Genomic DNA, 103,948 nt, shown 5'->3' on the forward strand with positions numbered 1-103,948 from the left:
ATTTCCTGTGGTGTTTAAACCAAAGGAGGCTGGTGGGAGGAGCTATAGGACAGGCTCATTGTAATAATGGCTGAAATGGAATAGATGGAACAGAGTCAAACGTGATTGTCATGTGTTTAATGTGTTTGATACCGTTCCGTTTATTCCATTACTATAGTTCCTCCCACCAGCCTCCTCTGGTTCAAACAGCATTGAGGTGAAGTAGACTATAGAACTATAGAGAAAAAATTTAAAAAACAGCATTGACAAATATGGTAATTTATAAGTATCATTTTAATCAGCGTAAAAAAATGTTTCTTACAAAAATCGTTAACAGATACCTTTTCACAGCCATGCGGAAACAGTTTGTAATACTTGGAAACAAAAGACACAAAAATAATACAACCAATATTATGTCTACCAAACATTTGGTTTATTTACAAATTCAAGGTATTGTCTATCAAACCTCGATCACAGCACAAAATGACCAGAAGAAAGAACGGAAACCTCATGTATCTAGATAGAGATGTACAAACCACATTGCAACCAAATTTCTACCACACGGGTCAGTGTTTATAATTTCAATATTATATATTTTTTTAAACAAATCATTTAGTTATTTGTATCCAAAATAAAACACCAAAACATAACTTAAGCCCCTCCATTCATAATTACAGTTAATGAGAATTATTTCCCCAATAAAATAACTAATAATCACTTTATCAAATATATATGTAGCACCATGATATATAACGGTTGAATATAGTGGGGTTGTCACATACAAAAAGAGACCCGTGTTAGTATTCAAAGAACAGACACCTCATTCTAGATTGACCCCCTACTTCCACTAGACATTTAAGATCTGAAAGGTTTGGATAGGTGTAAGAAATATGCCTCAAAATGCCACTAAGCCTATCAAAAGGGCAAAATGGAGCTAGTACCATCTTTCTCATACCTATCCAATCCTTTCGGCTCTATAGGATGAGTAGGGTTAGTGGCTAGGGATCGATTTAGAGTGAGCGGTAGCATGACCAAAGACCATAACAGCAAAACAAGCTCAGTGTTGGTCCACAGAAAGACCTTACAATTTTGCATGCACTAACTGGATTGATCCGGTCCCAAATCAGCCCCTCCCTCTACACACTTCCTGAATCACCCCTTGTACATCTGAACGAATAGGTGTGAGCCAATAATGGCTTCCTGTTCTTACAGGTCTCTAAGGGGCTGATTCAGAGGTGTTGCTTTTGGATTGGGCAGCTCAGTGACATTGGGATATTCCTACATCCATTTCTAAGAATAAAGAGTCATAGTAGCACTGAAAAAGAAACCTCTCTCTCCAAAATGTGATTGTGCATTAGGAATTATTTGGGTTATTTGGAAGGTAGCAGCAAAGTTAGTCTATAAACAGTTGTGTCTTTTTGTTTTTCTAAGATACGTAATTTGATCAGTTAATTGGTTAAGATTACCACAATTCTTTAACACTTTCTTCATTCTCATCTAGCTAGTCATAGTCTGTGCCAGATCTGATTTCTTGAAGTTAACAAAAACCAAATCCTGAACTCCAAACCTTTTTCACATAAGAGGATAGTGACACACTACATTTAATTACTCCGCTGGACATTGTATATAACCTTAATTAATATAAAAAAATTCAATCTAAAATCCAGAGAGGAAACGGTAGAAACTATTGATCGTACATCCTTTGGAAAAGGAACTACACATGGAAACAATAATTGAGGGTAAAACCTAGCTACACAAAGCATGGCGTCAAACTGAACACCGATCAAGGGGTTCTCAACGCATTGTTAATCATTAGAACATGAAGGGTTTATGTAAAATACCTCACCAAATCAACAGAACAATAATAATACAAGAAACCATATCAAAAACAGGGGAGAAATCAACATTCAGACATGGACAAGAAGAAACATTAATTTGTGAGCAAGTTATTCCATTAAGACTTTCCTTTGAATAACTTTATGCAATGTCATTCTGTTTAATTGTGACTGTAATGCACTTTGCTTGACCCTTGCAGCCAAGAAAACACCTTAGAGAAAAATGCAAACATTTCCTGAGAAGTTAATTGTCAACCTTACTGGTATAGAAAGAGAGATTCTAGGTCATCTCCCATCCACTGCAACAATAACTGAGCTAGATCAACTTTTCTGTACTATTCTATTTATACATAGTGGATTCAAATAACATTTATTATATTCTGTTTATAGACCATAGTTCACATAGTTGCCATAGTTATGCAATAGAATGTAGGTCAATTGAAGCAAGTATAATATATTTCATGTACCTTAATATCACTTTAGGGTGTTGTAATTCAGCGATCTGACATAGCAAAATACAGAAAACATTATTGCATATTATTCCATTTCGAGGACTACCTCAAAATGTGCTGTTACAAATATCTGTGTTCGGTGTCTAGTCAGACATATGAGGATATCATTATTTTTTATTTGCATATGGTATATCAAGTTGCCCAAACCTGCATCTCGGATTAGAGACACATGATGTCACTATGACCCCCAACCCTGTCTCTATTTGACTGCCAAGCTCACCAGGAGGTAGTACAACAATATAACATATCACTGCGAGGGAAGAGAGGAAGTCTAGATACAATTGTCACCACTCACTACCAGCTACAATGCACAAGCAGATTCAGGAAGTTGGGAGGATCTCCAACCAATCAGGAATCTAGCAAAAATTTATGCGGTCTAAATGGTGAATAAAGAAGCCAACGGGAAAGGTTTTCTCCTGCTATAGCCTAATCCAATCAGATCCCATTGGTTTTGTGAACGGACACTTACAAAGGCTATCAACAAAGCAATGTTTAATAAATGGAGACATTAACACCGACAAAGTTGTTATCCAGTGGCTCAGTTGAATGCTTAACCAGTACACATCCATTTGGCTCTGAAATAAAGAATTAGCCATAAACAAGAGAGGGGAATCCCTAACCAAACGGTTTTGCATACCTCGATGTCATTCTTGACATGGAGCCTACAATGTTTTATTTCTGATTGACATCATTTTAGGATTAAACTTTGCTCGATTGATAGAAATTCTCTCTCTTTTAGGGACAGATTTATGAAGAGTTTGCACTTGTTTTCTTAGAAGAAAATAGGTTATGACAAGGAATAAGACATTATGGTTGAGTGTAATAACGAGTATCTAATGTGGTTTAGCTTCGTTTCTGGAGTTGTTTCCCCAGTAAAAAAACACTGATGCAAACACTAGATAAGTCTGGTCTCTCTATTGTAAAGCTGCTGACATGCTAGAGGTAAGGATGGTTTCAACAAGCCAGAGAGACTGGCTGTTTGTTCCTGTAGTGCAATCTGTGATCGTGTTTATCTAGTGTTTCCCAACACACACACTAGCAGACTACATAGTATGCATAGCCAATACTAAGAAGTATGTCCGTTAACCTATTGGGGCACAAACCCCATCTAGTCTAAGAGACTCCTTTCACAAGGTTTCAAAACCCACTCAGGCCAAATCACTTTCCTTAATATCTACATAGTTCTATATTGAATAGGTCTCGTCTATGAATATGTATCCTTACTATAATATCCACACCACTCCCCCAAAGAGCTGTTGATAACAAATCAGCATTTAAGACAAAATAACCCTCCAATTTAAAAGTACAAAAACTAACAAAAACAGAAACTTTACCAAAACTTCATGTACTATTAGCAAATCAAAGCAAGTCCACCTGGCAAAATTGTTGGAAAAAAGATTCCTGTTTTATACAGCTCTTTCCCTCCCTCCCTCCTTTCCTCGCTTTCAAGACCGCGTGAAATAAAATCCCTCCCTCCCTCAAGACCAAGTGAAATTCAATCCCTCCTTCCTTAGCTCTCTTACCTGAAAGAAATAAACCAAAGACCTATATATCTGTCACATTTAGTGCAGGTGTCTGTGTGTGTGTGTCCCCGAGTTGTGTCAGAGGTCCTGCCTGGCCTACGGCAGGGTGGTGGGAGAGACAGAGTACCCAGAGAACAGGCTTCTGTTGTGGGCATCCAGAGCTCCAAGGCCCCCTGCCTAGATGCATTTATGGAGGAAGACAGAAAGCCATGGTCGTTTCCAATCATTCAGGGATGTGGGATTCTGATCAGGTTGTCCAGGTATCATAGCCCTCTTCCGGGCCAGTGGCTTTAGGAAGTGTACCGGTTACCCGTTTATATGGTTTATATGGTATGTCGGTCTCACTGAATGAGTGACTGTCCATCAGGGCTCCAGGGTTTGATGTTGTAGCTGCTCAGAAGTGTTCTTCTTCCCTGGATGGTTTTGGGGAGACCTAAGTAGCTCCCTGTCTTGATTTTGTGGGGTAAGGGTTTGGGTTTCAGGGCATGTAGTCACTTAGTGTTTTTGGGGTACCAAGTCCCCCAGCAGTATTCTCCCCTGATTGCAGTGTTAGAGGCCATCTTTTCTGGATGAGTTTTTTTTAGAGCTCTCCATGCTCCCTGCCCTGTTGCTCTTGTCTTGGTTTAGGGATGTGTCTTGTCCTAGTAGGGGGTTGTAGGCAGTGTCTCTCTGGATGTTGGATTTCAGGGGTATTGTCCGGCTCCCCCTACCCTCCCAGGCTTAGCCCCGGTCCCCTGTCCCCCCTGTCAACAGGGCTCCTGTTTGATGTAGTAGTTGCCAGAGCCGTTGCTCTCCTGGTCTGAGACGCCCTGGGAGAAGGTGAACTCATCCACCTCAGCCTGTTCCTCCTTAAGACGTAACAGAGACTCTAGAGTGAGGGAGAGAGAGAGGGAGAGAGAGATAGCAAAATAGAGGGTTACATCATTTTAAAATACATTTTCGAAAGCCTGTCCAGCATACCAAGACAGATAATAAATGTTTAACACCAAGACAGAACAAAATAGCTAAACAACCACTTAAAAAAAAAAATATTCTCTTAGGGGGTAAACAACCATTTTTAGTCACAAAACGCTTTTCAGCACAAGACCAGCTATCCTTGTTAATACCTAGCCCTCCATCTGAGCCTGTAGTTCCTGTAATGAAACCAGACTTCTACAGTATATTATATCACCACTTCTCCTCCTTCCTGCAGACGTCCTGCTCACCTAGTACGCATCATGAGGTGAGAGGAGAAATTGCCCTTTCTCACATTAGTACTTTCACTTCAATAACGTGACACAGAAACAGGTGAATAGAACTTGCTTTCATGCAGGTGTATCCAACACACAGCGATCACACAGCAGGGTCAGCACCTACAGTGGCTGAGGACTGACCCCTATTAGCACCCTCTGTCTGTGTGGAGGTCTCAGTGGTTATTTATTGGTAGTGTTACCTGGTTTGTGGGTGTGATGGTGGTGGTGGTAGTGGTGGTGGGTGCGGGACCGGGGGGCCAGAGTGGGGCACTGGCTGGAGTAAGGGGGCGGACTCTGCTCTTCGTCCTCCCCTGATAGGCTCCTCCTCCTGCCTGCCTGACTGAAGAGCCGACGACCAACCGGAACCTTCCGCTCTAGACACCAAGTTAGACTCAGGTAAGCTACTACGGGTGCTTTCAGGTTGCTACTGCTCCCAACAGTGTAGGTTTGAATGTTCGGTTGCATAGGGTTACTTCATATGTATTTTGAATAATAAAATAAATGCTAACTTATTAATTAATTCATTACAGATCCTATTGTGTGTGTATATAAAGGTAAATGGCCTAGATAATCACATTATTTAATGAATTATATAGCATGTACAGTTGAAGTCGGAGGTTTACATACACCTTAGCCAAATACATTTAAACTCAGTTTTTCACAATTCCGGATATTTAATCCTGTTAAAAATTCCCTGTCTTAGGTCAGTTAGGATCACCACTTTATTTTAAGAATGTGAAATGTCAGAATAATAGTAGAGAGAATGGTTTATTTCAGCTTTTATTTCTTTCACCACATTCCAAGTGGGTCAGATGTTAACATACACTCAATTAGTATTTGATAGCATTGCCTTTTAACTGTTTAACCTGGGTCAAATGTTTCGGGTAGCCTTCCACAAGCTTCACACAATAAGTTGGGTGAATTTTGGCCCATTCCTTCTGACAGAGCTGGTGTAACTGAGTCAGGTTTGTAGGCCTTCTTGCTCGCACACGCTTTTTCAGTTTTGCCCACAAATTTTCTATAGGATTGAGGTCAGGGCTTTGTGATGGCCACTCCAATACCTTGACGTTGATGTCCTTAGGCAACTTTGCCACAACTTTGGAAGTATGCTTGGGGTCAATGTCCATTTGGAAGACCCATTTGCGACCAAGCTTTAACTTCCTGACCGATGTCTTGAGATGTTACTTCAATATATCCACATAATTTCCCTTTCTCATGATGCCATCTATTTTTGTTGAAGTGCATCTGTCCCTCCTGCAGCAAAGCACCCTCATAACATGATGCTGCAACCCACGTGCTTCCCGGTTGGGATGGTGTTCTTTGGCTTGCAAGCCTCCCCCTTTTTCCTCCAAACATAACGATGGTCATTATGGCCAAACAGTTCTATTTTTGTTTCATCAGATCAGAGAACATTTCTCCAAAAAGTACGAACTTTGTCCCCATGTGCAGTTGCAAACCGTAGCCTGGCTTTTTCATGGCGGTTTTGGAGCAGTGGCTTCTTCCTTGCTGAGCGGCCTTTCAGGTTATGTCGATATAGGACTCGTTTTACTGTGGATATAGAATCTTTTGTACCCGTTTCCTCCAGCATCTTCACAAGGTCCTTTGCTGTTGTTCTGGGATTGATTTGCACTTTTCGAACCAACGTATGTTAATCTCTAGGAGACAGAATGCGTCTCCTCCCTGAGTGGTATGACGGCTGCGTGGGCCCATGGTGTTTATACTTGTGTACTATTTTTTGTACAGATGAACGTGGTACCTTCAGGCGTTTGGAAATTGCTCCCAAGGATGAACCAGACTTGTGGAGGTCTACAATTTATTGTAGAGGTCTTGGCTGATTTCTTATGATTTTCCCATGATGTCAAGCAAAGAGGCACTGAGTTTAAAGGTAGGCCTTGAAATACATCCACAGTTAAGAAATTTGTGGAGTGGTTGAAAAATGAGTTTTAATGACTCCAACCTACGTGTATGTAAACTTCCGCCTTCAACTGTACACATTCAAGTTATTTTATTCTGTTTAAATACAATATTTCAAAAACACCAAACATGTTTCAAATGGTTCATAAGAATGACCTCTGATCCATTGTGAAATGTTCTAAAACATGTTCTGAATACACCCAAGGTAAGCTCAAACTCAAGTAAACCAGACTAGCGTTAGTGTGTGACCACGTCTGCACATAGCCCTGCTAAACCACTTCCTAAGACGTGGAACAAGTTGTGCTTGGAACATACAGGTAGACAGATGGCTCTAGATGGATAGAACCAGTTTCAGCATGGACATTGCCATCGAGGCCTTCCACCATTTTAAAGTGGTCAACTGGGTGGGGATTCCTATGGGCTGGGAGTGATTAGCCAAAGATCAGAGCATTGCCTTCTTCAAATTGGTTTGTAGATGGCTTTAAGCTATATCACTGCCATTTAGTGGCCACAAATGAATAACACACAAGAAAGAAGACACACAGCAGGGGACGATAAATCAACAATATTATCTTTATGCTTTTTCAAACACAACAGAAGAACATTCACTACTTTAAAATGGAGAGAGCCCCAATGGCACTGCCCATGTTGTCATGGACACCATAATGGCACAGACAGAAAGATAAGTCCTATTTTTATCTCTATGGTTTGGACCATCACACCCAGTGTTACAACACCCTCGCCACCTTTTTGGCACTCGCCCAGAGTACCACAGCTTCCTGTCATGGGACTCATGCCAACCAATCAGATCCCAAAGAACAGACAAGAAAGAAAAAACTAAACATTAACAGAGATTCTAAGCTAGATAGATTTCCCCCCACCAGAGTGTGGAACAGTGGAGGCTGGTGGGAGGCACTTTGGGAGGACAGAGTCATTGCAATGGCTGGAATGGAATCAATGGAACAGTATCAAACACAGGGAAACCACGTTTGACTCCGTTCCACTGAATCCATTCCAGCCATTATTACAATGAGCCCATCCTCCTATAGATCCTCCCACCAGCCTCCACTGGTGTGGACCAACGAAAGGAGGGAAAGAGGGAAGCGAGTGATGATAAAAGATTAGAGAACTCACTTTTCTTTTGTCCTTTGTATTGTTGAGCTTTCTTCTTGTGCTTAGGTACAGCTGCAGGGATTTCTCTGGCCACTGAAATGATAGAAAATAGAGGAGAGAATAAACAGTGGCCTATTGTTTTACACAAATGTACATTTCTGCCTGTTAGTTTGGGACTCCAATCGTATGTTATCAAGTAATTGGTCACGTATTAGCTGGAACTTAATCCAATCCATCAATGAGAGCCTAAGTGGTAGTTGTTTGGTTTATGATTGTGCATGTTAGTGTGTTGGTGTGTTAGTGTGTTGGTGTGTTAGTGTGTTACATGTTGGTGTGTTACATGTTGGTGTGTTACATGTTGGTGTGTTACATGTTGGTGTGTTAGTGTGTTACATGTTAGTGTGTTACATGTTGGTGTGTTAGTGTGTTACATGTTAGTGTGTTACATGTTAGTGTGTTACATGTTAGTGTGTCACATGTTGGTGTGTTACATGTTGGTGTGTTACATGTTGGTGTGTTAGATGTTAGTGTGTTAGATGTTGGTGTGTTACATGTTAGTGTGTTAGATGTTGGTGTGTTACATGTTAGTGTGTTAGATGTTGGTGTGTTACATGTTAGTGTGTTAGATGTTGGTGTGTTACATGTTAGTGTGTTACATGTTGGTGTGTTGTGTGTTACATGTTAGTGTGTTACATGTTGGTGTGTTACATGTTGGTGTGTTACATGTTGGTGTGTTACATGTTGGTGTGTTACATGTTGGTGTGTTACATGTTGGTGTGTTACATGTTGGTGTGTTACATGTTGGTGTGTTACATGTTGGTGTGTTACATGTTGGTGTGTTACATGTTGGTGTAGTGTGTTACATGTTGGTGTGTTACATGTTGGTGTGTTACATGTTGGTGTGTTACATGTTGGTGTGTTACATGTTGGTGTGTTACATGTTGGTGTGTTACATGTTGGTGTGTTACATGTTGGTGTGTTACATGTTGGTGTGTTACATGTTGGTGTGTTACATGTTGGTGTGTTACATGTTGGTGTGTTACATGTTGGTGTGTTACATGTTGGTGTGTTAGTGTGTTACATGTTGGTGTGTTACATGTTGGTGTGTTAGTGTGTTACATGTTGGTGTGTTAGTGTGTTACATGTTGGTGTGTTAGTGTGTTACATGTTGGTGTGTTACATGTTGGTGTGTTAGTGTGTTACATGTTGGTGTGTTACATGTTGGTGTGTTACATGTTAGTGTGTTACATGTTCCTGTGTTACATGTTAGTGTGTTACATGTTGGTGTGTTACATGTTGGTGTGTTACATGTTGGTGTGTTAGTGTGTTACATGTTGGTGTGTTACATGTTGGTGTGTTAGTGTGTTACATGTTGGTGTGTTACATGTTGGTGTGTTACATGTTGGTGTGTTACATGTTAGTGTGTTACATGTTAGTGTGTTACATGTTAGTGTGTTACATGTTGGTGGGTTACATGTTGGTGTGTTACATGTTAGTGTGTTACATGTTGGTGGGTTACATGTTGGTGTGTTACATGTTAGTGTGTTACATGTTAGTGTGTTACATGTTGGTGGGTTACATGTTGGTGTGTTACATGTTGGTGTGTTACATGTTAGTGTGTTACATGTTAGTGTGTTACATGTTGGTGGGTTACATGTTGGTGGGTTACATGTTGGTGGGTTACATGTTCCTGTGTTACATGTTAGTGGGTTACATGTTGGTGTGTTACATGTTAGTGTGTTACATGTTAGTTTGTTACATGTTGGTGGGTTACATGTCAGTGTGCTACATGTCAGTGTGTTATATTTGGGTAGAACTGTGGTGTTTGATCTCACTCTGTGCGGCGGGGGGCTGTAGCTGGTAGCCGGTCAGCTGACACCAGCCCACGGGGTAGAGGTCAGACGACTGACAGTCCACCCATTGGTCGTACTCGTCCTCCCAGCCATCAAAGTGGATGCGCAACAGGCGGTGGACGATCCGAGTCACAGTGGCAACACACACCAACCTGGGCTCCATCAGGTCCACGGCCTCCAGCTTCATACCCTGACGGAACCCGTGGTTTGGAACATCCTGGGCAGGGGCAACAAGATGGCGGAGGCAAAGACGAGAGACATTTTTAGGTTCTTCGTCAATACAGTGCTTTTTCCATAACAATTTTTGAAAAAAGTCTTACATCAAACATGTATGTAAGCGAAAAATAGATAAATAATTTGCCTTGTAGGTAATGCCTGCTTGTAGTCATTTTTATTTGAAGTATAATTTTCATGTGATCATAGAAAGACAGAACTACAGGACTGCGCTAACCAACAAAACAACACAGCCACGATGTCAGGAATCAGTCCTACCTTGTTAAAGAGCTTCACAGGAGCGGCTATTGAACTTGTTTCTCTGAGGTAGTCAAACCATTTAAATGGCAGTTTAGTGTACCCTGTGGGGCAGAGTCAGTGGTAAGGCTGGGTTAACACATAACCCTTGACCAGAGAGGCCAAAGAGGAAGAGGAACAAGAGCTACCTTCAACAACTGGGACAAAGAGACTATCTCAATGAGACTATCCTTAATTAAATAAACAACGGGTGAAAAAAAATAACTGAGTGAGGGAATGTTGCAGTCTGTGAAAGAAGGAAAAGAAAGTTGGGGTAAGAAGTGTACCTCTAGGGTGTGTGAGTTCGATGTTGTTGATTTCACAGAAGCCGGCAGGGAAGATGGAGGGAGAGGTGGAGTGGTAGCAGAACCAGTCTGAGCCGTCCGTCACCTCCGACCCGTCGACGCCGATCATGAGGTACCCGTCTGCCAACACCTGAAACGGACAGCAAACATCCATCTAAGATGTATACAACTCAAAACCTTAACAGGTGACCAGGGACTGAAAGTAAGTAGAGCGAAACCCCAATCCAGGGGAGCCAACAGCGGAGTAGTATGACCCTTGAATTTTACCATGGAAACGACCCAAACTGTTGCCATGTCTTTATTACAGTGGCTACACAGAAAGCGGAGAAGTGAGACAGTTACCTTTCTTACAGTGGCTACACAGAAAGCGGAGAAGTGAGACAGTTACCTTTCTTACAGTGGCTACACTTATAGCTGAGAGGTTTAGAGGGTCGATGGCCTCTAGTTTCATCCTGTCCCTGAACCATTCACCATTCTGGTCCACGTCTTTCACCTGAGGAGATATCACAGATTCATTCATCATTCTGGATCCGTACATTGGAAAATATCAATACAAACCACAGAGGCACAAAGACTTGGGGCATTGTAAACATGTGGTGTATTTACATTACCTTGGCAAACAGCTGGGCGGGGGCGTCCATTTGACCATCGATTTTCTTTGACACATCTGGGAAACAAACATTGTCAGCAGAGTCAGAAAACAAACACATTAGACTAACTACCTACCTAGGCCTAACTCACTGCCAACTTAACTACCCAAAACCAACTAACTTGACTGACCGGACCGTTTGAAGCGGTGTCCGATGCTCCGGGACCATCCGATGGAGTGTATGAGCGGGGAGTACATGTGACACCAGAAGTCGTCAGAGCCCTCCTCGTAGACGAGCCTCAGTCGTCCCCCAATCACCTGCTCCACCAGAGCCACCCGCGTCCGGCACAGGTGGCTCTTATCCACCACCTCCACACGCATCAGCTTCTTAAAGGGGAACTGCATGTTCTCATGGACCTGGGTAGAGAGGGGGGAATGAAAGGAAGCGCTAAGAGTGGGTGCTTTTAGAGAACTAGGTAGAGTTTAAGCCATCGTCCTTACCGGTGTTTACGTCTTGCAGCTCAAAGTGATGAAATCTTACCTTGGTGGCAAAGTCCGGTGGTAGTGTTTTGGCTCCAGTGAGACGCTTCACAAGGAAAGCTTTCCAGTTAGAGTACTTTAGCTGTATCGCTGAGAGAGAAACCAAAAACATAATCCATCATCAGTCTATCAATCTGTTTTCCATCTTCTGTTAAGTTCAAGGCCTGTTAAAAAAGGCATGTTAAAAAAGGCATGTTAAAAGCATGTTAAAAAAGGCATGTTAAAAAAGGCATGTTAAAAGCATGTTAATAAAGGCATGTTAAAAAAGGCATGTTAAAAAAGGATGTTAAAAAGGCATGTTAAAAGCATGTTAAAAAAGGCATGTTAAAAAAGGCATGTTAAAAGCATGTTAATAAAGGCATGTTAAAAAAGGCATGTTAAAAAAGGATGTTAAAAAGGCATGTTAAAAGCATGTTAAAAAAGGCATGTTAAAAAAGGCATGTTAAAAGCATGTTAATAAAGGCATGTTAAAAAAGGCATGTTAAAAAAGGATGTTAAAAAGGCATGTTAAAAAGGCATGTTAAAAGCATGTTAAAAAAGGCATGTTAAAAGCATGTTAAAAAAGGCATGTTAAATAAAGGCATGTTAAAAGCATGTTAAAAGCATGTTAAATAAAGGCATGTTAAAAGCATGTTAAAAAAGGCCTGTTAAAAAAGGCATGTTAAAAGCATGTTAAAAAAGGCATGTTAAAAAAGGCATGTTAAAAAAGGCCTGTTAAAAAAAGCATGTTAAAAAAGGCCTGTTAAAAAAAGCATGTTAAAAAAGGCCTGTTAAAAAAGGCCTGTTAAAAAAAGGCCTGTTAAAAAAAGGCATGTTAAAAAAGGCATGTTAAAAAAGGCATGTTAAAAAAGGCATGTTAAAAGCATGTTAAAAAAAGCATGTTAAAAGCATGTTAAAAAAAGCATGTTAAAAAAGGCATGTTAAAAAAGGCATGTTAAAAAAGGCATGTTAAAAGCATGTTAAAAAAAGCATGTTAAAAAAGGCCTGTTAAAAAAGGCATGTTAAAAAAGGCATGTTAAAAAAGGCATGTTAAAAAAGGCCTGTTAAAAAAGGCATGTTAAAAAAGGCCTGTTAAAAAAGGCCTGTTAAAAAAGGCCTGTTAAAAAAGGCCTGTTAAAAAAAGCATGTTAAAAAAGGCATGTTAAAAAAAGCATGTTAAAAAAGGCCTGTTAAAAAAGGCATGTTAAAAAAGGCATGTTAAAAGCATGTTTAAAAAAGCATGTTAAAAAAGGCCTGTTAAAAAAGGCCTGTTAAAAAAAGCATGTTAAAAAAGGCCTGTTAAAAAAGGCATGTTAAAAAAAGCATGTTAAAAAAAGCATGTTAAAAAAGGCCTGTTAAAAAAGGCATGTTAAAAAAGGCATGTTAAAAAAGGCCTGTTAAAAAAGGCCTGTTAAAAAAGGCCTGTTAAAAAAGGCATGTTAAAAAAAGCATGTTAAAAAAGGCCTGTTAAAAAAGGCATGTTAAAAAAAGCATGTTAAAAAAGGCCTGTTAAAAAAGGCATGTTAAAAAAAGCATGTTAAAAAAGGCCTGTTAAAAAAGGCCTGTTAAAAAAAGCATGTTAAAAAAGGCCTGTTAAAAAAGGCCTGTTAAAAAAAGCATGTTAAAAAAGGCATGTTAAAAAAGGCATGTTAAATAAAGGCATGTTAAATAAAGGCATGTTAAAAGCATGTTAAAAAAGGCATGTTAAATGGCATGTTAAAAAAGGCCTGTTAAAAAAGGCCTGTTAAAAAAGACCTGTTAAAAAAGGCCTGTTAAAAAAAGCATGTTAAAAAGGCCTGTTAAAAAAGGCCTGTTAAAAAAGGCATGTCAAAAGGCATGTTAAAAAAGGCATGGTAAAAGGCCTGTTAAAAAGGCCTGTTAAAAAAGGCCTGTTAAAAAAAGCCTGTTAAAAAAGGCATGTCAAAAGGCATGTTAAAAAAGGCATGGTAAAAGGCCTGTTAAAACAGGCATGTCAAAAGGCATGTTAAAAAAGGCATGGTAAAAGGCCTGTTAAAACAGGCATGTTAAAAAAGAAAGCGTATTACTATGATCATGATTATGGAATGATGTTTACATTTGGGAGGTACGAGCGGTTTCCCGCTGGATGCGCACCACCCTACGTGGTGGATCTCTGGAACACAGAGGTTACACCAGAAGTCCCTGCTGGTGTCGTTGTCAAAACCCTCGTACCGCAGCAGAGCCTTGAACCCTGGGGAAGAGAACAGAAACAGAAAGAGCCTCTCATGGGACATCTTTACAACCCCATTACTGTGCATTCTTCTAAGAATTATTAAGAATAGTCTGCTCATTATGGCAAAAAAAAAAAAATACATTTTAAATGTTAAGAATTGTTTGGTTACACGGATAGAAATCCTTCAAGTGGTTAGATGTGTTCTTACCTGACAGTTTGACGATCCCTGCTACCCAGTAGACTTTAGTAGAGAGGTTAGTATCGGAGTTGAGCACCTCGACCATCACTCCTTCAGCTAGGTCTCCCCAGCACGTACCCATAGGGACCTGAGACACCGAGAAATAATGAAATGTAACACAAGTTCATAATATATCCCACAAGGTACAATTGTGTTGATCAAAACAAGGTGGATTTACAGATATATAACCTTAGCATCTGCAATAGACTTCAATACAGGACAATTTGAATGTCTAGCTGTTGTTTAAACGTACGTGCTTGAAGCAGCTGACTGGTGCTCCAACCAAGTTATTGCTACAGATGTACCGCCCCCAGTCAAAGCCTTCAACAGGAACCACTGTAGGGGAGAAGGAACAAGGTCAACATTCACTATACTGGGTCAGGAAAGAGAATGTGTGTTCTTATAACTAAAACCATCTTCCATTCAAGGCCATTCTTCTGCATAACAACAATATGAGAGATTGTGTGTTCTGTCTATAATATATGCCATTTAGCAGAAGCTTTTAACCAAAGCGACTTAGTCATGCATGCATACATTTTACATATAGACGGTCCCGGGAATCGAACCCACTATCCTGGCTTTGAAGCGCCATGCTCTACCAACTGAACTACAGGTGGACTCGCCTGCTTTTGACTTAGCCTGGTTCTGTTGTTGTTGACTTGCTTGGTACTGGGCGTAAGCTGCCAACTTTGCCATGAGAGGCTGTTTCTGTAAGACCTTGGCCTTTTTCGTAGGTGGTTTACCCTTCAGTAAAAAGCACAAAACATTTACAGTGAGATTAGATTGAAGAAACAAAATATGCCCACACTTTTTACTGGTTATGTTCTCTTGCATTTCCAAAGGAAATAGAAGAAGATGTTCTAATTCTACTATCTGGCTACAACAAATAACATACAGAACATAGTATGGGATTATATGGTTACCTGGAGTCTAGCCAAGATGCTGGCTTTCTTAGAGTTGGAGGAGTAACTTCTAGAGCAGGAGACGCTGCAGAAGCGTTTAGTCTTGGAGTAGAAGGCGTCTCGCACTCCGACCATCCCACACATCTCACACGTGGCTGGAAAACAAGGCAAAACATAAACATTTCCTGGGAACTCAGAATAAAGCAGGATATTCCAATTCATTCAAAGCAATGTATTCTTCTTTCATCAGTTATTTTCCTCAACTATATTGTATGAAATGACAGGATAACTATGACAGTAGCAGGCCGGGATCTATGTCAATCACAGGCAGCCACTTAATTCACTCGCTTAACCGGTTTTGTGCAATCACCCCAGAGACACTGACTGACCCATAGGATTCTTAACTGATTTATATCTATGGATCCTATATCAATATTTCCCTGTACTGACCCATGCCGGTCTTGCCGTCGGGATAGGTGTAGACCTGTCCATTGTTTTTGATGATGGGCAGGCTGGCGGGGATGGAGGGCACCTCGTCCTCACTGTCCTCTGAGCTGGAGCTACTGGTGCTCTCCTCACTGCAGCTGTCGTACCGGTCAAACATCCCAAACGAGTCCTGGCGCTTACGCTCCGAACGCGGGGTGCGTTCAGCCTGGAAGAAGCAGAGAGAGGGAACGCATGACGCCTACTGACACCAATTGTACAGTGAGAGGGATATAATATCATTTATTGACACTTGTTCTTCTTTCAACAAGTGAATAATCACAACTTAAATAACATGTTTTATTATGGCATATTAGTCCTAATAGAAGATTGGTATACTTGGAAACCGTGTACGGTAAACAACGTGATACAACAGCCACACTGATATGTAGCAGATATAACTACCACGGCTAAGCATATGTACATGGCTACAGACATCCATGAGATAACATCCATACCAATACAGTTACTAGCATCGGATAACATTTAACTGAGCAATAACTGAGTCTTACGTATTTATATATATATAAAATACAATACCAGTTTCCTTGCTATATAATCACAAAGCCGCCTAAGTGTTAATTTATTTACCACCTCTGCATATAATAGTAGCTGGTAGCTAACGCTAGCTTGCTAACTTAGCTGTCTGGAGAAACACCTCCAGCTAAACGATCCTTTCCCCATCATCTTAATCGCACTAACGTTACTGTCTAGCTAGCTATTTATGTTACCGTTAACACTTAGCTAACATTGTTACAACGGATTGTGCAGAATGAATGTGAGAGACATGGGCTGGGCCTCAGCTAGCAAACCTGTTATTCCAGTTCTAGCGTTAGTTACTTGGCTAGCTGACCTAGCTACCGTCAGTTACAAGACACCGCTTGCAATAAATTATTTAAATGAGTATCCATTTAGCATGTAAAAACCGAATAAAAGTGTCCACATATTCACTTTTCAATAAAATAAGGGCTGTTGGATATTGCTATTTTGTAGTTTAGGGGATTCAATCAGCTGTTACTACAATCCGATAACGAAAGGGGAGCGCTAGCTAAGGCTAAAGTTAGCACGCTTGCTACACAACAAATCGGATACGGACGGCCCACATCGGGAAAATTAACTCACCAAATCCCTTGTGTTCTCCATCAGCCCTTCATATAGTTAGTATTTTATTGGCTCAATTAGAATAGTAAACCCCCCAAAGTAGGGGGTTTAATAGCTTGAAAAAGCTAAACTCAGAGCCCCGAAAGGAACTCAAGCAGGATAGTATCAACAAAAATCCAATGTATCAAATGAGCATGCGCGATCAGAACCCACTTTGTTGTGATTGGTCAGCGCTTAACGACAAGACACAGAAACAAAACAATTGTGTAAAGTCTACCCTACTTTCAATAAATATTAGGAAATAACCACAATTTTCGATTGTAAAAGTAAAAAAAGAGCAAAGTGACCTGCCAAAACGTTCATAGTCAATATACTGTAAAATACATTTGTAGAGTGGAACAGCTATACTTTGAAATCAAATCAGCAAAGCATTCTGACATATTTAAGTGTATTATATCTTTATTCTCACAACATAAAACTGAAGCACAATACTACAGAGGCTTACATTTTAATTTACAGATTGATTTTGTTCTAACAGCCACAATCACCTAATATAGGGCTCGAATGGCTCATATCAGCGTGTTATCTTAAACAATACTGGCATTCAACTTATTTTTCTCCATCTCTTCGGCAACTTCAACAATAAACACATAGCAGCACAAGGCATAACTGCATGAAAGGCATAAGGCAATAACCAAAATCAACCCGTATTCGGGAAATACAACAGTTCAATGAAATTGGCTGGGAGAACTGCTGCACAGTCTGCATTCCAAATCGACCTCTAACCATTCCTGCAGATCAGTAGTGATCGGATAGGTTCAGGCCACATGGTAAGTGGTTCAACTTGCCCGCTGAGGTTTTGCAAAAATTGTTATCATCCAATTGTTTCAGATAAACAGAAAATGCCAAGGAGTATGGGGCTAATGGTCCATTTGGGATTCAGCATTAGTCAAGTAAGGCTTCTCGAAGAGGGCGAGGGGGTTGGTGGCATGGGGGTGAGGGAAGGTGTCCACTTCATAACATGGAGTTGATGCAGAGTGGATGGTCAGTGCTGAAAGAAAGCTAAGGTGAGAGGAAAAATAAACACCAATGTTTGTGTAGTGGGATGTGTCTTGCACTCTTCCAATACTAATAAAGACATGTTAACAAAAAGTATAGCGTTTTCAATTTGTATCCATTCATCATTAAAATAGATCAATTACATCAGTGCATATATTACAAAAACATTACACACTACAAAAACCAGGGAAGGGTATACGGAACTTGACATGTCTGTCTTTGGTCTCAGACGAACTCGTCGTCTAGAACATCATCAACGCTTCCTGAGATTGAGGCAACTTCTGAAACAAAAATATAAAAACACGCATTAGGTTAACTAATAAATAAGCATCGTCATTCTGGTCTCAAAATTAATTCACCACATCTCAGTGAGTTGTCCAGACAGTGTTCCACGCGATCCCTGATGAACGACAGGAAGTGCCTTGGTGATTGAGGAGTGATGCAGGCCCAAAGACACACAATAGCCATGTGACAAATCAACCCTCGTTGTGAAAAGTGGAGTCCCTCTGAAATTCAGCTTTACCTCTGTTTGGGATAGACTCCTTCATAGGTCATAATTCCTGAGGGCTCGCTCTCCTGTCATTTGCGTCAGTGCAGTTGGGCTCCTCGTTGAATTGCTCTGAGGTTTGCAGACCACTCCTCTGATGCGTTGGCCGCTCTGCAATACCCAATCTTCCACTCTCCGTCCCAACCTCCTCTGGTGAATGGAATCCCGCTGAAGGTTCGTTCCTGTGTTCAGATCCTGCCTCCTTCCCAAGTGGACTCGTCACTTCCTCCATCTCGTGTTCGTCCAGTCGGTTTCTCTGTTCCTCAGTCTTCTCATCCATTCCAGCTTGGCTTTCCAGAGCATTCATGTCCATTGCCTCCTCAGAGAGGTGGAATGGTAGTCTTGTTGCTTTCCTCTTCCTCTGTGGGTTGCCACCATCAACATTAGGGCAGGACACAGCCTGACCCTTCTCCCAAGCAGGCGCCACTAACCCCATATAGATAATATCACTCCCACTGCTACTACTACTGCTGCCAACTACAACCACACTAGGACTTTCAGTGCCATCTTCGCCACCCCCATGCCTGCCCTCTTCCAGCCACGCGTGCCTCTGTGTGGGGAAGGTAGGAGTGGAACCGATAGCCCCTTCACTGTTCTGCTCCTCGTCCACTTCCTCCTCCAGACTGTAACCTCTAGTCGACCACCACGTTGAGTTTCCCCCAGTTGTCTCCACTTCTCCGGAAGACGAGGTTAAGCCACATTCCTCATACCCGTCATAACTGGAGCCCTCCAGGAAGACGTCGTCACTCAGCATGACCGAACCCAACAAAGAGGTCACGACCTCCAGAGGCGACGAGGAAGTAGATGAAGAGGTACAGGAGGACATAGGAAGTGTGTGTGTGAGTTGCAGCTGGGGCACTGAGCTGTAGAGGTTGGTGGTTCGGTTGAGTGTGTGACAGCGCTCGCCCGGGACCTGGTGGTCTGGGGAGAGGGGGTGTTCAGAGGGGCTGGGGGACTCCAGGATGTGGGAAACCAGGTCCACCAGGGCTCGCTGGGCCGGGGTGGAGTGGGTCAGCCCAAAGCCAAACCCAGAGGGGCTGTCATCAACGTCAGCCCGCTGCAGCTCCAGAGGGCTCAGAGAGCCTGAGAATGACGGTGTGGCCAGCTCTAACACCAACTCCTCATTCTGATGGCCTGTAACTTAATAACACATGTCGCCAAAAGGAGTTGTCACACTGCGAAGAGAGAAAACAACTGGGGACAACGGTTTGATTTCTAGGGCCGTGTTTATGGCTGTGGCGGTCACGAAATTTCATCAGCCGGTGATTGTCAAGCAAATAACTGTTGGTCTCAAGGTAATTAACATAAACACATTTAGCATCTCCTGGCTTCCACACAGCCTACAAGCCACTTTAAAAACTAATAAATCCATGTAATATAGCCTACACCATCACAATACATCCATTATTTATTTTAGACAGGTCTAAAGCAGCATGACATTAAGAAAATGTAGTCCATTGCAGAAGAACAGAATAGCATACTCTGAGTTGTCCTTATGTTAGGTCCTGATGTGGCTATGCCAAATGGCTCTGGGCTACACTAGTTCATTTACCAGACAAGATTTGCTTAGAATTCCGTGGAATTATTTTATAGTATGAATACAATTGAACAAAGCTGAATAAAATGTAAATATTTACTCCAAACGATGGAGCGTGCACAGGAGGCTATTCTGTGTTGAGCGGTTAACAAAGAAATAGGTATTCCTATACGCTTAATTTAGAGTTATTAATGTAACGTTATACAAATGTTGGGCTGTTTTAATACATTGTAAGGCTGCATGAGACTAATGATTTGAAAAAAGTAGCTTGAAAGGCATGAGCTCTGCTTAGTGTTTTGCGCAGGCTGCACACACTCCAATAGTCTCTCATTCACTATTTGACAAGCACTCAAATTTCCTGGCGGAATCCCCTTTGTGGCCGTAATGATCCCCAAAAAATTAATACATGTATTTTGCAGCCCGGAGTGACCTTCTCCCTATGTGTGCTGCACAATTCCAAAGCTTCTCACACGGCTCTCCGTCATGTAAAAATGACTTGTGTCATGCACAAAGTAGATGTCCTAACCGACTTGCCAAAATGACAGTTTGTTAACAGAAAATTTGAGGAGTGGTTGAAAAACGAGTTTTAATGACGCCAACCTTAGAGTACGTAAACTTCCGACTTCAACTATATCTACGCACTTAAAAGGCAAATGGAGGACGCTTTCCCCGTGGTTCATTTTCATGCCAGACAGCTAGGCTATACTCCTGTTGTAGAGAGAAGCAATGTGCTTAACATAGGGAAAGTTGAGAAATAAATAGTAGGTCTAGTCTATAGAAAGCTGATGGGATCCTCTTTATATTAGCGGCCATCACTGTTTTCCCTCAATTATACAGCCTATAGAAATGTTGAGCAACAAGTGACGGATTAGATTTGCAAAAACATTTGCATTGATGTCAGTGATTAGAGGGACAATAGAGCGCCGAGTACCAGGCACTTAGTAGCCTACCAAACTTGCTACTGACCAGCAGCAGCAGAGCTTAGAGAAGCATGTGGAATTTGACTGGTTTCATGACTCGTGACTGCCAAATACAGTCACCGCAACAACCCTAGTCATGTGCAATAAAGCAAATAAATGCATTGAAAAGGAACATAAATTATTTCACTCACTCAGGTAGAACATAATCCATTTAAATGTTTTTGTTGATTTACCTACTGAACGGAACCCTCAGTGTATACCCACCTGATAAGCTGATGCAGGACAGGCTTAGCTCCGACGTGGCTCCAGTCACATCATCCTAAAAGAAACAGTTATAAGTCATATATAGTTCTGCACTTGAAGTCTTCATCTCTAATTGATGGTCCCTCTCCTCTGCCTGGTGTTCTTACCAGCATCCTCTGTAGTGTTCCAGGGTCGTCCCTGTCGCCACCCCCGTTCCCATTATCCTGGCTAGGTACAGCATGGCCCAGACTCACCATCTCCTCTCCTAGATCTACAGCCTGACAGAGACCACCAGATAAGGAAGTTCAAATGTTGACAATCATAGGGGGAGAAAAAAGTATGACAGAGAGAGACAGGACTGTAAGAGCCTGAGAGGGAGAGAAAGTGTGAGTGAATAAGTGATAGTCGAGGCAGCCATTTTCCATCCTAGTCCAGTACTGACCTTGCCCTCTGTGTTGTCGTAGAGTTGTACACTTGGCCAAGAGGAGACCTCAGAGTGGGTGTAGCTGCAAAGTTTGGCCAGCAGGGGTCTCCATTCGGCAACATACGTCAGGCGCTCAAAGTCGTCCAGGGCTTGGTCGCTCCACACCTCACCTGCCGGGTCGACTCCAGCTAAGCTGCACTCGATGGCCTGGAATGGTAGGCTGAGAAAGTCACTTCTAGAAGGGGAATGAGAGAAGACAAAACATTAGCCAAAGAGCCATTCGAGAAAGCTTTCATCTATTACGTCCTAAATACAGTGAGTGCTGGACTATTGTCCAGCTCTTTCTGACCCCTCACCTCATACTCCGGAGACTATCCCTGGGTAGTTCTCCATTGTCGCCAAAGTCGACATAGTAGAGGTCCACCAGGCCAGAGCCCATCATCCCCAGGACCCTCGCCCTGTTCCAGGTGCCGTAGTCCCGGTACGGAGCTGCCACGATGTCCCCCACCACGATGGTCTCCACTCGCTGCTCCTGGAAGAGTAACACAACGGTCTCAACACTACAGACAATCCTATAGAAAGTGTAAAAAAAAGCATTTCTCTGCAATGTAGAATGAAATTATAAAATGGTGTTCAGAGCGGACTATTTCAATGGTTTATTGTAGGTGGAATCTATACAATCATGTTCACTGGGGCACGCAACAGGAAACAAATGTGCATGTCTTATTGGACAAGACAAAAAAATCCCTTCCTGTTTCAGTCCATTTTCACCTGTTTGGTGTCTAAAGAACACAAGCAATGACTGACCTGCAGGGTGCCGTTGCTGTAGAAGCGGCTCATCTCAGCAGTAAGTTTGTCTAGCTGGAGGGAGCGGACCCCCAGGATCTGGATCCAGAAGTGGTGGGGGTTCTCTGACGCTGACACATACACCTCCAGGTGTTCATCTGGCTGGAAGCTCAGGTCTGGACTGGGGACTAGATGAGAGATATAGATGAGAGAAAATAGGAACATGCACACCATTACATAGTCTATGTGTTGCAGAGAATAGGAAAACTCATTCTGTAGTCAATGATTTAGGAAATTAGCAGTGTCAACGGGAGAGCACCTGTATTCATCTCAGTATTGTACATCCAATTTCAAAATGGCTACAACTATCCCAAAAGTCAGAACATCCAAACTTACTTTCAAATTTAGAAACATCTGATAGGGAGTCAGGCGACAGAAGATCATCCTCCTCTCGTGCCTCTGTAGCCAGCTGTACCGCCTCTCCTCTAGCCTGGGAAAGGGCTCCCACTGCGGTCTGGACACCGTTAGCCTGGACGAGCCCCCCTTCCTCCATCCAGAGAGATCGTGGAGCCTCCTCCAGCTTCAGTTCCTGTGTGGGTTTGATCTCAGTGACCTCTGAACTTTGTAGCGACAGAGTAGAGTCCATACAGCCAGATGCTCTAATACACCCCTATATAGGAATGTTAGAGCATCAGGGTATATGGGCCACTACATGACTACTATAGCAGGACTTCTGCAGTCCAGAAAAGTGATGTGTTGGACCTTTGTTTACCTCTGACCTTTGACCCTGGGGCTCAAAGGGTCTTCGTTTCTGGCGCTGTGCTGAGGACTGGGTAATCCTCCTCCTTACAGCCTCATCCTCAAATACCTTCTCTAGGATGAGCTCCTATAAGAATAATTAACATGACATTGTTTAAGTGTTAGGTACATAGCTGGTTATAACACTGCAGAAGATACATTCTTGCCCTCACCTTGGCCTGTCTGACCTCCAGCCTTGTCCCTGTGACGGACACCTTGCCCTTCTCTAGACCCCGCCCCCTCTCCCTGGGACATAGGACTCTTGCTCCCGTTGTCCTGGTGATGAGCTTCAGAGACTCCCCTCCACGACCTGAAGCACACAGCAATATAATTCAATCATTCATACGATTTATATCTATGAAACGGTGAGCTATGGAACATAAGTAATTTAACATACACATGGCAGTTTTTTTACAAACATGTAGAAAATCCTCTTTACCTATGATGCGTCCGAAGGCGGTCTGGGGCACCTCCATGACTTCAGTGGTGGTCTCGCAGTCTGTGGCCAGGTTCTCCAGGGCACACCTGGCCAGCAGCACCTGCTGAGGTGAGCCCTGCAGCAGGAAACACACTGAATTCTGGGAACTTTGCTCCCCCTCCCCTGCCTGCGAAGACTCAGAGAGCACCCTCACGCGGGCACCGGACTTCTGCATCAACTGGATGGAGGGAGAAAGAGGGACAGGTGAGAAGAGACCCTCCACACTGTCACACAGAGCCTGACAACATGATGAAATAGTAAGACAACCGGGCCAGGCGGGCTAGTAGGTCACTGACCAGGTCCAGGAAGGAGGCTTGGTACTTGGTAATGTTCCTGTAAACCTCCAGAGGTACTGACATCCTGGACTCTTCGGTGTTAGCCAGCGGAGCTAGAAAATAAAAAGACACCACTCCATAATCCAGTGTAAAAGAGAGGATTATCTAGTACCAACGAGATGCGAGACTCACGGCTGGTGCTTTTGATTTGTCGGTAGACGATGTATCCCACCGTCGCTCCTACAGACAGCCCCGCTGCCAGAGCCACAACTTTACCAGAGCTCAGGGTGCTCTTAGGCCCCTCCCTCACTGCCTCCATCACACGCCACGTGCCCAGGGAGAGACTCCACCTACACAAGGCATGTTACGTCAGACAAATAGAACATGTCATAATTCAGATTACCTAGACAGACATCAGATTCCACCTGAAAAGCACGTGTTAAATCTCCTCCTGACAGTGGCATCCATTCCCACATGACACATCTGCTGTTGGAAACTGCACATCCTGAAAGCTCCATAGAAGCCATGCAGTGAAAATGCGAGCACACAAGCCAGTTGGCTAAATGATACTTACCATTGAAATTGGCAAAATAAAAATAGTTCTTCCAAAGCAAGAGAACAGGGAATAACACCATTTTCCTCAACATCTATACCATGGATAGGAACGTGAAGCCATCGCCCCACTAGTCTGATCCCTGATGTAGGCTACTGCATTCTTTCAGATCAAACCAACACACACAATAGTAACCTATGTGATTAGCCGCTGAGCACGAACACACACAAAGCACTGTTCAGCCATAGGGCAGAGAGCATACTGCCTTTGCCTCAGCCCAGAGTGGCGGCTGCAGAGAGAAGCTAACCTAGACGTGCTGTTAGCTGGGCAACACCACAGTTGGGTCAGTTTAACTCCTGCCATTAGAAGTAGACTACATTCGGCCCGAAACACTATACTGATAAATACGGCCATCTTTCTAATCTTCATAACGGGTCCAGGTCCATTAATGTTAATGTGTTTGCTGCTTATGCTGGAAAGGGACAGGACTGGAGAGGAGACTATACTGTAGAACTGAAAGGATTTGGATTCGACTCGGTTTTGGGGCATACGTAACCCAACAGTGTGGTGTATACGGCCCACTCGGGCCTGAGGCAGCTATAGTGGTCACACCATGCAGACTGAGGCGTGTGTCGTCTCACTGTGACAGGATGGCCCGCGGGCTGTAGTTGAGAAACACCTGGGACCGAGAGATGCCCAGGTTCCCCACGTCCATCTGGGCAACCCAAACAATGTCACTCCTCTAGAATTTGGGCTTTTTGAGTTCACCAACAAGGAGAATTGACAGACAGGTAAGAGAGGTTGTCAGCGAGTGGCTCATTTTACAGCAAAAATTATGTATTTGCCACCGTCTAGAGACTGTAGATACCTGCTTGCAAATGTGGAAAGGACAAAGTTTTATCATACACTCATGCTGAGCTGGACCATTGGTTGGAATTAGGCTGAATGTCAGTGACCCTGCTGTATGCAGGAAGCTAGCCTAATAAAAATCAGACTGATGGTAATTATTGGTATATAGTCAAACAAAGCACTTACAAGCCAGAATGTTGAATAAAATTACATTTGTACTTACTCTACTGGCTCTCTGCGGGGTTGGTCCTTCAGCCGGTCGAAATCTGAGACAAAAGCCACAGGAAAGTATTATTTACCCAGCTTTTTAGAGCGCCAGTACTGATGTTGAAATGTCTATCACCTGACACCTGCAAGACATATTTCAGTATGCATGCACATCCAAATTGTGCACGTGCCTTAGGTCATGCGCAAACATCTTGATTACCACAGAGACCCGCATATTGAAGTGGGTCCAACCTCACGAACAATCGGCAGAGTACGTTCAAATATAAATTGTATTCAGACTTAAATAACTAATCGTACCTTGTCTATGTAAAATGTGCGTGACTATGCTGTACAGGCTACAGAAAGCATCGCCACTAGGTACCGCTGCAGCAATTAATCCGTAGTACTCAAATGTACTGCGTCGTGTAAAACAATTAGTTCGGGAGACCACAAGCGAAGATGCTAGCGTAGAGAACCTGGTTTTCAACTATGACGTTCTAAATAAGCAAATATTCTTGACATTTACTTTGAGACATATGCTCAAATGACATGCGGATGCAACGAATTATTTCCTTTCAGGCGTTAGTCATTGCGATTGAGAAGTACGCAACGCTACGTTGAGTGCCACACTAGGTTGTGATGCGTTCTGTGTACCACATGCGTTCAATATTTTCAACTCGTGCGTTGCTTTATGGTGTGGTGGTAAACGGAAGTACAGACTCCAACTAGATGCTAGTTAAAAGCTAAACACATGTACGGCAAATGCGGACTACACATCCGGCAAAACAAAACGCATATGCATCTGGTGTATATCGGGCAGTGACCGTTTAGAACGCACTGTACCGACGCTAGTTAGCGTGTTTGCTCACTCAGAATGAAGTCTCAAGTAATTTGGTGCAAGCGGAGTCGCAGTGACATTGTCTAGCAGCACTCGATGTCAGAATGAGGTCTCAAGTAATTTGGTTAAAGCGGAGTCGCAGTGACATTGTCTTGCAGCATTCGATATGTCAAACATGATCATCAATGTCAAATACATTAAAAGCAATCAAAACTAGTGTTAGTTATCGTTGACACTTACAAAAACACCTTCTCTCGTCGTTTGACCGCTCTGCAAAAATCTTCCCGTTCCAAATCGATGTATGGACGGACGTAAGTAATGTTATTTCAAGGCAAACTCAATGCTTTTGACTGGTTGGTTAAGAATCCGAATACTGGTGATTTCAGCCAATCACAGCTCGGTTGGTCATGCTTTGGGGGAAGAGCTGTGGCCTAAAATAACCAATCACCAATCAAATGTTCAAAAAATCCTCAAGAACGTGAATTGATGTTGCAGAAAAAACAATGAAATAAATATCTTGTACATACAGCGCACGCTGTTGCACGTGTACAGTCAGGTCCAAAATTATTGCCACCCTTGATAAAGATGAGAAAAAACCACTGTATTAAATAACAAATACTGAGTTATATTGTATGCAAAAAAAGGGGAATTATATTATGTTATACTAATACAATTGCTCAGATAGATTTTGTTTAACAAGTAATATTTATTCTGTAATAGAAAAGTGTCAAAATTATTTGCACCCGTTTTCCATACCTCACCTTCCGAGAATAATGCAACTGAGCCTTTTTCCTAAATGTTTTATGAGTTGGAGAACACATTTGGAGGGATCTGAAACCATTCAACCATACAGAATCATTCCAGATCCTTGATAATCTTCATCTGCTCTTCAATTCAAACCACTAGTTTTCAATGGGATTTAAGTCAGGAGACTAAGATGGCCATTGCATAAGGTTAATTTTGTGGTCAATTAACAATTTCTTTGTGGATTTTGATGTGTGCTTGGGGTTATTGTCTTGCTGGAAGATCCACCAAGTTTCAGCCTCCTAGCAGAGGTAACTGAGGCTAAAATGTCCTGATGCTGGGTAAAGTGCACAAACAAAATCTCTTTCTCTGAGCAATTGTAGTAGTATAAAATATATATTTTTTGCATACAATATAGCTCAATACTTGTGTTACTTATTTTATATAATTTTTTGCTCAAGGGTGACAATTTTTGACCTGACTGTAGGATGATTGGGCAGTGATGGCCTTTAATTTTCATCCAAGACCTTTAAATCATGAGGTTTCAGTGGCAATTTTTGCATGTAAATCTTGGTGGGGCAAAATAAAAAATAAATGTGGGATGCATGCCAGCAAAGCCACAACACTAAACAATACACTAATTGCACTATAACGGTGACAAACGGTGCCCACAAACTGTTAGGGACTACATAAAGCTGTCCCAACACCCTACCGCTGCTACACCTGGCTCTCAGCGGAGCCTTGTCTGGCACCAAAACAGTTAATTCAGCCTCATTTACTGCCTTTAAAAAAACATAGATGAAATGGCTGACTTGTTTAAACAAATGTGGTTTCTGCTGACAATTGAGATGTACAAACTATGGCATAAGGGGACGACAAGCGGATAAGAGGCAATCCATAATTTCGATTAAGACATTAATGAGCGAGCTAGGACGGACATAGCCAATATAACTATTTGTTCAGCACTTTTGAAATGTACAGCGCCAGAATTCAGAACATGGGCCATTCTTACAGTGTTCTCCCTGTACACCAAGTCAGAACCATAAGATAAATAAAGGGAGCATATAAGTAGACAATGAAAGCTCTTACAATATTCAATGATTACATTTCTCAAAAACAGGTTATAGGCTACATGTGCACCACCAAGTCAGAACAGTAGGTGAAATTAAGAGGTGAAAATAGACCAAATTATTAGGGTGAGGCACATGGGCTACTAATAGCTTACTACACAACATACACTTAGAATTACTTTCTTAGCTACAGTATACATATCTCCCTGGAATATTACATAATTTATGCAGCAGCATACAATACATTTTTGGACTCACCTTGTTGTGCTGTGCTCACCTGAACAGGAAGGTGGCACGGCGGTCCTTCGTGGGAAAATTTTGTCATCAAAGTCTGGCATTCTCTGGATTTATTGTGCTTTCAAGTGGGAACTCGAGAAAAAAAACAAGGTTGAATCATGATGACGTCAGTTCCCAGTTGTCTTGAACTCACTAAAGGCAGATTTTGTAGTTCCGAGTTAAGTTGTTTGGAGCCTGGCACAAATCATGCTTCATTGACAGCATGGCCAATGTTGAATGTTTATCATTTTAAACTAGGAAAAGAGACCCTTAATCTTAGACTTGGGACCACACAGCCACTCCACTGAATAGCAGGCTAATGATTGCTTTGCAATGCTTGCAGTTAGCCGCTGATTCCTTCCAAACTACTCATTGTTGAATTTGTGATTTCCAACTTGTGTCATTTTTATGTCCAATGGCCGATGAGCACCGATACGTTTTATCTATAATTTTTTTTCATTATTTCTCTTCATATGACAAGGACTAAAAAGTATTTGCCAGTAGATTGTCGACTTGATTCATGATGGACAGCTAGCTAAGATTTTAAAGGTATGATTTTGACATGATCAGTCCAATCAAAGCTACTGTAGATATAACATGATCTGACATAATTTTATCTGTGGCCAATGACCTTGAGCCTTCTTGGATGGGCACTTCTAATGTAACTCTATGGCAGCCCCTTGGCCAAGTGGCTTGAATTTGAGCTCTACCCTTAGATTTTAGCGATGACGTAGTGTCCCCATGAGTGACAGAACACTGAGCCAATCAAGGCACAACGCTCCGTATTTTCTGCTGGCTTACCCCTCCACCACAGAAAGTACTGAGCTAGGCTGAAACACCTGCATTTTAGAGCTGCCCTACTCAAGAACACAAAAACGAGACCATGTTTGTATGCGGCTTTATTAACTCAATGAAATATTTTTTTTACATTGTTTGTAAATTGATGCGACATGTATTAATGCAAAAAATAACATTCAAAACAGGAAAGCCCCCCAAAAAAATTGCAAAAAATGTGGGGCTCTCTGCCCCACCTGCCCTGAATGACGGGTGGCCACTGAGGTTGACATTTTAGTCATTTAGCAGACGCAGAGCGACTTACAGGAGCAATTAGGGTTATGTGCCTTGATCAAGGGCACAACAGATTTTTCACCTAGTCTGTGACCTTTTGGTTACTGACCCAACGCTGTTAACTGTCTAATCTGTGTACTGTCTCAGAGATGAAGAGGTACATCTTTGACTGCACTATGGTACTGTAAAGGCCATAGCTCTGATTTATAGGGTCAGAATACTAGTCTATCTAGTTCTGCGTTAAATTAAATAGTTGCTCTCCCATATATTGTTATTCAAAGACATTTTAATATGTGCATTCTATAGTCGTTCTCAACATGTCCTTCTCTAAGCCTCAAGCAGCCTGCCTTAATTCTGCACAGAACATCCCTTTTGTATCGCAGAGGCCATTGGATGCTTTTAATTTGTGGAATATATATAGCTAGGTGGAATAAATATTTATTTAAAAATACCATATTTATGACATTGATTCACATTTTTGCACAAAAAAACCCCCAAACAATTATACATCTTTAAAAATATATACATTTATCAATTCACCAAAAGTCTCACATTTCAAGTCAAATCGACACACAGTTCAGCTTTACGCATTTTAATATGGACAAAGTTCCAGAGCCTTCGTTGTTCCACCAAAACTTCTGTATACCCACCCCAATCAACCCACAGCCCATACCGTCAACACCACCCCAATCAACCCACAGCCCGTACCGTCAACACCACCCCAATCCACCTACAGCCCGTACCGTCAACACCACCCCAATCCACCTACAGCCCGTACCGTCAACACCACCCCAATCAACCCACAGCCCGTACAGTCAACACCACCCCAATCAACCCACAGCCCGTACCGTCAACACCACCCCAATCCACCCACAGCCCGTACCGTCAACACCACCCCAATCCACCCACAGCACGTACCGTCAACACCACCCCAATCAACCCACAGCCCGTACCGTCAACACCACCCCAATCAACCCACAGCACGTACCGTCAACACCACCCCAATCCACCTACAGCCCGTACCGTCAACACCACCCCAATCCATCTACAGCCCGTACCGTCAACACCACCCCAATCAACCCACAGCCCGTACAGTCAACACCACCCCAATCAACCCACAGCCCGTACCGTCAACACCACCCCAATCCACCCACAGCCCGTACCGTCAACACCACCCCAATCCACCCACAGCACGTACCGTCAACACCACCCCAATCAACCCACAGCCCGTACCGTCAACACCACCCCAATCAACCCACAGCCCGTACCGTCAACACCACCCCAATCAACCCACAGCCCGTATTGCCTACACTGATCCAGTCCTTTCAGATCTACACATATCTAGAGGTCAATTTGGAGCTGGGTCGTAGAAGAGGGGTAAGTAGGGGTCTAGGAGTCGATTTGAGCTGGGTCGTAGAAGAGGGGTAAGTATATGTCGATTTGGAGCTGGGTCGTAGAAGAGTGGTAAGAAGGTGTCTAGGTCGATATGTGCAGTGAAAAACAACACCTGCAGGCCAAGCTCCACTGAGTTCACATTGCATACTCAAACTGAAAGAACCCCCCCCCAAAAAAAACATATCATGACCAAGACTTGGCATCTATAAGGTCTTATTTATGCATACATTTAAGCAATGAGATGAGATAAATATATATTAGAGACACACACAAAACTAGTCAAAAGTTTGGACACTCATTCAAGGGCTTTTTTTTCCTTCTTTTTTTTTTTTTTTTTTTTTTTTACATTGTAGAATAATAGTGAAGACAAACTAATACAGGATCATGTTGTAACCAAAGTGTTAAACCAATCAAAATATATTTTAGATCTTTCAAAGTAGCCACCCTTTGCCTTGATGACAGCTTTGCACACTTGGCATTCTCTCAACCAGCTTCATGAGATAGTACCTGGAATGTATTTCAATTAACAGGTGTGCCTTGTTAATTTGTGGAATTTCTTCCCTTCTTAATGCATTTGTGCCAATCAGTTGTGTTGTGACAAGGTAGGGTTGGTATAGAGAAGATAGCCTTATTTGGTAAAAGACCAAGTCCATATTATGGCAAGAACAGCTCAAATAAGCAAAGAGAAACAACAGTCCATCATTACTCTAAGACATGAAGGTCAGTCAATCTGGAAGATTAAGAACTTTGAAAGTTTCTTCCAAGTGCAGTCACAAAAACCATCAAGCACCATGATGAAACTGGCTCTCATGAGGACGGCCAGAGGAAAGGAAGACCCACAGTTACCTCTTCTGCAGAAGATAAGTTCATTAGAGTTACCAGCCTCAGATTGCAGTCCAAATAAATGCTTCAGAGTTAAATCTCAACATCAACTGTTCAGAAGAGACTACGTGAATCAGGTCTTCATGGTCGAATTGCTGCAAAGAAACCACTACTATTGGACACCAATAAGAGACTTGCTTGGGCCAAGACACACGAACAATGGACCGGTGGAAATCTGTCCTTTGGTCTGATGTGTCCAAAATTGCGATTTTTGGTTGCAACTGCCGTGTCTTTGTGAGACGCAGAGTAGGTGAACAGATGACCTTCGCATGTGTGGTTCCCACCGTGAAGCATGGAGGAAAGGGAAAGGGGGATGGCTTCAACTGAAATGTGTCTTTAGCATTTAATTCAACCCCTCAATCAGAGAGGTGTGGGGGGGGCTGGCGTCTTCAGTGCCCAGGCAACAGTGGGTAGATCGACAGATTTTTACCTTGTCAGCTCGCGGATTCAATCCAGCAACCTTTCGGTTACTGGCCCAACGTTCTAACCACTAGGCTACCTGCCGGAGGTGGTGTGATGGTGCTTTGCTCGTGACACGGTCAGTGATTTATTTAGAATTCAAAGCACACTTAACCAGCATGGCTACCACAGCGATGCGCCATCCCATCTGGTTTGTGCTTAGTGGGACCATCATTTGTTTTTCAACAGGACAATGACCCAACACACCTCCAGGCTGCATAAGGTCTATTTGACCAAGAAGGAGAAGAGTGATGCATCAGATGACCTGGCCTCCACAATCACCCGACCTCAACCCCAATTGAGATGGTTTGAAATGAGTTTGACCGCAGAGTGAAGTAAAAGCAGCCAACAAGTGCTCATTATGTGGGAACTCCTTGAAGACTGTTGGAAAAACATTCCTCATGAAACTGGTTGAGAGAACGCCAAGAGTGTGCAAAGCTGTCATCAAGGCAAAGGGTGGCTACTTAGAAGAATCTAAAATATGAAACATATTTTGATATGTAACACTTTTTTGGTTACTACATGATTCCATGTGTGTTATTTCATAGGTTTGATGTCTTCACTATTATTCTACAATGTAGAACATAGTACAAATAAAGAAACCCCTTGAATGAGTAGGTGTGTCCAGACATATATATGGGAAATACATTAAAAAAAAATAATGGATTGAAATGTATTTATGTGCAATGTGTGGATGCATTCTACGGTATAAAAATCAACATCTTCAGTCTGTTTTCCCTCTTAAGATCGCTACATTGTTCATTCAATAAGGAACTCTGAGTAGTTCAGTGCTTTTACATTATATCTACCTCACACACAGATCTAGCAGACCATGCAACTACCAACTCTTCTATGAAATAGTGTACTTAAAAGTACGCTCCAACCAAAGGGAGCCTATGAAGACCACAAGTGTGCGAGGCCCGATCCTGAGGTGTTAATCTAAAAAGGTAGGCACCATGTTTTTATGCCATCTTGGGCCCTGCCCCGACTCCTAGTCAATATAACACATGAGCATTGTAGCCCGCATTCAAAACAGAGAGGGGTAAACAATACCAGAGCACGTGGTGAGAAGTCGAGAGGTGTGGCGCACGCATGATCAAATGTATACAGTTTGACTGGGGCACAGGAGTTCTCTCTGACCACGTGATACAACCGGGGGAAAACTCCAGACCGAAGTGCATAGGGTGCCATTTGGGAAACAAGGATAAGAAGATCAACACATCAAGCTGTAAAAATAAGATACAACAAAAATGAAAATAGAACAGCTGTGGCTGATCAATCTGTAGATTGTCATCATTTGTAGAGTTCAAATGGGTCTACTGATATGATCACCCAACACAGACAGGTAGCCTGGTGGGTCTCAGTAATTCAGCTTTTAGGCCGGGATTCAATCCGAAACCACCATTCAAAGCGCTTGACATAGGTCATTTCCAATTGAGCCGAGATCTGCAGCTTTAACCTTAAATGGGATCTCCACGAACGCGGTACCATTGCCTTTGAAAGCAGCACTGTCTACAAGCGTGATCGGATTGAATCGCGGACCTAGTCAGCTTGTGCATTGTTGTCGAATGCAGAAACAAGCACACAGGCTAGTAAAACGACAACTGGATGACATGAAGCACCTTCAGAATACCCTGGGATGCTCTAGAACTCTAGAGGCTATTCTAATCTAGAACACCACTGACAAAACCTTATCAGCTGGAGTAGACCACAGTCCCTCAGTAGAACTCTGGTGGGAAAAACAGTATGTACACAAGGATCAAACCAGATGATTGATGATTATTAAACAAATCCCTTTCTTACAGTACATGAGTTTCAAAGTGGCAGGCTAGCACATTCTTCAAAATACAATTTACCTAGAAAGAGACAAATTCGGTTTTACTTGTTTATAGTAAATTAAATTAATCTTCATTACTTATTGCATTAGAGCAGGATTGCCCTTGGCTTAGCTCGGGAGTCGGATCGTGTGGGTGAAACAAAGGAAACATTTGTTCGGAAGGAAAATCGCAAGGGATATTCTTGGATCCTGGTTAAGAACATGCCACGTTCATTATATGGCTAGAAGGCTGGGCTATAAAGAGTAGCCTTAGTAGAAATCCTTAGTATGGTCAACAGAACCTTTCCGAAACTGCTTCACGTGAATGCACAGGGTTAGCACTACATTGTGGACTCCAGACTGATGGCAGCTTTTCAGGTCTATCAATGCCAATTATTTGACAGATTTAGGACCAGGACATTGTCCCAGACCAGGATCTGGGCCATGTTACTAGATACAGCTCTCCTTTCCGTTTATCACTGCTTGGCGTTCAGATATACAGCAGCAAGTGGCTGTAATGACGGACTACATTCAAGGTGAAGGCTATTGTACTCTACTATGGTATTGGGATTCATGTGAAAGGGGGAGACATGCTGAAGTGTGATAAAGTGTGATAATCCCCATGTGAGCCAGTATCAGAGACCAGTGACTAGGAGAAAATACCCCTAAACTCAAGTAGGGGATACAGTAAAACATTCCCCATGCGTTTAAAAAAAACATTCCACTATATAATAAATTATTCACATTTCTTTGCTGTCTTTCTTTTAAAAGCAAAAAAGGAAACATTCTTTGGGATTTTCCTTTTTTTTTAACATAACAATGATACAATTTAATTTAAATCTAAAAAATAAAAAAGATTGGATTTTCGCAGTGTTAGACCACCCAGCACGTGTAGCGGTTTGGAGGACCTGCTAGGCAAAGTGCTTTCGGGCTGAGGTGGATTGAGTGATCCTGGGTTCAAGTCAATGGGCACTCGAGGAGTTTGATTCTGGGTTTAAGGTAGAAGTTCCCCTAAACCACAGATCTAGAATCAGATAACCCTTTCTCCAATCCTAACAAACAGAGGGATGAGAACCATCTGACCCTGTGCCAGTGGTTAGATCCAACTTCGACCTCCTCCAGATTCTGGTGCCTCATCTTTTCCCCAAGGGCTGATTGGTTCACAGCATGCATTGCCACGCCCCTCTGTTAATTGTCAATCAGAAGGGAGAGTTCATCCCTAGTTTAGTCTCAAACTGTAGCTTCTGTCTCTTCTGGTAGCGAACCCTCACCCTGCAGACAGAAGGAATGGAAAGATCAACACATGAGAACCATTTTCCGCCCACATGACATCATCCTCCATCCCACAATCCTCTCAGAATACTCTACTTTCAACCCTTCTGTCTTTTCCGCAATCTTCCTTCCATCATACTCCTCCTCTCACCCCTTCCTTCATCTTACCGTATCTCGTGTAGTTTGACGGCCTCGTTGAGCAGCACCACCACCAGGCAGGACAGGGAGACCAACAGCCAGGCCAGCATGGGGATGTCCTTCAGGCCAAAGGTCAAAGAACCCGACCTGTCCTGCCACAGCTTGTAGTCCACCGTGGCCTGTACCATCTGACCCAACAGACTGGAGGTGGGGAGGAAGAGAGTATCAGATGATGGCAACATAAAAAACATCTATTGCAGCTGCCCGCTTCATAGTTGTTTGAAACAATTAGGCCACACACACACGTACACTACAAGGACAGTGAGGCACCACCAGGTGTTGCTGAAAGGGTTCTTCTTCCACAGAGGCTGGGAGCGATGGACGTAACTTAGCGAGATGACGACTGGAAAAGAGGAAGGGAGGACACTTAAAGACACATGACTCTCCAGGGGCAGAACAGAAGTCAGAGGCTGCGTCTGAAATGGAAACCTATTCCCTATATAACACACTGGTTAAAAGTAGTGCACTATATAGGGAATAGGGTGCCATAGGGCTCTGGTCTAAAGTAGTGCACTATATAGGGAATATTGTGCCATAGGGCTCTGGTCTAAAGTAGTGCACTATATAGGGAATATTGTGCCATAGGGCTCTGGTCTAAAGTAGTGCACTATATAGGGAATATTGTGCCATAGGGCTCTGGTCTAAAGTAGTGCACTATATAGGGAATATTGTGCCATAGGGCTCTGGTCTAAAGTAGTGCACTATATAGGGAATATTGTGCCATAGGGCTCTGATCTAAAGTAGTGCACTATATAGGGAATATTGTGCCATAGGGCTCTGGTCTAAAGTAGTGCACTATATAGGGAATATTGTGCCATAGGGCTCTGATCTAAAGTAGTGCACTATATAGGGAATATTGTGCCATAGGGCTCTGATCTAAAGTAGTGCACTATATAGGGAATATTGTGCCATAGGGCTCTGATCTAAAGTAGTGCACTATATAGGGAATATTGTGCCATAGGGCTCTGATCTAAAGTAGTGCACTATATAGGGAATATGATGCCATTTAGGATGCATCCTGACTTAACAGATGCAGGGGTGAGAGTTCACCGAGAGCTCCTCCTACCGGTGTGCAGGGCCAGGAACCCAGCCATGACCTTCTGAGTGAGCAGCAGGCCATTGGACAGCTCTCTGAACCAATGGGGAGCGTCCCGAGCTGAACTGACACTGAGGATATCAGTACAGTTGATGGTGGTGTTCTCTGCCAGGGTCAGGTTGTTGGTCCTCAGGCAGACCTCGTGCAGCGTAAAGCCAAAGCCTAGCAGGTAGGCACACACGGTCAGGCCAAACTTCAGCAGGAAACAACCCAGGAAGTAGGTCTGCGTCTGCAGGAAGTATATGTACACAAATCAAGATGTTAAAGGAATGCCATGGTACACGTCATGATTAAGATACTTTTGTATATATAGTGTATGTGGACACCCCTTCAAATTAGTGGATTTGGTTATTTCAGCTATTAAAATGGAGCACACAGCCATGCAATCTCGACAGACAAATATTGCAGTAGAATGGCCTTACTGAAGAGCTCAGTGACTTTCAATGTGGCATTGTCATAGGATGCCACTTTTCCAACAAGTCAGTTTGTCACATTTCTGCCTTGCTAGAGCTGCCTCGTCAACTGTAAGTGCTGTTATTGTGAAGTGGAAACTTCTAGGAGCAACAACGGCTCAGCCGCAAAGTGGTAAGCCACACAAGCTCACAGAATGGGACCGCCGAGTGATGAAGTGTGCAGCGCATAAAAATAATCTGTCCTCAGTTTTAACACTCACTACCCAGTTCCAAACTACCTTTGGAAGCAACGTCAGCACAAGAGCTGTTCGTCGGGCGATTCATGAGCCTAAGCTCACCATGCACAATGCCAGGCGTCGGCTGGAGTGGTGTAAAGCTCAGCACCATTGGACTCAGGAGCAGTGGAAATGTGATGAATCACGCTTCACCATCGGGCAGTCCGACGGACGAATCCGCGTTTGGCGGATGCCAGGAGAACGCTACCTGCCCCAATGCATAGTGCCAACTGTAAAAGTTTGGTGGTGGAGGAATAATGGTCTGGGGCTGTTTTTCATGGTTTTTTCGAGTTCCAGTGAAGGGAAATCTTAACGCTACAGCATACAATGACGATTCTTCCAACTTTGTGGCAACAGTTTGGGGAAGGCCCTTTCCTCTTGAAGCAAAACAATGCCCCTGTGCACAAAACAAGGTCAATACAGAAATGGTTTGTTGAGATCGGTGTGACTTGACTGGCCTGCACAGAGCCCTGACCACAACCCCATCGAACACCTTTGGGATGAATTGGAACACCGACTGCGAGCCAGGCCTAATCGCCCAACATCAGTGCCCGACCTCACTAATGCTCGTGGCTGAATGGAAGCAAGTTCCCGCAGCAATGTTCCAACATCTAGCGGAAAGACTTACCAGAAGAGTGGAGGCTGTTATGGCAGCAAGTGGGGACCAACTCCATATTAATGCCCATTATTTTGGAATGAGATGTTAGACCAGCAGGTGTCCACATCCTATTGGTCATGTAGTGTATCAATAATAAGCATCTGACTCTGCATATTTGGAGTTGGCCAATCATGACAAACCTCATAAAATTAGCGTAGTGTAAGGTAATATGTCTGAAACAGGGCCGGTGCGGGTATAGTACCTTTCTGGGGATGGCATCTTGGTTCTTCCCTGTGGCTACGTTCATCACAGAACTGTCTGGTGGCTTTCCTAAGAATGACACACTGCCAACACAACACACAGAGACATGGTTAGTATCATGTAAGTCTACTGTTGTACTATATAACACGAGTGTGAAATCTATATGGTTAGTAGTGGTGGTACCTGAGCAATGGACAGCTGAAGCAGGACAGCCACAGGATGTCAGTGATGTTCATAGGAGGAGGGAGCTGGGCTAGGCAGGCCAGAAACTACACCAACGGGAGGGGAAGCAACAATAACGTCATCAAATATTCAGGTGAAACTGTTGCATCCTCAGGTCTTTTATTATAGCTGAAATGAATTGGCTGTACAGGTGTTCTCTCACCTGGATGAGGACCAGGGTCAGCTGACACTGCAACAGGAACAAGAAGCTCTTGCGGATGCTGTAGGTGGTGTGACGTGCCTGGAAAGGAATCATACATGCCAAATAAATATATAATGTATCTTTGTGTGTCTGTGCGTGTGTACATGTTTTCCTACCTTATCAGAACCAGAATGTCCCAACAAGGTAGGAAAACAAGAATAATTTGGAAAGTCTGTATTTTTTTCAGGTCCTGAATTTGTTAACATGCTATTTTAGTCTTAAGGGTTAGGTTTGGGGTTAAGGTTAAAGAAAATAGGATTTTGAATGGCAATACATTTTTAATCCCCAAAAAGTCCTGAAATGTCATATGAGAGAGAGAATGTGGTCGGAAACCCACTTTTCACCCAACGTCCCCCACTATGCAAAAAAACTCCCTCCCAAAAAGATGCAGCTCAATTTTGTTTAAAAATATAATTTGACAAACACCCCATCTACTTTTGTGACTATGTACCATTTGGTTTTGAAGTAGGCTGTCGTAAGAAGCTTAAACATTTCAACATGTCGTAGGGCCAGAATATTTTTTTGGGGGGGGGAATTTCAGGAACGGAACGAGGCTGTGGTTTTCTGAACATAACGCGCAAACCAAATGGCGGTTTTTGGTTATAAAACTAATCTTTATCGAACAAAAATAACATTTGTGTAATTGGGAGTCTCGTGAGTGCAAACATCCGAAGATTATCAAAGGTAAGCGATTAATTTTATTGCTTTTCTGACTTTCGTGACCAAGCTAATTTAAGGCTAGCTGTTCCAGCATTGATTGATACACTCACAAACGCTTGGATTGCTTTCGCTGTAAAGCATATTTTCAAAATCTGACACGATAGGTGGATTAACAACAAGCTAAGCTGTGTTTTGGTATATTTCACTTGTGATTCCATGATTATAAATATTTTTTGTATTATTTTTGAATTTGGCGCTCTGCAATTCAGCGGTTGTTTAGGAAAATGATCCCGTAATCGGGATCTGTGCGCCAAGAAGGATCTACCTGATGGTAGGCTATGTGGCCACCGTGTTACAAAAGAAATAGCTATTTCTCTAATCTATTGATGATCAGATACTTCAGTTATAACTGGTTCTGTTGCGCTCACATTTGACAGTCGATAGACAACTTTAGTATTGTTCCAAACTTACTCCTTTTTTCATTTTCTTTTTAAATAATAGCCTGTATAGAAATGAAAACATCTCTGGTGCTGCAGCATGGGTTCATTCATCATCTTGCCATCAATTTTACAGGCTGTGTGACCTAGTTCTTGGATGACTCATCCGCATCTCTGTGCATTAGTGATGGGGTAGGCTAAATAAATAGAAATCAGAGCGGGAGAGAAGGACGACACTTTAAAACACTTTTATACTCTCCACGTTCCAGACAAATTACTCATGCTCTGCTCCAGCTCCACTCACATCCTCTGGTGTGTGTGTGTGTGTGTGTGTGTGTGTCTCACCTGTTCTATGAGTTTGACCATGCTGACCGACTCCCCCTGGTGGAAGGTGACAGAACAGGCCAGGGTGTTGAGTTGACCAGACAGACTGAGAGGAGACAGACCCTCCACCTCCCCGTTCAGCCCTGCTCCTGTAGCGTAGCCAAACGTCTCCCACGAACACCGCGACGGGTACAGGGGGTCCAGGGCGATGCTGGAGGGGGGGGGTTTAGGAAACAGTGTGTGTGATCTGTATTTCTTTCCATACTGTCATTAAGTCTAGCATTATTATGTGGTTGTAAGCGTACTTATGGACACACATCAAAGACTATTTATAAATTAACTAGACAGCAGCTGCCTTGTTTGTGACATGTGATTACGTGTGTGTGTACCTGAGGTCACTCTGTAGAAAGAGGCAGCTGTTGCGGAAGTTAGCAGAGCTCCCCAGGCAGCACGTCACTTCTCTGTTCTCCTGCATGATCTTGATCATCTCACACATGGCTACACACACACACACACACACACACACACACACACACACAGAGCAAGAGATTTAGAGCACTCACACATGCATAACTGTAACACGCAAAACTACATTGCATATCTTGTGATAAAATACAATCCTATACCATGGTCAATTGATTTGTATATTAAAATATAGGAATGTCTAAGTAACAAATACCACGGTTTTTGAAAAACAGAAAAGTTTGTTTCATGTAAGTGGAGATGTTCTGACTCACTCTCTGGGGTACAGTCGGTGAAGAGGGGCACCAACAGAGGCACGTTGTCAATGTTCTTCAGGTGAGGACGAACCTGGTGGATACCACGAGGTAGCTTCGCCTGGACACAGAAGGATTAGCATGAGACAGGGGGAAGGGACAGACGAGGGAAGACAAACGGTATTTGTTCCTGTACCCTGTTGCAGTCCTCCAGGAAGCTGGGGACATCAGTGGTCTCCTCCTCTGGTAACAGCAGCCCCTCTGCCTCATCTCTGGAGTCTTGATGTTCATCGTGTACGGAGTACTGGCCGGGGCTGTTGGGGGCACCGTCACAGGGACTGTCTCTGTTTGGGGTCAGAGAGATGTGACAGTTCCACCCTGTCTCCAGGCCCATCTTCTCTGCAAACACCTACCACATTCACAAAACAGACAATCATCGTCACCGGCATCATCACATACATCTCAGCAAACACACACACACACACACACACACACACACACACCTTGCTGCGTAGTTCGTCCTCCATAGAGAAGTAGACAAAGCGTATGCAGGCGGTGACCAGAGCGTCTATGAGCCTGACGGTGTCCAGACGAGCCTGGAACTGGGATGACACCATTCCCATGAAGATCTGACCACTCAGAGCCTGAACACAGTCGTCCTTCTCCACACCTCCTATACCCTCTATGGAGAGAGAGAGAGAGAGAGAGAGAGAAAAGAGGGGGACAAGACAAAGTTACACTAAGGTACAACACATCTTCTGAGTGTAGCAGCATCTCCCTTCCTGCATCCTCCAGTCTTCCCACCCTCAGTCCCTCCCCCTCAGTCCCTCCCCCTCAGTCCCTCCCCCTCAGTCCCTCCCCCTCAGTCCCTCCCCCTCAGTCCCTCCCCCTCAGTCCCTCCCCCTCAGTCCCTCCCTCACCATCAGAGCTCCAGGAGTTCCTGCGGGAGACATGTTTGATAGGGGTGGTGGAGGGCAATTCTACCCCAGAGAAGAGGTTGGGTCCCGGGGCTAGCTCCACACATTTCCCATTGAGCTGGTTGGACAGAGACACCTGCATGGGCTTGTAGGCAAAAGCAGAGCAGTATCCCGACAGACAGGCCCGCTGGTAGAAGTCCAGAACCTTCTTCCTGTAGGGGGGGTAGACATATTAAGGGTTAATAATGGTTGTCATGAGGCTGCTATAAGGCTGTCATAAGGCTGTCACGAGGCTGTCACAAGGCTGTTCTGACCTGTCGGAGCCAGAGAGGGGGTAGATGTCGGTTCCGTCCCAGACATCAGTGCAGGCCTCCAGGATGAGGTCAGCTGAGCCGTGAGACAACATCTGGACGTTATCTAGAGGTGATAGTTCAGGGGTCACAGAGGTGCAACAAAACGATTCCAAGAAAGAGGTCAAGGGTTAAAGGAGAGGAGGGCAAGAGATGGAGAGAGCGAGTAACCAATCAGAGAGATGAGTGAGAGGGGAGAAATACAAAGAACAAAAGAGCTATAGAGAAAAAAAATAATACAAATTGAGCTATTCTCACTGGAAGAGGAGTCTCTGATGAAGAGGGAGATGAGGTGGCTGATGGGAGGTTGTCTCTTGGTAAAGTTATGTTGGCGTCGAGGGACAGACTCCTTGGCCTTCTCCCCACAGGGCAGCTGGTACAGAGCTAGGTGGTTCTCCTGTTTAAACAGCTCCCTCGCCCCGGGAGTGAACCCTGAGAGAAACCCAGGAAGAAAGAGAAGGGGTCAGTGTGTATGAGTCTGGAGGTCACAGAGGAAATGTATACTTTCCTGTGTGTGTGTGATTCTCTTCCTCTCCTCACCTATAAGCCTGGAGAGCTCACACAGTCCCCAGGGCACGTGGACGGGCAGCACGGCCCCGTGGCTCTCCTGCAGCGCCAGGTTACTGAGGTGGTCGGAGAAGCGGCAGAGCTGCTGGGTGACGCTGGCGTTGCACAGGTTGAGCAGGATGTTGAGGCCCAGGGGCTTGAGGCTGGGCAGGTGGCACTGCCAGCCCTGCTCGTCAAACTGGATACTCACCGGGTTCTGCTGGTCCTGAGACAGACTCAACATCTCCAGGTGGTAGTCACACACGTAGTCCTCCGCTTCGCTGTCATAGCAACCCAACATATCCTGGAGAGAGGGGTGGTGAGAGAAAGGAGAGAGAGAGAGGAGAGAAATGCTGTGTAGTAAGATGACAAGAGAATTATATACAGGATGTGTGTGTGTGTGTGTGTGTGTGTGTGTGTGTGTGTGTGTTTTACCTGTTCAGGGCCCTGATCCCCTCCATCTGTGTCGTGGCTGAAGCTGACATTAGATCCTGAGGGGTGTTTGGTGCGTGTGTGTGTCTCCCGTGCTTGCGAACAGCCAGTGTCATGTGACGTCTCGCTGGGCTCATACCCATCCATCATTGGCATACACAGCAGAGCCTCCCTCTCCTGTGTCTGATGGACAGGATGAACAGCCAATCAGACATTACTCTTTCAATCACTGAAAAGCAGTGGTGTAAAGTACTCAAGTTAAAATAAAGTAAATAAATATTTAAGTATTTTTGTGGGGTATATTTTTTATAACTTTTAGGTCACTATATTCCTAAAGAAAATGTGTTTTTTCTCCATACTATTTTTCTCAGTACTATTACATTTTGAATGCTTAGCAGGATAGAAATGGTCCAATTCACAAACTTATCAAGAGAACATCCCTGGTCATCCCTACTGCCTCTGATCTGGCACACTCACGAAACACTTTGTTTGTAAATTATGTGTGAGTGTTGGATTGTGCCCGTGGCTATCCGTAAAATAAAATAAAATTGTAAATCGTGCCGTCTGGTTTGCTTAATAGGAACGTTAAATCGTGCCGTCTGGTTTGCATAATAGGAATTAGAAATTATTAATCATTTTACCTTTGATACTTAATAAGTATATTTAAAAAAAATACTTTTACTCAAGAAGTATTTTACCGAGTGATTTTCTATTAAGGTATCTTTACTTTTACCACCACTGCTGAAAAGACAGTATCACCTATCAAACGAGTCTCACAGGAACTAGATCATTGTCTCACGTCAGATAGCGCCATCTGACGGAGGACAATGGGACCCTTCAGAAAGTATTCACACCCCTGGACTTCTTCTCACAAAGCGGGATTCAAATGGATTTGTCATTTTTTTGTCAACGATTTACACAAAATATTCTAATGTCAAAGTGGAAGAAAAATTCTAACATTAGTCAATTATTATTTTTATTTTTTTCAAATACAAAAAAAACTGAACATACTAATATACCCTATATATACAAAAGTATGTGGACACCCCTTAAAATAAATATGTGGTTTCGGCTATTTCAGCCACACCCAGCCACTCCCAGATGTGCAAAAATCAAGCAAACAGCAACTCTAGAAGGGCAGTGTGTGTGACAAACGGACTTGTTGGAAAGGTGGCATCCTATGACGGTGCAAAGTTGAAAGTCACAGCTCTTCAGTAAGGCCATTCCATTGCCAATGGAGATTGCATGGGGCTGTGTGCTCGATTTTATACACCTGTCAGCAACGGGCGTGGCTGAAATAGCCGAAGCGGAAAGCAGCATCGTTGTCGTCAACGTCTTGTTTCATTGACCATGCAGACTGACCAGTGAGCGTCAAGTGGTCTCGTGGTCGAGCAACATCGGCGCTCCTTGAGCGACAGGGGGTGGGGCATGGTGAGAGAGACGACTCAAGTAGCAGAGTAAAAACGGACGTTACACACAGCGGAGCGGCGTATCACATTTAACCAAACATTGAAACAGTGAAGTAAATGCATCCATACCGGTATATAGGAAGACACGACATACCAGCCACCCACCCACCTCGTCCCGGTCCTCGGAGTTGACAGAGAGGTCGTCTCGCAGGTCTTCTTGACTGTCGTTGTGAGGCGGCTCCACGCGACCACTAAAGAACAGCACCGTCTCTGGACTGGGGTTAGGCCAGGATAATACACCCCGTTTATCCACACAACACAACACCTAGAGAAAGAGAGCGAGTTACACACAAATGCACACACACACACATACACACACAAAAGCACAAATACTTACAGTGACAGAGCCAAGTGTGTGTAGCAGGCTGGAAGTATAGCAGAGTGTCTGTGATTCTCCCTTTAGCACACCCACCAGGTGTCTCCACACACACCGCAGAATCTCCTGCACACACACAAGCACACATTTAGGCCTCATCGCTTTTTCACCCACTAAAAAATATATAGTTCATACATAGTGGACTCAATTTTGCAGGCAATATAATCTACAGTATAGTGGGCTACAGTGCCTTCAGGAAGTATTCAAACCCCCTGACTTTTTCCACATTTTGCTGTGTTACAGCCTGAATTGAAAATGTATTACATTGAGATTGTGTGTCACTGGCCTACACACAATACCCCATAATGTCAACATGGAATTATGTTTTAAGAATTGTTTACCAATTAATAAAAAAATGACTCATTGTGTGTACAATAAGTGTTTAACATGATTTATGAATGTCTACCTCATCCCTGTAACCCACACATATGTGTAAAGTCCTTCAGATGAGCAGTGAATTTCAAACACAGATTCAACCACAAAGACTGGGGTTTTCCAATGCCTCGCAAAGAAGAGCACTAATTAGTAGATGTGTAAAAAAAATAATTAAAAGCTGATACTGAATATCCCATTGAGCATGGTGAAGTTAATTACACTTTGGGGGGTGTATCAACACACCAAGTCACTACAAAGATACAGGCGTCCTTCCTAACTCAGTTGCCAGAGAGGAAGGAAACCGCTCATGGATTTCAACACAAGGCCAATGTTGACTTCAAAACAGTTACAGAGTTTAATGGCTGTGATAGGAGAAAATTGAGGATGGATCAACATTGTAGTTATTACTCCACAATACTAACCTAAATGACAGAGTGAAAAGAAGGAAGCCTGTACAGAATGAAAAATATTCCAAAACATGCATCCTGTTTGCAAACAAGACACTGAAGTAAAACTGCATGAAATGTGGCAAAGCAATTAATACAAAGCATTATGTTTGGGACAAATCCAACACATTACTGAGTACAACGCTCCATGTTACCAAACATAGTGGTGGCTGCATCATGTTATGGATATACTTGTAATCATTAAGGATTGGTGATAAAAATACAACAGAACGGAGCTAAGGACAGGCAAAATCCTAGAGAAAAACCTGGTTCAGTCTGCTTTCCACCAGACACTGGGAGAGGAATTCCCCTTTCAGCAGGACAATAACCTACAACACAAGGCCAAATATACACTGGAGTTGCTTAGCAAGACGACATTGAATGTTCCTGAGTGGCCTAGTTACAGTTTTGACTTAAATCACCTTGAAAATGGCTGTCTAGCAATGATCAACAACCAACTTGACAGAGCTTGAAGAATTTCAAAAAGAATAATGTGCAATTATACAATCCAGGTGTGCAAAGCTCTTCTTAGAGACTTACCCAGAAAGACTCACAGCTGTAATCGCTTCCAAAGGTGATTCTAATATGTATTGACTCAGTGGTGTGAATAAATGTGCCAACATTTTAAAAACATGTTTTCACTTTGTCATTATGGGGTGTTGTGTGTAAACAAAATATATTTAATCCATTTTCAATTCAGGTTGTAACATAACAAAATGTGGAATAAGTCAAGGGGTCTGAATACTTTCTGAAGGCACGGTATATTACTAATGGCAAAGTGGAGTAGAAAACACCTCTAGAACACCTTCATCTTCCCCAAAATGGTTGAAACCTAAATGTGAGTAAACACAGTATTTGTAGACGCCATTTTAGATGTCTTCAGTCTGCCTACAGTCCAGGCGATGCAATCAGGGATTATGACCCAATACGCTCACATGCTTCCTTTCCTTAAGTCCTTTTCTTAAGAAATTATATTTCTCCCAGGTCCTTCCGACCCTTTCCAGATTAATGTTCATCAAGTAAGGCATTTGAGTCAAGGACACAAGGAAAGGAAGTCGTTTGAGAGTTGAAGTACACAGCTAGTGAGGCAGAGTTTCCCCATCATGCATTGCAAGCTAGAGGACAGAAGTGGCAGGCTCATGGGAAAGGCCGATCCAGAACCAAGCCCTATAGCAGGGAGGGGGTTAGTTCTGGACTGGGCCAATGTGTCAGTAACGTAGAGGTGGGGGCAGTGAGTACTGGGGTTTGTGGGGGGAGTCAAAGGGTTACGTGATTAGCTGAAGAAATGGTATGATGAAAAATTGCCCAAACTAGATGAGTCAAATTTGCCCTTCCATTAGGGATGATCGAAGAAAGACTGATTGGCTGACAGAGAGAACCAATAGAAATGCCAAAGAGACAAGATATCTCATCATGCCAGTTGAAGAAAATCAATCACATTAGGGATAAACAATGCAAAACCAAATAGATGATTGGAGTCCCAAACTCGAACAACAAAAGAAGATGCATGAGGCGGGTGTGTGTTAGCTACAGGGTTTCACAGTGGTGGGTGAAGGGGCGAGGGCGGGCAGCGTGAGGACGGGAACGAGGGAGTGAGGGGGGAGGCAGGGGTAGGACTTGTGAAGTTATACCTGGGAGGACACCACTTCAGTGTAGCTGCTTAAAGTGTCCTCGGAAAACTTAGCAAGCTGGGGCGAGAGAAGAGGCTAGTTAAACCACACAGGAGGCATCTCTCTGTGTCTCGCATGGCGCTTGTGTATATGTGTTTCTCACCAGGCCAGTAGGAGAAGCTCTGCTGGACTCAGCCAGGACGCTAGCCTCTCCATAGGTGTTGACCAGCACCCACATGACAGGAAACAGCAGGGGAAGGATGGGCAGCACTCCCATCAGCTGGAACACAACACTTATTACAATAGGAATATTTTATAGGTTTGAAGAGATTCTGTCCCCTCAGGTTAGACTACCTGCTATAAATAGGGAGAAGGGGCACGGCCAGGAAGAGGTGTTGAGTCTCCATACCTGCAGCTGGATGAAGTTGAAGCGTCCAGGAGTGAGGCTAGGGGCGTCAAAGAAATAACGCACAGTATTCACAACCAAGAACGCCACCTATAGGAGGAGAGAGGGATAACATGAGGGACAACAAAGTGGCTTTAATTAAGAAACTGTGTTTCTGTGCTTGATTTTCTCACCAGTACAATAGGGCAGGCGAACTTGGCCATGATGGACTGAACGGTGAACCTCTCGTTATCCAGGGCTGTGATTGGTCGAGACAGAGCCAGGTCCAGACTGTTCCTGTAAAGCACAGAGGTGGATTCAGCTAGGGGTGTCAGTCATTTTAGATGATGTCATGAGACGGTTTGAGCCTCATCCTGGACAACAAACATGCAGTTTAGACCAGTATTAGACTTAATGTGGGTCTGGTAAACCTGCTCTGTATCTTTAAACTGCTTCAAAATGACACACTGAGACGTCACAATTTCAGGTTTCCTTTGACTCTAGATGATCATTCATGATTTGCGCAAACTTTCTCCTCGAGTTGAATTCTTGGACCAAGAATTGTTGGATATCAACCTAGCTAGTGGTGAATTATTACCTCAAACCCGTTCACCTCAAAATCAAAGTTTGTCAGACTGTTTAGCCTCAAGAGGATGCATTGCCCACCTGACGCTGTCGAGGATGGGCGTGCGGACCACCCTGAAGAGGCGGTGCTGCTGGGGGCTCTGGGGACCCCTCTTCTGGTCCCCCCGGGGGGAGGGAGGGGGGGAACGAGGTGGGAACATGTCACCTGGCTCCAGAACTATATGATCGTCATCCTGGAGAAGGGAGATACAGGTGAGACATCCACATAAGCAGTATCCACCTCCTCTCTCGCCTTTACCATCTACATCCCCCTCTTTCCCTCTCACCTTTACCATCTACACCCCCCTCTTTCCCTCTCACCTTTACCATCTACACCCCCCTCTTTCCCTCTCACCTTTACCATCTACACCCCCCTCTTTCCCTCTCACCTTTACCATCTACACCCCCCTCTTTCCCTCTCACCCTTACCATCTACATCCCCCTCTTTCCCTCTCACCTTTACCATCTACACCCCCCTCTTTCCCTCTCACCTTTACCATCTACACCCCCCTCTTTCCCTCTCACCTTTACCATCTACACCCCCCTCTTTCCCTCTCACCTTTACCATCTACACCCCCCTCTTTCCCTCTCACCCTTACCATCTACATCCCCCTCTTTCCCTCTCACCTTTACCATCTACACCCCCCTCTTTCCCTCTCACCTTTACCATCTACATCCCCCTCTTTCCCTCTCACCTTTACCATCTACACCCCCCTCTTTCCCTCTCACCCTTACCATCTACATCCCCCTCTTTCCCTCTCACCTTTACCATCTACATCCCCCTCTTTCCCTCTCACCTTTACCATCTACACCCCCCTCTTTCCCTCTCACCTTTACCATCTACACCCCCCTCTTTCCCTCTCACCTTTACCATCTACACCCCCCTCTTTCCCTCTCACCCTTACCATCTACACCCCCCTCTTTCCCTCTCACCTTTACCATCTCCGCCCCTCTCTTTCCCTCTCACCTTTACCATCTACACCCCCCTCTCTCTCTCTCCACCCCCCTCTTTCCCTCTCACTCTTCATCCCGCTCGCCGTACATTGATGCCTCTGAGAGAAGCGAATGTCTCCTGTCCTGGCCGTAGTGCTATGACGTCTCCCTCCACCAGTAGGGACACAGGCAGGTTGACCAGGTTGGAGTCGCGGTAGGCCCAGTGGAGCGACCAGGAGGGGGAGGAGGGGGTGTACAGGTCAGGGTAAAGGGAGGGAGACCACCTCATCCCCTCACCCAAATCTGCCCAGTCCGACAGGTAGCCTGGAGGCGGGAGAGAGGGTGGAAGGGGAAATTAAAATATAGGATCACAAAACGAGAATGGTGGAAACTTGCCAACCTCAAGTAAAAGTGTTAATTTCTTAACGTTTCCCTCCATTTAAATCTCCAACTGTCAACTCCCATCCCATCTCCTCTCCTTCTTGCGCCATCCCCCCTTTTCTCTCACCGTTGAGCTGATTGATGATGCTGTTGAGCCGGTGCACCATCTCAGTTCTCCTCAGCCTCTGCTGTCGACCAATCAGCAGGAAGCTCAGCGTGAAGAGCATGAGGAGGGCTGCAGCGTTCACCAACTCTATCCCAGAACTACAGAGAGAGGAGAGGAGATATGATAGTATTCACAGACTGTTGGTGCTTCCTGTGTTTCAACCTTATTTTACCGTGAGGTAGCTCTGATAGGAACATTTGGGTTGAAGTTCCGGTCTACACAACACCCCCACGCGTTCCGGTCTACACAACACCCCCACGCGTTCCGGTCTACACAACACCCCCACGCGTTCCGGTCTACACAACAGCCCCACGCGTTCCGGTCTACACAACAGCCCCACGCGTTCCGGTCTAAACAACAGCCCCACGCGTTCCGGTCTACACAACAGCCCCACGCGTTCCGGTCTACACAACAGCCCCACGCGTTCCGGTCTACACAACAGCCCCACGCGTTCCGGTCTACACAACAGCCCCACGCGTTCCGGTCTACGCAACAGCCCCACGCGTTCCGGTCTACGCAACAGCCCCACGCGTTCCGGTCTACGCAACAGCCCCACGCGTTCCGGTCTACGCAACAGCCCCACGCGTTCCGGTCTAAACAACAGCCCCACGCGTTCCGGTCTAAACAACAGCCCCACGCGTTCCGGTCTAAACAACAGCCCCACGCGTTCCGGTCTAAACAACAGCCCCACGCGTTCCGGTCTACACAACAGCCCCACGCGTTCCGGTCTACACAACAGCCCCACGCGTTCCGGTCTACACAACAGCCCCACGCGTTCCGGTCTACACAACAGCCCCACGCGTTCCGGTCTACACAACAGCCCCACGCGTTCCGGTCTACACAACAGCCCCACGCGTTCCGGTCTAAACAACACCCCCACGCGTTCCGGTCTAAACAACACCCCCACGCGTTCCGGTCTAAACAACAGCCCCACGCGTTCCGGTCTAAACAACAGCCCCACGCGTTCCGGTCTAAACAACAGCCCCACGCGTTCCGGTCTACACAACAGCCCCACGCGTTCCGGTCTACACAACAGCCCCACGCGTTCCGGTCTACACAACAGCCCCACGCGTTCCGGTCTACACAACAGCCCCACGCGTTCCGGTCTACACAACAGCCCCACGCGTTCCGGTCTAAACAACAGCCCCACGCGTTCCGGTCTAAACAACAGCCCCACGCGTTCCGGTCTAAACAACAGCCCCACGCGTTCCGGTCTAAACAACACCCACACGTTCCGGTCTAAACAACACCCCCACGCGTTCCGGTCTACACAACAGCCCCACGCGTTCCGGTCTAAACAACAGCCCCACGCGTTCCGGTCTACACAACAGCCCCACGCGTTCCGGTCTACACAACAGCCCCACGCGTTCCGGTCTACACAACAGCCCCACGCGTTCCGGTCTAAACAACAGCCCCACGCGTTCCGGTCTAAACAACAGCCCCACGCGTTCCGGTCTAAACAACAGCCCCACGCGTTCCGGTCTAAACAACACCCACACGTTCCGGTCTAAACAACACCCACACGTTCCGGTCTAAACAACACCCACAATTTGCAGAGGCCCAGTCTAAATAACACCCACAATAAATAAATAAAAATGGACCATATGGACACAAATCCATACAGCAATAAATTGCCTGAATTGATGCCATAACAATAAATAGAACGCTAAATGTATAACATCAATGTGCACCACCGTTTATTCAAATTATCCTTTAAACTACTACTAGTATGATGGTTGTTGCCACCAATTGTCCCATTGACAATCACCCATATTAGCAAACTTATTTTATATCAAACTTATTTCACATTTCTCTAGTATAGGTTACTTATCGTAATGAACGATATCAGCAAACGCTATCGGAACGGTCTGTGTTGATAATGTTCTGTCTATTGTCCCAGCTCTACAGTCAAACACACCTGCCTTGCGGCTGGTCGCCATAACAACAGAGAAGTCCCACCACCACCAGCAGTGTGAGGGCGGCTCCCGGCCAATGGAGACAGGAGTGGCGGTTGCCATGGTGAAGGAAGCTTTTCACCCACTGCTCCTAAATTAACATTAACAAACAAAACAGCTCATTATGCTCTACAACAAAGTGTGTGTGTGTGTGCGTCCGTGTGTGTGTGTATGTATGTATGTATGCATGTGAGTGTGTGCGGTGGTATCTACCTGTGCAGTGGGTTGTTTGCCACGGCCTGTGGTCTGGTGCTGGTCAAGCAGGGTGGTGAGCTGGTCCCTCAGTGTTCCCAGAGCCTGACCAGTGGACAAGCCCAGGGTCCCCACCCCCCCCTCCTCCTGAAACACACAAAATATATCATTTGAATCCACAAATCACATTACAGTCAAGAATGATTCAAACATTTCAAAGGTCACAAATTCATTGGCTTTTATGGTGCAAAAAGCACCTTGTCCACACAGCTTGGCTGCCCATGACAGCTGAAACAGAGCAGTACCTTGTCCACACAGCTTGGCTGCCCATGACAGCTGAAACAGAGCAGTACCTTGTCCACAGAACTTGGCTGCCCATGACAGCTGAAACAGAGCAGTACCTTGTCCCCACAGCTTGGCTGCCCATGACAGCTGAAACAGAGCAGTACCTTGTCCACACAGCTTGGCTGCCCATGACAGCTGAAACAGAGCAGTACCTTGTCCACACAGCTTGGCTGCCTACTTCAACTTCTCCAAACGGGTGATGATTTAACAAAAGCGCATTCGCAAAAAAAAACACAATCGTTGCACCAATGTACCTAACCATAAACATCAATGCCTTTCTTAAAATCAATACACAAGTATATATTTTTTTAAACCTGCATATTTAGTTAAAATAAATTCCTGTGAGCAGGCAATATTAACTAGGGAAATTGTGTCACTTCTCTTGTGTTCTGTGCAACAGAGTCAGGGTATATGCAGCAGTTTGGGCCGCCTGGCTCGTTGGGAACTGTGTGAAGACCATTTCTTCCTAACAAAGACCGTAATTAATTTGCCAGAATTTTACATTATTATGACATAACATTGAAGATTGTGCAACGTAACAGCAATATTTAGACTTCGGGTTGCCACCCGTTCGATAAAATACTTAACGGTTCCGTATTTCACTGAAAGAAAACTTTTTGATTTCGAAATGATCGTTTCCGGATTTGACCATGTTAATGACCTAAGGCTCATATTTCTGTGTGTTATTATATTATAATTAAGTCTATGATTTGATATTTGATAGAGCAGTCTGACTGAGCGGTTGTAGGCAGCAGCAGGCTCGTAAGCATTCATTCAAACAGCACTTTCCTGCATTTGCCAGCAGCTCTTAGCAGTGCTTGAGGCACAGCGCTGTTTATGACTTCAAGCCTATCAACTCCCCAGATTAGGCTGGCAATACTATAGTGCATATAAGAACATCCAATAGTCAAAGGTATATGAAATACAAATGGTAGAGAGAAATAGTCTTATAATAACTACAACCTAAAACTTCTTAACTGGGAATATTGAAGACTCGTGTTAAAAGGAACCACCAGCTTTCATATGTTCTCATGTTCTGAGCATGGAACTTAAACGTTAGCATTTTTACATGGCATATATTGCACTTTTACTTTCTTCTCCAAACACTGTTTTTGCATTATTTAAACCAAATTGAACATGTTTCATTATTTATTTCAGACTAAAATGATTTTATGTATTATATTAAGTTAAAACTAAAGTGTTTATTGTTCATTCAATATTATTGTAATTGTCATTATTACAAATATATACAGTGGGGAGAAGAAGTATTTGATACACTGCCGATTTTGCAGGTTTTCCTACTTACAAAGCATGTAGAGGTCTGTAATTTTTATCATAGGTACACTTCAACTGTGAGAGACGGAATCTAAAATAAAAGTCCAGAAAATCACATTGTATGATTTTTAAGTAATTAATTTGCATTTTATTGCATGACATAAGTATTTGATACATCAGAAAAGCAGAACTTAATATTTGGTACAGAAACCTTTGTTTGCAATTACAGAGATCATACGTTTCCTGTAGTTCTTGACCAGGTTTGCACACACTGCAGCCGGGATTTTGGCCCACTCCTCCATATAGACCTTCTCCAGATCCTTCAGGTTTCGGGGCTGTCGCTGGGCAATACGGACTTTCAGCTCCCTCCAAAGATTTTCTATTGGGTTCAGGTCTGGAGACTGGCTAGGCCACTCCAGGACCTTGAGATACTTCTTACGGAGCCACTCCTTAGTTGCCCTGGCTGTGTGTTTCGGGTCGTTGTCATGCTGGATGACCCAGCCACGACCCATCTTCAATGCTCTTACTGAGGGAAGGAGGTTGTTGGCCAAGATCTCGCAATACATGGCCCCATCCATCCTCCCCTCAATACGGTGCAGTCGTCCTGTCCCCTTTGCAGAAAAGCATCCCCAAAGAATGATGTTTCCACCTCCATGATTCACGGTTGGGATGGTGTTCTTGGGGTTGTACTCATCCTTCTTCTTCCTCCAAACACGGCGAGTGGAGTTTAGACCAAAAAGCTCTATTTTTGTCTCACCAGACCACATGACCTTCTCCCATTCCTCCTCTGGATCATCCAGATGGTCATTGGCAAACTTCAGATGGGCCTGGACATGCGCTGGCTTGAGCAGGGGGACCTTGCGTGCGCTGCAGGATTTTAATCCATGACGGCGTAGTGTGTTACTAATGGTTTTCTTTGAGACTGTGGTCCCAGCTCTCTTCAGGTCATTGACCAGGTCCTGCCGTGTAGTTCTGGGCTGATCCCTTACCTTCCTCATGATCATTGATGCCCCACGAGGTGAGATCTTGCATGGAGCCCCAGACCGAGGGTGATTGACCGTTATCTTGAACTTCTTAAATTTTCTAATAATTGCGCCAACAGTTGTTGCCTTCTCACCAAGCTGCTTGCCTATTGTCCTGTAGCCCATCCCAGCCTTGTGCAGGTCTACAATTTTATCCCTGATGTCCTTACACAGCTCTCTGGTCTTGGCCATTGTGGAGAGGTTGGAGTCTGTTTGATTGAGTGTGTGGACAGGTGTCTTTTATACAGGTAACGAGTTCAAACAGGTGCAGTTAATACAGGTAATGAGTGGAGAACAGGAGGGCTTCTTAAAGAAAAACTAACAGGTCTGTGAGAGCCGGAATTCTCACTGGTTGGTAGGTGATCAAATACTTATGTCATGCAATAAAATACAAATTAATTACTTAAAAATCATACAATGTGATTTTCTGGCTTTGTAAGTAGGAAAACCTGCAAAATCGGCAGTGTATCAAATACTTGTTCTCCCCACTGTATAACATTTGTATTAAAATTATTATTTTTTTAAATATAAAAAAAAGTTTAAAATATAATTTTTTTAAAACAATTTTCGGCCGATTAATTGGTATCGGCTTTTTTTTGGTCCTCCAATAATCGGTATCGGCGTTGAAAAATCATAATCGGTCGACCTCTAGCAGAGATTATGTTATGCTATAAATGTAATCATTCATCTACACTGAACAAAAATATAAACACAAGTGTTGGTCCCACGTTCATGAGCTGAAATAAAAGATACCAGAAATTCTTCATACGCACAAAAAGCGTATTTCTCTAAAATTGTGCAAAAATGTGTTTACATTCCTGTTAATGAGCATTTCTCCTTTGCCAAGATAAATCTATCCACCTGACAAGTGTGGCATATCAATAAGTTGATTAAACAGCATGATCATTACACAGGTGCACCTTGTGCTGGGGACAATAAAAGGCCACTCTAAAAGGTGCAGTTTTATCACACAACGCCACAGATGTCTCAAGTTGAGGGAGCATGCAATTTGCATGCTGACTGCAGGAATGCCCACCAGAGCTGTTGCAGGATAATTTCTCTACCATAATCCTCAAACGTCATTTTAGAGAATTTGGCAGTAGGTCCAACCGGCCTCACAACCGCAGACCACATGTATTGCGTCGTGTGGACGAGCAGTTTTCTGATGTCAAAGTTGTGAACAGAGTGCCCCATGGTGGAAGTGGGGTTATGGTATGGGCAGGCATAAGCTACGGACAATGAACACAAGTGCATTTTTATCGATGGCAATTTAAATGCACAGAGATAGTTTGACGAGATACTGAGGTCCATTGTCGTGCCATTCTTCCACCGCCATCACCTCATGTTTCAGCATGATAATGCACAGCCCCATGTCACAAGGATCTGTAGATAATTCCTGTAAGCTGAAAATGTCCCAGTTCTTCCATGGCATGCATACTTAGACATCACCCACTGAGCATGTTTGAGATCCTCTGGATCGACGGGTACGACAGCATGTTCCAATTCCTGCCAATATCCAGCAACTTCGCACATCCATGGTAGAGTAGTGGGACAACATTCCACAGGCCACAATCAACAGCCTGATCAACTCCATGCCAAGGAGATGTGTCGCACTGCATGAGGCAAATGGTGGTCACACCAGATACGGACTGGTTTTCCTTTTTTTAAGGTATCTGTGACCAACAGATGCATATTGGTATGACCAGTCATGTGAAATCCATAGATTAGGGCCTAATGAACGCATTTAAATTGACTGATTTCCTTAGATGAACTGTAACATCTTTGAAATTGTTGCGTTTATATATATATTTTTCAGCATAGTTATGCGCAACAGAAGTGAAGCCAGCTGCAGAGGAACAGTCATACCTAATGTCAGTGGGTTAGGGTTACAATGGAAGGGAAGCCAGCTGTAGAGGAACAGTCATACCTAATGTCAGTGGGTTAGGGTTACAATGGAAGGGAAGCCAGCTGTAGAGGAACAGTCATACCTAATGTCAGTGGGTTAGGGTTACAATGGAAGTGAAGCCAGCTGTAGAGGAACAGCCATACCTAATGTCAGTGGGTTAGGGTTACAACAGAAGTGAAGCCAGCTGCAGAGGAACAGTCATACCTAATGTCAGTGGGTTAGGGTTACAATGGAAGTGAAGCCAGCTGTAGAGGAACAGCCATACCTAATGTCAGTGGGTTAGGGTTACAATGGAAGGGAAGCCAGCTGCAGAGGAACAGCCATATCTAATGTCAGTGGGTTAGGGTTACAATGGAAGGGAAGCCAGCTGCAGAGGAACAGTCATATCTAATGTCAGTGGGTTAGGGTTATAACAGAAGTGAAGCCAGCTGCAGAGGAACAGTCATACCTAATGTCAGTGGGTTAGGGTTACAATGGAAGGGAAGCCAGCTGTAGAGGAACAGTCATACCTAATGTCAGTGGGTTAGGGTTACAATGGAAGGGAAGCCAGCTGCAGAGGAACAGTCAAATCTAATGTCAGTGGGTTAGGGTTACAATGGAAGGGAAGCCAGCTGCAGAGGAACAGCCATATCTAATGTCAGTGGGTTAGGGTCACAATGGAAGGGAAGCCAGCTGCAGAGGAACAGTCATACCTAATGTCAGTGGGTTAGGGTTACAACAGAAGTGAAGCCAGCTGTAGAGGAACAGCCATACCTAATGTCAGTGGGTTAGGGTTACAACAGAAATGAAGCCAGCTGTAGAGGAACAGCCATATCTAATGTCAGTGGGTTAGGGTTACAACAGAAATGAAGCCAGCTGCAGAGGAACAGCCATATCTAATGTCAGTGGGAACCCAATCTTTTCCCACACTCTACAGACACACCTAATTTCAGCTCAGCTTTGTTTTCAAGCTCCACATCCCACACAGCTATAAATAAACAGACAATTCTCCAGAGTCAAGAAGCAGATAATTCTCTAGACATGGACACACACACACACACACCCGGACGTCACAGCCTGGGTGACACCGCTTCAGCATCCTAATGCCTGGCTAGCCTGTCTCACCTCTCTCTCTGCCCTACACTGAATCTTGGTCTAGCTCAGCTACAGCCCAGTGCCAGCTGGACTAGCTCTGACTGAATGTGCCTCTGCAATGTCTGGCTAGATGATACAGGATAGTGTAAAAAGAGTGGAGGCATATGAAAGCTGAAAGAAATAGTGCATGGGTGGAAAGAAGAAGAGAACCTGTATTGAAGGTTGTGCCTTGCAGTGTTTCCGCAGCAGTTGTTTAGCTGTGGTGGTGCGCCACCACAAAATTACAGTCCACATTTACTTTTCCTCTGCAAACAAAACAAGTAATGAAAAGAAAAACTATTCTACTCTGATGTTGTCAGATTGATCTATTTACCTAGTCGGCTTGTTGTGTGTTTTACGCGAGATAAATATTCCTTGAGGAACAAGTTACGAGTGCTATAGGGAGAGAAACATGCATTCTGACAAGAGGTCAATGCATAACGATTCTCGCAATTGCAGGGGAAACAGAAGTTAATGGCCTTTGTTAAAAAGAGGACGCCAGCTTTCCATTCCTACTTTTAACTCCTAAATATGCGCAAACTGCAACATTTCAAAGTAAGAGTTTTTAGCAGTGGCATGGTTCAGCAAGTTACCACTGCTATTCTCTGTGAGTGCATAGGGGAAAGTGGGGCTAAATGTAACATGGGTAACTTGTAGGGTAACTTGGGGTAAAATGCCACCCGACCTCAAAACACTTTCAGTTGAGCAAGAGTAGTGGTCACCAGTGAAAGTGTTGGGGGAAAAACTGCCATGAAGTGGTTTCTGTGAGAAATACAGACAGTATTACCCCAGGTGGTGGAGTGGCCCCAAGTTAACCAAACAAGATAGTCCTACATTATATTTAGTGTTTGATGAATTTTAAGTCCCCCAAAAATTGCATAATAGGATGCTAACTAGTGAAAATATCACATTTGGGATCTAGCTAATGATTAGCCCAACAGGGTAAACGCAGAGGCAACCCCATGCTTCAGCCTATTTATTTATAGCCACTATGCTGCATTAGCTGGCCTACAGGTAATAATTCTTACTGCTAATAGCATACCTTATAATATGGACCATGCATAGGCTATATGTGAAAATAATTTTAACCAATAATTTAACCATTTCTGGAAGGTGGAAATATATATTTTTCCTTCATTTGAGTAGAAAGTCCTTTTAAAAAGTCATCCAAACTGAGCTTAGTCCTTCTACATAACAATCCCCAGACCCCTAAAACAAGGGGGGTAGGGACCCAACCTTTGTGTGGTAGCAGGGAGTAGCAGCACTATGCAAACGTGAGTATAACTCTGGTCACGCAAATAGAACACTTTGTAGAAAGTAGGAATCATTTGTGAGAATGAGGCGGACGAATTGGCCATCCACTCGTCCATCTGCGGGGCACATTTCATCCTGGAGAACTTCCATGGTTATCAACAACGGAAGGAAGTGCTTCAGCAAAACGTTGCTTTTCAACGTGGATGCTGTCCCTCCCAACAACGTATCACAAGCAGCCAGCTGCAGAGACAGGTTACGATCAGGGCTTCATCAGGTACAGTGCATTCGGAAAGTATTCAGACCCCTTTACTTTTTCCACATTTTGTTAGATTACAGCCTTATTCGAAAATTGATTTGTTTTTTTCCCTCATCAATCTACACAAAATACCCCATAATGTCAAAGCAAAAACAAGTTTTTTAAAAATGTTTGCAAATTTATGAAAAAATATGAATAAATAAAAATATCACATTTACATAAGTATTCAGACCCTTCACACAGTACTTTGTTGAAGCACCTTTGGAAGCGATTACAGCCTCAAGTCTTCTTGGGTATGACACTACAAGCTTGGCACACCTGTATTTGGAGAGTTTCTCCCATTCTTCTTTGCAGAGCCTCTCAAGCTCAGATCCTCTTCTCCCTTGATTGCTCAGTTTGGTATTATGTGTAGATTTATATGAAAAAATATATAATTGAACCATTTTAGAATAAAGCTGTAACGTAACAAGATGTGGAAAAAGTCAAGGGGTCTGAATACTTTCCGAAAGTACTGTAAGTGAAAGAGCTAGCTTACTACCTCTACGCTAATGTTAGCTAGCTATAGAACTTCTGCATTTAGATCACATCTTCAATCTAAATAACACTGAATAACGCTAAAGTAACCAAATGAACATGTCTGCCAGCTGTTGGTAGCCAACTGCTGGTGCTGTCATGCTAGATAGTACAAGCCTATGGGAAAATAGTCATTTTGTTCGCGATGGAGGTCAATGTTTTTGTATAGAGCCCTGTAGTTGGAGCCAAACTGTGTGCGTCTGCGTGGATTGCGGGCTAAAATGAAACACGACGCCTCGGCCATGTATTCGATCATGGATCTGGTGACATGGCGATGAAAGGAGCCATGTTTTCTTTAGAGGGGTGGATAGTTTATTTCTGTAGCTAGCCGCATGAGTTGTGTTTTGGGAGCCGCTGGCTGTCTGCACTTGGGCTCTGTGTGTGTGGATGGCTCGATGGATGGTGTCTGTGGTGCCGGGGGAGTTTTCAATAGAGCCTGCCTGCGGGCTAAATTGAAATGCGATGCTTTGGTCATGGATCTGATTGTGGATCTGGGGTCATTTTGGAGAAGTCCTGGAGACAGGCTTTCTTTGGAGGAGTGGACTGTGGATTTTGTTCAATGGGAAAGTTTTTATTTTATAAAAACCTTAGGTTCAATGTTGTCACAGTTGCTTCTTGATGAAGAGGCATCAGCTAACGTTAGCTTCCTCCGTTTCTGAATTCATTTGTGGCCTTTTCTTTCTAGCTGGCAAAATAAGTGAGCTTGATTTTGTTTGTGTATTACCATATGTTGATAACATACCCAAGTTTGTCACTGGTATCGGCTAGTAAATATCCGAAATCTAGCCAGCTAGACAGTTATAGCCGCAAGCTAAAACTAGGGAGAGAGGGAGGAGAGAATTTACTTTGTTTCATCTGCAGCTGGTTTGATAAAGTAATTTTACAGACTATAATTGCTCAATATGTTGTGAATATTGTAGGAAAATCCTCACAGCTTAGTGGGCATCAGCTCATCATGTACAGTAGGTTCACCGTGTGAATCATCTTGTGTTCGGTTTTCATATGCAGGGAGAATAAATTGTACAATTGTAAAGTAAAAAGTTAGAACCCATTCTAACTTCATAGCCGCGGGAAGTAATGGTGCCGAGACAGCACCCCCTGATAAATCACTATCCAACTCATATTATTTTAACTGATATACTCCACAGATAGGCCTTTATTACTCCTGTATGAGCGGAGAAAAATACTCCACAGCAGAGCGGGGTGAGAGAAAGGGAGGAGGCTGAGAAAGAGAGCGGATGGTGTGGTTGCTGACACTTGTCAACCTTCAGCTCACTGCTTTTAAAGTACAGGCTCATGATAACGAGCTGACAGTCCAGTTCCTCTTTTAAAGTACAGGCTCATGATAACGAGCTGACAGTCCAGTTCCTCTTTTAAAGTACAGGCTCATGATAACGAGCTGACAGTCCAGTTCCTCTTTTAAAGTACAGGCTCATGATAACGAGCTGACAGTCCAGTTCCTCTTTTAAAGTACAGGCTCATGATAACGAGCTGACAGTCCAGTTCCTCTTTTAAAGTACAGGCTCATGATAACGAGCTGACAGTCCAGTTCCTCTTTTAAAGTACAGGCTCATGATAACGAGCTGACAGTCCAGTTCCTCTTTTAAAGTACAGGCTCATGATAACGAGCTGACAGTCCAGTTCCTCTTTTAAAGTACAGGCTCATGATAACGAGCTGACAGTCCAGTTCCTCTTTTAAAGTACAGGCTCATGATAACGAGCTGACAGTCCAGTTCCTCTTTTGAGACACCAGAACAAAGACGGTCTCAATGTGTCTGTCATGAATAGCTTACATTTATTGGCCAACTTCAAAAAACCTTGGAAGAGCGGTCTGCGGGGATCAGTCAGCAAACACACACACACACACACACACACACACACACACACACACACACACACACACACACACACACACACACACACACACACACACACACACCCCCCCCCCCCCCCCCCCCCCAAGGAGTCTCTGTTTCACAAACAGCCCACTTCAGGGAGCCAGCTGACGTCGCTGGGCGCTAGGAAACTCACCTGCTTCTTATCCTGTAGCTCCATGGCAACCAGCACAGCCTCTCACCATGCTCCGAGTCTACCACACACCAGACGAGCATAGGCAGCGCCTTCACCCTCCGAATGTCCCCTCGATCCCCTCCGGATGTCCCCTCGATCCCCAACTTCTGCTGGAGGACAATGTCACCCACTGGCCCCCTCCTGGCGCCGCTATGTCAGCCTGCTCTGCCAGTCTGAGGGGATGACCACGCACGCCCACATGGACTCACTGCAGGGTACGCTGGGAGATGTAGTTTTTGGAGGCTAGTTACTGTAGTCACAAATGGCTGGGTAGATCTGTGTGGGGAAGAGATCAATAAAAGGGGAAGAAATTATTACGGTATTGGCATAAGCAGTCAGTCAGCGGTGATTTCATACCCTAACTATAGGTCAGTAGGCTACAGGTTAGTAGATATGTGGGCTACATGACTGCAGTGGGAAAGAGGTAGAGACGGATGTCTTTCTGACAGTTTCAGCTGAACAGGTACAGAAACCACACCCAACTTGTATGATAATATACTTTACATGTATACATGGTGTAAGAATGCAGTCCAATAAGCATCTGGTGCAAACTACTGTACACATACGGAAACACGTCATCAACTTATATAGCCAGCCCATTCACAACAAGAGCTTACGTCAGAAACAGAACTATTCGTTGCTGACAAATGTACAATAGATTTAATGTAATCACTTTGAATATGCTTATCCTTGGATTTCCTTGCACTGATTTGACCTGTACTTACACGGTCGTCTATGGGAGAGAGGCGAGGAGCGATAGCCCACATGTCATGATGCTTTTATATTGACTTCCGGTTTTAGTGTGCATATGGAGCTTATGGTTTCACATGCCATCTAGATAACTGAGTCAATGGTAGTGTCCGCAGATTCTGCCATGGAAGAACAAGAATGCAATGCACCTAACTAAAACTTCGCACAGTCAATGCTGTGTGACAAAAACAAGTATCAATGTTGCCAGCTAAAGCGCTGTGTCCGATTCCTCGCCAGCTAGCTAATACGAGCTAGCTAGCATTGCCATTTGCAACGTCAAGGTTCGTTTTCTTATCGATGTCAAGAGACGTCTGCGTTAATTGGCAATTGAGCGCTAAGCAATTCACAGAGCAAATGACACCACTGTCAATGCACCAAATATATCCGCATATTTGTCATACTCACGTTCAGGTTGCAACTAGGTCTGTTTCTCGTCACACCGTTTAAACCTCAATTTTATCTCGAAAAGCCAGTGTACAGTCCACTAGTGAAACGCCATGTTCGTGAAGGAGTGGCATTTTTTTGTTGGAAGCGGTGAAGTACGGTTGTGATAGGTTGAGATTCCTGGAGGGCTTGCCATAGGTGGACTATTCTCTCTTTTGTTGATAAGGGTTTTGATTGGCGTGTGTAGGAGGGGCAAGTCCTATTTTTACGGTCTAGACACGAATTGACCGTTTTATTTTGAAATACGGTCTATCCTCAATTAAATTTCAATTCAAGGGGCTTTATTGGCATGGGAAACATATGTGAACATTGCCAAAGCAAGTGAACTAGATAATTAAACAAAAGTGAAATAAACAACAATAATTTACAGTAAACATTACCCTCACAGAAGTTCCAAAAGAATAAAGCCATTAAACATGTCATATTATGATTATATAGTGTTGTAACAATGTGCAAATAGTTAAAGTACAAAAGGCTAAATAAATTAACATAAATATGGGTTGTATTTACAGTGGTGTTTGTTCTTCACTGGTTGCCCTTTTCTTGTGTGAACAGGTCACAAATCTTGTTGCCGTGATGGTATTTCACCCAGTAAATATGGGAGTTTATCAAAATTGGGTTTGTCTTCAAATTCTTTGTGGGCAGTGTGCACATAGGCCGCCATACTCTAGAAGACAGGCTTTCTCAATAGCAAGGCTATGCTCACTGAGTCTATACATAGTCAAAGCTTTCCTTAAGTTTGGGTCAGTCACAGTGGTCAGGTATTCTGACACTGTGTACTCTCTGTTTAGGGTCAGTCACAGTGGTCAGGTATTCTGCCACTGGGTACTCTCTGTTTAGGGTCAGTCACAGTGGTCAGGTATTCTGCCACTGGGTACTCTCTGTTTAGGGTCAGTCACAGTGGTCAGGTATTCTGCCACTGGGTACTCTCTGTTTAGGGTCAGTCACAGTGGTCAGGTATTCCGACACTGGGTACTCTCTGTTTAGGGTCAGTCACAGTGGTCAGGTATTCTGACACTGTGTACTCTCTGTTTAGGGTCAGTCACAGTGGTCAGGTATTCTGACACTGGGTACTCTCTGTTTAGGGTCAGTCACAGTGGTCAGGTATTCTGACACTGGGTACTCTCTGTTTAGGGTCAGTCACAGTGGTCAGGTATTCTGACACTGGGTACTCTCTGTTTAGGGTCAGTCACAGTGGTCAGGTATTCTGACACTGTGTACTCTCTGTTTAGGGTCAGTCACAGTGGTCAGGTATTCTGACACTGGGTACTCTCTGTTTAGGGTCAGTCACAGTGGTCAGGTATTCTGACACTGTGTACTCTCTGTTTAGGGTCAGTCACAGTGGTCAGGTATTCTGACACTGGGTACTCTCTGTTTAGGGTCAGTCACAGTGGTCAGGTATTCTGACACTGGGTACTCTCTGTTTAGGGTCAGTCACAGTGGTCAGGTATTCTGACACTGGGTACTCTCTGTTTAGGGTCAGTCACAGTGGTCAGGTATTCTGACACTGGGTACTCTCTGTTTAGGGTCAGTCACAGTGGTCAGGTATTCTGACACTGTGTACTCTCTGTTTAGGGTCAGTCACAGTGGTCAGGTATTCTGACACTGGGTACTCTCTGTTTAGGGTCAGTCATAGTGGTCAGGTATTCTGACACTGGGTACTCTCTGTTTAGGGTCAGTCACAGTGGTCAGGTATTCTGACACTGGGTACTCTCTGTTTAGGGTCAGTCATAGTGGTCAGGTATTCTGCCACTGTGTACTCTCTGTTTAGGGTCAGTCATAGTGGTCAGGTATTCTGCCACTGTGTACTCTCTGTTTAGGGTCAGTCATAGTGGTCAGGTATTCTGCCACTGTGTACTCTCTGTTTAGGGCCAAATAGCATTCTAGTTCTGTTTTTTTGTTAATTCTTTCCAATGTGTCAAGTAATTATCTTTTTTTTCTCATGATTTGGTTGGGTCTAATTGTGTTGCTGTCCTGGGGCTCTGTAGGGTCTGTTTGTGTTTGTGCACTTCTCCGGGTTCAACTCTCTGTAGGTGATGGCGTTGTTATGGAAGGTTTGGGAAACGCTTCCTTTTAGGTGGTTGTAGAATTTAACGTCTCTTTTCTGGATTTTCAATCTCTCTGTAATATTTTTCAAAGGTGAGTAGGTTACTGCTTAACCAGAGAGTAAGAGGCGAAGTGTGAGGTTGTACTCTGCTCAAAATCTGTGCAAAAGCGGTCCATGAAAATAAGCCCACGAAGTAAGGATTTTTTTTGTAGGGTGGTCCATCAGAGCGTGTCGAATTTGGTCAACAAAACATTGAATTGTTAATTTGCTACACGAGGCAATTTTCTTTTGATTGAATAGAAGTTTCTTCATGGTTAGGTTGTTACCAACGCACTGATATAAAAATGGACGCACGTTGAAAAAATAAAACTTTATATTAGAGTTGTGCCTGTTGTCATGGAGATAGAAGCCTCATCATGGATATAACCCATTTTAGCATGGACATTGCCATTGAGGGCTTCCACCATTTTAAAGTGTTCAACTGGGTGGGGATTCCTATGAGTTTGGCACAATTAGCCAAAGAAAAAGAATACATTGTACTACTTTAAAATGGAGAGAACCTCAATGGCTGGACTGTCATTGTTCATTTGTTGTCTCTGAAGCTGGGCTCACTCGCTCAGAGGAAGAGATAATCAATTCTTTGTTTGGATCGAAGACCTGGGATAACTATAGTTTTATCTATGCTTTGTGGAAAGTACCTATTTTCTCTGGGAACGAATAGGTACTTTGGAGGTAACTACAAATATTTGAATACATATCCCAAAAAGTACTACTTTTTAAAACTATTTCAATTCAGATCTCAGAAAGTAACTACTTTTTTTTAAATGTTTGAATACAGATCTCAGGAAGGGACTTCTTTCCTGAAGCTATTGGATTGGCTGCTTTAAACTAATGGCAGGAATGTATCTGGAACTACATGTTGAAGGTAGAAATGAAACGGATAGAGCACACATCATCTCCTATACTATTTCAATCTATCTGACAGTCATATTTGATCTACAAAATACATTTATATCTGAACATTCCATTGTCCTAAATGTCCATTGCCCCAGGTGTACATAATCAAGTCAAACTAATTATATTCTGAACAGATAATTATAAATAAATTGTAATTCTCAACTACTGAATGACTCTTTCAACATGCCACTGAAAAGGTTGAAGGCGGCAATTCCTTTTTTGATACCTGAAAAATACTGCAGAGTAATTCAAAGCCTTTTGCAACTGTTGCAAACAGCAAGTTGGATGCTAAGCAAAAACAACTTCAAACCTCTTTGTCCATCTGAGGGTACGAGTCCTTGTTTCAACCACACACTACACCCTCTTTAAAGGGATAGTTTACTCAGAATACAAACTAACATGATTTTCAACCTACCTCGGCTGTAGTTGATTCAAGAAGGCAGTTTTTTTTAAATATTTTGCAACACTTAATGGCCATATTTTGTGACTCCTAGCATTCTCAGTTTTATTTTACCTTTATTTAACTAGGCAAGTCAGTTAAGAACAAATTATTTTTTTCAATGACAGCCTAGGAACAGTGGATTTACTGCCTTGTTCAGGGGCAGAACGACATATTTTTACCTTGTCAGCTCGGGGATTCAATCTTGCAACCTTTCGGTTACAAGTCTAATGCTCTAACCACTAGGCTACCTGCCATCTCAGCAACACTTAACATTAAACTGTTCAAGAAACAGCAGAGGGAGCACCCTCAGATCCACATCGATGGGACACCATTGGAGGTGGAAAGTTTTTTTTAAGTTCCTCGGCGTACATATCACTGACAAACTGAAATGGTCCACCCACACAGACAGTGTGGTGAAGAAGGCGCAACCGCACCTCTTTAACATCAGGAGGCTGAAGAAATTTGGCTTGTCATCTAAAACCCTGACAAACCTTTACAGATGCACAATCGAGAGCATCCTGTCGGGCTGTATCACCACCTGATACGGCAACTGCACACCCACAACCGCAGGGCTCTCCAGAGGGTGGTGCGGTCTGCACAACGCATCACAGGGGGCAAACTACCTGCCCTCCAGGACACCTACAGCACCCGATGTCACAGGAAGGCCAAAAAGATTATCAAGGACAACATCCACCCAAGCCACTGCCTGTTCACACTGCTATCATCCAGAAGGCGCGGTCAGTACAGGTGTAGCTTCTATCTTAGACTGATAAACAGCCATCAGAGGTGCTGCTGCCTACATACAGACCCAAATCATTAGCCACTTTAATAAATGGATCACTAGTTACTTTAAATAATGCCACTTTAATAATGTTTACATATCTTGCATTACTCATCCCATATGTATTTACTGGTCTATGCTGCTCTGACATTGCTTGTCCATATATTTATATATTCTTATTTCCTTTACTTAGATTTGTTTGTAATTAGGTATTTGTTGTGAAATTGTTAGATATTACTTGTTAGATATTGCTGCACTGTCTGAAGTAGAAACACAAGCATTTCGCTACACCCGCAATAACATCTGCTAAACACGTGTATGTGACCAATACTTTTTGATTTGCCTGTGTAATAAAACTGTAATTACTTTTGGAGCAACATTTTATTTGCATGTCTTTACATACAGTCATACTCTGGTATTGCATTTTAATTGCGAAGCAATGAGCTGAGTTTTTGTAACTACTGTACAAGAGATATAGTGACTTTCTTATTCCACTTCTGTAATGACTCCATTATTATGGAATTATAAATGAGTTTACAAAGTCCTAGGTAACAACAATGTTGCTATTGTAGTAATCACAAGGTTATTACTACAATGTATAAGAACTGGATGTCAAGTGTTACTGTATCACTTTATCTCACTCATTATGGCAATATAGTCATTTTGAAGCTACAAAAGTGCAAAAAAAGTCTAATGCTAACGTGATTCCCTAAACAGAGAGTACAAAGCGGCAGAATACCTGACCACTGTGACTGACCCAAACTTAAGGAAAGCTTTGACTATGTACAGACTCAGTGAGCATAGCCTTGCTATTGAGAAAGGCCGCCGAAGGCAGACCTGGCTCTCAAGAGAAGACAGGCTATGTGCACACTGCCCACAAAATGAGGTGGAAACTGAGCTGCACTTCCTAACCTCCTGACAAATGTATGACCATATTAGAGAGACATATTTCCCTCAGATTACACAGACGCCAAAATAATTTGAAAACATATCCAATTTTGATAAAGTCCCATATTTACTGGGTGAAATACCTCAGTGTGCAATCACAGCAGCAAGATTTGTGACCTGTTGCCACAAGAAAATGGCAACCAGTGAAGAACAAACACCATTTTAAATACAATCCCTATTTATGTTTATTTATTTTCCCTTTTGTACTTTAACTTGTGTGAGTGTGATATTTACTGTACACTTTTTATTGTTTATTTCACTTTTGTTTATCCATTTCACTTGCTTTGGCAATGTTTCCAATGCTAACAAAGCCCCTTGAATTGAATTGATTTGAGCAGACCGATTAGGCTTTTTGGCATTATAAGGCACGGGACCCTACAGGGTTCAGAGTGCTTTGTACACCAATGTCAGTCAGAACCAGAGCCGCTCATCTAAGAGGTGTGACAATATCAAGACATCTTAGTCTTTTATTCATTTTGGAAAATGTTCTGTAATTTTATTTCACTTTAAAAATGTCAATTAGATCTATAGGTGGGGAGTGGAATCAAACTGAAACCCTTGTTAGATTTAATATTAAGGTAGCAAATTGTGAAGACTGTGCAAGGTGTGTGAACTTTGGATAGCTTGAAGAGACATGGCTTCTCTGCCACAAACCAGACCTGTTGTAGCAGTAAATAATGAGCCCACCAATAAAACAAACTTAAACTTTTGTGTGTGTGAAGATTTATGGATCCCGTGTGGCTCAGTTGGTAGAGCATGGTGTTTGCAACACCAGGGTTATGGGTTCTATTCCAACAGGGAAAAAGTAGAAAAGTGTATCCACTCACTACGGTAAGTCGCTCTGGATAAGAGCATCTGCTAAATTACTCAAATGTAATGATAGAGTGTACTGCCCTGTTGAGGAGAGTGTATCACTGTACCGTTTACACTGTATCCTGTGCATGTGACCGATAAACTGTTGAGGAGAGCATTTCACTGTACCGTTTACACTGTATCCTGTGCATGTGACCGATAAACTGTTGAGGAGAGCATTTCACTGTACCGTTTACACTGTATCCTGTGCATGTGACCGATAAACTGTTGAGGAGAGTATTTCACTGTACCGTTTACACTGTATCCTGTGCATGTGACCGATAAACTGTTGAGGAGAGCATTTCACTGTACCGTTTACCCTGTATCCTGTGCATGTGACCAATAAACTGTTGAGAGCATTTCACTGTACCATTTACACTGTATACTGTGCATGTGACCAATAAACTGTTGAGCATTTCATTGTTTCCTGTGCATGTGACAAATTAACTTTGGTTTATTTTGACAACATTTTAACTTGAGCCTGTTGTAATCTGTTTATAATTGTATAATTAGCCTAGCAGTAGTAATTATCATGGTATGGGTTAGATGGAATGATCTATGTGCATTGTGTTTGGGCAGAGATAAAGGGGGCCTGTCTCTGAGTGCAAGAATGATTCCATAACATACTGACCAGACCGCTCGAGCACATGTTGATTTTGTCCACCCAAACCAGACCCGATCAGGACACACAGGTTGAAATATCAAAACGAACTCTGAACCAACTATATTAATTTGGGGACAGGTCAAAAAGCATTAAACATGTATGTCAATTTAGCTAGCTAGCTTGCTGTTGCTAGATAATTTGTCCTGGGAAATAAACATTGGGTTGTTATTTTACCTGAAATGCACAAGGTCCTCTACTCCGACAATGAATCCACAGATAAAAGGGTAAACCTAGTTAGTTTCTAGTCATCTCTCCTCCTTAGGGTCTTCTTCTTCTTCTTTGGACTTCATATGGCGGTTGGCAACCAACTTTAAGGTGCATTACCACCTCCAACTGGACTGGCGCGTGGACCTCAGTTCATCTTTCAATCACCCACGTGGGTATATGCTGCTAAAAACCAATGAGGAGATGGGAGAGGCGGGACTTGCAGCACATCAAGCATCACAAACAGAACCAAGTTCTATTTTAGCACGCAGTGTGGGCGCAATGATTGAATAACTTGTATGTGTAAATGTATTTTGCAATGGTCGCGCTCGCGCTGTGTGGTCAGCATGTCAGGGTTGAATAGGAGCCATGTGTCTGGGGTTAGCTCTGATAGACCATAATCACTGTTTTATAACTTTACAGTTTTGTCTCATTATATACTCTTAGAATGAATATGCAGTTTTTTTTATATATTCTTAGAGATTGAAAGTAGTGTGAGGTTCAAGGTGTTTGAGAAGTGTAGTTATCTAGTGGACAGCAGTAGACTGTAGGAATGTCTACTACCAATAACTCAAAGCCTCTCCTGACTGATGTAAATGTTATGTAACCTTTATTTAATTAGACAAGTCAGTTAAGTCAGACTCCCAATCAAGGCTGGTTGTGATACAGCCTGGATTCGAACCAGGGTGTCTGTAGTGACGCCTCTAGCATTGAGATGCAGTGCCTTAGACCGCTGCGTCACTCGGGAGCGCAGCGATAAGAAGACCTGCGAAAGGCACGGAGGAGTGCGAAGGCTCTGGACTCTGGGACACGATAACACCAAGAGGAACGGACTCAGTTTCTGCTCAGCAACAGAGACTGGTTGTTCATCCTAGACATACGGTAGGGGGGGTCTGGTCAGAAGTGGATTTTAGTCAGAAAGGTATACATCTATGTGCTTGTGTGACCTGTAGATTGTCTTTTGCAGCTGCAACACAGTGTGATGAATAAATCTAGCTTGATTTTTCTCGGAGTCTGTCTGGAACACAGGAGGTTGGTGGCACCTTCATTTGGGAGGACGAGCTTGTGGTAATGGCTGGAGCGGAATAAGTAGAATAGTATCAAATACATCAAACACATAGTTTGATGCCATTCCATTCCAGCCATTCTTATGAGTCGTCCTCCCCTCAGCAGCCTCCACTGGTCTGGATTATTGTACCAGAAATTAGAACCTACCAGTAGGCTACAAAGATTCCACGATTGCCAGGCAGGTAGGCCTACTGCAGGCTTCTGGGCTAGAAGTTGTTTCCATACTGTAGTAATGTAAGAATGGGACAGATCAGTTTGCGATTTTATAGGCCTATCAAATTAAACACAGCTGGAAAACAGTATCTCTTTCTAACATAGTTTTTCCATTAGCGATACATGTTCACATAGAATTTAAACAACAATACTTTATTCATCAAGCTTTTTCATAGTTATACACAAAGTAAACAAGAACATCAATCCCAAAAATATTTGGCTAAAATGGCTGACATGACATTTTTGCTTCTACCTATACATTTTGAGATTTGTCGGTATTTTATAATATGATTTATTTTATTTATTTATAATAATATATAATTTCTAAAAAGAAAGGATAACATTTTTTTAAACTTGATAAAAATGTATATTTTCTTTAATTTATCATACTATAGTGCCACTTTAAAATGGACATATATCAATCATTTCAAAACTCACTACATTAATAAATTACCAATAATTTAAAAGACCATTGCAAGCTGGACTATATTCAGTAACCTACTTTGAAGAGATGGTGATTTGGTATAAAAAGGCATTTGGCCTCCAAATTCAGTGTTCTTAAAACTGCCACTTCCCGAAAGTCCCTCTTCCTCTGCATGTACAACATATTGTGTGGTTATCCTTAAATATATTCTCCAGACTTCCCATGAAGGATTTGTTGATACACTACATGACCAAAAGTATGTGGACTTGTTCAACATCTCATTTCAAAATCATGGGATTAATATGGAGTTGGTCCCCCCTTTACTGCTTTAACAGCCTCCACTCTTCTGGGAAGGCTTTCCACTAGATGTTGGAACATTGCTGAGAGGACTTGCTTCCATTCAGCCACAAAAGCATTAGTGAGGTCGGGCACTGATGTTGTGCGATTAGGCCTGGCTCACAGTTGGCATTCCAAATGATCTTCCACACCGATCTCAACAAACCATTTCTGTATGGACCTCGCTTTGTGCATGGGGGAATTGTCATGCTGAAACAGGAAAGTGCCTTCCCCAACTGTTGCCACAAAGTTGGAGGCACAGAATCGTCTAGAATGTCCTTGTATGCTGTAGCGTTTTCCTGGAAAGATTTTCCTTCACTGGAACTAAGGGGCCTAGCCCGAACCATGACAAACAGCCCCAGACCATTATTCCTCCTCCACCAAACTTCACAGTTGGCACTATGCATTCAGGCAGGTAGCGTTCTCCTGGCATCTGCAAAACCCAGATTCGTCCGTCGGACTGCCAGATGGTGAAGCGTGATTCATCACTCCAGAGATCGAGTTTCCACTGCTCCAGAGTCCAATGGCGCTGAGCTTTACACCACTCCAGCCGACGCTTGGCATTGCGCATGGTGATTTTAGGCTTGTGTGCAGCTGCTTGGCCATGGAAACCCATTTCATGAAGCTCCCGACGAACAGTTCTTGTGCTGACGTTGCTTCAAGAGGCAGTTTGGAACTCTGTAGTGAGTGTTGCAACTGAGGACAAGCAATTTTGAATCACTACGTTTTTCAGCACTTGGCAGTCCCATTCTGTGAGCTTGTGTGGCCTACCACTTCGTGGATGAGCCCATTTTGCTCCTAGATGTTTCCACTTCACAATAAAAGCACTTACAGTTGACCAGGGTGGCCCTAGCAGTGCAGACATTTGACGAACTGACTTGTTGGAAAGGTGGCATCCTATGACCGTGCCACGTTGAAAGTCACTGAGTCATTCTACTGACAATGTTTGTCTATGGAGATTGCATGGCTGTGTGCTCGATTTTATACACCTGTCAGCAACGGGTGTGGCTGAAATAGCCGAATACCCTCATTTGAAGGGGTGTCCACAAACTTTTGTACATATATTGTATGTTGTACATTTTTTATTCTAGATAACATTTTCATTGGAAAAATGCCCCAAAAATGTATTTTATGTGCGTGTCTAGTATTTCACAGATAGAAAGATAACAAGTATTTATCCACAATCTGCTCTGGACAAGTCCGGTCCTGGAGTGTCTTAACAAAATGAAACCAACATTTTTAGACTGACTTTATCCAGTGTTCAGAAAAATAGATTTGCATGATATGCAAATATGTGCCCATTTAATTAGATATTGCATCATTTGCATATTTAAACAAAATATTTCAGAAGAATTGTAATACAAAAAAATATTATAATTGTGTCTGCATTCAACTGGTAAAAGTTCATTGTTATATTGATTAAGGGGGGAAAATGACCCTGTGAGGGTGTGGTGCCTGGCCTTAAATTACACAAACATTTATTGCAAATAAATCTTCACATTGATGCATTGGTTATATAAACACATACAAAGGAATTTAAAATGTGGACATTCATTGGTACTCATAGCTGTAATATGTAGATTTTTTATAACTAAATGTTGTAGATAAAAATATCTAGGCATTGATCTGTTTTGATAATCATCAGCGCAGGCCCGTTTATCAATCGGCTGATCCTGAGACATCTAGGCTGAGGGTATCAGCAGGCTCCCTCTCTAAGAGTGTGTGTGTGTGGGTGGGTAGATGTTTGTGTGCGTGTGTGGGTAGGTGCTTGTGTGTGTGTGTCTGTGTGGGTAGGTGTTTGTGTGTGTGTGTGTGTGTGTGTGGGTAGGTGTTTGTGTGTCTGTGTGGATAGGTGTTTGTGTGTGGGTAGGTGTTTGTGTGGGTAGGTGTTTGTGTGTGGGTGTCTGTGTGGGTAGGTGTTTGTGTGTGGGTAGGTGTTTGTGTGTGTGTGTGGGTAGGTGTTTGTGTGTGTGTGTGTGGGTAGGTGTTTGTGTGTGTGTGTGTGGGTAGGTGTTTGTGTGTGTGTGTGGGTAGGTGTTTGTGTCTGTGTGCGTGCGTCTACTAGTTGCGGCTAGAGACAGAACTATTGATGGGTGGTTGTACCAGCTTCTCCATAATGACAGCAACGATGTGGCACAACTCCTTAGCCTGTGGGGCAGAGAAAAATAACACACACACACACACACACACACACACACACACACACACACACACACACACACACACACACACACACACACACACACACACACACACACACACACACACACACACACACACACACACACACACACACACAATTGAGTAGCGTTCAGGTTGCATCTCTAACGTGCGCTGCCCTTAGTGCCCATATCCCTTCCACTGTCTAACCCCACAGCTTCCACTGTCTAACCCCACAGCTTCCACAACTAACCCATATCCCTTCCACTGTCTAACCCCACAGCTTCCACTGTCTAACCCCACAGCTTCCACAACTAACCCATATCCCTTCCACTGTCTAACCCCACAGCTTCCACTGTCTAACCCCACAGCTTCCACTGTCTAACCCCACAGCTTCCACAACTAACCCATATCCCTTCCACTGTCTAACCCCACAGCTTCCACAACTAACCCATATCCCTTCCACTGTCTAACCCCACAGCTTCCACAACTAACCCATATCCCTTCCACTGTCTAACCCCACAGCTTCCACAACTAACCCATACACCAGCGCTCACCAACCTGGGGTCCTGGAAAGCTCCAACTAAATTCTGCACTCCATGTATCTCTACACGGGACTGGGGGTTGGTGACCACCGCACTGTCATAGCCTACTGTGTACTGAGTTGTACTTCACCTGTTTGAGGTGGACGGTGATGTTTTTTGGGCGTCCTGGGTTGCCGTATTTGATCTCCACTCCTGGCACCTTCTTGTCTTGCTTGGGTTTGACCAAGCTCAGTGACTGCACTTCCACCAACGGGATCACAAACGCCCGCTCCTGAATAACACAGGAAAATTATTAGAAAGCATTAGTAAAATGTGAACTAGTAATGATTAAAACATTAATAATAGCAGACATCTTTCAAAGCCATAGATCCATAAAATCCATCATGATCGATCAGTTCACTCATAATTCCCGAAACACTATGCCTACATTATGTACGTTTGGGGTGTCCCTCCATACACAGCAGTGTTTCTGGGGTGTAACTTCGTTACCTGTGTTTTGGGATGGCAGAACAACACTTCCTGTTGGTTGACAGCCACCAGGCAGGGCGAGGGGCAACTGCGATGGCTGGCCTTCTGAGCCAGGAAGATATTAGAGCCGAACAGAGGTAGGGAGCTCAGGCACTCTGGGGATAGAGGCAGCAAATCAATCAATAGAATTATATTTATACAGCATTATACTGTAGATATAGTGAATCTAAATATATTTACAAATACATTTATCACAAAGTGCTTTACACAACCAAGGCCAAAATAAAAGTGTGTGCGTGCTGTGTGTGTGTGTTGGTGCCTCACCGAGGAAGCGTGCTTTAGCGTCGTGGGGGCTGAGGGACAGCATGGTGGTTCTCTCTCTGAGAGAGATAGAGTGGATCTGCTCCAGGTTGGTGCTGCCCCTTTCCTGTCGGGGGAGGTACTCCTTCAGTTCAGGCCTGACAGGGACAGAAGAGAGAGAACTATCAGTAACTCCATCACTCTTAACACAGGACAGAGAGAACAATCACTTATGTCCGGTTTGAAAACAACAGTATGGCTCACAGTGAGGGCTGCTGAGTGTAGGGGCTAAAGCAGTGGTACTCATTGCGAGGCTGGCAGTGATTTTCCTATTTTCCATTCATAACACATAACAATGATACAATTTCAATGCAATGTGTTTAATGCAGGCCTGAATCACTCCATTGAATATATCTATTGTTCCCTGGACGGCAGATAGATGGCAGTAAAGCGCAGCTGTTGAACAGAAAGGCCGAAATAGAACGTTTGCCGAAATAAAACAACTGCTCAGCTTCAGCTACTGACACATATCAGTTTGCTACTGGCTAATTTTGCAGTCTGGTCGACATGGATGAATTCATTATAAAAAAGAAAAGTAAATCTATTGACAATGAAAATGAGGGGGAAGAGCTGGAGAACAACGTGACAGCTATGAACGAACAACCACCGGAGAACCAGGAAAATCAGGAAGATGGCGGCGGGGATATGCAGCTAGCTAATGTAGCTAGCGTAGCTAACGTGGCTCCGGTGGCTAAGAGAAGGATACGGTTGATTCAAGAAGAACACAAAGTTCCAAGAGAAATGGACAGATAAGTATTTTTTTGTACTGCATGATGGGACTAGCTCACTTTGTCTTATTTGCCAGAAGACGGTCAATTGTTTTCAACAAGAAAATTTAGAGCGACATTTCCAGTCACACCATGCCCACTTTGACAAAACATATCTTGCACAAAGCAACCTCAGAAACAACAAATTAGCGCAACTCAAAGGACAGCAACAAATGATGGACAGATCTAGCACTGTTGCAGAGAAAACGACAGAGGCAACATATGAGATTGCTTGGATACTCGCGAGAAACAAGATGTGACAGAATGTGATCCAGGAAGTCGTGCGCGTGGTGAACATTATTATTGCGACGGCACTGAATCACCGGCAGCTCCGCGAGTTGCTGGAGGAATACCAGACAGAATACAGCGACTTGATATTTCACAATGAGGTGAGATGGCTGTCTCGTGGCGTTTTAGAAAGATTTCTCTCTCTCCTCCCTCAAATCCATGCATTTTTTGGAAGCTAGGGGAGAGAGGAGCCAGAGCTGGATGATCCACAGTGGATATTAAAGCTTTTTTTGTTTTACTGACGTCACCTGACTCCTGAACACTGTGAATCTCCAGCTCCAAGGGAAAGCTCAAACTCCGGGCAAAATACAGCGTGTGGTCACAGCATTTCAAAATAAAATCACCACAATGTTCATACCTGACAGACAGATTGTTCATTTCCCAAAACTCAGGGCAGTCACCACATCCAACCCAGACACACTGCAGCATTTTAACTTTGATGCATTTGTGCGTGTGTTGAAAGAGTTGAAGTTGGAGTTTGAGTCGAGATTCAAGGATATCATGGAGTACAAGGAGTTTTTCAACTTCATTGAGAACCCCTTTCATGTGCCAGTGTCATCTCTGACCCCAGTCATCACAATCCTCTGTCCTGACCGTGCTGGAATAGAGAGTGAGATAGTGTCATCTCTGACCCCAGTCATCACAGTCCTCTGTCCTGACCGTGCTGGAACAGAGAGTGAGATAGTGTCATCTCTGACCCCAGTCATCACAGTCCTCTGTCCTGACCGTGCTGGAATAGAGAGTGATATAGTGTCATCTCTGACCCCAGTCATCACAGCCCTCTGTCCTGACCGTGCTGAAATAGAGAGTGTGATAGTGGAGCTGCAGGCAGATGACACATTGCAAGGTGAACTAAGAGTATCCACTTCTGAAGCAGTGTGTGCAGGACTTATTCATGTGAAGCAACATTTTCAACAATGAACATTGTGAAAACAGACTGACCAATGCACACCTGGATTGCCTAACTAGAATAGCAACAACAGACTAAACATTCAGAATGAATTCAGTCAAGGAGCAGAAGGGACATGTTTGCTCATCCAACGACTGAGGTAACCCTTAATATAGGTCTTATACATGTGATGGAGCCTATTTGATGTGTGTATGTATATATTTGTGATGTGCTGTACATCAAATCAATTACAGGTGCTCTATTGCTCTCAATTTGCTCTCAAATTGATGATTAGTTAATATTGGAAGAAAAAGTATAACAAATTAAAGATCTGTGCGGCTCTCTGAATGATTGTCTCAACCCAAAGTGGCCCCCTTACAAAAAATAGTGAGTAACACTGAGCTAAAGGCTAAAGGTTAAGGCTAGTACTCACACAGAGGGCTCTTGAGTAAGACCCTGTGCCAGATGCTGCAGGACAGCCAGCTCTGCCATCTGCTGTACAGTATTGGCACCACCGCTTGGCAGCAGCAGTTTGCCATCCAGGTAATCACCCAGGACCTGCAGGCAACAGACAGGGACAGAAGGAGTTCATTCAACTACAGGAACAAAAGGGTTGTCACCAGGGCCTGACATAACTGGAGGTGTTTTCTATGGTAATAACAGAACTAGATGTTGTTATTATGGTACCTGTTGGAAGTGGAACTCCAGGTACAGGTCATTGTCGAAGTGAAGGGGGTGTGTCCACATGACGCGGTGGAAGGACAGGAAGATGGAGCCGTCATCCAAAAGGAAGTCAAACAGATACTCATCAGGGTGGATTGGCCGCACCATCCCCTCTGACGGACGAGAGGAAGAAGAGAGGCAGGAAGGAGGTTGTGATGAGGCAGGACGAAGAGAGAAGAAGAGAGATCTTTCTGCTTCTCCACAAAGTCTGTAGCATTCTTAGAAGTCCCCTACATATTCATTATCTATAATACATCTCTACATATTCATTACCTATAATACATCTCTACATATTCATTACCTATAATACATCTCTACATATTCATTACCTATAATACATCTCTACATATTCATTATCTATAATACATCTATGCATATTCATTACCTATAATACATCTCTACGTATTCATTACCTATAATACATCTCTACATATTCATTACCTATAATACATCTCTACATATTCATTATCTATAATACATCTATGCATATTCATTACCTATAATACATCTCTACATATTCATTACCTATAATACATCTCTACATATTCATTACCTATAATACATCTCTACATATTCATTATCTATAATACATCTATGCATATTCATTACCTATAATACATCTCTACGTATTCATTACCTATAATACATCTCTACACATTCATTACCTATAATACATCTCTACACATTCATTACCTATACTACATCTCTGCACTTAGAAAAAGAATACCATCTGACTGCTGTTAATCTGACTAATGTTGGCAGGATATTTATTCTGTTTTAATGTTACTACTGAATCACTATGATAAATATAATATTTTTTATTGTTTTATTTTAACAGGAAGATTGGAATGCTGTGAACCAAGAGGTTGTGAGTTGAAATCCCAGGTGAGGACATGTTGAATAATAATTACTGTAGAAATAAACACACAATGTATTTCGTGACATCCTAATGACTCATTTTTGTTTGTGGGGCATCATGTAACAATTAGATTCAGAATGAATTAGAATGTGAAAGGTTATGTGATCACATGGGAAATTTCACGTGAAATCATGTGGGGTTTTTTTCTGTAAGGGAAGCCTCTACGATAGTTTTGCGGTCACAAAATGAATGTCTAACAATCTTTTTTCAGTTGCAGGTGAACAGTTTTGGTGAGTAATTTGGGTTATATAAGCTATAGCATGTTAGCTATATGATGTCTGTTTGTCCTCCTACCCTGGTCCCGGCTGGCATGGATAGAGAACTCGTTGACTTCTGACAGGTCCTGGATGCCCATCTCTGTACACAGCTCTTCCACCACCTCCAGAGCCACCTGGGTACACATAGTCAATCTTTATTTTTCTCATGATGATAATTAAAGGGAGGCAGGGGAAAGGAGAGAAGGAAAAAGAAGGAGACTTGACTTACGCTAAAGCTGCGTATCTTACAGGGGAAGTCTACTCCACCCGGCAGCTTGATGGGGAACCGGCGAGAGCTTCTGCCAGCCTACAGAGAACAACACACGCCAAGCGATGACGGAACTGATCGTCACAAAATAAAATAAAATAATATCCACACTCATGTCTCACCAGTATAGCTTCCATCTCTACTTGAGAGGGGACGTGTCTGCGACCTCCATGGATCAGAGACCGGAACAGGTTCTCCTTACAGTATTGAGACAGCTCTGAGATGGAGAGGAAACACACACACACACACACACACACACACACACACACACACACACACACACACACACACACACACACACACACACACACACACACACACACACATCTGCATTAGATACAGAAGAGCACTGGGGTAGCAGACAGCTGCAGACTTTTAAAGGGATCTCTTTGGGGGCATCGCCAGTGTGTGAGGGGTGCAGGGCTGTGTGTGTGTACCTTGGTAAGGGTGTGAGGGGTCTTGGCTGATGTTTTGTAAGAGTTGTGTGACGTAGGGATAGAGAGTGCCAGAACAGGGGAAGAACCCTGTTACCAGGTTCAATAAACGCCAACCTCGGGTACAGCTCTGCCTGTATACCACACACACACACACACACACGTAAGGAATTGACCCTCTGTACACTATTCACAGGTAAAGATTTATACACAGACTGCCAGCCTCTCACCTGTGAGTGTTGTTAGTGGTCTGTTTGATGACCTGGCAGTAGATCTCGTCTCTCAGGAACTCCTTCTCCTTCCCCAGCTGAACACACAAACACAATGGACAGATATTTCTCCCATGTTTTCATTCAAGCAGTTGTATCCTCTTTAGGAGTGTACGGTGAGCGATAGTGTGCGTGTGTGTAAGATATATGTATGTCTCACCATCATGACATGGCTGACACAGTCTTCCTCAGACTTGTGATTCCCCAGAGGCTGGTCTCCCATGAACTGCATCACACCTTCAGAGAGCGTAGTATCGAAGCGAAAAATTGATACGCAATGTACACTTAAACAGTGTCCGTGCAGGTGTGTGTGTGTGTGTGTGTGTGTGTGTGTGTGTGTGTGTGTGTGTGTGTGTGTGTGTGTGTGTGTGTGTGTGTGTGTGTGTGTGTGTGTACTCACTCATGAAGGCCTGGACAGCCAGGTTATTAAGATCAGGATCAGCGTACAGGATGAGAGATTCCTGAACGGGAACCTCTGTGTACTGAACCATCTCTGAGAAGTTTCTACCTCCATCAAGAAAACCTCTACCCTCCATGCTGTGATAGAGAGACAAAGGGAGAAGGAGAAAGAGGAGGAGAAAGAGGAAGAGAAAGAGCAGGAGAAAGAGGAGGAGAAAGGAAGAGAAAGAGCAGGAGAAAGGAAGAGAGAGAGGAGGAGAAGGAGGGATGATTAAAGAGAAAAAGAAGAGGTGATTGTGTAGTTATGGGAGACAGTTGTAACACTAAACATAAGATTACACACTGTACATTGTACAACCCTATTACCAGGGTTGTAATTGGGCTCCCAAGTGGCGCAGCTGTCTAAGGCACTGTATCTCAGTGCTAGAGACCCTGGTTCGATTTCAGGCAGTATCACAACCGGCCGTGATTGGGAGTCCCATAGGGCGGCGCACAACTGGCCCAGCGTCGTCCGGGTTTGGCCGGTGTAGGCCATCATTGTAAATAAGAATTAGATATTAACTGACTTGCCTAGTTAAATAAAGGTTAAATTAAAATGACCCTCTTACCTCGTGGCAGCATCTCTGAAGTATTTCATGGCAAACTCTGTCATCAGGAACGTCTGTACGTCATTCATCTCACTACCCTGAACCGACCGAGCCGACCCCAGGACAGAGCCATCTCGGCTGGGCTGTGCTGAGCCGTTGTGGGAGGTGGGTCTGGGGGCTGGAGCTCTCATGCTCTTCCTCCTCTCGTCGCGGCGGTCAAGGTGGACATGGTGGTAGTCAGGAGGGGCAGACGGCTGAGTGATGTCCGTGGGGAAGAGACCCGAGCGCCCCCCAATGGAACCGAAACACCAACCTGAGAGAGAGGGAGAGAGCAGGGTTAGGACTGTCACAGAGAGAGAGACAGAGGTCAAAGGTCACTGTGATGACCTCACCTGGTTTGAGGCCATCTATGGGCAGCAGTTTGATGATGTCACCCTTGCGGAAGTTGAGCAGGCTCTTGTCGACCGTCTCAAAGCTCTTCAGGGCGATCACATGATCCGAGCCCTGAGAAGGTTTGGTAGGAGGTTATACACAACAAAGATTATATACAGTAAGATGTACCAGGAAATATACACTATATATACACAAGTATGTGGACACCCCATCAAATTTGTGGATTCGCCTATTTCAGGCACACCCGTTGATGACAGGTGTATAAAACCGAACACACAGCCATGCAATCGCCATAGACAAACATTGGCAGTAGAACTAAAGAGCTCAGTGACTTTCAACGTGCCACCGTCATAGCATGCCACTTTTCCAACAAGTCAGTTTATCAAATCTCTGCCCTGCTGGAGTTGCCACGGTTAATTGTAAGGGCTGTTATTGTGAAGTGGAAAGGTCTAGGAAGAACAACAGCTCAGCCACATAGTAGTAGGCCACACAGGCTCACAGAGCAGGACTGCCGAGGGCTGAAGTGCGTAGCACATACAAATTGTCTGTCCTCAGTTGCAACACTCACTACCGAGTTCCAAACGGTCTCTGGAAGCAACGAGCAGCACAAGAACTGTTCGCCACAAGCTTCATGAAATGGGTTTCCATGGCCGAGCAGCTGCACACAAGCCTAAGATCACCATTCACAATGCCAAGCGTTAGCTGGAGTGGTGTAAAGTGATGAATTGCTTCACCATTTGGCAGTTCGGCGGACAAGTCTGGGTTTGGCGGATGCCAGGAGAACGCTACCTGCCTGAATGCATAGTGCCAACTGTAAAGTTTGGTGGAGGAGGAATAATGGTTTTGGCTAGGCCCCTTAGTTCCAGTGAAGGGAACTCTTAACGCTACAGCATAAAATTAAATTCGAAACGATTCTGTGCTTCCTACATTGTGGTAACAGTTTCCTGTTTCAGCATGACAAAGCGAGGTCCATACAGAAATGGTTTGTCGAGATCGGTGTGAAAGAACTTGACTGGCCTGCACAGAGCCCTAACCTCAACCCCATCAAATACTTTTGGGTTACATTGGAACGCAGACTGCGAGCCAGGCCAATTCGCCCAACATCAGTGCCCGACCTCACTAATGTTCTTGTGGCTGAATGGAAGCAAGTCCCCGCAGCAATGTTCCAACATCCAGAAAAGTGGAGGCTGTTATAGCAGCAACGGGGGGACCAACTCCATATTAATGTCCATGATTTTGGATTGAGATGTTTGACGAGCAGGTGTCCACATCCTGTTGGTCATGTAACGTATATAAACAACAATTTGTATGATTTAAGATGAGGAAGAGGAGGGCGGTTACCTCGACGAGCTCTTGGTGGAACAGCCTGACCATAGCAGTGATCTGAACAGCTCTGTTGCTCTGCAGCTGCAGCTGTTCTTCTTTCAGACTGAACTCTACCATGTCTGCAGACCGCAGCTTCACCGACAGCAGCTCCGCATAGCTACACAGAGAAAACCACAGCACTTACTGTACACACACAGGGAGAACATACACCGACATCACATACTAGATGTTTACTCTCACTTAATCATTCATAGTTCAAAGTTCATACATCTTTCCATTTTGTTGTGATTGAAGGATAGGAGTACCTGTAGCTGCGTAGCAAAATCAGGTGTTTGGGGTTGATGCCTGATGCTCTGGCCACCTTCAGCAGACGAAGCCCACGATGAGACACACCCAATACCTGGGTGTCCCCGCTGGTATCACCCTACAACACACACACACACACACACGCAATACGCACACACACACACAGGTTTATACACACTCCAGCCTCTAACACACAGGAGAGAGAGAGAGAGATAGGGAGAGAGGGAGAGAGGGAGAGAGGGAGAAAACTCACATTGACAGGGAACAGTCTTGTGAAGTAGTTTTCCCAGTTGTCTCTGGCAGCCATCACTATCCTCTTCTTCATGGTGTCATCCTGGACCAAGCTGACACTTGTACCCACATGGAAACTGGCTGGAATAGAGGGAGAATAGAGAGAAAAGGACAGAGAATAGAGAGAGAAGGAGGGAGAATAGAGAGAGAATAGAGAGGGAATAATGGAGAATAGAGAGAGGAGAGAGAATAGAGAGAGAAGGAAGGAGGGAAAGAACGTAAGGAGATACAGTGGGATGGAAGTTCAGAACAGTAATATTTACCTGGAATAACCAACTAGACTCACCTGGTAAAAAAACAACTGGAGTCACTTGGTAAAAAACAACTAGACTCACCTGGTAAAAAAACAACTAGAGTCACCTGGTAAAAAACAACTAGACTCACCTGGTAAAAAAACAACTAGACTCACCTGGTAAAAAAACAACTAGACTCACCTGGTAAAAAAACAACTAGACTCACCTGGTAAAAAAACAACTAGACTCACCTGGTAAAAAAACAACTAGACTCACCTGGTAAAAAAAACAACTAGACTCACCTGGTAAAAAAACAACTAGACTCACCTGGTAAAAAAACAACTAGACTCACCTGGTAAAAAAACAACTAGACTCACCTGGTAAAAGAAACAACTAGACTCACCTGGTAAAAGAAACAACTAGACTCACCTGGTAAAAGAAACAACTAGACTCACCTGGTAAAAGAAACAACTAGACTCACCTGGTAAAAAAAAACAACTAGACGTACCTGGTAAAAAACAACAACTAGACTCACCTGGTAAAAAACCCCCAACTAGACTCACCTGGTAAAAAAAACCCAACTAGACTCACCTGGTAAAAAAAAACCAACTAGACTCACCTGGTAAAAGAAACAACTAGACTCACCTGGTAAAAGAAACAACTAGACTCACCTGGTAAAAGAAACAACTAGACTCACCTGGTAAAAAAAAAAACTAGACTCACCTGGTAAAAAAAAAAACTAGACTCACCTGGTAAAAAAACAACTAGACTCACCTGGTAAAAGAAACAACTAGACTCACCTGGTAAAAGAAACAACTAGACTCACCTGGTAAAAAAAAACAACTAGACGTCCCTGGTAAAAACCCCCAACTAGACTCACCTGGTAAAAACCCCCAACTAGACTCACCTGGTAAAAGAAACAACTAGACTCACCTGGTAAAAGAAACAACTAGACTCACCTGGTAAAAAAAAACAACTAGACGTCCCTGGTAAAAACCCCCAACTAGACTCACCTGGTAAAAAACCCCAACTAGACTCACCTGGTAAAAGAAACAACTAGACTCACCTGGTAAAAGAAACAACTAGACTCACCTGGTAAAAAAAACCCAACTAGACGTACCTGGTAAAAAAAAAAAAACTAGACTCACCTGGTAAAAACCCCCAACTAGACTCACCTGGTAAAAGAAACAACTAGACTCACCTGGTAAAAGAAACAACTAGACTCACCTGGTAAAAGAAACAACTAGACTCACCTGGTAAAAGAAACAACTAGACTCCCCTGGTAAAAAAACAACGAGACTCCCCTGGTAAAAAACAACAACTAGACTCCCCTGGTAAAAGAAACAACTAGACGTCCCTGGTAAAAGAAACAACTAGACTCCCCTGGTAAAAGAAACAACTAGACTCCCCTGGTAAAAGAAACAACTAGACTCCCCTGGTAAAAGAAACAACTAGACGTCCCTGGTAAAAGAAACAACTAGACTCACCTGGTAAAAGAAACAACTAGACTCACCTGGTAAAAAAACAACGAGACTCCCCTGGTAAAAAAAACAACTAGACTCACCTGGTAAAAAACAACGAGACTCACCTGGTAGAAAAACAACGAGACTCCCCTGGTAAAATAACAACTAGACTCACTCAGTAGGTCCTTCATTTTCCTCCTCTCCTCTCTGGAGATCCTCACACAGGTGTCACAGTACGTGTCTCTCATGATCTGAAAGGGAAACAAAAACCCGGATTTATATTAATATAAGGTGTGATATGTAGGAGGTAGTGAATAAAAAAGGGTCACAGGGAAATAATCAACACTGACCTGCTCACAGAGGAGATTGAGGATGTAGGGGTGGTTGAACTTCTCTCTGGGGTAAAACACCTGAACACACACAGGGAAATGATTGTGATTCACATACAGTATAATGCAAACACATTGTAGAACAATACAGACCGTTCTATGTTCTCGCCTGCAGTTCCAGCTCACCTCTTTGCGTAGGAACAGTTTGCCAGGCATAGCCGAGTAGGAGAAGTAGACGCTGGCAGAGAACCTGTGGAGTTGGGTGCGGACACTCTCCACCCCAGACAGCAGATCTACGGAGGACGAATCAAATCACTTGCTTTTATGTTGTTGTATATTTTGTATATATTCAGCAATTTAGTACAAACAAAGGAATAACACAGCTGCCAGACATATGAAATGAAGCATAGCTTAAGCAAGACATGGGACAAGAAGAGAGCAAGAGTGACAGTTACAACAACAGTAAGTGTTCCTAGTCAGTGTTCACAGTCAGTCTCCGTCCAGACGGGGCAGAAACGGACCCCAAACCTGGAGACATCTGCTGAAGGAGTTGGTCCTGAAAATAATGTATATTTCCCAAGTTAATGGTGTTAATTATTTCTGCTAGCCGTCTACGGAAGCAAAGGGGGGTGGGGGACTTCCATTCTGTGAGGATCCTTTTTTTTGCAGCCACCATTCCAAACATCAGAGCCTGTTGTTCCTCATAGCACGATCTTAGAACAGACTCTGAGCAGCCAAAGAGAGCAAGTTTCACTTCAGGTTCAATGGCCCTCTCATAAACCTTTGAAAACCAATCAAATATGTTCCTCCAGAAATGATTAAGTAGGGGGCAGAGCCTAAAAAGATGAGTTCATGAACCTTCTGAGGCTTTACACTTGTCACACAGTGGGGAGACCTGGGGGTAAATTCTATGTCATTTAGTTTTGGAGTAATGACATCTATGCATGACTTTGCATTGTATCCATTGATATCTGGCAATGATGGAACAGGAATGAATTCTAGACAGGGCTTCTCCCCATAGATCATCTGAGAGCTCAATATTTAACTCTTTACCCCAAGTCTCCTTGAGATGACCAGTAGAGGCCTCTGTGTAGCTGGAGAAAAAGGAGACAAACTGTGAGATGAGGTGTTTTGAATTGGGAGGGCGCTGGAGCAAACCATAAAACACATGTTGTACAGGGAGGATGTCAACAGTTTGAATTTTCCCTTTGATATAGTGTCTGATTCGTAAATTATGAAAAAAATGTGAATGGGAGAGTTTGAATGTATTATTTAATTGGATGAATGATGCCAATTGCTTATCTATGTATAAGTCTTAAATGGTGACCAGTCCCTTCTCCCTCCATTTAACATACACCAGATGGAACAATAGAAGGATTCAAGCAAATAAATCCAATCAAATGTTACTGGTCACATACCCATATTTAGCAGATGTTATTGCGGGTGTAGTGAAATGCTTGTGTTCCTAGCTCCAACAGCGCAGTAGTATCTAACAATTCCCAACAATGAAACACAAATCTAACACTCCTCACCAAACACAAAGAATGTGAGTTACTTTACTTCTCTGTGGAGTTGTGACTGCGGTATCGGAGTTATGGAACGTGTATCTGAGGCTATGGCTGGTCAGGCGGTGCAGACACAACAGTGCAAACACAAACACAGTACTACTGTCCATGCCTGCCCGTACTGTACCGCTGAAGTAGTTTAACTTACTGAGTGTGGGGGCAGCCTTGGTGGGGGGGTCTGGCAAGCTCTCATAGATGTGTTGGACTAGGGCAGGAGGAGGAGGGGCGAACCCGGGGGGAGCAGGCGGACGGTTCTCGGGGGGGCCCTGAGTGCCGAACAGGTCGGCGAGGGAGCGCTGTTTCTGCATCATGTTGTTGGAAATGGAGTGAGGCCCTCTGGTGGAGGGAGGAGAGGGCTGCCGTGCGGGGGGAGGCTGTCTCTGATGGGGGGAGGGGAGAAGAGTATTACTATAGGCTAGGTAACTGAATGGATATGTTAGCTCCAACACTCCTCACCAACATGTCTCGGGCTAGGCAACAATGCATGCAATGGATGTACACACAGCTCTAACCTTCTGCTGTTGTACAGGTCCGGTATGTCTGAGGATAGAAAGGGCCTCCTCTTTAGGATCCTTCTTCTTCACAAACAACTGTGCTGGAACCCTGGAGAGGAGCGAGGGAGTTAGATGTCCGCTAATGCAGCGGGATCTACACAGCAGATGACATGTACTTCAAACATATAGGATGGATCCACAGTCCCACTGACCTGATTGGTTTCAAGGGTTTTGGATCGTTGACAGGGCGGTTTTGGTACTGTTTAATGATGTCACGGATTCTGGTGCTGGGAGGGGGCGGGGAGGCAGGAGGGCTGGGGCGGTCTGGTTCTCTGGCAGGAGGAGACGGGGGACGTTGCCAAGTCCTGGGTGCTGGGGGTGGGGGGGGGGAGGGAGAGCGGGGAAGGGTCTGTTTGGGGGGGCTCCCTCCGGGACGTTGCCAAGTCTTGGGTGCTGGGGGTGGGGGGGGGGAGGGAGAGCGGGGAAGGGTCTGTTTGGGGGGGCTCCCTCCGGGACGTTGCCAAGTCCTGGGTTCTGGGGGTGGGGAGGGGGAGCGGGGAAGGGTCTGTTTGGGGGGGCTACTGGGAGCAGGGCGAGGCTTTGGCTGAGAACCTGACAGAGTGAATGACAGCACAGGCAGCTGGGTGTAAGGTAAGACAAGTGATAGTCATTTTATCCTGTGAAAACAACAGATTATCTGAAGTTGAATAGGTAGGTGTGTCCAACTCTACTCACCAATCTTCTGGAAGAACTCTCTCTTGTCCTTGAAAGAGTCCAGCTGGTCTGGACTGACAAAGTCCACATCTCTGTCCGGCTGATAAAAACAAAGACACTTTATTTACATAGTTAGTTTGCTTACAAGATAATGTTGTTGTTAATGTGTTTCTTTTGTAATGAAATTACACCTTTTTGGAATGGCTAAGTACATAAAAGATCAAAAGAATCAAGCAGAATTGAGCACAAACACACTAGCATCACACCCCTCCCCTGTCATACATACCTCAGGTATGTAGTGTTGTATCTGTGGTTTCCTCTGGCTGGGTGTGGTTAGCGGCGGAGGGGCGCGGGGGGGTGTTTGTGTCTGGGCTGGGGGTGAGAGGGCAGGGCGGTGTGTCTGTGTCTGGGCCGGGGGAGAGGGGGCGAGGGGGGGTGTGACGGGTCGAAGGTTAGCCTGGTGCCGCTGCTGCTGTCGCTGCTGCTCCTGAGTCTGCTGCTGGGACATAGCCATCGCCTGCATTGTCATCTGCTGGGCCTAGAGAGGGAGGGAGGAGGAGAGAAGGAGACATGAGAGAGTGAGTGAGTGAGTGAGTGAGTGAGTGAGTGAGTGAGTGAGTGAGTGAGTGAGTGAGTGAGTGAGTGAGTGAGTGAGTGAGTGAGTGAGTGAGTGAGTGAGTGAGTGAGATAGAGAGAGAGAGCAATGGAGAGAAAGAGTGATGAGAGAGATGAGAGAGAGAGAGAAAGAAAGAAAGAAAGACCAATGAAGAGAGAGAGAGAGAGAGAGAGAGAGAGAGAGAGAGAAAGAAAGAAAGAAAGAAAGAAAGAAAGAAAGAAAGACCAATGAAGAGAGAGAGAGAGCGAGATAAAGAGTGATGGAGAGAGAGAGAAAGAGCGACGGAGAGAGAGGAAGTGTAGTCATATTAGAATAGAAATGGTGATATCATAAGAACATGAGTTAAGGATAGGGGTAGGATTATGGTTTGTTTGTTATCATGGCATGTTTGTCCCAGTTTTCCACCAGTGTCTCCAAGTCCTTACCATGAGCAGGGCCTGTTGGTTGATGAAAGCCTGCTGCTGTGCTACCATCTGCTGGGGATCCAGGCCTGGTGCAACTGGCTGGGGTGCCATCATGGTTGGCATCATAGGCATGGGGGCAGCTGGCATCATACTTGGCATCATTGGAGCCCCGTAGTCTTGCATGGCAGGGTTCACTGGCATTCCTGGGAGACACATTTTTTTTCGGGTGGGTTGATCGTTGTTAGAATAATGCAGGATAGAGAAAATAGATGCCTTATTTAAATCACGATTAGAATGTTTGTGTAATTAAATTACTCCCCTCACCCACCCATAGAATAGCCTGGCATTGGAACACCTGCAACACAGGTATTGTATTTAACATTGCAATTAAAATAATGAGAGAAACTGACAGAGAGAGAGAAAGAGAAAGAGAAAGAGAAAGAGAGAGAGAGAGAGAGAGAGAGAGAGAGAGTCAAATTGGTGTTTTACCAAAATATCATATGACAGACCACGTATTCACCCTGCACACCTTAATTGACCAAGACCACAAATACAAATTCCATCTATACACTGTTGCCCTAGAGCACACAAAAAACTATACATACTTCGGCCTAAACATCAGCGCCACAGGTAACTTCCACAAAGCTGTTAACGATCTGATAGACAAGGCAAGAAGGGCCTTCCATGCCATCAAAAGGAACATAAAATTCGACATACCAGGATCTGGCAAAAAAATACTTGAATCAGTTGTAGAATCCTTTGCCATTTATGGTGGTGAGGTTTGGGGTCCTCTGTGTACAACGCCAAACACCAAATAATGCATACAGAGCAGAATTGGCCGGTACCCGCTAATTATCAAAATCCAGAAATGAGGCATTAATCTACAACCACCTAAAAGGAAGTGATTCCCAAACCTTCCATAACAAAGCCATCACCTACAGAGAGATGAACCTGGAGAAGAGTCCACTGAGCAAGCTGGTCCTGGGGCTCTGTTCACAAACACAAACAGACCCCACAGAGCCCCAGGACAGCAACACAATTAGACTCAACCAAATCATGAGAAAACAAAAAGATATTTACTTGACACATTGGAAAGAATTAACAAAAACACTGAGCAAACTAGAATACTATTTGGCCCTAAACAGAGAATTAGTTTTTGTTTTTTATTTAACCTTAACCTCAGAGAATACCTGACCACTGTGACTGACGCAAAATTAAGGAAAGCTTTGACTATGTACAGACTCAGTGAGCATGGCCTTGCTATTGAGAGAGGCAGCCATAGGCGGACTTGGCTCGCAAGAGAAGACAGGCTATGGGCACACTGCCCACAAAATGAGATGGAAACTGAGCTGCACTTCCTAACCTAACCTCACTTGCTTTGGCAATGTAAACATATGTTTCCTATGCCAATAGAGGCCTTTGAATTGAATGTAATTGAGAGAGATACAGTACCTGGTCTATACATCCCTCCTCCTCCTCTCATCCTCCTGTTCAACTTGGCCATACGCTCCTGGTCCTATACACACACACACACACACACACACACACACACACACACACACACACACACACACACACACACACACACACACACACACACACACACACACACACACACACACACACACACACACACACACACACACAACAGTAGAATGTTTTGTTAATCTATACATCACATGCAGTAATATAAACATAGTAATATAAACATAGTAATATAAACATAGTAATATAAACATAGTAATATAAACATAGTAATATAAATATAGTAATATAAACATAGTAATATAAACATAGTAATATAAACATAGTAATATAAACATAGTAATATAAACATAGTAATATAAACATAGTAATATAACCACAGTAATATAACCACAGCAATATAACCACAGTAATATAACCACAGTAATATAACCACAGCAATATAACCACAGTAATATAAACACAGTAATATAACCACAGTAATATAACCACAGTAATATAACCACAGCAATATAACCACAGTAATATAACCACAGTAATATAACCACAGTAATATAACCACAGTAATATAACCACAGTAATATAACCACAGTAATATAACCACAGTAATATAACCACAGTAATATAACCACAGTAATATAACCACAGTAATATAAACACAGTATCCAAGACGAAGGAACAGAAGACCCAATCCAACCAGTAACATGTAATCACAGGTAATCACATGTAATCACATGTAATCACAGGTGAACACAGGTAAACACAGGTAAACACAGGCAAACACAGGTAAACACAGGTAAACACATATAAACACAGGTAAACACATGTAAACACATGTAAACACAGGTAAACACAGGTAAACACATGTAAACACAGACACCTCCTATTATATATAACAATGAATGGTGTAGTGAAAAGAGTGTCTCGGGTAAAATACTGACCCCTGGTCCCTGGTCCCTGATTGGGTCAAAGAGGTCATCCAGATAGCAGTCCATCTGACCAGAACCCTCTGACTGCTGGGAGTCTCTGCGGTCCTGCTGGGGGAGACAAGGGGCCGGAATGGAGGGGGCCGGGGGGATGAAGCCATCTAGATCTGATGTAATCATCCTAATGGAGAGAGAGAGAGACAGAGACAGAGACAGAGAGAGAGAGAGAGAGAGAGAGAGAGAGAGAGAGAGAGAGAGAGAGAGAGAGAGAGAGAGAGAGAGAGTGAGTGAAGTTGGGGTCCTGTGTTCCCCCAATCTCACACGTCTCCCTCGTTGTTGAACAAATAGTCAGGGTCTGTGTGCCTCCCAGTCTCACCCGTCTCCCTCGTTGTTGAACAAATAGTCAGGGTCTGTGTGTCTCCCAGTCTCACCCGTCTCCCTCATTGTTGAACAAATAGTCAGGGTCTGTGTGCTTCCCAGCCTCACCCATCTCCCTCGTTGTTGAACAAATAGTCAGGGTTTGTGTGCCTCCCAGTCTCACCCGTCTCCCTCATTGTTGAACAAATAGTCAGGGTCTGTGTGCCTCCCAGTCTCACCCATCTCCCTCGTTGTTGAACAAATAGTCAGGGTCTGTGTGCCTCCCAGTCTCACCCGTCTCCCTCGTTGTTGAACAGATAGTCAGGCTCTGTGTGTGCGGTCTCCAGTGTAGCATCAGTCTCTGCTCCAGCCAACAGGTCCAAGACAAAGTCACATCCAGCCAGATCAGACCAGCCCTCATCAGCTAGCAGAGACACGGACCAGCCCCGTGGAGCCTCAGGTAACCCTCTGAAGTGGAGCAGCCACGAGGCCAGCTGCTCCCCTGTGGTCCAGGACTCCACCTCAGCTGTCATCTTCTCCTCTGTAAGAGATGGAGGGAGAGAGGGAATGAAGCATACTACCCTGGTGCTGGAAACACCAACACTCCAGCCAAGTGAACCACCAGAATCCCACTGAGCAAATGGAACCACAACACAAGACAGAAAAAGTGACATTTACATATACAGCCGTGGCCAAAAGTTTTGAGAATGACACTAATATTAATTTTCACAAAGTCTGCTGCCTCAGTTTGTATGATGGCAATTTGCATATACTCCAGAATGTTATGAAGAGTGATCAGATGAATTGCAATTAATTGCAAAGTCCCTCTTTGCCATGCAAATGAACTGAATCCCCCAAAAACATTTCCACTGCATTTCAGCCCTGCCACAAAAGGACCAGCTGACATCATGTCAGTGATTCTCTCGTTAACACAGGTGTGAGTGTTGACGAGGACAAGGCTGGAGATCACTCTGTCATGCTGATTGAGTTCGAATAACAGACTGGAAGCTTCAAAAGGAGGGTGGTGCTTGGAATCATTGTTCTTCCTCTGTCAATCATGGTTAACTGCAAGGAAACACATTCCGTCATCATTGCTTTGCACAAAAAGGGCTTCACAGGCAAGGATATTGCTGCCAGTAAGATTGCACCTAAATCAACCATCTATCGGATCATCAAGAACTTCAAGGAGAGCAGTTCAATTGTTGTGAAGAAGGCTTCAGGGCGCTCAAGAAAGTCCGGCAAGCGCCAGGACTGTCTTCTAAAGTTGATTCAGCTGCGGGATCGGGGCACCACCAGTACAGAGCTTGCTCAGGAATGGCAGCAGGCAAGTGTGTGCATCTGCACGCACAGTGAGGCGAAGACTTTTGGAGGATGGCCTGGTGTCAAGAAGGGCAGCAAAGAAACCACTTCTATCCGGGAAAAACATCAGGGACAGACAAATATTCTGCAAAAGGTACAGGGATTGGACTGCTGAGGACTGGGGTAAAGTCCTTTTCTCTGATGAATCCCTTTTCCAATTGTTTGGGGCATCCGGAAAAAAGCTTGTCCGGAGAAGACAAGGCGAGCGCTACCATCAGTCCTGTGTCATGCCAACAGTAAAGCATCCTTAAACCATTCATGTGTGGGGTTGCTTCTCAGCCAAGGGAGTGGGCTCACTCACAATTTTGCCTAAGAACACAGCCATGAATAAAGAATGGTACCAAAACATCCCCCGGAAGCAACTTCTTCCAAACATCCAGGAACAGTTTGGTGATGAACAATACCTTTTCCAGGATGATGGAGCACCTTGCCATAAGGCAAAAGTGTTAACTAAGTGGCTCGGGGAACAAAACATCGATGTTTTGGGTCCATGGCCAGGAAACTCCCCATACCTTAATCCCATTGAGAACTTGTGGTCAATACTCAAGAGGCGGGTGGACAAACAAAAACCCACAAATCCTGACAAACTCAAAGCATTGATTATGCAAGAATGGGCTTGTCACGACCTCTTCCGAAGTCGATGCCTCTCCTGGTTCGGGCGGTGTTCGGCAGTTGACGTCACCGGCCTTCTAGCCATCGCCGATCCATTTTTCATTTTCCATTTGTTTTGTCTCATTTTCCCACACACCTGGTTCTCATTGTCCCTCATTATGTGTTGTTTATTTAACCCTCTGTTTCCCCCATGTCTTTGTGTGGTATTGTTTATCTGTTTTCATGTATGCGCACGTTAGTCTGGTTGCGCTGGGTTATGTATACCCGTTTTGTATTTCGTGTTCATTGTGCCGTGGGCTTTTGGTTCGCCTGAATAAAAGGCTCCGTGTGCTACCAAATACCTGCTCTCCTGCGCCTGACTCCCTTTCAGCCACTTACGCATACCTGACAGGGCTGCCATCAGTCAGGATGTGGCCCAGAAGTTAATTGAAAGCATGCCAGGGCGGATTGCAGAGGTCTTGAAAAAGAAGGGTCAACACTGCAAATATTGACTCTGCATCAACTTCATGTAATTGTCAATAAAAGCCTTTGACACTTATGAAATGCTTTTAATTATACTTCAGTATTCCATAGTAACATCTGACAAAAATATCTAAAGACACTTAAGCAGCAAAGTTTGTGGAAATTAATATGTAATTCTCAAAACATTTGGCCACGACTGTACACGTTATAACCCCTCTCTCGCTCACCGTTGAAGGTGTGTATGTCCATCACCATCTTTCCTCTCCTCTGATTGGTTGTCCACTCCAGCTGGGAGGGGGGGTGGAGGCGGGAGGCAGGGGAGGGTAACTTGAGGGAGGTGAGGAGTTTGTGCTGGCACAGAGAACGATATTCACCTGGACCATTATCAGATACATACCTGTTCACAGGGGAGACAGTGAAACACAGACTTACATACCTGTTCACAGGGGAGGCAGAGAAACACAGACTTACATACCTGTTCACAGGGGAGGCAGAGAAACACAGACTTACATACCTGTTCACAGGGGAGGCAGAGAAACACAGACTTACATACCTGTTCACAGGGGAGACAGTGAAACACAGACTTACATACCTGTTCACAGGGAAGACAGAGAAACACAGACTTACATACCTGTTCACAGGGGAGACAGTGAAACACAGACTTACATACCTGTTCACAGGGGAGACAGTGAAACACAGACTTACATACCTGTTCACAGGGGAGACAGTGAAACACAGACTTACATACCTGTTCACAGGGGAGACAGTGAAACACAGACTTACATACCTGTTCACAGGGGAGACAGTGAAACACAGACTTACATACCTGTTCACAGGGGAGACAGTGAAACACAGACTTACATACCTGTTCACAGGGGAGACAGTGAAACACAGACTTACATACCTGTTCACAGGGGAGACAGTGAAACACAGACTTACATACCTGTTCACAGGGGAGACAGAAACACAGACTTACATACCTGTTCACAGGGGAGACAGAAACACAGACTTACATACCTGTTCACAGGGGAGACAGAAACACAGACTTACATACCTGTTCACAGAGGAGACAGTGAAACACAGACTTACATACCTGTTCACAGGGGAGACAGTGAAACACAGACTTACATACCTGTTCACAGGGGAGACAGAGAAACACAGACTTACATACCTGTTCACAGAGGAGACAGAGAAACACAGACTTACATACCTGTTCACAGGGGAGACAGTGAAACACAGACTTACATACCTGTTCACAGGGGAGACAGTGAAACACAGACTTACATACCTGTTCACAGGGGAGACAGAGAAACACAGACTTACATACCTGTTCACAGGGGAGACAGTGAAACACAGACTTACATACCTGTTCACAGGGGAGACAGAAACACAGACTTACATACCTGTTCACAGGGGAGACAGAAACACAGACTTACATACCTGTTCACAGGGGAGACAGTGAAACACAGACTTACATACCTGTTCACAGGGGAGACAGTGAAACACAGACTTACATACCTGTTCACAAGGGAGACAGAAACACAGACTTACATACCTGTTCACAGGGGAGACAGAAACACAGACTTACATACCTGTTCACAGGAGAGACAGAGAAACACAGACTTACATACCTGTTCACAGGGGAGACAGTGAAACACAGACTTACATACCTGTTCACAGGGGAGACAGTGAAACACAGACTTACATACCTGTTCACAGGGGAGACAGAAACACATACTTACATACCTGTTCACAGAGGAGACAGAGAAACACAGACTTACATACCTGTTCACAGGGGAGACAGAGAAACACAGACTTACATACCTGTTCACAGGGGAGACAGTGAAACACAGACTTACATACCTGTTCACAGGGGAGACAGTGAAACACAGACTTACATACCTGTTCACAGGGGAGACAGAAACACAGACTTACATACCTGTTCACAGAGGAGACAGAGAAACACAGACTTACATACCTGTTCACAGGGGAGACAGAGAAACACAGACTTACATACCTGTTCACAGGGGAGACAGTGAAACACAGACTTACATACCTGTTCACAGGGGAGACAGAAACACAGACTTACATACCTGTTCACAGGGGAGACAGAGAAACACAGACTTACATACCTGTTCACAGGGGAGACAGAAACACAGACTTACATACCTGTTCACAGGGGAGACAGAAACACAGACTTACATACCTGTTCACAGGGGAGACAGAGAAACACAGACTTACATACCTGTTCACAGGGGAGACAGAAACACAGACTTACATACCTGTTCACAGAGGAGACAGAGAAACACAGACTTACATACCTGTTCACAGGGGAGACAGATAAACACAGACTTACATACCTGTTCACAGGGGAGACAGAAACACAGACTTACATACCTGTTCACAGGGGAGACAGAGAAACACAGACTTACATACCTGTTCACAGGGGAGACAGTGAAACACAGACTTACATACCTGTTCACAGGGGAGACAGTGAAACACAGACTTACATACCTGTTCACAGGGGAGACAGTGAAACACATACTTACATACCTGTTCACAGGGGAGACAGAGAAACACAGACTTACATACCTGTTCACAGGGGAGACAGTGAAACACAGACTTACATACCTGTTCACAGGAGAGACAGAAACACAGACTTACATACCTGTTCACAGGGGAGACAGAAACACAGACTTACATACCTGTTCACAGGGGAGACAGAAACACAGACCTACATACCTGTTCACAGGGGAGACAGAAACACAGACTACATACCTGTTCACAGGGGAGACAGTGAAACACAGACTTACATACCTGTTCACAGGGGAGACAGTGAAACACAGACTTACATACCTGTTCACAGGGGAGACAGTGAAACACAGACTTACATACCTGTTCACAGGGGAGACAGTGAACACAGACTTACATACCTGTTCACAGGGGAGACAGTGAAACACAGACTTACATACCTGTTCACAGGGGAGACAGAGAACACAGACTTACATACCTGTTCACAGGGGAGACAGTGAAACACAGACTTACATACCTGTTCACAGGGGAGACAGAAACACAGACTTACATACCTGTTCACAGGGGAGACAGAGAAACACAGACTTACATACCTGTTCACAGGGGAGACAGAAACACAGACTTACATACCTGTTCACAGGGGAGACAGGAAACACAGACTTACATACCTGTTCACAGGGGAGACAGAAACACAGACTTACATACCTGTTCACAGGGGAGACAGAAACACAGACTTACATACCTGTTCACAGGGGAGACAGAAACACAGACTTACATACCTTGTTCACAGGGGAGACAGTGAAACACAGACTTACATACCTGTTCACAGGGGAGACAGAAACACAGACTTACATACCTGTTCACAGGGGAGACAGAGAAACACAGACTTACATACCTGTTCACAGGGGAGACAGAAACACAGACTTACATACCTGTTCACAGGGGAGACAGAAACACAGACTTACATACCTGTTCACAGGGGAGACAGTGAAACACAGACTTACATACCTGTTCACAGGGGAGACAGTGAAACACAGACTTACATACCTGTTCACAGGGGAGACAGAAACACAGACTTACATACCTGTTCACAGGGGAGACAGAAACACAGACTTACATACCTGTTCACAGGGGAGACAGTGAAACACAGACTTACATACCTGTTCACAGGGGAGACAGTGGAACACAGACTTACATACCTGTTCACAGGGGAGACAGTGAAACACAGACTTACATACCTGTTCACAGGGGAGACAGAGAAACACAGACTTACATACCTGTTCACAGGGGAGACAGTGAAACACAGACTTACATACCTGTTCACAGGAGAGACAGATAAACACAGACTTACATACCTGTTCACAGGGGAGACAGTGAAACACAGACTTACATACCTGTTCACAGGGGAGACAGTGAAACACAGACTTACATACCTGTTCACAGGGGAGACAGTGAAACACAGACTTACATACCTGTTCACAGGGGAGACAGAGAAACACAGACTTACATACCTGTTCACAGGGGAGACAGTGAAACACAGACTTACATACCTGTTCACAGGGGAGACAGTGAAACACAGACTTACATACCTGTTCACAGGGGAGACAGTGAAACACAGACTTACATACCTGTTCACAGGGGAGACAGTGAAACACAGACTTACATACCTGTTCACAGGGGAGACAGTGAAACACAGACTTACATACCTGTTCACAGGGGAGACAGTGAAACACAGACTTACATACCTGTTCACAGGGGAGACAGTGAAACACAGACTTACATACCTGTTCACAGGGGAGACAGAAACACAGACTTACATACCTGTTCACAGGGGAGACAGAGAAACACAGACTTACATACCTGTTCACAGGGGAGACAGTGAAACACAGACTTACATACCTGTTCACAGGGGAGACAGTGAAACACAGACTTACATACCTGTTCACAGGGGAGACAGAAACACAGACTTACATACCTGTTCACAGGGGAGACAGTGAAACACAGACTTACATACCTGTTCACAGGGGAGACAGTGAAACACAGACTTACATACCTGTTCACAGGGGAGACAGTGAAACACAGACTTACATACCTGTTAACAGGGGAGACAGTGAAACACAGACTTACATACCTGTTCACAGGGGAGACAGTGAAACACAGACTTACATACCTGTTCACAGGGGAGACAGTGAAACACAGACTTACATACCTGTTCACAGGGGAGACAGTGAAACACAGACTTACATACCTGCACATGTAACACAAAACCACTGGGCTGCTTACTTGAGCAGGGGTTTGTCCAGGGCTGGGGAGGGGGTGAATGTACTAAGGCAGTAGGCCAGTAACAACCAGCCCCGCAGCGCCACCTCCTCTGACTCTCTGCCCCAGGTGGTGTGGGCCAGCTGGGCTAGGATCTCATCCCTCAGGGGGGGTCTGGTCTGGCCCTGCTCCACAATGTAGTTCCCCAACATCTGATCCTGCCAGCCACTCAGATCACTGTCCCCTGCAAAACGCAGTATCTGAGGAGGGAATGATGGGTATTTAGAGGGAGGTGACATCAAGTTAAGATAACACCAGCACCATACTGTACACATCTGTGTTCTTGTCCCTATATCTGTGTGTGTGTGCGTGTGTGTCCAATACTGACCAGTTTGTGGATCTCCAGAGCGGTTCGAGCGTCTTCAGGCTCCAGAGAAGTCAGAGGTCGCTGGAGGGAGTAGCCCTGTGGCTGACACCAGCCATCCTTCAGTGTGGCGTTGGCGTATCGTGAGAAGGGGTAGCTGTCGATATCGAGGGGCAGGATTAGGGTGTTTTGTGCTTTCACCTGTGGAGGCGCCACCTCTGTCACCCCTGATACGTGCTGCCGCCCTGGTGGAGAGACACAGAACTAGAATCACACACAGAGAAAAGGCGACAGAGGCAATGGCAGCCTTGGGTCCAGTCCAGCAACAACCTGCCATTTACCTGTTCTGTTTAGAGAGCAGAAGAAGTCAGATAAAAGCGTTATGTTCTACATAAATGTTTTAGCCAATCCCAGCCCTCCTCAACCCATCTTCTCCATTCCCAACGCTGCTCTCACTCACCTGCTGCGCTGCGTAGTCTGGCCGATAGCTCAGCCGGAATCTCCAACATTCCCACATCCTGGAAAAGGGAATTATCAGGAAGGAATACTTTATTAGACCAGAGGCTCCTTTTAAATATACGGCTCTGAATTCTATATCTAATAACATACTTCAATTGGAATAGATATTGTACAGGTGTTAAGAAACAAACGGTAGTTAGCTCCACCATTCCTGTAGAGTACGAGTCCTGGGTCTTTGTGGTGGTGGTACTTTTCACCGTGCTCCTCTCATTCCTGTCTTGTTCCTGAGAGCAAACACACACACAGCTTCGACTGAGTTGAGCCCCAAGCTATCTATATGATGTTAAATAGTTTTCATCCAATCAGGAGAGGCTGAGCACACTGATAGGCAGTGAGGACCCCTCCTTTCAATAACACAGAAACCAAATGGACAACCCATGAACACACAGCTGTCAAAGCTTTACACAAACAGGAATCAGCAATTCATTTCATCCATTCAATTATTTCCCAGCTTGTGAATAAACCGACTGTTTTTCTCCAGGTGTTTCTCCTGTACCTGTCATCAGGTGTGCTTGTTCTACCTGCCCAGGAGAGGCGTGAAGACGTCCGTCAGGTAAACAGACTATGGACAGAGAGAGAGTCCAGTCCTATTCTCAGTAACACAACCTGCTGTATATCCCAGCTGCCTTCCCTCCGCCCACAATACAAGCCACACGGATACTAGAGTCCAGAATGCAATCCTTTATCTTATGGTTTACAGGCTGAGCTCGATACAGCTAAAGGTGTTCCCTCATATCACTGTGAACGTATCATCCTGTACTCTTCTGATATGATGTACGTAGATCCCTTGTTAATGGATTTACTGAGGTGTATTGATGGGTGTGTGTGGGTTACACAGTACACAAACAAACACACAAACAAACTGCAGTTTTATGCTGAGGTGCATGGGTGCACACACACACACGCACAGACAATGTAGTTTCCTGATTGAGAGATTTGCTGATGTGATTGCTGGGTGGTGGTTAATGGGTGCTGTCAGTTTACTAAATGTGTGTCAGCAACATCTGTTGTAATTAAAAGCGATAGTCCACTAGAGTATCTGTATCGTAATCCTTTCATTAATCCACCACATTTGGTATGATGGGGACAATATCTATACATCCATTCCTGTAACGGGGTGAGTGACTGATTGCCAGGAAGTCAGGCGCAAGAGAGCAGAGATGGGTGATAACAGGAGAACTTTAATATATACCCTCGCCCAAAGGCACAGTCGAGGCAGCACAAAGCACAACCATGTTAACATGAACCGGATAAACAAAACAAACAAACCTAGGTTTGAAACAAACCTAGCGCAAGCCAGCCTGTAGCGTAACACCCTACACAAAGAACAATTCCACACACAGACATGGTGGAAACAGAGGGTAAAATACATTTAGTCTGATGAGGGAATGTGAACCAGGTGTGTGGGAAAACAAGACAAAACAAATGGAAAATGAAAGGTGGAGCCGCGATGGCTAGAAGACCGGTGACGTCGACTGCCAAACGCCGCCCGAACAAGGAGAGGGACCGACTTCGGCGGAAGTCGTGACAATTCCACAGAGTTTGAATTCAACATTACTTATCAAGTAATATACAGTGCCTTCAGAAAGTATTCCCACGCCTTGACATTTAAATTAAAAAAATATTGAGATTTTGTGTCAATGGCTTCCACACAATACCCCCATAATGTCAAAGTCGAAAATGAAAAGCTGAATTGACAGTAACTATACAAGCCTAAATAAGTTCTGGAGTAAAAATGTGCTTAACGTGGATTTTTGAAAGACTACCTCATCTCTGTACCCCACACATACAATTATCTCCCTCAGTTGAGTGAATTTCAAACACAGATTCAACCACAAAGACCAGGGTGGTTTTCCCAACGCCTCAGTGCCTCGCAAAGAAGGGCACCCATTGGTAGATGGGTAAAAAAAAGAAGCTGACATTGAGGTTATTTATTACACTTTGGAAAGTGTATCAATACACCCACTTACTACAGAGATACAGGCGTCCTTCCTAACTCAGTTGCCGGGAAGGAAGGAAACCGCTCAGGGATTTCACCATGAGGCCAATGGTGACTTTAAAACAGTTACAGAGTTTAATGGCTGTAATTGGAGAAAACTGAGGATGGATCAACAACATTGTACTTACTCCACAATACTAAGCTAAATGACAGAGTGAAAAGAATCAAGCCTGTACAGACTAAAAAATATCCCAAAACATGCATGCTGTTTACAATAAGGCACTAAAGTAAAACTGCTTAAAAAATGTGGGTAAGAAATTAACTTTATGTCCTGAATACAAAGTGATACGTTTTGGGGCAAATCCAAGACAACACATCACTGAGTACCACTCTTCATATTTTCAAGCATGGTGGTGGCTGCATCATGTTATGGGTATGCTTGTCATCGTTATGGGTAGGTTAGATTGGATGTTTATTTAGTGACATGCACAGGGTTACAGATGCAGTAAAATACTTAAGCTCCAAGCACCAACAATACAGGTGTGATAATAAATACAGAATTATAATAACATATACATATTTACAACTGTGACAATGATCAAAATGAATGTCCATTGGGGTGTGGGCAGGGTAATCGTTCATTGACAAATATACACTGGAGTTGCTTTGCAAGACGACATTGAATGTTTCTGGGTGGCCTAGTTACAGTTTTGACTTAAAACGACTGGGAAAATTCGTTGGGAAAAATGTATTAGAACACGTTTTCACCTTGCCATTATGGGGTATTGTGTATAGATGGGTGAGAAAAAAACATATTTAATCCATTTTGAATTCAGTTACAAAATGGATTCAAAATGGATTAAATATATGTTTTTTTCTCACCCATCTACACACAATACCCCATAATGGCAAAGTGAAAATGTGTACATTTTTCCCAACGATTTTCCCCAGTGGTTTTAAGTCAAAATTGTAACTGAATTCAAAAAGTAACAATAAAATGTGAAATAAGTCAAGGGGTACGAATACTTTCTGAAGGCACTGTACATGGTACTAAGTGTTCACACCAGTTCTACCAGGTGATTGATAGCCTCTCTTTCTTTCTCCCTGGACTGTCATCATGACAACAGCGTCCATAGTCCAAGTCCCATAAAACAATAACACCCAATGAGAGTAATTCAATAACCAGCACCCAAAGGGGAAGCGAAAGGAAAGTAAACTAAACCGCTCAAATATGTGTAACAGTATAACTTTAGTCCGTCCCCTCGCCCATACCCGGGCTCGAACCAGGGACCCTCTGCACACATCAACAACAGTCACCCACGAAGCGTCGTTACCCATCGCTCCACAAAGGCCGCGGCCCTTGCAGAACAAGGGGAAACCCTACTTCAAGTCTCAGAGCAAGTGACGTAACCGATTGAAACGCTATTAGCGCGTACCCGCTAACTAGCTAGCCATTTCACATCCGTTACACATGGAGAAAAATGAAATGAACAACCATAGATTAGAGAAAAATAAAGGGAGAAGACGAGATGACCAACAAATCATCCACCTTAACAGCAAGCAAAACCTATACATTGTCCATAGTATCCTCTCTCTTACTTCCTGTCACTCTTTCACCCTCTCCCTCCATCTCTCTCTTCTTCCTCTAAACTCTCAAAATGTCAATACAGCCCTGAACTGAAGATACAGTATTATCAAGTATTAAAAAGCCTATTGATAAAAAAAGCAATACCTACCTGTTAATAATCCTGTATTAGTCCGGAGAGGGAGGCAGAACTGGCAAGCGGAAGGAGAGATGCCACAGCCTCTTATTTCAGTAATATGGGTTAAAGTCCAAGACAGTAAGTGTGTGTGCGTGCGTGTGTATGA

The 103,948-nt window shown here is 44.0% G+C and overlaps 4 protein-coding genes across 6 annotated transcripts; all 4 read right to left on the minus strand.

Annotated features, from left to right (window-relative positions):
• Positions 1-390: 390 nt before the first annotated feature.
• On the minus strand, positions 391-16,953 carry LOC120046102 (MBT domain-containing protein 1-like). The gene is made up of 17 exons (XM_038991053.1): positions 16,821-16,953; positions 15,666-15,867; positions 15,237-15,370; positions 14,937-15,057; positions 14,567-14,649; positions 14,284-14,401; positions 13,959-14,093; positions 11,907-11,995; positions 11,557-11,782; positions 11,388-11,443; positions 11,165-11,269; positions 10,759-10,906; positions 10,454-10,536; positions 9,944-10,178; positions 8,130-8,201; positions 5,282-5,455; positions 391-4,717 (listed from the first exon to the last, which is right to left on the minus strand). Exons 1-17 carry the CDS (start codon positions 16,839-16,841, stop codon positions 4,596-4,598), a joined length of 2,124 nt encoding a protein of 707 aa, XP_038846981.1. The 5' UTR covers positions 16,842-16,953; the 3' UTR covers positions 391-4,595.
• Positions 16,954-17,246: 293 nt separating this feature from the next.
• On the minus strand, positions 17,247-26,628 carry tdrkh (tudor and KH domain containing). 3 transcript variants are annotated; one of them, XM_038991055.1, is made up of 15 exons: positions 26,554-26,628; positions 25,492-25,534; positions 24,059-24,216; positions 23,888-23,979; positions 23,553-23,769; positions 23,287-23,423; positions 23,088-23,201; positions 22,712-22,904; positions 22,337-22,503; positions 21,886-22,061; positions 21,548-21,764; positions 21,273-21,383; positions 21,127-21,181; positions 18,063-18,139; positions 17,247-17,861 (listed from the first exon to the last, which is right to left on the minus strand). In XM_038991055.1, the coding sequence occupies exons 3-14, from the start codon at positions 24,183-24,185 to the stop codon at positions 18,084-18,086; spliced, it is 1,662 nt and encodes a 553-aa protein (XP_038846983.1). In that variant the 5' UTR covers positions 24,186-24,216; positions 25,492-25,534; positions 26,554-26,628; the 3' UTR covers positions 17,247-17,861; positions 18,063-18,083. The 3 variants fall into 3 exon arrangements, with proteins under 3 accessions (XP_038846983.1, XP_038846984.1, XP_038846982.1); XM_038991056.1 differs by lacking the exon at positions 18,063-18,139; XM_038991054.1 differs by having other exon boundaries at positions 17,247-18,139.
• Positions 26,629-32,781: 6,153 nt separating this feature from the next.
• On the minus strand, positions 32,782-52,281 carry LOC120045334 (transmembrane protein 94-like). Its single transcript, XM_038990215.1, has 28 exons — positions 52,267-52,281; positions 51,876-52,001; positions 51,626-51,753; positions 49,669-49,805; positions 49,270-49,484; positions 48,270-48,421; positions 47,798-47,900; positions 47,628-47,714; positions 47,382-47,498; positions 44,749-44,853; positions 44,521-44,676; positions 42,946-43,125; positions 42,505-42,814; positions 42,223-42,396; positions 41,929-42,031; positions 41,618-41,826; positions 41,201-41,379; positions 40,894-41,106; positions 40,719-40,818; positions 40,371-40,479; positions 40,003-40,192; positions 38,522-38,599; positions 38,320-38,405; positions 38,138-38,219; positions 36,560-36,818; positions 35,743-35,836; positions 35,464-35,634; positions 32,782-35,295 (listed from the first exon to the last, which is right to left on the minus strand). The coding sequence occupies exons 1-28, from the start codon at positions 52,279-52,281 to the stop codon at positions 35,223-35,225; spliced, it is 3,951 nt and encodes a 1,316-aa protein (XP_038846143.1). The 3' UTR covers positions 32,782-35,222.
• A 21,511-nt stretch (positions 52,282-73,792) lies between these two features.
• On the minus strand, positions 73,793-87,972 carry LOC120045424 (unconventional myosin-XV-like). Its single transcript, XM_038990303.1, has 24 exons — positions 87,744-87,972; positions 87,550-87,640; positions 87,186-87,417; positions 85,659-85,765; positions 85,494-85,553; positions 85,319-85,394; positions 83,410-83,528; positions 83,156-83,274; positions 82,866-83,007; positions 81,524-81,635; positions 81,153-81,444; positions 80,546-80,682; positions 80,306-80,382; positions 80,107-80,183; positions 79,880-80,010; positions 79,565-79,659; positions 79,404-79,481; positions 79,212-79,308; positions 77,963-78,111; positions 77,709-77,833; positions 75,296-75,429; positions 74,993-75,126; positions 74,634-74,774; positions 73,793-73,946 (listed from the first exon to the last, which is right to left on the minus strand). Exons 3-24 carry the CDS (start codon positions 87,346-87,348, stop codon positions 73,860-73,862), a joined length of 2,652 nt encoding a protein of 883 aa, XP_038846231.1. The 5' UTR covers positions 87,349-87,417; positions 87,550-87,640; positions 87,744-87,972; the 3' UTR covers positions 73,793-73,859.
• Positions 87,973-103,948: the final 15,976 nt, after the last annotated feature.

The sequence above is a fragment of the Salvelinus namaycush genome, chromosome 4, assembly GCF_016432855.1.
Source record: "Salvelinus namaycush isolate Seneca chromosome 4, SaNama_1.0, whole genome shotgun sequence".
In the NCBI taxonomy this organism is placed as follows: domain Eukaryota; kingdom Metazoa; phylum Chordata; class Actinopteri; order Salmoniformes; family Salmonidae; genus Salvelinus; species Salvelinus namaycush.

Coding starts and splice junctions, on each gene's coding strand:
- LOC120046102 (XM_038991053.1), bottom strand. CDS start 16,841: ATGGAGAACACAAGGGATTTG. Junction 11,444..11,556: donor ACACCGCTTCAAACGGTCCG/GTCAGTCAAGTT, acceptor TTTGTTTCCCAG/ATGTGTCAAAGAAAATCGAT. Junction 10,179..10,453: donor CTGTGAAGCTCTTTAACAAG/GTAGGACTGATT, acceptor GCCCCTGCCCAG/GATGTTCCAAACCACGGGTT.
- tdrkh (XM_038991055.1), bottom strand. CDS start 24,185: ATGGAGGCAGTGAGGGAGGGGCCTAAGAGCACCCTGAGCTCTGGTAAA. Junction 22,062..22,336: donor ACAGCAACGGCACCCTGCAG/GTCAGTCATTGC, acceptor TTACTCTTCCAG/GAGCAGCGAGTGGAGACCAT. Junction 18,140..21,126: donor GTCCTGCATCAGCTTATCAG/GTGGGTATACAC, acceptor TTTTTGTTTCAG/AAGTTGCCTCAATCTCAGGA.
- LOC120045334 (XM_038990215.1), bottom strand. Junction 43,126..44,520: donor ACTCCGAGGACCGGGACGAG/GTGGGTGGGTGG, acceptor CCTGTCCATCAG/ACACAGGAGAGGGAGGCTCT. Junction 40,193..40,370: donor TTTCTACAGAGTGACCTCAG/GTACACACACAC, acceptor CCCCCCCTCCAG/CATCGCCCTGGACCCCCTGT.
- LOC120045424 (XM_038990303.1), bottom strand. CDS start 87,348: ATGATGCAGAAACAGCGCTCCCTCGCCGACCTGTTCGGCACTCAGGGC. Junction 78,112..79,211: donor CCATGCCAGCCGGGACCAGG/GTAGGAGGACAA, acceptor CTCGTCCGTCAG/AGGGGATGGTGCGGCCAATC. Junction 74,775..74,992: donor TCTGCCATCCCAAAACACAG/GTAACGAAGTTA, acceptor TGTGTTATTCAG/GAGCGGGCGTTTGTGATCCC.